The sequence below is a fragment of the Periophthalmus magnuspinnatus genome, chromosome 7 (assembly GCF_009829125.3).
Source record: "Periophthalmus magnuspinnatus isolate fPerMag1 chromosome 7, fPerMag1.2.pri, whole genome shotgun sequence".
In the NCBI taxonomy this organism is placed as follows: domain Eukaryota; kingdom Metazoa; phylum Chordata; class Actinopteri; order Gobiiformes; family Gobiidae; genus Periophthalmus; species Periophthalmus magnuspinnatus.
In genome coordinates, this window is record NC_047132.1 from 14930013 (window position 1) to 15074191 (window position 144179).

General features: G+C 37.3%; 6 protein-coding genes across 7 annotated transcripts in view; 2 read left to right on the plus strand and 4 right to left on the minus strand.

The window, feature by feature from the left end:
• Window positions 1–24458: 24458 nt before the first annotated feature.
• Window positions 24459–68880, minus strand: cables2b (Cdk5 and Abl enzyme substrate 2b). The gene is made up of 10 exons (XM_033969577.2): window positions 68259–68880; window positions 42048–42143; window positions 34098–34175; window positions 33669–33774; window positions 33043–33238; window positions 30845–30942; window positions 29523–29629; window positions 29173–29292; window positions 28797–28881; window positions 24459–28166 (listed from the first exon to the last, which is right to left on the minus strand). The coding sequence occupies exons 1-10, from the start codon at window positions 68786–68788 to the stop codon at window positions 28020–28022; spliced, it is 1563 nt and encodes a 520-aa protein (XP_033825468.1). The 5' UTR covers window positions 68789–68880; the 3' UTR covers window positions 24459–28019.
• A 6023-nt stretch (window positions 68881–74903) lies between these two features.
• acss2 (acyl-CoA synthetase short chain family member 2) lies at window positions 74904–103553 on the minus strand. Of its 2 annotated transcripts, XM_033969400.2 has the most exons (19): window positions 102814–103553; window positions 100366–100561; window positions 91399–91490; window positions 91032–91135; window positions 90489–90561; window positions 87899–87974; window positions 87131–87233; window positions 85421–85465; window positions 83413–83550; window positions 82082–82252; window positions 80842–80975; window positions 80224–80356; window positions 79937–79993; window positions 79756–79836; window positions 79570–79678; window positions 79421–79489; window positions 78560–78736; window positions 78403–78477; window positions 74904–77444 (listed from the first exon to the last, which is right to left on the minus strand). In XM_033969400.2, the coding sequence occupies exons 1-19, from the start codon at window positions 102938–102940 to the stop codon at window positions 77320–77322; spliced, it is 2085 nt and encodes a 694-aa protein (XP_033825291.1). In that variant the 5' UTR covers window positions 102941–103553; the 3' UTR covers window positions 74904–77319. The 2 variants fall into 2 exon arrangements, with proteins under 2 accessions (XP_033825291.1, XP_033825292.1); XM_033969401.2 differs by lacking the exon at window positions 85421–85465 and having other exon boundaries at window positions 74910–77444.
• A 1572-nt stretch (window positions 103554–105125) lies between these two features.
• On the minus strand, window positions 105126–110063 carry LOC117373219 (chymotrypsin-like elastase family member 2A). Its single transcript, XM_033969138.2, has 8 exons — window positions 110027–110063; window positions 109055–109143; window positions 108611–108708; window positions 107595–107714; window positions 107270–107406; window positions 106220–106365; window positions 105889–106041; window positions 105126–105206 (listed from the first exon to the last, which is right to left on the minus strand). The coding sequence occupies exons 1-8, from the start codon at window positions 110061–110063 to the stop codon at window positions 105189–105191; spliced, it is 798 nt and encodes a 265-aa protein (XP_033825029.1). The 3' UTR covers window positions 105126–105188.
• Window positions 110064–112855: 2792 nt separating this feature from the next.
• LOC129456419 (chymotrypsin-like elastase family member 2A) lies at window positions 112856–117610 on the minus strand. The gene is made up of 9 exons (XM_055223333.1): window positions 117567–117610; window positions 117420–117463; window positions 117250–117338; window positions 116923–117023; window positions 115678–115800; window positions 115458–115596; window positions 114188–114331; window positions 113205–113357; window positions 112856–112894 (listed from the first exon to the last, which is right to left on the minus strand). Exons 1-9 carry the CDS (start codon window positions 117608–117610, stop codon window positions 112877–112879), a joined length of 855 nt encoding a protein of 284 aa, XP_055079308.1. The 3' UTR covers window positions 112856–112876.
• A 363-nt stretch (window positions 117611–117973) lies between these two features.
• Window positions 117974–124802, plus strand: LOC117373220 (chymotrypsin-C-like). The gene is made up of 7 exons (XM_033969139.2): window positions 117974–118010; window positions 118095–118183; window positions 119211–119308; window positions 120888–121007; window positions 122076–122212; window positions 123470–123615; window positions 124581–124802. The coding sequence occupies exons 1-7, from the start codon at window positions 117974–117976 to the stop codon at window positions 124800–124802; spliced, it is 849 nt and encodes a 282-aa protein (XP_033825030.2).
• An 804-nt stretch (window positions 124803–125606) lies between these two features.
• Window positions 125607–144179, plus strand: part of LOC117373221 (chymotrypsin-like elastase family member 2A) — a 20319-nt gene continuing 1746 nt past the window's right edge. The window contains exons 1-5 of the mRNA XM_033969140.2: window positions 125607–125642; window positions 138644–138732; window positions 139882–139979; window positions 141944–142069; window positions 143351–143487. Of these exons, the coding sequence (XP_033825031.2) occupies window positions 125630–125642; window positions 138644–138732; window positions 139882–139979; window positions 141944–142069; window positions 143351–143487 (463 nt within the window). The 5' untranslated portion in view covers window positions 125607–125629. The remainder of the gene's footprint in view (window positions 125643–138643; window positions 138733–139881; window positions 139980–141943; window positions 142070–143350; window positions 143488–144179) is intronic.

Below are 144179 nucleotides of genomic sequence, written 5' to 3' on the forward strand. Positions count from 1 at the left end.
AGCCACCCACCACGTCTATTTTCAGTCGACATCTTGACAATATTAAAGGGAAGGTGTAATAAAAGACCCAGAGAAATGAAAAAGAATGAAACATGGATAACATGGTCAGTTTTGTCCAGTGGTTATTATGATGCTGTATCTCGAAACACATACTTCAGTTCCTGCGATACAAAAGACAAAAGAGGGAACATTAAACTATGATGCATGCTATAGTTACACATTTGTTCCATTGCAGTTAATCCAAGTATTGCTGGGTTTCAGAAGACATCGTAACATTCTATTGGCCAATGATATTTAATACATATCAGGGGCAGCTAAAGATTATATTATTAAAACGCAGATTTTTGTTGTAATACATTGAGTTTTTGAGTGTAGTCACTAATCAAAATGATAAAAATCAAGTTCAACATTTGTGAATTTACTTTTTGGATATTTCATGGCAAAGTATACTTATCTTGTAGATCTTTTTATTTGTATATTTTGTTTGCTTAAACTACGGAACGTATTAAAAATCCCTCAGCCTTTTCAGCAGATCTTACACAATAATAAAAAATACTTTTTACTTTTCATCCCTGTTCAAAAATGTAGTGCAGTAGAAAGCACAGATACAGGCTCTCAGATTTAGTAAATTATTAAGTAAAAGTAAAAACTGTCCACTTTTTGATAGATTGCTGAAGTAAATTGGCTTCATGTGGTTCAGAGAATACACTTTAAAGCAGGGGTCACCAACCCTGTGCCCGCGGGCGCCATGTCGCCCCCAAGCCCCACATGAGTCGCCCACAGACCGGTTCTAAAAGTAGCACAACTCACTAATGAGCTGCATCTGCATCTTTTTTATCACCCTTGCGTTTATATAGATTTAAAAATGACAATATCTTAAACATTTGTTCATTATACGTGAAGTTTAGATAAGTTAAGGTGAACTTTGACCTACTCACTTCAAAGGTCAGTATTGTGCGCGTGACAAAACCAGTGCTCCGCTCGCGAGCGCTGTGAGGATGCACTGAATGCAGTTTCTTACTCCAAAACATGGTAGAAAATAAAGAGATCACTTTCACAACGATTTAAGACTGTAAAAGAAACCTGCGCGTCTCTCATCTGCGGAGCGACTGTGGTGACGGCAAAGCAGCACAATGTGGAGGGACACTTCACTACGTCTCACAAAACTCCACACTAACTACCCACGGGGACGCGCACTCCCCACGGGGACGCGCACTCCCCACGGGGGCGCGCACTCCCCACGGGGGCGCACACTCCCCACGGGGACGAGCACTCCCCACGGGGACGAGCACTATGGGCAGAACAAGCCCAGAGCTAAATGCAGCTTTGGGTAAACAACAGGCTGTTTTCATGACACCGGTGAAAAAGTCACACAACGCAGCCGAGATTTATTTAAAAATATGTAAGATTATTTTTCTTTAACATTACATAATTGATAACTTTATGAAACATGGTGCAATGTATATTATTTATGTTTTGTTAAAAAGGTTTGTCAATGGATAGTGAAAATGGGACACTTTTCCTATGAGATGTAGTGATGTAAGTGTCATCTGGAAATTTAACAAATACTATGATTACTAAAGTTAAAGTGCTGAATACTGATATCTGTTTTCCTCCTTGCTCATTGTTGATAATTATTTTGAGAAATCATTAATGTGATCAGTGTCTTGCAACATGATCAGTGTGTTCACATAGATGATTATCATTTATCATTATTAATAATGTATAACTAAAGGCAAACTGAGAAAATGTGTTATTTCAGAAGAGCGTCTCAAACTGGTAGCCCTTCGTATGACTCAGTGCCATAAAGTAGCTCTCAGGTTAAAAAAGCTTGGTGACCCCTGATATAGACACTGAGCTGGAAGTCAGAATTCTGTGGTGAAATTTGCTGTTTGACTGACAGAGTACAGAAGAGTTGAGCTGGTTTATGGTTAATATCTCTGTAATTACTGGGTCTACCACATTAAACTAAAACTGGCACAAAGTTTAGCGTCTTGTCTGTCAGTATAAAATAAATAAATAAATAAAAACAGTACATCCCCATAAAGTTGTATATTAAATTCCCGAGCTTTCTTAAATGATTACATTCCCAAAACATATGAAAATAAGAACCTATATGAGATTTATGTCTGTTACATTTAGGAGACAAGCTAGCATACATTTTACTCATCCTGAGTGGGGTCAGATATACTCTATGCAAAAATGTATCATTTTGTTCTAATATTCTATTGCTTAATATTTTTAGAAAAACACTATTAGTAATTTTACTCCACTGCTCGTCATTTAGTTCAACACCCAGATCTTTTTGCCATATATGTCTTAGAGAAGGAAGAGATGACTCTAGACCCTAGACCCTACGAGTTACCCCCTTCAATGATTTGAAATTTAATAACATATTCTCTAACTCTGAGACCTCCACTGCCAAATGTTTTTGATTAATCAACATAGTAATACAATGACGCAGTTGTAAAAATGAATAAAAATCATGATTTAGTATTTCAAATTAATTCATTTAAATCGGAAAAGTTTTTAAAAGAGTGTTATTTTTAAATAACTGATGGAACTGCATTAATCCAATTTTTTTCCAGTTTGCCAACAATAATTTTTCAATTGAGCTTGAGAGGATAGTGGGGCTAACATTGATATGAATGTTGAGTTGACAGTGTTTTTTAACATCTTGCCAGGCACACAAAATGTTATACACAACACAAATACTTGATATGGGAGGTAGCCTTTTTATATTATTAATAAGTGGCAATGAAGCCAGTGAAACAGGAGAACAAAGTTCTCTCTCGATGAGTGTCCAGTGGGGAGCACTTTGTGTATCAAGCCAGCCTAACAGCTTTTGTTTGACATGACCAGTAGTACAATTGAAAGTCTGGAAGCTTCAATCCTCCTTTATCTTTGGATTTGAATAGCATTTTGTAGGCAATTCCAGGTGTACCTTTTTTCCAGATAAATTGTGTTATGTTTATTCGGCGATTTAAAGAATGGTTTATCGACGTAACATGGTAATGATTGATACTGGTATATAAAACGAGGTAATATATTTATTTTATTTACATTAATCCTACTAAGGAGTGAAATGGGGAGGAGATTCCAGTTTCCTAGTTCTTCACTATTTTTTCTAAGCAGTGGCATGAAGTTTGACTCAAACTACAGCTCCTTTAGATCAGATGTTACATTTACCCTCAAGTAATTACAGCCCGCCTGTGGAAAAAGGGGACAATTCTTTAAGTTGCCTAGTGAGATTTGTATTAAGAAGTAAAGCATGTGTTTTTTGTTAACCCTGTAGCCTGATACAGCTCCAAATTTCTCAATAGCTTCTATTATTAACGGGATGGATTTTTGAGGCTCTGTAGCAAATAGAACAATGTCGTCAGCGTATAATGAAATTTTATTTTCCATCCTTCCGACTGTGATACCGGGAATCTCATTGTTATATCTTATGGTCTCTGCGAAGGGCCAAGTTAAACAAAATGGGAGACAAAGGGCATCCTTGGCGGCAACCCCTAGTCAGACCAGAACAGTCTGTGAGGGATCCATTAATAGAGATTCTAGTTTTGGGCTCAGTATATAATGAAAAACGTAAAACGTAGGGCCACTCGACCCCATCAAACGCCTATTCTGCATCTAAAGATAAAATTAATGGTTGTTTTTTTGATAGGGTCGAGTGGTCAATAATGTTCAAAAGTCTCCTGATATTGTCAGATGCATATCTAGCTACAGTGAAACCTGACTGATCAGGAGTAAAAAGCTGTGGAACCTATTTTTGTAATCTTCCTGCAATTAGTTTTGAAATCATTTTAAAGTCAACTGGTAATATGAAGATTGGGCGGTAGGATGAGCATTCAGAAGGGTCTTTACCTTCGTTGTGGAAAAGCAATATGATTGTGTCCATTGATCGGGGGAGTATACCTTTACATGTTTTTAGTTAATCATTGAAAAAACATTATGGTCTATTTCAATTTTCCTCCATTCCAGAATTTTGAACACTGGGCTGCTCCTCTAAGGTCATGGTAAAATATAATTACCTCTCTGTCACTATATGAGGACTGTATTAGATAGGCTTTATGCCACTGGGCTTATTTTCTCCACTACAGCATTAGTACATAGATCCATGCATTAGCATAACAAATGTATGGCATTATTATTATTATTATTATTATTATTATTATTATTATTATTATTATTATTAGTGACATTTAAACAAACAGCACTACATGATGACGTCGACAGGCCTTGGCTTGGTTGTGCAGGTGTGAGTGCGGGACACAGGACACTGTTCAAAACGTCTATTGTAAGTGTGCCCTAAGAGGACTGTCTCTGATTTCAACCCTCACTACCTACAGAGCTGCCTAGGGCCCCTGAGCATAGAGGGGGCCCCACTAAATTGAACATTTTCTTGCTCTTTGGAGAGGAGTGAGTATGCCTGTGTGTTGAGGAAGGTAAAACCACCACTCTTGACTGTACTTTTCTAGCTTTATTATAGACAAAGCAACCCATCAAAAAGTCTGTTCACAGAATCAATGTTCTGGTCCACTTTTAGACAAACATGATGAGTGAACAAGCAGTGAATGTGTTGAATGTGTTTTAAAGTATTCAAAAATTATAAAAATTATATATTTTAAATTATATGAATTATAATTTAAAAGTCCAGCTCCCAATTCTACACTCTTAGCTATAGGTTACCATGGCGATGATCACCATCGCCATGGTAAACACCAATAAACACCAATTCCTTTGGAATTCATAGTTGCTATGGATACACTTTGAGCTTTATGAGCTTTGAGTCTTAGAGACCTACATTGTAGGGGTAACAGAAAATGTTGTTTTACATAGATTCACACGTGAGCATTTTTTAGTATAATAAGCAGTGAGTGATAATCACATCTTTGAACAAATTTTAACTTTGCGTACTAATCTAAATAGCTAGCAAAAAGAGAATTATGAATCAAAATCTTCTCTTTAAACGTCCAGAAACCTCCGGGGAGGTAAAAATTTTTATTGATGCGGTAGAGCGCGATGTGGAGAACTGTCGTTGGGAACGAGTGAAGCCGCAGTCATCACTTGAGAGAATTATGAATCAAAATCCTCTCTTTAAACATCCAGAAACCTCCGAGGAGGTAAAACATTTTTTTGATGCGGTAGAGCGCGATGTGGAGAACTGTCGTTGGGAACGAATGAAGCTGCAGTCATCACTTGATCCTCTAATGGAGATGAATAATATTATTTCAGAGCAGAATGCAGCCTTGACAACAAAAAATGAATGTCTGAAAATGGACATTCGTGAAAAAAGTGCTGCACTTGAATCTCTGAAAGTTCAAATTGAAGAGGCATGTCTCACTAAGGCAGAACAGGCAGTGATTAGAGAGTTAGAAAGCCAGGTTGAGAGTCTCCAAATTAAGTTAAATGATAACTGGCAAATAACCCATGACCAGCGACAACAACTGGATGTCCAGACAACAGAAAATGAATGTCTGAAAATGGACATTCGTGAAAAAAGTGCTGCAATTGAATCTCTGAAAGTTCAAATTGAAGAGGCACGTCTCACTCAGGCAGAACTCACTGAGAAGCGCCAGACACAGATTAGAGAGTTAAAAAGCCAGGTTGAGAATCTTCAAATTTACTTAAATGATAACTGGCAAATAATCCAGCGGCGACAACAACTGGATGTCCTGCTTGAGGAGGAGTTATCAAGAAACCTGGCACCAGACCTTCCATTTTATGTTACAGAGGAAGGGGACTTTCTTTCAGATGTGGATGAAGAGAAAAAACAGCTGCTGGAAAGAATTGAAAAACTGAGAGATCAAAATAGCAGTCTGTCAGAGCAGGTGGCGCAGCTGAATGCAGTAAATGCTCAAAATTTTGAAAATGACACACTACAAATTGAAGAGGGCCAACTGAACACAACTGAATTGACTGAGGTTGTGTCGACATCCCCAAGCACTGGTTATAGTGTATTTAAAACTTTAGCCAAAGGGTGCATATACTTTGGTGCAGTGTGTTTGTCCACCTATGCTGGATACATGTTAAGCCAAACATTTGGTCCCTTCAAATCAAACTTTGACAGTTATCAAATTTTGGGTGACATGTCTGGGCTGCCTGGGAACACGGTCAGTACGACATTACTAGATTATATTAGTGACGAACTGGGAGGGTGGGGGTTGTTGTAAACGGTTTAACTAAATTCAACAATAGAGAGTCTTTTGGGTAAAATTTAAGAGGGACAAAAGATTAATTAAATTAAAATTATTTAAAAATTATAAATTTTTTATAATTTTAATTTAATCAACAATAGAGAGTCTTTTGGGTAAAATTTAAGAGAGACAAAAAATTAATTACATTAAAATGATTAAAAATTATTATTAATTTTTAATAATTTTAATTTAATTAATTAACAATAAATAATAAAAATTAATAATAATAATATTCGCTTGCCTTTCTCTTTTGTATTACCTGCATATTAATGCAGAGACACATATGAATGACCCACACAAATATTGCTTCTGCTAATTGTCCATATCTACATAATGATAACCAGAAAGCTGCTGAACCTGACACACAGAAATGTAGTCCCACTGAAAAGTCTAGACTGAGACATCACATAAGCTACTTAATAGGACTTTTGGGACTTTCAGCGCTCATGTTGGCAGACTTGAGCTCATGCATTTGGATCGCCCATTCTCTCCATGAGTTTTTACACGACAGTGGCGTAAAATTCACAGTAGCAGTGTGACAGTGTCAGAGTGACTTATGGGCACTATGATATTTCTTATTGCGGGCGACGAATTGAAGAAATATTTATTACAGCCACCCACCACGTCTATTTTCAGTCGACATCTTGACAATATTAAAGGGAAGGTGTAATAAAAGACCCAGAGAAATGAAAAAGAATGAAACATGGATAACATGGTCAGTTTTGTCCAGTGGTTATTATGATGCTGTATCTCGAAACACATACTTCAGTTCCTGCGATACAAAAGACAAAAGAGGGAACATTAAACTATGATGCATGCTATAGTTACACATTTGTTCCATTGCAGTTAATCCAAGTATTGCTGGGTTTCAGAAGACATCATAACATTCTATTGGCCAATGATATTTAATACATATCAGGGGCAGCTAAAGATTATATTATTATTAAAATGCAGATTTTTGTTGTAATACATTGAGTTTTTGAGTGTAGTCACTAATCAAAATGATCAAATCAAGTTCGACATTTGTGAATTTACTTTTTGGATATTTCATGGCAAAGTATACTGTAATCAATAGAGAAAATTGGCTCTTGCCCCTGTCTGAGAGTATAGCATCATCACATTCTATAATCTGAAAACTACCAATGCCTGTGACCCATACACACTTCTATAATAGATTGCAAAGATGTGAGTCTGTTCACATGTGCATCTCCCTAAGTTCAGACAATCAGGGATAACACATGGTCTGTCTGTATCAAAACAAATATGGCTGCTTTCAAAGAAACACTTAAAGAGGGACCTAAAAAGATTTCTGCAGAATCAATGAGCAAAGCACTAAACTCTGAGTTGAAAGAATTTAGATTTTTTTTTCAAAATGATGACCAAGGAGGTCCTTCATGATACTGTGATCTGACTTGAGGCGTGACCAGACTGATATCCCCCTAAAAATACAGAGATCATTCTGCTTGGGTAGCTTTGAAAGCAACATTAGTCGTGCAATGACGGAGACAATTGCACATTTGAAACTGACTTGACTTTCTCTGAGCAATGGATTCTGCAAATGGAGGTAGAGGAGGAGATGGAGATAGGGCAAAAGGAGGGTGAGTAAGCTCACCCATTAAAGCAAGTGTGTTCCCTCCATGTTCCAATCTGCTGTCACCTGTCTATAGCTGTCAGCCAGTTTTTTGGCTCAATGACCTCTCAAGTCATTCCTGTTTATCTTTCTCTCTACCGACTGATCTGCTATACATGCCTGAGCAGAGGCATATGTGTTTTTTTTCTGGTATTTAACAATTAACCATGAGCATTATTTTACTTATTCTTTATTTTAAACAGTGATATTGATCTCTTCAAATGTAATGATTTTGAGAAAGATTTGTCCTGAATTCTGTTCACTAGAAACAATTGAAACAATCTTTTTTTTTTTTTTTTTTTTATTGTAGATCTTTTTATTTGTATATTTTGTTTGCTTAAACTACGGAACGTATTAAAAATCCCTCAGCCTTTTCAGCAGATCTTACACAATAATAAAAAATACTTTTTACTTTTCATCCCTGTTCAAAAATGTAGTGCAGTAGAAAGCACAGATACAGGCTCTCAGATTTAGTAAATTATTAAGTAAAAGTAAAAACTGTCCACTTTTTGATAGATTGCTGAAGTAAATTGGCTTCATGTGGTTCAGAGAATACACTTTAAAGCAGGGGTCACCAACCCTGTGCCCGCGGGCGCCATGTCGCCCCCAAGCCCCACATGAGTCGCCCACAGACCGGTTCTAAAAGTAGCACAACTCACTAATGAGCTGCATCTGCATCTTTTTTATCACCCTTGCGTTTATATAGATTTAAAAATGACAATATCTTAAACATTTGTTCATTATACGTGAAGTTTAGATAAGTTAAGGTGAACTTTGACCTACTCACTTCAAAGGTCAGTATTGTGCGCGTGACAAAACCAGTGCTCCGCTCGCGAGCGCTGTGAGGATGCACTGAATGCAGTTTCTTACTCCAAAACATGGTAGAAAATAAAGAGATCACTTTCACAACGATTTAAGACTGTAAAAGAAACCTGCGCGTCTCTCATCTGCGGAGCGACTGTGGTGACGGCAAAGCAGCACAATGTGGAGGGACACTTCACTACGTCTCACAAAACTCCACACTAACTACCCACGGGGACGCGCACTCCCCACGGGGACGCGCACTCCCCACGGGGGCGCGCACTCCCCACGGGGGCGCGCACTCCCCACGGGGGCGCACACTCCCCACGGGGACGAGCACTCCCCACGGGGACGAGCACTATGGGCAGAACAAGCCCAGAGCTAAATGCAGCTTTGGGTAAACAACAGGCTGTTTTCATGACACCGGTGAAAAAGTCACACAACGCAGCCGAGATTTATTTAAAAATATGTAAGATTATTTTTCTTTAACATTACATAATTGATAACTTTATGAAACATGGTGCAATGTATATTATTTATGTTTTGTTAAAAAGGTTTGTCAATGGATAGTGAAAATGGGACACTTTTCCTATGAGATGTAGTGATGTAAGTGTCATCTGGAAATTTAACAAATACTATGATTACTAAAGTTAAAGTGCTGAATACTGATATCTGTTTTCCTCCTTGCTCATTGTTGATAATTATTTTGAGAAATCATTAATGTGATCAGTGTCTTGCAACATGATCAGTGTGTTCACATAGATGATTATCATTTATCATTATTAATAATGTATAACTAAAGGCAAACTGAGAAAATGTGTTATTTCAGAAGAGCGTCTCAAACTGGTAGCCCTTCGTATGACTCAGTGCCATAAAGTAGCTCTCAGGTTAAAAAAGCTTGGTGACCCCTGATATAGACACTGAGCTGGAAGTCAGAATTCTGTGGTGAAATTTGCTGTTTGACTGACAGAGTACAGAAGAGTTGAGCTGGTTTATGGTTAATATCTCTGTAATTACTGGGTCTACCACATTAAACTAAAACTGGCACAAAGTTTAGCGTCTTGTCTGTCAGTATAAAATAAATAAATAAATAAAAACAGTACATCCCCATAAAGTTGTATATTAAATTCCCGAGCTTTCTTAAATGATTACATTCCCAAAACATATGAAAATAAGAACCTATATGAGATTTATGTCTGTTACATTTAGGAGACAAGCTAGCATACATTTTACTCATCCTGAGTGGGGTCAGATATACTCTATGCAAAAATGTATCATTTTGTTCTAATATTCTATTGCTTAATATTTTTAGAAAAACACTATTAGTAATTTTACTCCACTGCTCGTCATTTAGTTCAACACCCAGATCTTTTTGCCATATATGTCTTAGAGAAGGAAGAGATGACTCTAGACCCTAGACCCTACGAGTTACCCCCTTCAATGATTTGAAATTTAATAACATATTCTCTAACTCTGAGACCTCCACTGCCAAATGTTTTTGATTAATCAACATAGTAATACAATGACGCAGTTGTAAAAATGAATAAAAATCATGATTTAGTATTTCAAATTAATTCATTTAAATCGGAAAAGTTTTTAAAAGAGTGTTATTTTTAAATAACTGATGGAACTGCATTAATCCAATTTTTTTCCAGTTTGCCAACAATAATTTTTCAATTGAGCTTGAGAGGATAGTGGGGCTAACATTGATATGAATGTTGAGTTGACAGTGTTTTTTAACATCTTGCCAGGCACACAAAATGTTATACACAACACAAATACTTGATATGGGAGGTAGCCTTTTTATATTATTAATAAGTGGCAATGAAGCCAGTGAAACAGGAGAACAAAGTTCTCTCTCGATGAGTGTCCAGTGGGGAGCACTTTGTGTATCAAGCCAGCCTAACAGCTTTTGTTTGACATGACCAGTAGTACAATTGAAAGTCTGGAAGCTTCAATCCTCCTTTATCTTTGGATTTGAATAGCATTTTGTAGGCAATTCCAGGTGTACCTTTTTTCCAGATAAATTGTGTTATGTTTATTCGGCGATTTAAAGAATGGTTTATCGACGTAACATGGTAATGATTGATACTGGTATATAAAACGAGGTAATATATTTATTTTATTTACATTAATCCTACTAAGGAGTGAAATGGGGAGGAGATTCCAGTTTCCTAGTTCTTCACTATTTTTTCTAAGCAGTGGCATGAAGTTTGACTCAAACTACAGCTCCTTTAGATCAGATGTTACATTTACCCTCAAGTAATTACAGCCCGCCTGTGGAAAAAGGGGACAATTCTTTAAGTTGCCTAGTGAGATTTGTATTAAGAAGTAAAGCATGTGTTTTTTGTTAACCCTGTAGCCTGATACAGCTCCAAATTTCTCAATAGCTTCTATTATTAACGGGATGGATTTTTGAGGCTCTGTAGCAAATAGAACAATGTCGTCAGCGTATAATGAAATTTTATTTTCCATCCTTCCGACTGTGATACCGGGAATCTCATTGTTATATCTTATGGTCTCTGCGAAGGGCCAAGTTAAACAAAATGGGAGACAAAGGGCATCCTTGGCGGCAACCCCTAGTCAGACCAGAACAGTCTGTGAGGGATCCATTAATAGAGATTCTAGTTTTGGGCTCAGTATATAATGAAAAACGTAAAACGTAGGGCCACTCGACCCCATCAAACGCCTATTCTGCATCTAAAGATAAAATTAATGGTTGTTTTTTTGATAGGGTCGAGTGGTCAATAATGTTCAAAAGTCTCCTGATATTGTCAGATGCATATCTAGCTACAGTGAAACCTGACTGATCAGGAGTAAAAAGCTGTGGAACCTATTTTTGTAATCTTCCTGCAATTAGTTTTGAAATCATTTTAAAGTCAACTGGTAATATGAAGATTGGGCGGTAGGATGAGCATTCAGAAGGGTCTTTACCTTCGTTGTGGAAAAGCAATATGATTGTGTCCATTGATCGGGGGAGTATACCTTTACATGTTTTTAGTTAATCATTGAAAAAACATTATGGTCTATTTCAATTTTCCTCCATTCCAGAATTTTGAACACTGGGCTGCTCCTCTAAGGTCATGGTAAAATATAATTACCTCTCTGTCACTATATGAGGACTGTATTAGATAGGCTTTATGCCACTGGGCTTATTTTCTCCACTACAGCATTAGTACATAGATCCATGCATTAGCATAACAAATGTATGGCATTATTATTATTATTATTATTATTATTATTATTATTATTATTATTATTATTAGTGACATTTAAACAAACAGCACTACATGATGACGTCGACAGGCCTTGGCTTGGTTGTGCAGGTGTGAGTGCGGGACACAGGACACTGTTCAAAACGTCTATTGTAAGTGTGCCCTAAGAGGACTGTCTCTGATTTCAACCCTCACTACCTACAGAGCTGCCTAGGGCCCCTGAGCATAGAGGGGGCCCCACTAAATTGAACATTTTCTTGCTCTTTGGAGAGGAGTGAGTATGCCTGTGTGTTGAGGAAGGTAAAACCACCACTCTTGACTGTACTTTTCTAGCTTTATTATAGACAAAGCAACCCATCAAAAAGTCTGTTCACAGAATCAATGTTCTGGTCCACTTTTAGACAAACATGATGAGTGAACAAGCAGTGAATGTGTTGAATGTGTTTTAAAGTATTCAAAAATTATAAAAATTATATATTTTAAATTATATGAATTATAATTTAAAAGTCCAGCTCCCAATTCTACACTCTTAGCTATAGGTTACCATGGCGATGATCACCATCGCCATGGTAAACACCAATAAACACCAATTCCTTTGGAATTCATAGTTGCTATGGATACACTTTGAGCTTTATGAGCTTTGAGTCTTAGAGACCTACATTGTAGGGGTAACAGAAAATGTTGTTTTACATAGATTCACACGTGAGCATTTTTTAGTATAATAAGCAGTGAGTGATAATCACATCTTTGAACAAATTTTAACTTTGCGTACTAATCTAAATAGCTAGCAAAAAGAGAATTATGAATCAAAATCTTCTCTTTAAACGTCCAGAAACCTCCGGGGAGGTAAAAATTTTTATTGATGCGGTAGAGCGCGATGTGGAGAACTGTCGTTGGGAACGAGTGAAGCCGCAGTCATCACTTGAGAGAATTATGAATCAAAATCCTCTCTTTAAACATCCAGAAACCTCCGAGGAGGTAAAACATTTTTTTGATGCGGTAGAGCGCGATGTGGAGAACTGTCGTTGGGAACGAATGAAGCTGCAGTCATCACTTGATCCTCTAATGGAGATGAATAATATTATTTCAGAGCAGAATGCAGCCTTGACAACAAAAAATGAATGTCTGAAAATGGACATTCGTGAAAAAAGTGCTGCACTTGAATCTCTGAAAGTTCAAATTGAAGAGGCATGTCTCACTAAGGCAGAACAGGCAGTGATTAGAGAGTTAGAAAGCCAGGTTGAGAGTCTCCAAATTAAGTTAAATGATAACTGGCAAATAACCCATGACCAGCGACAACAACTGGATGTCCAGACAACAGAAAATGAATGTCTGAAAATGGACATTCGTGAAAAAAGTGCTGCAATTGAATCTCTGAAAGTTCAAATTGAAGAGGCACGTCTCACTCAGGCAGAACTCACTGAGAAGCGCCAGACACAGATTAGAGAGTTAAAAAGCCAGGTTGAGAATCTTCAAATTTACTTAAATGATAACTGGCAAATAATCCAGCGGCGACAACAACTGGATGTCCTGCTTGAGGAGGAGTTATCAAGAAACCTGGCACCAGACCTTCCATTTTATGTTACAGAGGAAGGGGACTTTCTTTCAGATGTGGATGAAGAGAAAAAACAGCTGCTGGAAAGAATTGAAAAACTGAGAGATCAAAATAGCAGTCTGTCAGAGCAGGTGGCGCAGCTGAATGCAGTAAATGCTCAAAATTTTGAAAATGACACACTACAAATTGAAGAGGGCCAACTGAACACAACTGAATTGACTGAGGTTGTGTCGACATCCCCAAGCACTGGTTATAGTGTATTTAAAACTTTAGCCAAAGGGTGCATATACTTTGGTGCAGTGTGTTTGTCCACCTATGCTGGATACATGTTAAGCCAAACATTTGGTCCCTTCAAATCAAACTTTGACAGTTATCAAATTTTGGGTGACATGTCTGGGCTGCCTGGGAACACGGTCAGTACGACATTACTAGATTATATTAGTGACGAACTGGGAGGGTGGGGGTTGTTGTAAACGGTTTAACTAAATTCAACAATAGAGAGTCTTTTGGGTAAAATTTAAGAGGGACAAAAGATTAATTAAATTAAAATTATTTAAAAATTATAAATTTTTTATAATTTTAATTTAATCAACAATAGAGAGTCTTTTGGGTAAAATTTAAGAGAGACAAAAAATTAATTACATTAAAATTATTAAAAATTATTATTAATTTTTAATAATTTTAATTTAATTAATTAACAATAAATAATAAAAATTAATAATAATAATATTCGCTTGCCTTTCTCTTTTGTATTACCTGCATATTAATGCAGAGACACATATGAATGACCCACACAAATATTGCTTCTGCTAATTGTCCATATCTACATAATGATAACCAGAAAGCTGCTGAACCTGACACACAGAAATGTAGTCCCACTGAAAAGTCTAGACTGAGACATCACATAAGCTACTTAATAGGACTTTTGGGACTTTCAGCGCTCATGTTGGCAGACTTGAGCTCATGCATTTGGATCGCCCATTCTCTCCATGAGTTTTTACACGACAGTGGCGTAAAATTCACAGTAGCAGTGTGACAGTGTCAGAGTGACTTATGGGCACTATGATATTTCTTATTGCGGGCGACGAATTGAAGAAATATTTATTACAGCCACCCACCACGTCTATTTTCAGTCGACATCTTGACAATATTAAAGGGAAGGTGTAATAAAAGACCCAGAGAAATGAAAAAGAATGAAACATGGATAACATGGTCAGTTTTGTCCAGTGGTTATTATGATGCTGTATCTCGAAACACATACTTCAGTTCCTGCGATACAAAAGACAAAAGAGGGAACATTAAACTATGATGCATGCTATAGTTACACATTTGTTCCATTGCAGTTAATCCAAGTATTGCTGGGTTTCAGAAGACATCATAACATTCTATTGGCCAATGATATTTAATACATATCAGGGGCAGCTAAAGATTATATTATTATTAAAATGCAGATTTTTGTTGTAATACATTGAGTTTTTGAGTGTAGTCACTAATCAAAATGATCAAATCAAGTTCGACATTTGTGAATTTACTTTTTGGATATTTCATGGCAAAGTATACTGTAATCAATAGAGAAAATTGGCTCTTGCCCCTGTCTGAGAGTATAGCATCATCACATTCTATAATCTGAAAACTACCAATGCCTGTGACCCATACACACTTCTATAATAGATTGCAAAGATGTGAGTCTGTTCACATGTGCATCTCCCTAAGTTCAGACAATCAGGGATAACACATGGTCTGTCTGTATCAAAACAAATATGGCTGCTTTCAAAGAAACACTTAAAGAGGGACCTAAAAAGATTTCTGCAGAATCAATGAGCAAAGCACTAAACTCTGAGTTGAAAGAATTTAGATTTTTTTTTCAAAATGATGACCAAGGAGGTCCTTCATGATACTGTGATCTGACTTGAGGCGTGACCAGACTGATATCCCCCTAAAAATACAGAGATCATTCTGCTTGGGTAGCTTTGAAAGCAACATTAGTCGTGCAATGACGGAGACAATTGCACATTTGAAACTGACTTGACTTTCTCTGAGCAATGGATTCTGCAAATGGAGGTAGAGGAGGAGATGGAGATAGGGCAAAAGGAGGGTGAGTAAGCTCACCCATTAAAGCAAGTGTGTTCCCTCCATGTTCCAATCTGCTGTCACCTGTCTATAGCTGTCAGCCAGTTTTTTGGCTCAATGACCTCTCAAGTCATTCCTGTTTATCTTTCTCTCTACCGACTGATCTGCTATACATGCCTGAGCAGAGGCATATGTGTTTTTTTTCTGGTATTTAACAATTAACCATGAGCATTATTTTACTTATTCTTTATTTTAAACAGTGATATTGATCTCTTCAAATGTAATGATTTTGAGAAAGATTTGTCCTGAATTCTGTTCACTAGAAACAATTGAAACAATCTTTTTTTTTTTTTTTTTTTTATTGTAGATCTTTTTATTTGTATATTTTGTTTGCTTAAACTACGGAACGTATTAAAAATCCCTCAGCCTTTTCAGCAGATCTTACACAATAATAAAAAATACTTTTTACTTTTCATCCCTGTTCAAAAATGTAGTGCAGTAGAAAGCACAGATACAGGCTCTCAGATTTAGTAAATTATTAAGTAAAAGTAAAAACTGTCCACTTTTTGATAGATTGCTGAAGTAAATTGGCTTCATGTGGTTCAGAGAATACACTTTAAAGCAGGGGTCACCAACCCTGTGCCCGCGGGCGCCATGTCGCCCCCAAGCCCCACATGAGTCGCCCACAGACCGGTTCTAAAAGTAGCACAACTCACTAATGAGCTGCATCTGCATCTTTTTTATCACCCTTGCGTTTATATAGATTTAAAAATGACAATATCTTAAACATTTGTTCATTATACGTGAAGTTTAGATAAGTTAAGGTGAACTTTGACCTACTCACTTCAAAGGTCAGTATTGTGCGCGTGACAAAACCAGTGCTCCGCTCGCGAGCGCTGTGAGGATGCACTGAATGCAGTTTCTTACTCCAAAACATGGTAGAAAATAAAGAGATCACTTTCACAACGATTTAAGACTGTAAAAGAAACCTGCGCGTCTCTCATCTGCGGAGCGACTGTGGTGACGGCAAAGCAGCACAATGTGGAGGGACACTTCACTACGTCTCACAAAACTCCACACTAACTACCCACGGGGACGCGCACTCCCCACGGGGACGCGCACTCCCCACGGGGGCGCGCACTCCCCACGGGGGCGCGCACTCCCCACGGGGGCGCACACTCCCCACGGGGACGAGCACTCCCCACGGGGACGAGCACTATGGGCAGAACAAGCCCAGAGCTAAATGCAGCTTTGGGTAAACAACAGGCTGTTTTCATGACACCGGTGAAAAAGTCACACAACGCAGCCGAGATTTATTTAAAAATATGTAAGATTATTTTTCTTTAACATTACATAATTGATAACTTTATGAAACATGGTGCAATGTATATTATTTATGTTTTGTTAAAAAGGTTTGTCAATGGATAGTGAAAATGGGACACTTTTCCTATGAGATGTAGTGATGTAAGTGTCATCTGGAAATTTAACAAATACTATGATTACTAAAGTTAAAGTGCTGAATACTGATATCTGTTTTCCTCCTTGCTCATTGTTGATAATTATTTTGAGAAATCATTAATGTGATCAGTGTCTTGCAACATGATCAGTGTGTTCACATAGATGATTATCATTTATCATTATTAATAATGTATAACTAAAGGCAAACTGAGAAAATGTGTTATTTCAGAAGAGCGTCTCAAACTGGTAGCCCTTCGTATGACTCAGTGCCATAAAGTAGCTCTCAGGTTAAAAAAGCTTGGTGACCCCTGATATAGACACTGAGCTGGAAGTCAGAATTCTGTGGTGAAATTTGCTGTTTGACTGACAGAGTACAGAAGAGTTGAGCTGGTTTATGGTTAATATCTCTGTAATTACTGGGTCTACCACATTAAACTAAAACTGGCACAAAGTTTAGCGTCTTGTCTGTCAGTATAAAATAAATAAATAAATAAAAACAGTACATCCCCATAAAGTTGTATATTAAATTCCCGAGCTTTCTTAAATGATTACATTCCCAAAACATATGAAAATAAGAACCTATATGAGATTTATGTCTGTTACATTTAGGAGACAAGCTAGCATACATTTTACTCATCCTGAGTGGGGTCAGATATACTCTATGCAAAAATGTATCATTTTGTTCTAATATTCTATTGCTTAATATTTTTAGAAAAACACTATTAGTAATTTTACTCCACTGCTCGTCATTTAGTTCAACACCCAGATCTTTTTGCCATATATGTCTTAGAGAAGGAAGAGATGACTCTAGACCCTAGACCCTACGAGTTACCCCCTTCAATGATTTGAAATTTAATAACATATTCTCTAACTCTGAGACCTCCACTGCCAAATGTTTTTGATTAATCAACATAGTAATACAATGACGCAGTTGTAAAAATGAATAAAAATCATGATTTAGTATTTCAAATTAATTCATTTAAATCGGAAAAGTTTTTAAAAGAGTGTTATTTTTAAATAACTGATGGAACTGCATTAATCCAATTTTTTTCCAGTTTGCCAACAATAATTTTTCAATTGAGCTTGAGAGGATAGTGGGGCTAACATTGATATGAATGTTGAGTTGACAGTGTTTTTTAACATCTTGCCAGGCACACAAAATGTTATACACAACACAAATACTTGATATGGGAGGTAGCCTTTTTATATTATTAATAAGTGGCAATGAAGCCAGTGAAACAGGAGAACAAAGTTCTCTCTCGATGAGTGTCCAGTGGGGAGCACTTTGTGTATCAAGCCAGCCTAACAGCTTTTGTTTGACATGACCAGTAGTACAATTGAAAGTCTGGAAGCTTCAATCCTCCTTTATCTTTGGATTTGAATAGCATTTTGTAGGCAATTCCAGGTGTACCTTTTTTCCAGATAAATTGTGTTATGTTTATTCGGCGATTTAAAGAATGGTTTATCGACGTAACATGGTAATGATTGATACTGGTATATAAAACGAGGTAATATATTTATTTTATTTACATTAATCCTACTAAGGAGTGAAATGGGGAGGAGATTCCAGTTTCCTAGTTCTTCACTATTTTTTCTAAGCAGTGGCATGAAGTTTGACTCAAACTACAGCTCCTTTAGATCAGATGTTACATTTACCCTCAAGTAATTACAGCCCGCCTGTGGAAAAAGGGGACAATTCTTTAAGTTGCCTAGTGAGATTTGTATTAAGAAGTAAAGCATGTGTTTTTTGTTAACCCTGTAGCCTGATACAGCTCCAAATTTCTCAATAGCTTCTATTATTAACGGGATGGATTTTTGAGGCTCTGTAGCAAATAGAACAATGTCGTCAGCGTATAATGAAATTTTATTTTCCATCCTTCCGACTGTGATACCGGGAATCTCATTGTTATATCTTATGGTCTCTGCGAAGGGCCAAGTTAAACAAAATGGGAGACAAAGGGCATCCTTGGCGGCAACCCCTAGTCAGACCAGAACAGTCTGTGAGGGATCCATTAATAGAGATTCTAGTTTTGGGCTCAGTATATAATGAAAAACGTAAAACGTAGGGCCACTCGACCCCATCAAACGCCTATTCTGCATCTAAAGATAAAATTAATGGTTGTTTTTTTGATAGGGTCGAGTGGTCAATAATGTTCAAAAGTCTCCTGATATTGTCAGATGCATATCTAGCTACAGTGAAACCTGACTGATCAGGAGTAAAAAGCTGTGGAACCTATTTTTGTAATCTTCCTGCAATTAGTTTTGAAATCATTTTAAAGTCAACTGGTAATATGAAGATTGGGCGGTAGGATGAGCATTCAGAAGGGTCTTTACCTTCGTTGTGGAAAAGCAATATGATTGTGTCCATTGATCGGGGGAGTATACCTTTACATGTTTTTAGTTAATCATTGAAAAAACATTATGGTCTATTTCAATTTTCCTCCATTCCAGAATTTTGAACACTGGGCTGCTCCTCTAAGGTCATGGTAAAATATAATTACCTCTCTGTCACTATATGAGGACTGTATTAGATAGGCTTTATGCCACTGGGCTTATTTTCTCCACTACAGCATTAGTACATAGATCCATGCATTAGCATAACAAATGTATGGCATTATTATTATTATTATTATTATTATTATTATTATTATTATTATTATTAGCGACATTTAAACAAACAGCACTACATGATGACGTCGACAGGCCTTGGCTTGGTTGTGCAGGTGTGAGTGCGGGACACAGGACACTGTTCAAAACGTCTATTGTAAGTGTGCCCTAAGAGGACTGTCTCTGATTTCAACCCTCACTACCTACAGAGCTGCCTAGGGCCCCTGAGCATAGAGGGGGCCCCACTAAATTGAACATTTTCTTGCTCTTTGGAGAGGAGTGAGTATGCCTGTGTGTTGAGGAAGGTAAAACCACCACTCTTGACTGTACTTTTCTAGCTTTATTATAGACAAAGCAACCCATCAAAAAGTCTGTTCACAGAATCAATGTTCTGGTCCACTTTTAGACAAACATGATGAGTGAACAAGCAGTGAATGTGTTGAATGTGTTTTAAAGTATTCAAAAATTATAAAAATTATATATTTTAAATTATATGAATTATAATTTAAAAGTCCAGCTCCCAATTCTACACTCTTAGCTATAGGTTACCATGGCGATGATCACCATCGCCATGGTAAACACCAATAAACACCAATTCCTTTGGAATTCATAGTTGCTATGGATACACTTTGAGCTTTATGAGCTTTGAGTCTTAGAGACCTACATTGTAGGGGTAACAGAAAATGTTGTTTTACATAGATTCACACGTGAGCATTTTTTAGTATAATAAGCAGTGAGTGATAATCACATCTTTGAACAAATTTTAACTTTGCGTACTAATCTAAATAGCTAGCAAAAAGAGAATTATGAATCAAAATCTTCTCTTTAAACGTCCAGAAACCTCCGGGGAGGTAAAAATTTTTATTGATGCGGTAGAGCGCGATGTGGAGAACTGTCGTTGGGAACGAGTGAAGCCGCAGTCATCACTTGAGAGAATTATGAATCAAAATCCTCTCTTTAAACATCCAGAAACCTCCGAGGAGGTAAAACATTTTTTTGATGCGGTAGAGCGCGATGTGGAGAACTGTCGTTGGGAACGAATGAAGCTGCAGTCATCACTTGATCCTCTAATGGAGATGAATAATATTATTTCAGAGCAGAATGCAGCCTTGACAACAAAAAATGAATGTCTGAAAATGGACATTCGTGAAAAAAGTGCTGCACTTGAATCTCTGAAAGTTCAAATTGAAGAGGCATGTCTCACTAAGGCAGAACAGGCAGTGATTAGAGAGTTAGAAAGCCAGGTTGAGAGTCTCCAAATTAAGTTAAATGATAACTGGCAAATAACCCATGACCAGCGACAACAACTGGATGTCCAGACAACAGAAAATGAATGTCTGAAAATGGACATTCGTGAAAAAAGTGCTGCAATTGAATCTCTGAAAGTTCAAATTGAAGAGGCACGTCTCACTCAGGCAGAACTCACTGAGAAGCGCCAGACACAGATTAGAGAGTTAAAAAGCCAGGTTGAGAATCTTCAAATTTACTTAAATGATAACTGGCAAATAATCCAGCGGCGACAACAACTGGATGTCCTGCCTGGGGAGGAGTTATCAAGAAACCTGGCACCAGACCTTCCATTTTATGTTACAGAGGAAGGGGACTTTCTTTCAGATGTGGATGAAGAGAAAAAACAGCTGCTGGAAAGAATTGAAAAACTGAGAGATCAAAATAGCAGTCTGTCAGAGCAGGTGGCGCAGCTGAATGCAGTAAATGCTCAGCTTCAAAGCCAAAATGCTCAAAATTTTGAAAATGACACACTACAAATTGAAGAGGGCCAACTGAACACAACTGAATTGACTGAGGTTGTGTCGACATCCCCAAGCACTGGTTATAGTGTATTTAAAACTTTAGCCAAAGGGTGCATATACTTTGGTGCAGTGTGTTTGTCCACCTATGCTGGATACATGTTAAGCCAAACATTTGGTCCCTTCAAATCAAACTTTGACAGTTATCAAATTTTGGGTGACATGTCTGGGCTGCCTGGGAACACGGTCAGTACGACATTACTAGATTATATTAGTGACGAACTGGGAGGGTGGGGGTTGTTGTAAACGGTTTAACTAAATTCAACAATAGAGAGTCTTTTGGGTAAAATTTAAGAGGGACAAAAGATTAATTAAATTAAAATTATTTAAAAATTATAAATTTTTTATAATTTTAATTTAATCAACAATAGAGAGTCTTTTGGGTAAAATTTAAGAGAGACAAAAAATTAATTACATTAAAATTATTAAAAATTATTATTAATTTTTAATAATTTTAATTTAATTAATTAACAATAAATAATAAAAATTAATAATAATAATATTCTCTTGCCTTTCTCTTTTGTATTACCTGCATATTAATGCAGAGACACATATGAATGACCCACACAAATATTGCTTCTGCTAATTGTCCATATCTACATAATGATAACCAGAAAGCTGCTGAACCTGACACACAGAAATGTAGTCCCACTGAAAAGTCTAGACTGAGACATCACATAAGCTACTTAATAGGACTTTTGGGACTTTCAGCGCTCATGTTGGCAGACTTGAGCTCATGCATTTGGATCGCCCATTCTCTCCATGAGTTTTTACACGACAGTGGCGTAAAATTCACAGTAGCAGTGTGACAGTGTCAGAGTGACTTATGGGCACTATGATATTTCTTATTGCGGGCGACGAATTGAAGAAATATTTATTACAGCCACCCACCACGTCTATTTTCAGTCGACATCTTGACAATATTAAAGGGAAGGTGTAATAAAAGACCCAGAGAAATGAAAAAGAATGAAACATGGATAACATGGTCAGTTTTGTCCAGTGGTTATTATGATGCTGTATCTCGAAACACATACTTCAGTTCCTGCGATACAAAAGACAAAAGAGGGAACATTAAACTATGATGCATGCTATAGTTACACATTTGTTCCATTGCAGTTAATCCAAGTATTGCTGGGTTTCAGAAGACATCGTAACATTCTATTGGCCAATGATATTTAATACATATCAGGGGCAGCTAAAGATTATATTATTAAAACGCAGATTTTTGTTGTAATACATTGAGTTTTTGAGTGTAGTCACTAATCAAAATGATCAAATCAAGTTCGACATTTGTGAATTTACTTTTTGGATATTTCGTGGCAAAGTATACTGTAATCAATAGTGAAAATTGGCTCTTGCCCCTGTCTGAGAGTATAGCATCATCACATTCTATAATCTGAAAACTACCAATGCCTGTGACCCATACACACTTCTATAATAGATTGCAAAGATGTGAGTCTGTTCACATGTGCATCTCCCTAAGTTCAGACAATCAGGGATAACACCTGGTCTGTCTGTATCAAAACAAATATGGCTGCTTTCAAAGAAACACTTAAAGAGGGACCTAAAAAGATTTCTGCAGAATCAATGAGCAAAGCACTAAACTCTGAGTTGAAAGAATTTAGATTTTTTTTTCAAAATGATGACCAAGGAGGTCCTTCATGATACTGTGATCTGACTTGAGGCGTGACCAGACTGATATCCCCCTAAAAATACAGAGATCATTCTGCTTGGGTAGCTTTGAAAACAACATTAGTCGTGCAATGACGGAGACAATTGCACATTTGAAACTGACTTGACTTTCTCTGAGCAATGGATTCTGCAAATGGAGGTAGAGGAGGAGATGGAGATAGGGCAAAAGGAGGGTGAGTAAGCTCACCCATTAAAGCAAGTGTGTTCCCTCCATGTTCCAATCTGCTGTCACCTGTCTATAGCTGTCAGCCAGTTTTTTGGCTCAATGACCTCTCAAGTCATTCCTGTTTATCTTTCTCTCTACCGACTGATCTGCTATACATGCCTGAGCAGAGGCATATGTGTTTTTTTTCTGGTATTTAACAATTAACCATGAGCATTATTTTACTTATTCTTTATTTTAAACAGTGATATTGATCTCTTCAAATGTAATGATTTTGAGAAAGATTTGTCCTGAATTCTGTTCACTAGAAACAATTGAAACAATCTTTTTTTTAATTTATTTTTTTATTGTAGATCTTTTTATTTGTATATTTTGTTTGCTTAAACTACGGAACGTATTAAAAATCCCTCAGCCTTTTCAGCAGATCTTACACAATAATAAAAAATACTTTTTACTTTTCATCCCTGTTCAAAAATGTAGTGCAGTAGAAAGCACAGATACAGGCTCTCAGATTTAGTAAATTATTACCGTAAGTAAAAGTAAAAACTGTCCACTTTTTGATAGATTGCTGAAGTAAATTGGCTTCATGTGGTTCAGAGAATACACTTATAGCCAAATGATCATAAACATCCCCTGAACCACTAGAGGGCGGTGCTGTCACAGACTGATGAGACTATGAGATTTTCTAGAGCTCTCACATCAGAACAGGTTTTGAATTATGCAAATGTTACAGTCTTCAAAATAATAGAAAACAGACAGAATCAACTTGTATATGACCTTATTTTATTGTGTGCAATGCAGCTTTTGCCTAGTCCTTAAAATTAAAATAAAGATAAATAAAAAATTGTTTAAAAGGTCCTATATTGCGCAAACTTGACTCTTGTGAGCTTTAAACACTGTTATAATGCTGTTACCACCTCAAAAACAGACCTGGAGTTGTGTTTTGTTTCACTGACACATGTTTGAGTAACACTTTATTATTAGTCTGTCCACATCCCCAAAGCTCAAAATGCTCTGCTCCACCTTGTGATGTCATGTAGTGGTAGTTTTAACAGCTATTTTTAACCTCAACTGAACTCCTTTACTCTACATGACATCACAAGGTGGAACAGAGTGTTTTCAGTTTGAGAGAAGAACACCGTCTAAATATGCAGGATTATTGTGTAAAACATGTGTGAATGAAACAAAACACAACTCCAGGTCTGTTTGTGATCAGGAATCAAAATTATAACACAAATCAAAAATAATATAGGCCCTTTAATAAAAATCTACCAAAAATAGTGCCCCTTTAATATATGAATAACATGGAAGACAGTGGTTAAATACAATTAATAATAATCATAATAACAACAACAAATGTTTAGTTAAAAAAAAAAATCAATACAATAACATAATTTAAAGGTAAAAACAAACAATCAGGATCAAAACACCATTATGCTGCATAGAAAATGTCACAAATCTCTAATATAGAGAAAAGTAAACAGAAAGTTATGCCATGTCATACCAAATAAGGACAAAAAGCCACGGCCAAAATTTTATTACCAAAATTTTGGAGTTTTGTCTATGTGCTTAAATGCCAAACTTGTTCACTGTTTAGCCATATAGTTTTTGTATATGAAATAAAAACTAAAAAAATATAGATATAAAAATAGTGATGATTGAACTTTATGATGGCAAAAAAAACAACATTTTTGCTAACATACTATAGGTTCTGCTATAAAGGCACACTATGTAACTTTCCTGGTCTACTAGCGGCTTGTCTCCATGAAGATGTTATTACTTTGCCTGAAATGTTGCTCGGTGTGGCATTAATTGTATCTCTTAATTACTCTTACACATTTTTTATTACTTTTAGGGGTCACCTCTTCACAGATCTCACCTGTAACTTGGCCTGGTGGTGTCACCGTGGAGATAGATATGTTGAATACCATACTGTGGAACACTGAAATCAAAGCAATAACATCTCCATGGAGACAAGCAAGTAGTTTACAAACCACCGGAAAAGTTACACAGTACACCTTTAAGCATTTCTGATTGTCATTACATATAGTAGTACATATACGTGCCAAATATTTTTGACACAAATATATAAAACACTGTAAAAATGTAGCACTCATTATAAAAAACTATGAACATAAAAATGTATATACAAGATTGACCATAATATTTGATGAGGATTTTAAAATAGAGCAGACAATAATATTTTCTGTACAATTTAAACACATTGTGACATTATTTTAGCAATAAATAGGCTAATACATTTATACAGGATTTTACACAGATACAAAAATATGTGCATTAATACTTGATACTTTTCCTTTAGTATTGCGAAGTTTAATGCCAAAACAAATCTAGTGCTACAAAACATAAAAACACCATTATGTCTATAAATCTATAAATATACAGTTTAGGTAGTTCATTTTTTCTCACAGTGCAGAGTAAAGCATAAGAAAGTAGTATTTTAAAGCATAAATAAGCAAACAGTATCTAAATAATACAAAATAACTCATGTAAAATTAAGTAAAGTGTAAACTCACATATATTCAGGTTGTGCTAAAATGTATTTCGCATTTTAGCACAACTTGAATAATACATTTTCGATTGTGTTTATGTTCTGTGTGTATTACAGTGAAATAGTTTTGCTTGAGGACTTATATTTTAGCCCAAAGAAGGCAAATTAGTGTTGTCATCATACTAAAATTTCAAATTTCGATACTAAGGACTAGACCCAATACTGATTCTGATACCATAATGATCGTAAAAACACCCTTTCTTTAGACAATAGAATGTGATTTTCAACGTGAAACTGTAGTACTTTCTTTTATATTCCCATGTGACCTTATCGGTGTAATCCCTCAGTCCTCCAGGGAGGTTCCATAGTGGTCCAATGAGCCTCAACATCCCGACTGAGTGGTATCGAAGTAGAACCATAGACTGTATAATATATCACTTCCTATTTGTAACGTGGCAGCTAGCAGGTTAGCTATGTCCATTTATATATACAGTCTACGGGCACAACTACGGGCAGCTTAACAGACAAAATGTGTTTTTTTGCCTTTTGTTGGCCTAATTTTTACCATGGAGCTGTTGTTTTCACCCTACAATATGTTTTTCATCAACACACACAGTCTTATTTCTTGTTTTAGATGTCAGACACACACTAAATATTTAGCAGACTTGCATATTTGTAAATAAAATGTAGCAGCTCTTTCACTTTTACAGGAGAAAATGGCATTACTCACCATTGACACTCATACACCTTTGCCAATTATTAATAAAGCTCCAAAGGTTGTGATAGTCATTTTGGTCTTATACTATTCAGGAAAGGTTCATTTCTGTCCTGTGAATGTGACTTTTTTAGTATCAATACTTTTTCCAATGACTATCTAGCTTCAATATTAGTTTTAGCATCGTTTCGTATATGATTTTTGATATTTTTGCATACGGTACAACAGAAAAAAACACATATTGTAAAACTTTAGCAAAATGTACTCAAGCATAGTCAAAGTATATTTCTAAATGTACTCATCAGGTAATATTTTTCATTTTAGTGCTTTTCATTTTCATTATTTAGTTTTGTCCTCAACAGCACAAACTGTTGCTAGTGCTAATCATGATAGAAATAGGAGTGTCTAATATACGATGTGTAGGTCTATGTATTGATGTCATATTGTTTTAAGGTGCATAGGGAACTGAATGGCTGGTTAGGATCCTCTATGGGACGTCACAGTGCTGTCATCGAAATGTTAAAATCATTATTTTAGATTGCCCCATCACATTAAAAAAAAATAAAAAGATTGTGCTACAGAATAACTACACATGTTAAAACAACTGGAATTCAGATTGTGAAAGTATTAACCTTCATTTGCTACTAAACTGTGCACATGGTGTTTTAAATCTGAAATCTAATGTCTAAAACCAAGTGTGTGCTGCCTCTGTAATTTGTAAAAAGTACTATGTGACATCACGCAGGTGTTTCTGATTACAAACACTTAGCTGCAGAGGTGGAGTTTGAAGTGTGGATACGTGTTAGACCAGTCACACTGCTCCTTATACCTCCAGACCTCACCCATTTTGTTTAGTCCTCCAGGTACTGCAAAGTTTAGCATATCTATTTGAAATGTGGTTGTGGGCAGAGTTTCTTGCTGCAATCTGTAAAGTTAGATTATTATTATTTTGCATTAAAGTTGATTTTTTACCTCATTGACACGTTAGTTGTATTAAAATTGGAAAAACGAGTAGTAATTAGAAAAACATGAAAACCTGTTATACGCACTGGCACAGACAACTAACTATATCAATCTACTTAAACCAAGCTTAATGTTTTGAATCCCAGCCATTTTAACTCGTATGGATGTGCTGTCCTTATTGACACTTTGCATCTGATGCCATAAACATCCGTGGAAGTGTGATGCTAACAGCAGGCACTGCTCTGTCCGAAGCTCTGTCAGACTTTAATGTGTTCTTTATTTTAACACAGTCTGACTAGAAGGAGCTGACATACTTGGAACTACAACAGGTGAGATGATTTGTGCCCTTAAACAAGTCTTTTGCATATAGCATTACAGTCCCAAGCTAGCATAAGCATTAGCTAACAGTTTTGCTCTCACTTTTTGTTGAAAATCAAACCAAAACAGGACCATGAATGGTTGGATTGATCATGGGTTGTTTAAACCCATTTTGTATTTTTGTTTTCAGTGTTTGCTAATGTGTTCATTGCATTTCCATGGTAACTGCTAAACATTCCTCCATAGAGATACAAGAGCCCAGTGTGATGTCACTGCAGAGTATCAGTACAGTGTGGTGCAGAGGACTTGCTGCTATAGAGGCTGCTGTTGGACCAGACGTCTGTAGTGGGGCAGGACTTTGCTCTCAGGGAGGTACAGCGCCATCTCCAGGGCCACCAGGATAGTGAACTCGAACGAGATCAGCTCCCGACGACTAATTCGGAACCGCTCCTCTAACTTCTGCGCACACAAAACGGACAACACTGTTTATTATATATATATATATATATATATATATATATATATATATATATATATATATATATATATATATATATATATATATATATATATATATATATATATATATATATATATATTCTAATTTTTTTGACAGTGGCTGACACATTTTTTTCAATAAAACTGAAATAATGCATCAAAAAGTATATGAAAATATAACAATATCAATATGGCAGTACTTTAAAATTAACTTGTTCTGTTTTTTTAACAGTGTGTAGGGGTTCAAAGTTATGCCTTATGCATTCTGAGCATCCTAATTATTCCCTGCAGTGAGACAACTAGCATGCTAAGGCACACTTCCTGATTATTGGACAGTAAACTACCATAATTAGATGCAGCCAATATATTTTGCCCCAGTACAGATATATTTTATAAGCAGCTCTTGAGGTCAAGAGAACTTTTGCTCAGTAATATTTGTACAGGGTCTTTCACAGCCATATCACAATATTTTCCAATGTCATGCTGCCCTATTGTTAGCAATATTATTGTCAAAAATTAAAAATGTGTATTTAATGGTACTTTTTAACCTGTGCAGGGGAAAAGCTGAGACATACAGTATGTGTCACTTACGTCTATGAGGTGCTTGACTTCCTGTTTCTTAAGGTCACTGCTGATCTTTGCAGCCAATAGGAGGCAGGCTGCTGAAACCAATTTCCTGTTAAATAAAGGTACAGATAAGAGAAGTGTAAGTACATACATGTTTACTTAGCATTATAAACAAGAGCAGTGACATAAGAGTTAAACAATGACCATGATCCGTTTAAGAGGAATCATGATTATGAACTGTCAAATTCAGAATGTAGAAGCATAATCACTATATTATTACAATTGACTACTAAGCCACTATTTCCTTTTCCATCAAACAACAAAATAAAACAATACAATTTTTTTTCCATATTTGACAAATCACTAGAGTAACCTGGAATATATTATAAATGTGAATGACCTGTTTTGCTTGTTGAGTCGACCCTGGAGCACCAGTTTCTCAAAGTACACAAAGGCCATGGCGATGGTGACTGGCTGTAGCCCACAGTCCTCTCCAAAGGCTCGCATCTCCCTCTTCAGACTAAACACAATACACACTTACTTAGCACTGGCTAGGTTTACAGTCACACCAAAATCTAATTATTAATCAGTGTGAGCACTTTGAGGGAGAAAATCTCAGAGGAAAAGAGATGTGACGTCATAATTACCATTATCAGCCGATAATTATCGGTGACCAATAAAATCACACATCCCTAATATCTATAATAATAATAATAATAATAATAAATGCCCATATAAGAGCCCTGTTACCTGCGTATTTTACTGAGAGTGAGTTTGATGTGAGGGAACTTCTCCTTAAACGTCTCATTCATGTCCCTCTTCAGATCGGACGGCTTCACGTAGTCTATGACAGTCGTCTGCAACACAAACATAAAAATACTGCAATTACTACAGCATTACTGTACTTCATGCTAGTTTGGCAATTACCACACAATTACAACTACTTTTTACTAGATACAATTACTGTATCTCAGTAAAAGGTATGGAACTTCACTGTCTCACTAGATTATATTGTTCAATATACAATATTGAGTGTGCAATATATCATAATTGAATCATCTGAACCAGTTTAAATCAGCAAAAATACTGCGGACACTTTATTATAACTACGCTTTTAATAACCTTCATTAAGAAAATAGTTTATTAAAAAATTATTCAGGCTTTATAAATACCCCAACTCTTTATCAAGGCTAATAAAAATGTAGATGTTATAAAGTTTTACCCACTTATCAAATCACAAAATGTTGCAATTATTTATGCAAAAGAATGTTCTCTGCATATCTGTATACATCTGTATTTTTAAAAGAGAAAACTTGGTAACAATGGACCTTTACACAGTATGACTTTAAACTTATTAGTCTTCATGGAGGCAAGCAGTTGAGGCCACCAGAACATGTTACAGATCAGATTTAGGAAAAGATGAGCACACTCAGAATAAGGATGTAAACTGCCCATAAAAAAAGCAAGATAAGTTTAATGCCGTATTGGAATATTCTAGACAAAGCCATTGCATCTCCATGTAGACAAGCAGGCGGCAGGCCCAGAAAAGTCTTTAAAAATAATGTATTAATTGTTAATGTGAAATGAGTGTCTTTTTCAATAAGACGTTTGACTGACGCCCTCTGCTGGCAACAGTGGGGACAGAGAGTAATATTGAACTAACAACGTGACTCTAACACATAGACCTTTGACAGTAAAGACAATTCAGATCTTGTCTAAACAACAAATCACTATTCTCAATAACATTATGGTATAATTAAAAGCTCAAAAAGTCAAGGTAGCATAATGTATCTCTATTAATGGTGCACTATGTAACTTTTCTGGTGGGAGTCTGCTAGCTGCCTGTCTCTATGGAGATGTTATTACTTTTGCAGATAAAAATGCTTTTAATAATTGCAGACAACACATAGCAGCCCCATTATGGCCCTATGAGCTGCTTTTCCAATATATCTGTACTGAAGCAAGACAAATTTCAGTTTATTACATGAATAATATTGAGTACAGGCCGTTCAACAGGCAAATCTACTGGCCCTTAGTGAATGAGTGCAGCTGATTGGTTGTGTCTGTCTTACCATGTAGGAAGCAAATATGAGCACTCTTTTATGTTTCCCACAAGGCCACTGGGGGTCGCTGAGGAGGTTTGGGTCGTAGTCACAGAAGTCATCCACACCTAAAGCACAGATATACAGACACATACAGAAGTAATCACCATGAGGTACAGTCCAGGCCTGGTAACGAGTGTCGGCACAATACTCAAATTTCAAACTCAATTTCAATACTAAGGAAAAGCCTGAATTCTCAAAAATAATAAGAAACTCTCTTTTTTGACAATACATTGTAATTTTGAACAGAAATTAATGGGATATTGATTCTGGTATCAAGAACAGACAAACTATTCAAGTTAAATTTTTTCCCCCTATTTATATATTTGCAACAACACAAAGTTTAACATCTGAAATTTAAATTTTTCATCTGAAATTTGCTTATTTTTATCAGTGATATGTAAAGAAAAAGGCAGATTCCTGCTTTGATCTTTATTATTTCGGCATGTTTGACTAGAAGGCATGCAAATTTTTGTTTTAAAAAAACTGAAACTGAAATTATTGTTAAAAAAAATATATATATATTAAAAAATACATACATATTGGTATTGCAGTTCAAAACATAAAAATCAAATATTGCCTATTTTTCCTCATTGTCTACAACCCTTATCAATACATTATTCATTTCAATTATAATGACTGGATAATGATTTTTATTTGTATTTTTTTTGACACCCCTACTACAAACCTATTAAAGTTTTAAATATTTTAAAGTAAACCATTACATTTTACTCAATTTGATTTAACCACCCCCTTTAGCTGATTGTGGCTGAAGTTTATGATTTTAGTTCCACTAGTTCCACACAAAGATACTGACTCAAACCACAAGGGGCTAGCTTTGTAAACAACTTCTAGACACAAAACAAACAACAAGCTGCAGACTAAATACAGTGAATAATGACCTAACATTACAAGGATCCAAAATGGCGGCACATGGTTGAAGATTGCCAAGTGTGTTATCAGTGACGCACAGAGAAAGCCTGAAATACCTCACAGCTGCCTCTTGTTAATGAACGTGTAAAACAGAAGGAGTTTTAAAGGTCACAAAATAAGATGATAGCAGCTGGAACAACAAATAACTGTGTTCTATTGTGTTCACATTGACTTCTTTCCCGTCCTTGAGCTAAATATGTGAAGTGTGAAATTGCAGATATTTTGATTTATGATACATGTCTTTGTAATTCTTTCAATGTAAAAGTATAGCTGAGGTATTTTATTTTTTTCTTTCATCAGAGATTCAGAAAGTACATGACATGTTTAATATTGCTAAACAAATGAACTTAAGTTGTGTTACAATGCTGTTTATCAAAAATATGCCCAAAGTTGAGTTTTGTTACATTTAAGTTTAACTTTTGAATTATTGTTTCAATTATTCTTTCAGATGAACAATATAATGGCATTTTTCTCTCACAAATCAATAAAATAACTATTCCTGTTGAAATTACTTGTCTGGTGGAAGGTCTGCCACTTGCTTGTTGCGGCTTTGTTACGGCTTTGACTGGAGTATTTCACAATCACAGTAAGAATGTATGTTTTTCAAGTGACTAAAGAACACACATTATGCAAAATTTACTTTGAGCTATTAACCATAACACTGTTCCTTCATCAGATACCTGGAGTTGTATTTTGTGTAGTAGGTCCCTTTGAACACTTAAAATACAAACGATTTTGAATTTCTTACAAGTTACATCACAGGTAAAAGTCCAGAGGTCTCCTGTGCTGTTTTTAAGTCCATACATCATCAGACTAGTTTTAAGTCTTTCTGATATTAAATCACATTTATTACTATTGCATGCTTAATTAGTTAATATTTGCTTTTCTCTGTGGTAATTCCCTCTGCTGCCAGTAAATGGGCCCCTACACCAGATGTCAGTTTGTGGCTCTATAAAGCCATTATTTTACATTCTAAAATGTGAGATGCCAAAGCAAACATAATCAAGAGCATTTTTAAAGGCCAATATAAATGCAAATAATGCTTAATATGGGTTCTTTAAGCATTAAAAATACATGTAACAGAATACATTTAATGCCATACTGTGTGGCATTCCAGGCAAAGAAGACTAGCAGAAAAAGTTATACAGTTCACCTTTAAGAATAAAATGGTTAAAATAAGGGCCACCCAGTAACCTCGGCACATGTATGATGTATTGCTGATGTATTGGCATTACCCAAATCCAGTCCGACAGTGCTGTTGATGCGGCTGGGCGGGTGGCTTTGGCTGGGCTGGCGGCTGCGGTTAGGGGCTATACTGTGGGCGCTCCTGGACACAGGGAGCTGCAGGGTCTGGCTCAGCTCCAGTGTGGAGGAGGGTTTCTGTCGTACCAGGGCATTAGTGGGGTACAGGAACTGGGCATACGATACGGACTGTAAAGAGAACCAGATGGAGAGAGGTCAAATGGGTATCAAGTGTCACAAAAAATAGGTAGGTAGGATAGGTACTATTCATATATATTGCCTTTTTTCAAAAAAAAAAAAAAATTCACAATTTTTAAAATGGCCAGGTAACCTTTAAGAGAAGACTGAAATATGAGTTGCTAAACCAGCTAAAGCTAAAGGTTTGTACAGGTCTGCAGGTTATGTAGTAAAGCATAAAGCAAAGCACTTCAGCTGCGTGAAAAATGCATGTCCCTCCCTTGTACCCTTACCCACAGTTTGAGAACCACTGCCCTAAACCAATTTTCATTTTGTCTTAACAAATAAAAGCATTTAAGAGATTTTAGTGGTAATACATCATGGTGTGCATACTATGTACAGGAGTCAAATGCAGAAGGGACCCTGGGAATCAAAGGCCTACCCTGCCGTATGTGTCCAGGTGGAAGCCTTCCAGCCCAGGCAGCATCTCCAGGGTGGAGATGTTTCCCGATGAGTGTCTCCTCCGCGGGTGGTTCAGGGTGGGGTCACTACCGGGGGAGAGAAAGGACCATTAAAACACATTATTTATCACACAGGGCTATTTGAGTCACTCAGAGAAGTCAAATTATTAGTCAACACATAAAGCAAACAAAACATGCACACTGGTACGAGGCATAACCAAAGTAAACGATCATTCACATTCACATTCACAGCACATCATCTGTCATTCATAGAACCATAGATTTGATTTACACTATGTGTCAAATTATAAGAGTAAATACTATAAAAGTATATTTAAGTGAAACTGCAGAAGTATAACAGAAGTCTCTAGATGTGAGTTTCCTGAAGTGCCCAGGTGCAGTGGAGTTACCTGAGGTAGAAGCTCTCTCCGTAGGGCATGATGGAGAAGGCAGCACACAGAGACCTCTTGGCACAAATCAGGACTATCCTACAACACAACAAAAGTTAGACGCACACTAGTGTTTAAGACAAACACAGACACAGCCCAGGCTTTAAGTGTATAGTCTGTAAGACAGAAAGTGCTATTTTCAAGATTTCAAAATGTCCATTAAAAGGGTGGAACTACTGAATTGTAGTGTACCGACTGTGGTGAGAAAAAAATAAAGGACATTTTACTATATTCAGGGATGCACCTTATAGATATGCATGAGCTCTGACTGAGAAGAATTTGTAGGATTTGTAGGATTAATGTAATGAGACTACAGGTGAGTTGATCAAACATGTGAATAAAACAATACAGTCTTCAATATTATGACATGATTAAAACTTTACAAAGTTAGTTTAGTGTATAAGGCCTTTAAAATAAACAGTCCACTTTATAATAAACTGTATGCATTGTTCAGCCCTAACCGCTGATGACATATTGTGAGTTGTTTGACAGTAAGAGATCCTTTGGGGGGTTGTATGGAGCGTACATGGCTCTCATCTCTACGGACAGCCTGTTTACAGTCATTAACAGTTAAAGAGGAGGGAGAGGAGACACGGGCAAACCAATGGAAACTGGAACTAATTCATGCCACTGACACAATAACCCTAGTAATAAATAGAATTATCCCCCAAAAAACTATTCCAAATTCATGATATGGTTATAAAACACAAACGATAAGTTAGTTTGTATCTATAATGAGTCGTAAAAGGCCTGTACCCAATTTTTTCCCATGTATTTAAGCAAAATTTGTCCTGCCCCAGTCTAAGTATATTGTAAAAGTCTATCTACATCTACATCTAATTATAAAGTATTTTATTAGCCAATAATCAGAAAGTGTGCAGTTACCATGCTAGTTCTTAGCTTTGCCGTGACATCAAAACTCCACTCAGGTCTCTGGGCGTGACAAACACATATAAACTCATCATGGTGAATAATTAGGATGCTCTGAATGTGTTATGTAAGTCAGGAATAACCTTGAACCGTGTCTTGATACATAGGCAAAGAACAGTAAAACACTACGATATTCTGTCTAGATTGTATTAAATGCCAGGGAGAAGAGGTGGGTTTACAGTCTAGACTCAAACTGTGCTACACACAGAGAGGATCTGACAGGCAGAGGGCGCTGTTCCATAGTCTGGGCGCTGCCACACAAAAGGCTCAGTCACCTCTGGTCTTGAGCCTGGCTTTGGGCAGAAGTTCCCGTTAAAAACTTGTTTTTAACATTCTATTCAGGTTTGGGTTGTTGATAAATATATTCACCATTATTATGAACCCCACAAATAATAAATGGCAGAAAATAAGATATGAAATAAGAATATCTTTTGTTTATAACCGTGAACAGTATACGAGTTATCAGACTTCTCTCTGGTACCAGCAGCAGTGGAACATATAGTCCTGATCTATTTTTAGTCCTGTGCACATTAACATTTGATAACATTATTACACTTACTGTACATCGTGGTAGCAAAGTCCTCATGTGTTCTACAAGAATCACTGAGGTGGGTACATTAGGGGAGTTTAGGTCCCTGGTCAAGATTAGATAAGTCTTGGAGGCGGCCGCTCATGGAATTGTTACGCTGTTAGAAATTTGATATGGAAAAAAAAAAGTATTTTCAAATCAATATTAACAATAATATTCAGGTTGCTATAGAATTAATGTGGAAAAACAAATGTTCAAAAATTTGAAATCAAACTGCAATCTACATTTATTATAATGATCTAAATTCAGAATAGTCTTAATTTGAGAACTACATAAATATATTAAAGGTGCATTGAGTAACTTTTCTGGTTGCTGCTCATCTCCATGGAAATGTTATTGATTGCCGGAAATGTTCCACAGTATAGCATTTAATGTGTCTGTCTAGCATTTCTTTTGCTAAAAATACTTTGAAAAACATGCAATCTTACTACGAGCGGGCTTGCCTCTCCACTGATCTGACCTGTAACAATTTACCTTTCCCCACAGGGGAAATAACTAGGACTAGTTATCAGAAGTTGAATATCTGTGTTATTTTATACAAGTTTGATAGATTTTTTGGTGTTTTTGTAATTTTTTGTCTAAATAAAAAACAACCATAAAAAACATTAAAAAAAATAAATTAAAAAAAATCTTAAATGCATTCATTTGAACAAAACTTGATTAGACAAATGATACATTTTAGTACGTGTGTAGTTTTTATTTTTCTCATTAAGTTTTTGAGGTCACCGTTTTGCTTTTAAACATTTTGTTTTCCACTGGCCTGCTTTTCTCTGTTCCCTGAGGCAGATTATCTCTCCATTATCAGTAAATGTTGTTGTTTGTGTGGACACTGGGGGGGGGGTCGTCCCACGGCACTAGAATGCGTCGTGGGAAAGCTGAGGAGCGGGAAGTCACCAGAGAGCAGAGTGGAAACTGCTGACACTGTATCACCACAATTACACAACATAAGTCATAGAAGGCAATATGGGACTATACATACAAATATATACAAGAAAAGTATCTGAGGTTAGAGGAAACATATATTCTCAGCTAAAAATATTGTATCGGAAACGATTTGTGTTGACTGATAGTGAGAGTACGTGGCAAGAAGATCCCGGATGCTTTTGATGGTTTGGATAATTGATGGTTAGAATAATAGACTGTATAAAGAAAAGGACTAAGTGATGGTGACGTCACATTCGGCTCCAGCCAAATGAAGCTCATTGAGACCCATCAGTTATAGGGGTGAATTTGGAGCAAAGTTCCATATTTGCAGTTCTGACCAGTATCAGAGCAACCAAAGAGCCAATCAGGAGCCAGGCTATTGAAGATAACACCCCTTCCCAGCTGCACCACTAGTTTAGCAAGGAGCGCTTAGCAACGCTGTCAATCAAACCTCTTGCTAACGCTAGCAGGAGTGACCTCTGGGAACGAAGGCACCTGATTTGTCTGTTAATAATGTTCATATCTTGATTTACGGACAAAATAGCAAAGTAAATATACCAAGATCATGACGAACTTGACAGCAGCAGTTACAGGGGAAGGGGTGACAATTTTTCAATGTAAAGTGAATTGGAGCCAGAGTCGATGGAGCCGGAAGAGGTTTTCGGCCAAGCATTGCGATTGTGATTAGATTCATGACTTACGTTTAAGTTCGCGTATTAAATGTATCCTGAAGACCTGACAAACTGACAAACTGAAATATGGACTGAACCTCATGTTTGTACAGATATAAACTACAGCGTTAGTAGTTTTAATGCAAAACAAAACGGGGTATTTTGTTTGAAATTATGGTACTTCAGGGGGGAGGACCTTTACGCAGAGGGTCGGGGAGCTGCAAGAAGGCCCGCTGGCTATAGCATCTGCCCTGAGCAAAACTAGATCTCTTAACTAATCCTAAAAGTTCACATTTTGTATTTAAATACACTTCTATTTCTACTGTATTGAATCATTTCTGAGATAAAACTGTTGGTAAGCTAAACCTGAATGCGGCGTACTAACCTGTGAGCGCTGAGCAGTGGCAATGACAGCAGCAATATCGTGTATTTTTTCTATTTTGTGGAGGATTTCTGGTAAAAGAATAGAGAAAACAACAACCCTGGACAGGATTAAGAGGGAGAGACAACAACAACATGGATCTCTAAAAGTTTGAACTTTGCTGGAGCCTTACAGCCTATACTTGTTGTCCAGGTCATGTTTGTTTAAAACTAATGCATCAGGACTTGCTCGTCTTGTTTACACGGTGTGAAATGTTAAGTGCGGGATTAAACCACATGTCCCCTGTATCACGGTGGTTTGGCTTCATCTGAGCAAGACAGATTCATCATCAATTTAGTTTTTATTTTGTTTTTGTTTTGTTTTTTGAGGACATTACAAGGAAATGATCACATTTTACAATATTTTATTTATACTGAAAGAAACTACAAATTTTTATGACTGAAAGTTCAAACATTATAATATTTTACATCTGCCTGTAAATAGTGTCACTGTTAAATTATCAGCCAAACCAGGTTGAACTGATGTCATGTAACCACAATAACTATGATCAGATGACTTTAGTAACACAGTAATCTACACTTAATTTAAAATTGAGTGTCACATATCACAGGTGATATGAACACATATCACCTGTGAACCAAAATAAATACAACTTGGTTTACAGAGTAGACCATGTCATAATAACATATTTTGAAGTTGGATATTTTTCTGAAGTAAATATAAATGATAAAAAAATAATACTGAAACAAATTTATGCTACTGACATAAAAACCCGAGAGCAGATTTAAACCACAAAACTATTCAAAATATACAATATTGTTAAAAAAAATCATGAACTGCAATAAACTGCAGAATGAAACTTTTTAGTACTTAGTTTGCATCTTTAATAAGTCATAGAACTTATTAATTCAACCTTGTACGGCTTAAATATTATCATACAGCCAAAAAATAACCAAATATTTCCAAATAGTGCAAATAAAATGTACACAGGATGAATATAGACCCCCAAAAAATATTGCTGTTGAACAATAAGTTCATATAGTAATTTTGATGATGGGCCTTTTATGAAGGACTGTGCACGTAGCCTCTGCTGTCTGAGCCATGGGTTTCCTTTTTTAATCAGTAGTCAGTAATAAGATTAGTTTTACAAAGTAATCTGACCAACACTGAGACATTCTTGGTCAACAATTTCCAGTAATGTGGAAGTAATTTCCAGGAAATTTGATCTGATACCTGATACCTAATAGGGTCACTATGATCCAAGATGGCGCACGTACGGTCGGCCCTGGTGATTTGGTGTGCTGTGTGTTTTTTGTTTCTGTGTGCTTGTCCTGTGTCTGCATGCTCTTACACCTGTGAAGAGCTCTTATCCATCAGAAGTACCATTCCTGTTGATCTACTGCCAGTTTTTTTTAGTGCCTGCAGTAGATTTTGTTCACTCTCTGGCCAAAAGAGTGAGACGCCGAAGATGAGGAAAGCGGGCAAGGGCCTTGGTGCACCTTCGGAGATGCGGCGCTCGCACGCCCTTACCTGGGATTTTCCTGTCTAACGTTTGCTCACTCAGCAACAAGACGGACGAACTGGCACTGCTGATGAAGAGAAACAAGGACTTTTCTTCCTCTTGCGTCTTATGCTTCACGGAGACATGGCTCAATGAGCGTATCCCGGACTGCACACTTCATCTGGAGGGATTCCAGCTCCTCCGTGCGGACAGACAACGGGGACTCTCCGGGGGAAAGACGAAAGGTGGAGGTGTCTGTTTCTACATCAACAACGCCTGGTGTACGGATGTGACTGTGATCTCCCAACACTGCTCTCCTGCCGTGGAATATCTGTTCATAAACTGTAGGCCTTTCTACTCTCCACGTGAGTTCACTTCATTCATTCATTCATTCATTCATTCTGGCCGCTGTTTACATCCCTCCGTGCGCGGACATGCAAGAGGCCCAACGCGTGCTCGCGAAGCAGATTCTGAATGTGGAGCGAACTTTCCCGGACTCTTTACTGATCATCCTGGAGGATTTCAATAAGGGAAATCTGAGCCAGGTACTGCCCAAGTACAAATAGTTTATTAAATGCCCGATGAGAGAGCAGAAGACGCTGGATCACTGTTACACAACAGTCAGTGGAGCCTACAGAGCCGTGCCCCGCGCTGCTCTGGGATTCTCTGATCATGTCATGGTTCACCTCATCCCTGCTTACAAACAACGGCTGAAACTCTCCAAACCTGCTGTGAGGACTTCTAAGAAGTGGAGCAGTGAGGCTGTGGAGGAGCTTTGCACGTGTTTGTGGCCTTGAACACATCCCAGTCTGTAGTGTCCAGACAGTTTGGATGAGTACACAGACACTGTGACGTCATACATTCAGTTCTGTGAGGACAGCATCATTCCATCATGCACCAGGGTGACTTGACAACGATAAACCCTGGTTCACACCCAGACTGAGACATTTGAGGAGGGAAAAGGAGATGGCTTTCAGGGCAGAAGATCGTGAGGGCTACAGGCGTTGCAAGTATGCATTTAGCAAAGAGGTGAAAAAGGCTAAAGCAAAGTGCAATACATGCCTGGAGCAGCATTTCTCCACCAACGACTTTGCTTCTGTCTGGAGAGGGCTTAGGCAAATCACCAACTACAGGCCCAAAGCCCCTCCCGCCGTGGACAACAAACAACTAGCAGAAAAAATAAACTGCTTTTATGCGAGGTTTGAGGTCTCACACCCCTCCCCCTCCTCCCTCACCACCATGGACATCACCTCCAAACCCACCTCGGACCCCCCCCCCCCCGATTCTGATTCTGATGACTGTCATATTGTTGTGTTGCCTATCTGTGGTAATTGTGTTGTGTCTTTTAACTTCTTATTGTAATGCACTTTGTGACTTCTTTGTCGGTGAAAGGTGAAATATAAATAAACTTTGCTTGCTTACTATTGCATCTGCACATTTATTTGAGACATTTAACTGAAACTGTATTCTGAATCTTGTTAATGGGATATATCCAGCTGCACAAACATCTCCAATATACAGAACTAAGATTTGGGATCAAAAACAAAACTACAACCAAATTCAAATAGGAGAAGTTAATGGTATTTCTCTTTAGAGCTTGACGTTTCTCTTTCTAGACTGTGAGGCGTGACTTGGCTGAAGAAACATCTTTTCCCTATTTTTACACCAATCATAGCGTGGTCTATTATTATCAGATGAGTAGTGCGTAGCCTGATTTACGGTGTGTGTGTGTGAGAGAGAGGAAGGAAGAATAAAAATAGAACACAATGGAGACAGACTGGGCTGGCTTCATTCACACTGCACCTGAGCACTTTAGACTGTCAGGAGCTCACACAGCACACAATAGAGGAGTAGGAGTTTAATGGAACTGTATGCATTATGGACTGTTAACAGGATGTGACGATTATGACATAATACGTTTTTTCAGGGTCTTGCATTCAGTTTGTTTAGAGATTTAAACAGTAATTATTATAATTTATCAATAGCATGGCAAGTCAAGACTAAACTTTTCCTTATAGGGGGCTAATATGCATAATTCACTTTTTGGAGCTTTCTACCATGTTATAACATCGTTCTGTCATCAAAAACATGCCTGAAGAGGTTTTACATGTACATATCCAAAGCTCAGCCCACACGCCTATATAACCCAGGCCATAAATATACAAAAGCAGGATACAAAATACACTGTATAAATACACTACAATTTCAAAAACCTGATGCAATGTGCAGAGTGGCTTAGCACAGAGACCAAAACTGAAACTTATTAATAAACATGTTGTTTTCTGTGAAAATAGTATTTTCAAAACAATAAAAGGTAACATGGTGATCTAAATATGTCATGTGTTAACAGTTAATACCCCATAGACGTGTAACACCCATCTTTAAAAAAAGAAGTGTAGATATGATTGACAGGAGAAGTAATTGATCAAAGAAAAAAATACTAAAAAATAATCTACTTGTGACAAAACATACAAAGCAGTTTGGATGGAAAAGGGAAAAAAATAACATCGGTAAGGCGAGTTAGATAAAATTTAGCTCTGAATTATATGCAGAGCATATTTGAGGGACGTTCCTGCTTTCCAAGTGAAAGTTGTGAAACGAGCTTGAATAATTAAGATGATTAGAATGAGTTCTTATAGTGAGGAATAAGTGTAGACCTCTGCCAAACAGTTTAAAATTAACTAGTTTTGTTGGAGCTGGAGGAAGGGGATGAGGGAAGTCTGGGAGCCCCTGCTTAGACTGCTCCCTCTGTGACACAGCCCCGGATAAGTAGAAGAAAGTAGGCAAGTAAAAAAGTAACAAAAAATTAAAGAAAATGACGTGAATCTATGTTTGTCAAATTAATCAGAGCATCCTTCATACCAGACGTCCTTTCTGTATTTCTATTGACTGAATGTAAATGTGCAGTACTGACCGGCTTCCCCTGGTGTCGTACTGCCTCATGTTTTTGATGAAGTGGGTCTTCTTGGTGTGACGGGGTCTGGGAGAGCCTCCGGACAGGTTCCTCATCCTGGACAAAAACAAAAAAATAAAATAATTCAGTTTAGCATGATTGGACATTACACTATTTTATTTAAAGGGGTACTATGTAACATTTCTGATCAATAGTCTTTCATGTGCTTTTGTTATTCTTTGCCTGGAATTTCCAATAGTATGGTACTGAACTTATCTAAATTACATTTATTAAATTACAGGTTTCTATTGTTACAAAGGCACCTTGAAAATCTATATTCACTTCTATCTTCTTACTGTGAGTGGGGTCGCCTCTCCACAGATCTGACCTGTAAATCGGTTTGTTTTGATAGAGATACAAGTTATACAATACTGTGGAACATCTAGGCAAAGCAATAACATCTCCATGAAGAGAAGCAGGTGGCGCACCCTCCACCAGAAAAGTTACATAGTGCCCCTTTAACTAACAAAACATTTACTGACCAAATGCACAATAAATAAATAATAATAATAAAAACACACATTTTTCTGACAAACACAAGTCCCAAAAGTGGGACAACACTGAACAAGTCTAATATTTGTCTAAACTAAAAAGCAAATAATTATACACATACATATTAACACATAACGTTTCACTTTTTAGAAGAAAAAGTAAAAAAAAATTCAAATCAGATAGTTTGATTTATCTGTGAAAAGTAAATGAATGCAGACTGAATGCTGTCAATAACTCCTACTGATCTTCAAGTGGTCTAATCTTTTTTTGTTAATATTTACATGGATATGAATATTTTAAGGGTTTTACAAGAAGGCAACAAGGTAAAAGCTAAAAAAAAACAACAAAAAAACAACTTGCTTCATATAATATGGGATAAGAACTACAAACAAAATAATCCAGGCAGCACAACATCAACAAACTCCTGATCCGTAAACTGCTGCAGATGTGTTTCCAGATGTGACCCATAAGAAATTCTGGATTCTGTTTGACTCTTGGGCAGGATTAGAACGGACAGATTACGAGTGAAGTTCTCCCGAGATTAAAACTACTGGTACATGGGCTCAGTATAAAGCAGGGTCCTGACATCACAGTGCTTATGTAAGAGAAGCACACGTCCCAAACGCACTGATCCAAATTTGTGGCCAAAAGCATGTCCCCGCTCACAGCAGGGTTAACGCTAACGTAAGGACACAAGGACAATATATTATAACAATTTCTGCTTGTGTTATTATTGGGGATGCAATGTTATAGGCAAGTGCCAGAAAATAAATTTGAATATTGACACAAACCTTTAAAATGTGTGGCTCATTGCTGGACCAACAGTACAATGCATGTTTGTTAAAGCGATAAAAACATGCCAAGCTGCTATTTTTTGCCAGACACGTGATAAATATGACATTCCCATCCACTTTATCTAGTCGATAAAGTGAACAAACATAAAGTAAGAAAATATGCATTAATTGCTCAAATTTCAGAACTATCTCAATCTTCAGTGTCAGCTGTGGTGTCAGGATTTCTACAACATTTTACAAAAAAGTGGCTTCATAACAGTGAGTTATACATAACATGCTAATCAATACTTAGCTTTTTTGGGGGGTTTTGTTTAAGCTTTCGTTACGAGATTAATAATCATGTCTGTATGTTAAAGGTGAAGGTTAAAGGTCAAATTAACTTGTGAGTTTTAAGCCATGTTAGAGTGTAAACCTCCTCAAAAACAGACCTGAAGTTGTGCTTTGTTCCATTCACACATGTTGGATTAACATGTCTAGCTACATCTCCTAAACTCAAAACACTCTGTTCCACCTTGTGATGTCATCAAGGCGAGGCAAGTTTATTTGTAGAGCACAAATCGTACACAAAGTAATTGAAGTGCTTTATAGAAGAAGAAATACATTATAATCACAACACAACAAATCAAACCAAATCAATACATAAATAATCACAAATAATCATCATAGAATTAACATTAAAAGAGAAAAGTGTAGAATAAAACCCTTTCAGTCATATGCACAGCTAAACAGAAACGTTTTGAGCCTGGATTTAAACATTGTCAAAGTAGAGTCCTGTCTCACATCTTCAGGAAGACTGATCCAGGAGATGGTTCATATGGCATTAACACAGAGATGTATTCATATTCACCTGCTGCCAGTGAGACATAGATCTGAGTGTCATCTGCATAGCTGTGGTAGGACACATTATTGCTGCCTCTTAACTGGTAGCATGTAGAGATTGAACAACAGGGGTCCTAGGATTGATCCCTGGGGCAGCCCACAGGTCAGGGACATTTTATCTGAGAGACTTTCTCCAATTTCTACAAAGTACTCCCTGTCTTTTACATAGGACTTGCATAGTTATCATGTCACTTCAATCTGTAACTGTCACAAGTGAGTAGTGACAGCAAATTTAGTGGGTAACACATCGAGACAGCATGTAAATGAACTCAGACTGGTGATGATCTCTTGGACAGTAACATCCATCGGAATATAGGGTAATATGGGGCCTTTAATCTTTTGAATTTAAGTTGTTTTTTTATGATAATGATTATGATCTAGGTATAGTGTATCAAGTTTAAAACTACAGCGAAGCACTTCACGTATTGCCACATGACATCATAAGGTGGAACAGACTCTTTTCTGTTTAAATATACAGGTTTGTGTGTTTAACATGTGGCTGTGTTTTTGATGCGGAAACAACATTATAACATTGATCAGAAAAAAGTGTAATGTGGGCCCTTTAAAAAAACATAAAAGTAGTTTGATAGATCCAGTATGTTGCAGACTATTGTGAGATCTATGCTAACTTACCAGCACCACTCAGGTTCTCAACCAGTGAACTCCGATCTCTGTCAGAAGCAGCTCGCTGAAGGATTAGCCTAGCGTGCATGTTTGAGGTTGATAGAGAAAATACGAGCACCACCCATTCACAAATTCCACACACAAAGGTCCGAGACAGTTTGGGGAATGGAACCTGGGACCTTCTGGCTGTAAAGTATGAATGCATGTACCAGCTCTACTGTACGTTCAGATATTTCAAGGTCCACTAGCGTACCAGGAACAATAACAGCAGGGACCGGATTACGCCACGATAAGCATTTAATATGATTTATGGAGCGGATCAACCGTGATTAACCCAGACATGTGGTTTTTATACAAGAGCCCACTGTATCCTGCTGTGCACAAGTCGAATGTGCAACACTACATCATTCAGTCTGTCACTGTCAATTCAATGTAACCTAATGTAATCAAACTTTTTTTCTTTCTTGTGATCCTCTGGGAAAAACAGCTCAATCAGTGGTCTTATTTCTGAATTGTAAAATAACTCCCACTGTCCCATCTAGCTCTGACTGTTTTGGAACACAAATAGCTGTTCTTCTAGTGTTGTTATAAAATTTATAATTGATAATGTTTTTGGCAGTTTTGTTTTTTTTTTCATTCAAGGCTGAGGTTCCAACACCACACTTTTACACAGTTCAGCTTTCCAGGATCATTAACACTAGCATAAAGTGCACTGTATTACTTTGCCTGAAATGTTCCACAGTATGGCATTTAACTTATCTAACCCCATAGAGACAAGTCAGCATGTAAGTTACAGGTCAGATCTGTGAAGAGGTGAATCTGCTCCCAGTAAGAATGCATGTTTTGAAAGGTATTTTGAGCAATAAAAACATCATAATAAAAAGGATTGCAAGTTAGCTAACTTTAAAACATCTAGGGAAACTGCAAGCAAAGCAATAACACCCTCCCACCCACACACACCACCATCAGAAAAGCGACAGTGCAACTTGAACAGTTAAACTAAAACAAAATTCAAAGATATTCAAGATAATAGCTGCCTTTGCAATGTGCTAATTGCACAGAATTTTAATTAAATTGTGATTAATGTAGCAGTTTAGCAGTATCCAGTGAGACTCCAAGAACACTAGGTCAGCAAAATTCATACTTGGAAGTGTGTTTCTTTAGTAATATTATGAACATTTCTTGCCTTAGATTTTAATTCACAGACTTCTCAACAGCATTAGATCGACCCATTTAAGGTGCTGTATCTGATTTTTACTGTTTTAAAGACGCGAAAAATAGAGCTGGATCATTTTAAGCAGTTTACAGTGATCCAAAGTTATTCCTCAATTAACCTTATGCATTTCAACCTTCCTAGTTATTCACTATGACGAGTTTAGCATTTTTCAAAACTTAACGCAAGTATGGAGTGGAGTTTTGCCATGACGGTAACGCTAACAACAACTAGCATGCTAATGTGCACTTCCTGATTATCGGGACAATAAAATGTTTTTTAATTAAGTTCAGACAGTACACACCAGACTTATTTTGACCTCAAGAGCTGCTTATAGAATATCTCTGAACTAGGACAAAGACACATTTTGCTCAAATACATGAACGAAAAACATGACTTCTGTGTTATTGTATTGTGGAAAAGCCATTATTGCCAATAATCCTCTACACAAATCCACAGTTGCATCATGGCGCTTACATAACACTCCTGATATTGAGTCGCCCTATTTGAAGGGCAATATGACAACATGCAGTAAGCACTTTCACCTCACAGGCAGCTGACTCCACCACGGCCCGTCCTCGCTCCTCACTGTCCATCAAAAGGAAAATATAGTGGGTAGCAAAATTATATTCAGGTTACCAAGACAGAGAATTAAAGGCTCTTCAAGGACCATCTTTAAAGAGGATGTAGTGTGGTCCTTGTGCAGGTCTTCCATAATAACTCCAATAGTCGTAAATTTTCAACATACAAGTTTATATTTAACCTTATGGTGCACGATTTGACTTTTCAAACTCATCACCACTTAAAGGGCCCGTATTACGCCGTTTTCTGATCTATGTTATAATGTTGTTTCCTCATCACAAACTTGGAGTTGTGTTTTGTTTCATTCACACATGTTAAACCCACAAACCCTGCATATTTAAGCTGAGTTCTTCTCTCAAACAGAAAACACTCGGTTCCACCTTGTGATGTCAGGGGCACACTTCCTGTATTGCTACATATGTTTTTTAAATTCCATTAAAAAACTCCATAGAATCATTTGGATTATTTCAGCTCTGGAATTGCCAATCTCTACTGAACTAAAGGTAAAATGTAGCCGTTAACTTGCAAAACCGCCACTTCATGACATCACAAGGTGGAACAGAGCATTTTGCACTTAGGAGATGTAGACAGCCTAATAATGCAGGATTACTTAAACATGTCTGAATAAAACAAAACACAACTCCAGGTCTGTTTTTGAGGAGGGAACAGCAACAAAGATTCAATTGTGCGTTAGATTGGACCTTTAACAATCCAGCATTGCTTTAATATTGAAGTATGTTAATGGGCTGCTGTCATTGGCTAAAACTCTGCTCCTCCTCCTCGCCTCTTCCCGAACGTTATCGACAGGAGCCATGCTAGATTGATAATGGGTAGAATTCAATACAGAGTGCTTCACATATCAATCTGGCAAAAGAAAACATGCTATCTAACTTTGAACGGGTTTATCTCTCCATAGATCTGACCTGTAACTGGGAGTCATCTGCTCGTCCCCATGGAGATAGCCAATTTGAATGCCATTGCAATGTCTTCATGGAGACAAGCAGCTGATTTACATAGTGCAGTTTTAAATGTGACGTAGCACTTTAAAAATACCTAAATCAGAAGGAACAGGTGCAAAACGTAAAATAAAAATAGTAATTCAAATACATGACTAAAATAACAACTAAAAAAACTAAACGAGGACCATCTTTGCTGTTATACAACTGTGCCACATGATCTGCATTTAAAGCTGCGGTGACTTAGCTACAGGGACTGGGAGCATCTGCTACTGCTCTGCATGGCTTGTTCAACTGCACAGAGACTTAATACGCTCTGCTCCGTCAGGCAAAGAGAGGAGGCAAGTATGGACACAATATCATCCAGCACAGCTCCTGCTCCTGTGGTTCTGTTTGGAAGAAGGGACACAGGGGATACAGGATTAGTAGCAAAAAGCAATTAGAATAGAAATTGCAATTAGTTTATCGAAAAGGATGTGATAATTTAGGCACTACAATGTCCTCTGCAAACACCAATATGTTTCCATGTGGTCCTATTTACGGCTGCAGCGAACAATTATCTTAGTAGTTGACTAGGCAGCAATACTTTTTTTTTGATTAGACGAATAGGAAAATAATTTTTTCTATCACACATGGTAAATGGTCACATTTTTATATAGCGCTTTTCCACCTTCCAGACACTCAAAGCGCTTTACATCAAGGAACTAGGCATAGGATGATATTGAAATTTGCTGTCACGATTATAATGCCCAAATAATTGCGATTAATGATTATATCACAATAATTATTAAAGCTGCTGACAGTTGTACAATGTTATGGATAAGAATAATTTTAATATTAAAAGTTCAAGATTTTAAACAACTGTTATAGTATTGTTAAAAGTGAAAACAACAGTGATCTAGAAGAGATCATAAGGGATACGGAGCTTTTTTCGGCACATTCTGGTGCTAAAATGGCGATTATCTTTGTTGGCGACTATCACAAATATGTAAAATGTTCCACGATTGTCTACCATTTTTATTTTATCATCCCCATTACTACAAGGAACCACTCACCTATTCACACACACATTCATACATCAATGTACGCAGATGCTGGGGCGGGTTAAGTGTCTTGCCCAAGGACACAATGACAGCGTTCATCTGTGGGAGCTAGAACGGACTGCCAACCTGTGAGTCAGTGGATCTGACTGCTCTACCGATGGTGTTTACATCAAGAGCGGGTTTTCGAACCACCGACCTTTGGATCAGTGGACAAACACTCTACTGTTGCCCCACTACATTGACACTTTTTAGATACATTTTTAATTATAAGGCTGAAATATCGTGACTGAAGGCTTCTAGATAGAGAATATTTACAGATAAAATACATTATTGATGAAAAATTTAAATCAGAAATTGTTTATTCTTTTTTCATTTTTATTTATTTTATTTTTTATATATATTTTAATTTAATAATGCCACAGTCTTTGTTATAAAAATCCTTGTGTGTTTTGGAGAATGTTTTAGGTTTGCCAAAAGTATTGAAAAACAGATACTAAAACTAATATCACATCCACAGGACAGGAATGAACCTTTGGTGAATAACTAGAATGATCTTGAGCTGTGTCAGAACAAGTATAAGACACATAGACGAGTAAATGGACCACTATGGAACCTACTTGGACCACTAAGGGATATAACAAAAGATCGCATGGTTATATAGACGTAGAACTATAATTTAATGTTGAAAATCACATTCTGTTGTCTAAAGAAAGGTTGTATTTTATTACCATTTTGGTATCGGAATCAGTATTGAGTACCGAGTCTATGCCTTTATACCAAAATTGCGTTTGACATTTTAGTATCATGACAACACTCGTCTGTTTAACCAGACCCCACACTATCAACAAACAAGCTCGTTAGTTTAAGATTATACAGGGACTTTAATCTAACAAGTACGCATTTATCAACTTCAGTCTGGATAAAAATAAGTACTGTGAAGTAAAAATATCCAAGCCACAAATATATGTCAACTGTCAAACTTTCATGCGTCTATTAATAACCAGCTTTCTGCCCTTATTTTCCACTGCTGTTTTTCTAGTGCTTAAAAACAGTAACAACGTGACGGAGTCGTCTCAATGCTCCATTTCCACGGGAACCATCATTCCATGGTATTCTGGAATGTTTCTGGAATGTATGCCTTTTGTGGGAATGGGAACGGCAAACGAGGCTAAATACAGTCATTAGGAAAAATTACAATGGGCCTCAGCTGGTCGTATGAGCGGTTGCTGAAGGACCAATCAGAAAGCAGAAGGCATTTGATAACGAGCAATATGGCTTCACATCTGTTAGAGCTGTGTAGAGCTTGGAACGTCAAAAAATGACCGTTGCCGTGCAGATTTTTCCGTGATGGAACAAAATTGGTAAAAAGCTAAAACCAAAAAAAGTGTCTAATATGGAACTATCAATCAATTTACTATAAAAGCGCCAATAGGTTGCATTTATGGGTATCTTAGTTTAAAACTGAGTTGGATGACAGGTGTTTGTTGTTCAACTGTCAGATTTGTTGACTGGTTTATAGAGAGCAATAGAGCTAGCCAGTAGAGCACATGTGTCAAACTCAAGGCCCGGGGACCAAATGCAGCCCGCCACATTATTTTATGTGGCCCACGATAAGGTAAATTAAAAAGCATGACTGTCTTAAAATCTCTGTTTATCAGGATACACGCAGTTACAGTCATATTTTTTTACCTCTAAACGTATTTGCAATGTTTGTAGTCGAGTAATAATTTAAAAAAGGAGTTACATTTATTTTACATTTCATTCAGTTACATTTATATGATTTTACAGTTATATCTGGCCCATTTTGCTGATGTGGCCCTCGGTGAAGTTGAGTTTGACACCCCTGCAGTAGAGCAATTAAGGCTGAAACTGTAAACAGTACAATTACAGTTTCAGTGTAGTTAGCGCCTTCTTTCACACAGATATAAGGCAGTGTCCACCAGAACTGAAGAAGCAGCGAGTCTTCACTCCTACAACTTTTCGACCAGTTGACAGATTGAACTTTACCTTTTATGACTTGGTTTATGGTTAATATCTCTATAATTACTGGGCCTATCCACATGAAACAAAAAAAATGACACATAGTTGAACCTGCGCTCTGTTAGCATAAATATACAAAAGTGCAATCATTCTTTCACAACAGACTCAGACAGCGGTGCCATTATTCACCTCCAAAGACGTAAAAGTTGTCCAGTTGAAAGGACTAAAAGCTATGAGTGATTTAGTTATTTAGTTTATGGGTTTCTATTTTGGATACATCTTTCAAAAACAGTGAATCTCCCATAGAGTTACATTGCCCCTTACATAGCCCACCGTCTGATATAACGACATCATCAAATTTTACAATGTGAACGCAGCCTATTACACACGGGTAGTTCAAGACGTGATGTTTTAAAGCGTTAAACTCTCAGTAAACAGCAGCGCGTATCCGGACACATTGATAAAAGCTGTGTCCAGTCTAAACCAGCGCAGTATCTAAGTTTGGATCTGACTCATTACCCCAGCTCAGTGTTTCTTGAAAGCCAGACGCTGCATGGGAACTTCTGACTGTGGGAATGGAAAATACTCTATCCCCGTTTGCCTAGACCTGGAGAACCACTCAAGTTTAACACTAACTCTTTTTGCATAAAGAAGATATTCTATATTTGAACATGGTGTAAGAAGAAAGGCAATTAAAAGGTCCATTAAGTAATTTTTACTGCGCCTAGAATTTCCCACAGTATCCATCTCTGTGGTAGACAAGCAGGTCAAAGCCCGGTTACAGGTCAAATCTGTGGAGAGGCGACTCCGCTCACAGTCAAAATGCATGTCTATTGAAGGTTTTTGTAATTGAGTAAATGCAAGACAAAGAATAATGTTAATGTTGTCTTAGTAGAATAGTTTAGTTAGTTATAGGTCAGATCTGTGGGGAGGCAACCACACACACACACACACACACACACACACAGCAAGAATTCCAGGCAAAGTAACAACAAGCAAATATCGAACCCTCTACCAAAAAAGTTAGATATAACAGCTTTAATATATTGGCAATCCTACTGAATATCAACTTTAACAGACAAATTAAAAAGCTTGTTTATTTGTGGTGTTATTAGATGTAATGACAGGGCAAAGTGATGGATTTGTTAGGGAAATTTACTTTTTTGGTGACTAGAAGTGGAGGTAGATTTCTGTAAATGACATTATTGGTTTATCCAGGCTTAGAACCAACACAATATAGATTATATATGAACATTGTTATATGTAATGGCATCCAGTGTAATGAGTGTAGATTTCACTTTAAAATGTTTGCATGACGTTTGCATAGGGTTTGGCTGCTGCCCTTTTACACTGACGAGGGCAGTGCTGACCTTCTCTGATTGTGAAACTCTCTTCTGAAATGAAACAGAGTAGTATCTAGAGATACTACAGAAGAACTAAAGATTTGATGGATACTTGGTTCCTCTTAAAGAAGACACGTAATTTAACATTTAGTAAACCACAATATTGTAATTAAATCAATCGACTTATTCATAGTGGCATTCAACTGTAGCAAACAGCAATGTTATTTTACATGTTTTTAGTTTTTGAAAAATGGACATGTGACATTTTTGAATGTGTGTATGGGCCAGGATACATTTTTCATACACATACAGCACATACAATATTACTCAAACATACATGAATCAACTAAAACACAACTCTGAGCAAGTTAATGGTAAGGGAGCCCTGAAGTAGCTTTTTCCTAATTTTTTATTTATTTACTTTTAAGTCAATTTTTCCCTCATAAACTGTATTGTAAATTGGGACAAAATCAGACTGCTACACGTCTATGCAAACTTGGAAGGAAGAGCTATGTGAGATTCTAAGATGCTTCGGGATTAGAGCTGGTTAGCAGAGCAAAAGTGATCCTCCTTGCTTCACTTTTCTGTCTGGAAAAAGCCTAAAGCTGTGCTAGTGGCCAAAAAGTCATGCATGTGAATAGCGATGACGTGCCAAAGGTCATGTAGGAACAAGTTAGATAGACAAATACACCTAATCCTCTTTTCAAGGTTTGAAAATCAGGTATACCAGGTCTATAACATGGAAAAAAAACATAGATTTTTACAAAATATGTCAAGCAAACAATGATTAAGCATATAAATAGTGATGAAATAGAAACTGTGATATTAATTTGCTAACATTGTAATCATTATAATTTTCAATAACTACACTATTTGTAAAGCTCTTGTTCAATACACAGTAGTTAATTAAAAATTATAATGAAAAATACAATCTATAAAAGAGCATCGCACCATTTGTCTGTATTTCTGAGTCACAGTCTGGAGAAAACAGTGTCAGTGTAATGTCGGCCCACACCATCAGATTCTGGAGCTCATTATCACAGCCACTTCACACCTCTCTCATGGTCACTAAGGCACTTCGCTAAAATAACTTGTTTTTTTGTGGCTAGAATAAGTCAATTTCTTGTTTGTGGTAGATAGACTGTGTCAAAGGAGCAAATGTAATGCTAATTTACGTGGGTGTTTGTTTTTGAAATATAACTGAACTCCATTTTAGAAATTAACACAAAATTTAAGTATTCTGTCATTTTAAAGAAGACATAAAATGATGCATAGGTCCTATATTACACAAAATTGTGAGCTTTAAGCCGTGTTAGTGTTTTGTGACCTTCTCAATAACATACCTGGAGTTGTGTTTTCTTTCATTCACATATGTTTGAGTTATTATTAGTCTGTCTACATCTCAAATCAGAAAATAGTATCACAGTAAAAGACAACTGCCAAATAGCATTTTACCATTAAAGGCCACATATTATGCTAATCCTTTTTGAGCATCTAACCATGTCATAATGTTATTCCCTCATAAATGACATATCTGAAGTAGAGTTTTATTTCAGCTCAAAATACTGTTCTCCACCTGCTGATGTCATGCAGTGGGAATCCTACATTTTTAGTCTCTCGAACTTCTTTCACCGACTTGTTTTTTGCCTCATTCTAACTGCTTCACTCCCTTTTTGGTGCTATGTTTGAGAAAGTAGGGTGAATTAAAGATGAGGAAACATTATCATCAAAAACCGTGCCTAAAAGTGAATATTCTATGCAGTTATTGATAGCAAACAAACTGCAGCCTCGACATGCAACGCTAACATTCTAATGCATACTGTGAATCCTAGTTTCCAAACAGCCCTTCCCTTTAACCTACTTTCTTATGATGTTTTCCAATCTTCCTCTTGCAGTTGGTGACTTTAATTCCTCCACATTATAATCCCCTACACACACAGACACACACAGACACACACAGACACACACATTCACACACATACACCGCATGTTGGGTTTCCATGCGTCTACATTCATTTCCCGGAGACTCAAATTAACCTTCACCATAGTCACAACTTGCGTAATCTAAACCTAAAGTCTAACTTTAATCTATTTCAACCCACATCTGAACTTTAAGTCACGTTATTGAGCTGATAACAAAGGATTTATGTCATGGGTACCTGATTTTTCTCCTCATAGAAGGAGGCAGGTCCCCAAGACGTGTGTGTATACAGATTTTAGTCTGCACAATGTGATAATTACACACTCATACATATACAAACATAACAGTCACGCGTCTATCAAACCCTCCGTATAGTGTCAGTACAATGTGTCCCCTCACCACACGAGCTAATGGCCACGGATTACAGATTACACAGCAACTAGCTAACGGCGCACACACACTTACATCACCAGATTAAATGACTCCTTGTGTTGGAGTCACCAGACGTGGACTAAAGCAAAGATTTAGACCCGTGTTTCTCAAACTGGGGTACACAAGCTACTTCTGGAGGGACACAGATTCTCCGCAGTTGAATTATTTGCTAAATTTTGAGTTGATGTTATGGATGTTTTTGGGTTAGTCCTGATTTAGAAACAATATAGGCCTCTAGTGCGTGTAGTCCCATTGTCAAGATGGTTTAGACTAATGTTCTCACAATACTACAATTTCAAACTCGATTTCAATACTAAGAAATAGACTTTTGAACCTCAATACTGATTCCCATACCACAATGATAGTTCAAAACGCTTTCTTTAGATAATAGAATGTGATTTTCAACATTAAATCGTAGTACTTTAGTTTAGACATAGAATAGTCCTGTTCTACACCTGGTTTAGATCTTGTAGTAGTGCAAATATTTTCTTAGGTGGAGGGTGGGTGAAGTTTACAGTAACATTCCAACAGAAACTTGACACAATAGTGGACTATGTGGATTATATTAGAAAACAACATAACACAATACAAGATTTGCATATAAATGAAATGTAAAAAGGTGCAGTCTATGTAAACTTCTCTGCTCGAGGGTTTTCCACTTCATTGTCTCCATGGAAGTGTTATTGCTTAGATGTTCCACAATGTGGCATTAAACTTATCAATCTACATGGAGGCAAGCAGGTAATCATGTCAGTTTTTTGAAGGTATTTTTATTAGCAACAAAAACACTTAATTTAATAAACAAGATGGACATTTTATACCATACAGAGTAATTTTTTGAAATACTGAACCTGTGAAGCACTTTGGTGAATCATGGATTTTAATTGTGCTATTTTATAATGTGCAATAATTATAGTGGCCCATAGACTGCAGATTCATTTGTAGAAATACTAAAACTGGTTTAGAAACTACCGTATTTTCCGTATAAGTTTGACCAGCCAAAAAATGCATAATAATCAAGAAAAAAAACATATTTCACACATAAATTGTATCTGAGTATAAGTCGCACCCCTGGCTAAACTATGAAAAAAAAGTTATACTCTGGAAAATTTGGTAGATACTTATTTGAGCAGGTATCAAAAAAAAAAAGTCACGTTCACAGGACATGAAATGAACCTTTCCTGAACAGATTAGGAATGATCTGTATCAGAACAAGACCACATAGACCACCACACAGACCACTATGGAACAGAGGCGACTGACTGATTACATAGATATAAGACTGCACGCTAATATAAAAGAAAGTAAATAACATTATATTGGCTAAAGAAATTATCTCGGCATTGAGTGTTTAGCTTATTCCTTAGTATCAAAATCGAGTTTGAAAGTTTAGTATCTAGTATAGATTCCACTTTTTGAGCAAACAGAGTATATTCTTCATGAGTGAGTAGCTGATTTCAGATTTGTTAAACTGACAGTTAAGAGATAGTTAAATGTCAAACAGCTAGGCAAAGAGGAAGTGAAAGATTAGAGTGCGCCTGTGTGTGTGCTTGTGTGTGCTTTTGTGTGTGTGTGACAAAAGGTCAGTGGGTCAGAAGAACATGGTCAGTTGGATACATTAGCCGAAGCTTACTGTCAGCCAATCACAAACTGCTACCTTTGCATCTCAGACAATCTCCTTTCAAGACATTCAACACCTACAACCAATCTGTGCCCCAACTCCACCGCAGCAGCAGAATCAGCCTTCTCAGCCTCTCCATCTTCTCCTCATCAGTAACTCTAAATTGGTAGCTCAAGAGTTGGGCAATATTGAGAAAAATAGACATGAGCGATATATCAGTCCCAATATTGGTATCGTGATATCAGAAAGTTTTCACAGAGCAGGACTGATATTAAAAATGTTGGTGATATTTTTTCTTAGCTGTGTGCCATGTGTCACTCCCACTTTGTCCTCTTGTCATTTTGAACAGACAAATGAGAAAAAATGGAAACAGAAGCATTTAGATTGTTGCATTGCATTGTTTGAAAGATTATACTTTTTATTTTATCAAGTCTTAGCCGTTTGATGGTATAATCATTTGATTAAAATATGTAGAATCTGTTCAAAGTTCACATTTTCACAATCACATTTCAGAAACTTTTTGTACAGATTTTAACTACAGAATTTGCTTTTTTTTTTTTAATGCAGAATAAAACATTATGGTACTTCAAAAATTGCAGTCTTTGCAGTTTGCTAATTGCCCCCATTCAAATAGTTTTGATTTGATTGTGTTTAATCTTGCAGCTCTATTCTGTAACGAGTCAAAGTTCAGTAACCAAAATATAAATTAGGTGAAGCTTGTTCTGAACTTGTATGTAATAAACCACATCATTCAATTGATACTTTGCAGCTGATCATTAACAATTCGTGGGGGTGTGAAGCTAGCTGGAGATACTGCTCTGTCTGAAGCTCTGTTACTCAAGTTAGACTTTAATCTGCGCTTTATTTTAACACAAGAACTGACTTAGTTGGATTTACAAAAGGTGAGCTGATTTGTGCCATTAAACAAGTCTCTCTGAAATAACATTAGTCACAAGCTAGCCAGGATTAGCCAGTTTTTCAGTTAGTCACTCTCACCTTTTTTGTTGAACATCCAACATCTAAATAGGACCATAAATGCTTAAATTGTTCATAGACTCATGAAAATGTGTTCTCGAGTTTTCAGACTTTTTTTTGGCTGGTGTAGCTAATGTGTGCATTGTGTCTCCATGGTAACAGCTGAAGATTTCGGCATCGACATACAATCAGAACCTCCCCCTGGTCTGGCAAATCCAAAATGATATCTTGATGTATTTTTTATACAGAGGGATTTCACTCTGGTCCCTCCGTTGCGTCTCAAGCCCGACCAAATGTGACTGTGCAACCAGGGTCTTTTTTCAGTGACATGTGCTTCAGTCATCAATTCTGCAGAAATCCACATGGTTTTTCAGCCTCAAGGTGATTTTTTTTCCCTTATTTTTTTCCAATAAGGCGGACCATATACCTGATTGGGTAATCGACCTGTCAATCATGGCCATTTAAAAACAAGGAGATTCACAGGTGACCAGACTCACATCTTCATAAAGTATTGAAGTGTGTATTCTGGATCCCAGGCAAACCTAACATAGGATTACCATTGTGTATATCTCACTAACTGTCAAGGCAATGCAAGGCGAGTTTAGTTGTACACTACAGTTCATACAAAAAAGTAATTCAAAGTGCTTTACAGGATAAGAAAGACACTCAAATCAAAATACAAACAAATCAATAAAAAAAAAACATCATAAAACCATTAAAAGAGAAGAGGCAGAATAAAAAGCTTATACAGCCTGGATTAGTAGAGACCTGTCTCACATCTTCAGCAAGCCTGTTCCAGGTTTTAGCTGCATAAAACTGAAAAGCTGATTCCCCATGTTTAGTCCTGACTCTGGACACCAGCAGGAGAGTGCGAAATGGTTCATATGGCATTAACATGTCGGAGATGTACTTTGCTTGTGTACAAGTCTTTCTATGGTCTAGCACCAGAGCTGAGAGAGCCACAATTATAGGTCTAAAGTAGGTAGTTGCATAACTGAATGATGTGCCCTTTGCCTATCAAACAAAGAAACTTGTAGAACAAACAGAGCATGCAAAAATGTGCATGTATGCAATAGAAATTGGGTGGATCTCCTGTCTGTATTTAAAGGGTGTGGAGAGGAGTGGACCAGTGTTTTCCTGTAAAGGCATGTTTGGACAGTCACACACCAAGATAAACATCAAGTCACCAAAACACATGGTGTGATAATGGGGTACAAAGAGAATCAGAAATGGGACGAGAAATAGGTGATGAAAAAAGTTAAGTAAAAACAGTGTGTAACAAATTTGGGGAAAAAAAAAAAAAAAAAAAAAAGGGAAAAGGAAAATGTGAACAAGAAATATTTGGATAGTCTAGAGCAGTTGTATAAATGTACCTCATTTGACACATCTTGAACTTTATTACCTTTTTTTTTTTGCTAATTGTAATTTCACTTGTGGATCAGTACAGTTTGTCTAAGTCTACTCATTCTGCAAAATGTTTATTGTAATTTCAGTCTTTTAAAGCCATAGTATATAACTTTCTGGAACTGGGAAGTCAAGGGCATGATTCCATGGAACATTTTCCATGAAAGCAGATATGTTTTATGTCATACTGTGGAATATTATAGCCAAACAAACAACATTTCCATGAAAACAAGCAGGGGCAGGTCTTCCTCCAGAGTCAGGTACATTATTTTCAGCGCAAAAAAAAACCCATACATTTTAGACTGTTTTTTGGCAAAGAAAGTTACATACTGGGGCTTTAAGTTGAAATTTGCCATGCGTGATATGGTAAAAATAAAAATAAAATTATTAGCAGCCACAATGCCATTAGTCAGTCCCAGGGCAGCTGTGGCTACATACATGTAAGAATTACATGTGACTGGTGAGTGATTGACCAAAAAGTGACTCAGTGAGTGAATTCTGGAGGTTCTGAGCTTTCACATGCCTGTGTGTAAACTGAGAAAACCTGTCCTCTATTTGCAGGTTAAGGCACTGGCAACCCAGGTTCAGTTGTGAATGTAGTACCTTTTTTAAAAACAGGAAGTGCACAGGTTACATACTTCCTAAAAATAGTCAAAATGTGTTCCTCGAAAGTATGCTACAAACCACATGCTTTTACTGACAGAGAACTGGCTGTAGATTTCTCCATTAAAAAGACACAAGCATAACAATGACGAGTAGAAGTGCTTGAATCTCGATACTGATTAAAATCTGATCAATTGCACAGTCCTAGGTACAACAGCTGCAGGCAGTAGTAATCAAAGCTAACTAAATGGAAATCCTGCTCAAAATGTCGGCTCATCTTCAATATTACATCTGTACTGTGCTTGCTGTATCTATGAACAGACAGCCTCACACCTGTTCTCTTGTAGGTAGGCTCTCTCCACCCACATGAACTAAATGTCACAAAGCAGATAAAAGTCAGTACAGTGTGGCACAGAGCTTGGTGCAGAGCTCTCCAGCCAAACTCATGCATCTTTCATCAACTAGTACAAACATGTGATTGTCCCCAGTTCAGAGCTGCAGCACAAACAAATGGAACAGTACTAGAGCTATGTGATTGTGTTTGGTATAAGAAGCCAATATTAAGCTCAGGAGTAGGCTACAGAACCAAATACTGTCAGCTACAGCCTATAGTTAGGTAATATCATTTTTAGGGATAGGTGGTATATCGGTTCCAGTATCGACCGACATGGATATCAATATTTTTTTGTGCTGCCCCATTCTCCTTGTGCCCTTTTTGAACAGACTAATGAATCAAAATGGAAAAAGCATTATACAGTTGTATGTTTATGCAGACATGTAACAAATTTTGTTAATTTGTCATGTTTACTTCAACTTAAGATAAATTTGTGGGCGTTGTTATGGATTTTAAAAGCTAAATATCAGTATAGCTAAATAAAATAGTTGTATAAATAATACAAATAAACCTATGTCACATTAACTTTACTGTGCAATTGATAAAGTTTGATTTGATTAAGCGTAGATATATTAGACAGAAAATCATTAATGATTTCACTATGTTATGATCATTGCATCCAAAAATTATGAATAATCATTACATTGTCAGACTGTCAGACATAATAAAATCAAATCTAAAATCACTAGTAGCCTACAAAACATATTATTCATCATTTATTACCCTAGTTGTAGATAGCTGTCCAACCCTTAAATGTCAATAACTAGCCTTGACTTTATAAAATATAATTTTGCAGTATATCAATTATCTATCCAATAATCACGGCAGGGCATCCATCTTAAATCTTATTCAAGATCAGAACGACTCCAGCGCATTGTGAGGCAGATGATTTGTAGTTGTGAAAAGGCAGTAGAGTGTTATGGGAGTGTGAATGGAGGGGTGAAGGAGAGATGACTCATTAGTTTGGTTCTGAATCCAAACAAAATCTCTAGTATTAGAATTACATTTGTGGGGAAAAACGCAGTGGGTGTCTGTGAGATAGAAATTTCCAATGGAAGAAAGTGGAAGAAAATACATTTTTATTTTCCCCAAACAAATTGATTTGAACTTCAGATTCGATTAATCACTGTAATAGAGTTTTTGCCAAGCTCTAAAGATGTGGGTGTATGTTTATATGCTCATCATGAAAGGTTATTACAGTCAAATCACAATTTTGGGTAGCACAATTATCAAACCACCAACACTACAATCACCTCTGTTAAGAACAAGATATCCTCTCTTATTATTGCCCTTTTCTGCTCCACCCGCTTTTGCCGTAAATGCTACTAAACTACTCTTTCTTTGTGGTGGCACTTCTGGTTAAGCGGGAATCCCATTCATTACAATGGAGAATTTGGGAAATGTTTCATCACTAAAATATGATATAAAATAGGTTGATTTGTTGCTGCACATAAGCATTGAACATCTGAAGTCAAGTCAACAATGCACCGATTCTCTACGAGCCTTTAAAACAAATTTGTAGCCCATATAGAACACATTTGCTGTCAAGCCTCATGAAAATAATACCACTTGAATGACAAAGGTGGTGCCCAGGGCAACTTCCTGAAGGTGAATAGAAAAATCTGGTTGTACTTGTATTAGTTAATCAGCTCTTATATCGAATTTCTCTCAAACGTAAGTGCTCCTGGAGTCCAGTCATCACAGATAAACACATTTTATATTGACAAAAGTGATTGCCTTGGAGCCAGATACACACTTGTCCAATACTTTATGAAGATGTGAGTCGATTACTGTTCTCCCAGAGTTCAGATGGGCGTGACTGACATGTGGATTAAGCCAATCAGGGGCACGCATGGTCCGTCCATATCAAAACAAATATGGCTGCTTATTTCTGCAGAATCAAGGAGCAAAGTCCAGATAATCGATTTTCATTTCACATTTCACATAATACAAAGCAAATACACAAAGCAACAAAAGTTAACGTGTGAACTATTATGATATGAACTGGAAAAAAAATCATCCCTAACACCCCCAACACACGTACACACTTACTGCAGACACACAATCACAGAGAGGCGACTAACTCTGTGAATGCAGCTTACTGAAGTTCAAATCTTTCCAAAGCAGACAGTTCACAGCTCCAGGGCAGTGACAGCGTGAGAGGCTGGCAGAGCTTCACACATGTTCCCTGTTATAGTCAGAGTAAACAGAGTCTGACAGATACAACTCAGGAAGGAAGTGTTTACGACCGGCGGACAATTGTAGCACTGAGCAAGTCCATCTCCATTCTAACCACCAGCTAACAGACAGCGCTATTATAGGCTAAGTACTGACAAAAGACTATACACCCAAACCAGTTCGCTCATTTATTTTTTTCATACGATACAATATCAAATTAGCCTTGCTCTTGTGGGTGATAATCAATATTTGCAGACGTCAATATGTTACAAACCCCCTCTGTTCTGATGAAAGCTCGATTAGTGTCCACGCCGCCGGCACTGCAGATCCAGCCCAGTAAGAACTCTCCCAAAGAGCGCCATGTATTCTGTGAAATCAAACTGCTATGTTCAGCTTTCACAAAAGTCAGATTTTGAAAGGATTCTCTATTTTCACACCGTGCTTTTTCAAATTTTTAAGTCCTCATAGCACTAAAAACTTAGCTTTGTAAGATTTCTAAGAGTCACGTTGATTGGTCGGAGCTGATCATGTGCACCTGTCTGTTGCTAAACGGGTGGGCGACGCTCAGCAAGTAATGAAGAACAAAAATATATATATATATTTTGGTCACTTGAGTCAATGAGCACGGACCATTGAAACAAACACAACACCATCCGTCTTTAGTTAATCTTCCAGATCTTATTATACTTCCATGATTCATATGGCTAATGCTAATAGCTAAAGCACGGATGGTAGCGACTCAGTGGGTATCTAAGGGTTTACGTTTTGTCTATGTGATGCTTTCATTTAACCTTTTAAGTGGAAGCAGAACTTTGACAGAATGAACACTTTGTTAAATTGAAATTCTATTATATACAAAATGCCACCAAAGGGCACATGGATCAATAATCTTTGTAAAGTGAACCTGAAAACAAAAGATACTAGTAAATTAGCTCAAATTGGCAATTTGACCAATGAAATGATGATTAGAAATGTAAAATTACCAATTATGATTAAGTCAGTTTAGCGACAATGTGAAGGTCCTTGGTTGAATTCCTGGACTGGAAGCATTGAATTAGTACCACCTAATTATTTCTCATAACGAGTACCACCAGATCTAAACCAGGTCTATGGCAGAACTATTTCTGGTCTAAACTAGGTCTAAAATAGAGACCACGCCACGATTTAAGTAGGTCTAAATGAGGATTAGCTCAAAGATGGACAAAAACATGAATAAAATGTACTCAAAATCTACTTGTGTACTACTAGAAAGAGCTTGCATACCACCATTGTGAGAAACATTAGTCTACTGATTAGCTTTTGGAATTTTTTTTTAACTTTTTTTGTTATATTTTAAAACTAAACTGAATTCATTTTGTAAACACCTGTGCATGTCTCTTGTGTAGCTAAGTATCTAACTGGGTAATGTCTAGCGTTGCTAACCTCATGCACAGCTGCTAACCTCTCTGGTGCATTGTGGTGTGTCGGTTTCACACTGACACAGAAGCTGATGGTTATACGGTCAAAAGGAGGAAGTAACACCCACAAACTGCTAGAGAATGTAGGGAGATTTTTAACACGTCTCGAGGTACACTGCTTTTCCTGATAAAAAAAACAAAAAACAGTCACAAGTCATAAACACGCAGGTCTGTTTCAGAGGAAGGTGAAAGCAAGAGAGATCAGGTGACTGCAGTATTTTAATCAGAGATGTTGTTTAGTCAGGAAATATAAACTTATGTAACTTTTCTGGTCTTCAAAGATATTATTGCTTTGCCTAGAATGTTCCACAGTATGGTATTAAACCTTTTCTTTTTACCTTTGTTTGAGCTTTTCTATTATTATTTTATCTCTAACCATGTAAACAGAATCTGCTCAAGTTACAGGTTTTACAAGTTACAGGTTAAGAAAAAATGTCTTTGCTGCTATTATTACAAATGTACATGTATTCTGTCTTGATGTTTTTCAAGGTAGTTTTAGGGACAAAAATACCTGTAGTTAAATAAATGCAAAATATATAACTTTAATGTCTGTTGCATCCAACAGCTCAGTGTGTGGATGCAAAACAGTTTTCTCCAGCTAAACTCAGACAAGACTGAAGTCATCATCCAGTCACCTCCAGTCTCTCTCTCTCTCTCTCTCAAAAACCTTCAAATCAGGATACAAATGCAAGGGGCAATAATCGACTCAGACTTGAACTTTAACAGCCACATCAAATCAATTGCATCTAAAAAAAACATTGCAAAAATCAAAGGTATACTGTCTAAACCAGACTTGGAAAGACTTATCCATGCATTTGTCTCCAGTAGGTTAGTCTACTGTAACGTCCTGCTCACTGGCCTCTCCAAACGAGCCTTAACACAGCTGCAGTACATCCAGAACACTGCTGCTCGGGTCCTGACTAGAACCAGAAAGTATGAGCACATAAGTCCTGTGTTGAGGTCTCTGGCTTCCTGTGGTTCAGAGAATAGACTTTAAAGCAACTCTGCTTGTGACAAGTCTCTCCATGGTCTAGCACCAAAGTACAGTCTGAGGACTTCAGGTGCCCAGAGTCAGGACTAAACTTGAGGAATCACGTTTCAATGTCTCACACCTTCAGGAAGATATTTCCAGGTTTTTATATGCAGCTAAAACCTGAAACTATTTTCCTGAAGATGTGAGACAGGTCTCTACTTTGACAATGTTTAAATCCAGGCTCAAAACAGTTCTGTTCAACTGTGCATACAACTGAAAGGTTTTTACTCTGCACTTTTCTCTTTTAAGGTCAATTTTTTGCTGATTATTTATGTTTAGATTTATTTATATTGTGATTTTAATGTAGTTCTTATTCTGTAAAGCATTTTGAATTATTTTGAGTGCAAATTGTGCTATACAAATAAACTTGCCTTGCGGAATATTCCAGTCAAAGCAATAAAATCTCCATGGAGGCCAGCTGCATAGTGTATCAAGACAAATAAATACAGGACTATCACAGCAAACTTTGGAGCTTCACCTCATAAGGTAACACATTTTTTTCTCAAAAAACTCCCAACATGATTCCTTATGTAGACCTCACTGTACTGCTATTGTTCATGCAAAATAGATTTTTGAGTATTCTCTACCATGTTATAACACTGTTTCCTCATCAAAAACATCCTTGCATATTTGAGTATTTTAGTGATCTCTCCCAGGCCCTATTCAAACACTATTTATGGTTAGTAGTAAGATTCTGTTCAATGCTCAGCCCATAAGCCGACATCATCCATGCTCCCACACAACAATTATTCATAAATATACAAAAACATGATACAAAAGTGTACACAGCAACTTCACAAACCTAATACAATGTGCAGTAGTTTCATTAGTGGGATACATGCTGATTGTGTTGTGATAACGTTCTGAAGAGGGAGTGACCTTGCACTGGGAGCAAAGGGAGATGAGACTCAGTCAAACTTATAAAACATGTTAATGCATCATTTTCAGCAAATATAGAATTTTCAAAACAATAAAAGGAAACATGGTGATCTAAATATGTTATGTGTTAGCAGTTAATACCCCATAGAAGTCAAATACCCTTTCTTTAAAGAAGACATATTATGCTTTTTTCTGGTATTTAGTATGAAACATACTATAACATACATAGTTCCTCATTTTATATCGTGTTCATTGTAAACAGCAATATTGAGCTAACTTAACAGTAGAAACAGGTCAGTTGACTTTCTGTTCAAAGCAGCAGAATTGATGAGCTTCTCCTCTTCGTGTGAAATACCACCTTAACATGCAGTAGGCTTCAATTCATGTTTTTTATTTTTGAATAATGACATTTTTTAACCCTACATGTATGAACCGAAACTTACAGTTTTTGTATAATCCCAAGTACAAAGTAGTGAGCAGGGATAGACGATAGGTGAAAACTGCCATTTTCTGAGCATTCAAGCATCTAATGCAAAATACAACTTTGAGCAAGTTAATGCTGATTCATTTTATACAGTATGTCCCATTTACTCTGTGTTCAGTGGGTTACTAGGAAATACTGGCTATAATAGGAACATGAATACGCTTTTACACAGAGGTGATGATAGCTCTTTATGTGTAATGCATAGCTCCATTTACAGTACGCCTTTTTAAGTGTCACAAACTGAAAGTCAACATGAGTCACCCTGTGGCCTCCAGCCCTCACTCAGATCACTCCACCTAATATAAAGCAGATCCAAATATGCCATGGGAAGTTATTTGTAAATGATGGCAAGCACTGACATGCAGCGAAGTATAAAGAAGGGTATGATTCAAATGTAATAAATTATAGGTCATTGAATGTCACTGACAGAGCATTATTTTACATTATGTGTTCAGAGCCTGTTTTACAATCAAATACTACAGTTGTAATATTGTTTTAATGATACAACGATTTCATCTAATTTGTGTTTATTGCATCACCCTTTCAAGTATGATTCAGTTTTCCTCATTTCTGTGATCAATCCTTTATAAATACCAGATTTATGTTAAAGGTGCACACTGTAATTTTCTCTGGCAGAGGGTCCACCACCTGCTTGTCTCCATGGAGATGTTATTGCTTTGCCTGGAACGTTCCTCAGTGTGTCTTTAGTTTAAACACGTCTTCATGGAGGCAAGCAGGTACAGCACCAAGCCAAGTCACAGGCTGAATCCTCACCAAATAGTTACATGCATCTTTAACTTTAAATTACAAATCAGATGTTGAGTCCAGACTGTTACTATAACAATTACTTTTACTTCAATAATAGATTCCTCAAATACTTTTTACTCTGACTTGAGTGATTTCTTGGTAAAATTAGTTTAAAGTAACTAAGTAGCATAAGTAGCATTTTAGTGGTTATTAAGCTTATATATTATGAGAGCGGATAGCTAGCCCTAATAACAGTGTAATGAAACTTTGTTCTTTTTTAAATGTGCACTATAATTAAAAGGCATGAGCTGCAACAAGCTGCAAAAATGGCAGAATGAAGCAATAATGTCACTTATTCAACCCACTACAGCTCAAATCTTATGGTAATTCAACTAAAATAACAAAAATCTCCAAACTGTTGCCAAGAAAAAGTACAAACGATAAATATTGAGCCCAAAAATAAATTGTTCCAGCTGTCATATATTGTATGAGTTATGACAGATCTATTGGACACATGCTCTCATTCACTGTTTTGTTTTGTTTTTTTTATGTTTACTACTTTCTATATTTTAGAGATGTGTAAGGAAGACATCACAAGATATATGGACTTATGTAGCAAAACAAAACAAAAATCTAATCCTTAACGTATCCACTCTTTGCTTTGTCAACAGCACTGAAAACCTTTGGCTGTCTCTCACTGAGCTTCATGATGAAGTCTCCTGAAACGTTTTTCACGTCACAGCTGTGCCTTATCAGGGCCAAGAAATGCTAAAAGTGCAAATCAGAGCTCAAAGTAAATAGTAAATATATTTAAGTTTTTAAAATCTAAAACAAGTTTGGAGTTATTTTGAGTTTATCTTTTGTTTGCTACATCCCATATGTGTATAAAAAAATGCATTGGAGTTATGAAGTACTTAATTGGGTTCAAAATCATCTTATTCATTTAATTTACTTGGTACGTGGTAAATGCGCCCCCGACCACCAGCAAAAACACAGTCATACTAACACATCCATGCTAAAGTACCTTGCCCAAACACACAACAACAGAATGCAGTATCCTGTCGGTTGATTGAATAAACTACAGTAATATATGGCACTAAGTACTACACAAAACAAGGACTAGAACAGGACCAAGCAAAAACAACATCAGGCTCAAACGAGGGAATGTGTGAAGCCACCCTAACCATGGCTAAATCTAGATTATTTCACCAGAATTAAAATTAAAGTGGTAGCTTGAAGTTAAAAGGTGCACTATGTAACTTTTCTAGTGGAGTCAGCCAGATGCTTGTTTCCATGGAGATGTTATTGTTTTCAGTGATGGATGAAGCACTCAGTTTTGTTACTTAGGTAAAAGCATTGAGGTAAAAAGTTACTCAAGTAAAAGTTTCACATAAAAAAACTACTTAAGTACAAGTATTTAGGTACCTGTTTAAAAATGAACTTTAATAGTAAAAAGTAAAAGTATTTCAAGCATTTTTCAAGTGTGGTTAATTTGTCAAATGTAGTGATATTGATTAAAATGATACATCTTTTCTTATCAACTGTAACGATACCACGAACAAGGTAAAAATAATCTCTCAAATCATATAAAAAAGTACTTGTTACTTTTCAGTCCAGTTAAAAAATGTAGTGGAATAGAAAGTACAGATACTGCTCTCAAAGTAGTTAAGTAAAAGTAAAGTATCTACTGTTAAAAAAATGTATTTAAATAAAGTACAAATACCTAAAAGTTCAACTTAAGTACAATACTTTACTACTTGTACTTCAATACCTTGCACCACTGACTGTTTTACTCACAATGTTCCAGAGTATGGCATTAAACTTATCCATCTCCATGAAGACAACCAGGTAAGGTCAGTGGAAATGTCAGTCAGAGGTATGCATGTTTTTAAAAGGTATTTTGAGCAGCTGTAGTTGAATAAATGCAATGCACAAGTTTAATGCCGTACTATGGGATATTCTAGGTAAAGCATCTCCATAGAGACAAACTGATGGCGCATGCAATACCAAAAAGTTACTTAACAATGACAAGCCTTCGCATGTTTACTATAACCGCATCTCCGGGGTCACAGCCAACTTCCCCAGACGTACCTAAAGTCACGACTACATTTTTAGAAAAGACCATCAACAAACCCCACCTTTGCCGAGGCTCCGAGGAGGACACGGAGTTACAACTGTGGACCGACAGCAGCGTGGAGGACTTCCGCGGTCCCAGAGGCGAGGGCAGCAGGCTGGCGTTGGACGGGGAAGGCGACAGCGGCGACAGGAGGTTAGAGTCCCCGGGCGAAGGGAACGATCCTCGCCGACGACTCAGCAGCACCTCGGCACCGCTCACACCCGCAGAGTCCGACGGTAGCACCAGGATAGGCGGTACGGTTAGAACTCTGGGCACGTCGGAACTAGCTAAATTGTTCGTAAAAGTCCCGTAGCTTGTGTTGTTGTTGTTCGCGACGGCATCCGGGCACACGCTGACACCGGGGATGTCGCTCTCTATGCGGGGAGGGTTACTCTGCACGGGCCGTCCATCCAGAGAGATATTGCTGAGAAATAGAAGAGCGGCTTGCCTGCGTTTGGAGTTCTCCCGGTTTCTTCGGCTCTGCTCCCGGGAACAAAGCGCCTTTTTAGAGCACACAGGAGCCGGCTGCTCGCAGGTTACCGCCGCAGCCATGGCTTTGTCCCCCCCGGTCGCACAGAGGGAGTAAAGCTAGCAGATGAGAGCAGCTCCGGGACCAGACGGACCAGCCGCTGTCAAATCCCTTTTACCCGGCGAGAGCGCGCGCTACGCCCAGCCGCCGTGTGATTGGTCCAGAGCGGATGACGTCATGACGCAGAGTGCATTCGTAAACGCCCACTGTGAGAATGTAAATAAGAGCCCAAACTGCAGCGAATATACCGGCTTTACTCAGCAGATACGATGAGTAGAAATTATGACCTAATTTTGAAACAATTTGAATAATATGAGCAGAATATTTCATGACTAATTATTAAATGTTAAAAACCCTATACCAGATTTCCCCCCCTTGTAATTGAGCACATCCAAATAAGCCTGCTGTGTACCGCCTGCATCAAATTATAAAACATTTTCTTGTGCTTGTTAGCATGCTAGCTGTTGTTAGCTTTATTGTGGTGGCCAAACACACTGCAGTGAATAATTAGAATCCTCAGAATGTAAGTGAGGAGTAACCAACTTGCATCACATGTCAGAGTCATGCAAGATTTGAGGTGAGATGTCTTGCTCAAGGACAAAATAGTAGTATGTATTGTACTGACGGCTACATCACAGAGTTATTATCTGTTTATTGTCTACACTTTGCAAAATATAGAAGACATTAATGAGAGAATGCAGTATTAATGTGCAATTAACATACTAAAGATGCACATGTAACTTCTCTAGAGGGAGTTTGTCACCTTCTCATTTGCATAGAGATGTTATTGCTCCACATGTTCCACAAATGATATTGAATCAATCTATTATGCATTTATTCATCTATTCTTTTATTGTAAAAAAAAAAAAATAAATGTAAAACATGCATTCTTACAGTGAGCAATGTCACCTCTCCACAGATCTGACAAGGCTGAAAAATATATGACCTTTCTCCATGAAGATAAATACATTTAATGCCACACTGTGAAACTATCCAGGCAATAACAATAACATCTCCATGAAGACAAGCATGTGCCATAAACATTACATAGTATGCCTTTAAAATGCTACAGTGCAAATTTATGACAGTTGCTATTGTTACTGCTATTGCTATTATTACACATGTACATTTCTTCTGTCCTATCTGACCCACTGTGGCATGAGCTGTCTCTCCCTGCCAGATTACCTGACTGTGATTGGCGGTCTCTCTTCCAAGCGCCTTCTCTGATTGGCTGCTGATCCTTTGTTATGAAACCCAGTGAGTGGATTTTCTCGCCTGTGATCCCTCGGAGAGTGCCACTAACCCAGCAGCACAGTAAAGAGGCTAAATATACCCCATAGAACATGCAGAGTAATCCCCAACAGCACCGCTTATAGTCATAACACTGATGTACTGAGCTACTAATGACCAAGGCAATGGGCAAACAGTGACAAGGCTGTGTGGTGCTAGGCTAATGGAACTGGAATGACTCTTATGATTTTTAATACTAGTCTTTATAATAGACATCAGTCAAATGGCAGTTTGTGAAGAAAAAATTAAGCAAAAAATACAGAAAGTAGACCTGAGTTTTAAGAAGGGATACTTCAATCTATGTCATTAAAACACTGCTTGTCCAGAATATCTCTCTCTTGTGTCACGAGCATGCAGTCAGATTTGTTTTTTTAAGTGACTAATGTGAAACAAAGGAGCTCATTGGTCACCCCTTATTTTGAGCAAAATTGAATTATTCCAATCACTGATTAACAAAGTGTTCAGTCAATTGCGGTTCCCTTTCTCATTTCCCTGTAAGCAACCCTATTTGCTTTGATACCATGCATGCCCCTGATTGTCTGATCAAACACATCCCCATTTAAATCAACATCATCATTAAAATAATCATATAGTGATTAAAACAGTTTTTTTTAATTGACATAACGGTTTCATCTAATGACCAGTGTAGTGGCAATCACATGGTTGGTAAATGGTTTTGTCTGGTCCCAGAGGTGCAGGCCTAATGTTTCCTGTTCCTCCTCCTCTTGTTGCCCTGAGTGGGTGAAGGCTTCTTGTGTAAAGACCCTTTAGGAAGTTTGGCCTCAAAGACTTGAGTCTTCAGCCTTCTTCTTGTCTTCAGTGGGAGCTTGGCTCATGTCTACTGGTTTGGTGCTGGTGCTTTATCCTTGTTCCATCAGAGGTTGTGATTCTTTCCTCTCTGCTGTTGTTTCTCTTCTATTCGAGGTGCTCTTGGTCTTTTGAAGTGGGCTGAGTGGCTGTTGGGAGTGTCTCATTGAAGGAGGTCTGCTCCTGTGTGTGGACACTATCAGTAGGAGACACTTTGCAGTCCTGAGTCTCCGGCACCTTCTCCAGTTTGTCTTTAGGAGGATCATTCAAAAACACTTGTATGTTCAGTAACAAGTCCTGGTTCTGTCGGGCTGCTCTCCGACTCCACCTGTAAATCACACCCATCTGAAAACGGGGAGATTGACCGGTGACCAGACTCACATCTTCGTAAAGTATTGACGAAGTGTGTGTGTATGTAAGGAATTATATGCAATACCTACTATAAATAATGCACAGCGACCAGTCTCTGCAGAGGAGCGACTCTCTGAACCTAGATTACTATGGTTACATTCACCTGACACTCACTCAGAACTAGACAACATCTGACCAATGGGAGGAGAGGAAAATACGCCATTTGTCTTGGTTAGTTCATCCACATTGTCTGTTCATTACATATGTAGCTAGTTGTGACAGGAATGGCATCTGATGTAAAAACCTGCCAAATCACCATGTAACTGCTTTTTCTGGTTTACAGCTAGTTTTTGTTCAGTTAGATTGTTTTGTATCCTGCAAGTCTGTCAGTCTATCCAAGGGCAGCTGTGGTTTCAAGAGTAGCTTACTCTTACTTGTAGTTTGTAGGCTACGTGTACTAGAGGAATACTATTTTTAAGAACTCTGCAATCTTTGGCTACTCTACCCAACAGTGACGAGCAGTACTTCAGTCTTAAGTGTCATCTTACATGTAGTGAAATTTCAGTGAATGAAATAGTTTTGTTTTAAATTCAGACAGTGTTTTTGTTTTAATCTAATAGGCTCTGTTCAGAGAGACACTCTTCATGACCATTTCCACTCTAATACAGTCCCTCTTAGGTTTTTGCAGAGCCATGCTAAAGTCAATACATCCTGACAGGCAACTGCGGTGGGTGTCACTGACAGTTTGTTAAATACTTTACAAATGAGGTGAATACTTCACTTGTCTTTTTAGAAACAAGCATTTTCTTTAGCAATATATTGCACTTCAAAATTTGTAATTGTCACAAAGCAAATTGTTTTTGTGTTTTTTTATTTTATAAACAAAAACATAAAATGTTTCAATTTTTTAAATTTAAAAACAATCTATTGAACCAGTGCGGGCCCTTTCTATACACCCTTGTTTTGATCCTGTCCCATTCGCACCATATACCCTTATCACCCAGCTACCCCCATGCTCCCATATTAAACAGTGGTTACATAATAGTAGTGAGTAATGCCGCCGCTCTGTCTGATGTTCACTAGGCCTGACATCGTACTGGGGCTGGGGGACACAGAGCAATGCATCATGGGAATAATCTTCATGCGGAATCGAAAGCACAAGTCCATGGATAAAGAGGGAGAGATCCAGTCAATCCAGCCATTCATGTTTTCATTCTCTGCTGGATTAGAGATGGTGATATTGGTGCGGAGGTATTGAGTTGAAATATTGGATTATGAAGTTTGGCGCCGTCGTGTGGTGCTTGTGGATACTACTACTCTGGAATAAATACATTTAAATTTAAATAACAGTATGTATTCCATAAACATGATCTATCCTTAAATATGATGTAAACATGATGAAATCAAATACAGCTTTTACTGATAACAATTGTAAAAATCGCAATGCTTAACCTGTATATAGAGGACACAGTATATGCACAGGCCTCATGTGAAAAATCAGAACCTCCAGAATTCACTCACTGAGCTGCAGAGGTTGCACTAGCACTGATTTATGATTGGCTGCAGGTGCTGGGGTTTAATGAGGGTTCAGATCAGAGAGAGTCATTTTAGGTTTGAACCAACTGTATTCAGAATTTGGACTGAACCCAAATGAGAGACTTATGTGAGGCTCATTTTGCTTTCTGATTGGGTAATCATCTTGAGAACCAAAACATCAAATTATGACATAAACAACTTGGCCATTATGTCCAATGTTTTTGTAATGAGGAATAATTAAACCCTAAAAGCATGTCTACCTCATATCTGGGGCAGTTAGGTGTAATGTTTATGAAATTTAAAATCAGAATCTTGCATAAGGTTTACATACGTGTGCTTGATGACATGTCATGGTTAATAGATTTAGCAATTCATCTTTTTTGCTGTTGGAAAATTAAATTAACTTTAAAAGCAGGATTAGAGTGCTACTTGATTAAAATAAATAAAAAATAATAATTACTTAACTTTCTTATAGATGACGATTAATTCCACCAGCCAAATTGCCTTAAATTAGATGCATCTTAATCTTTTTAGTTAGGGTTTCTCTATTGGCTCGAATGCGTGGCAAGTAAACCCAAAACAGTGGTGTAATGTAATAAAGTACAAAAGTAAAATGATTTGATATTTGTACTTTTTTGTAGTATTTATAGTGCCATCCTGACTAAAGGTTTTAAGTTCTAGTCCTGGCTTTGAGGAATAAAAAAAATAAAAATTACTTGGTCACTTTTGTTAACCTGACCTATACATCAATACATTTGGCAGTTTATTAGTTCTCAAAATCTGTGTGACATGGTGTTTCTGATTGCGCCATGCCTAAGGTATTTTTAAATGTAATCCATGCATGCTGGAGTATTTTAGCAATCTCTTCTGTTCAAACACTCCTTGTGGTTAGCAGTACGATTCTGTGCAGTGCTCAGGCCACAAGTCTACGTCACTCATGCTCCCACACCACAGTGCTCCATAAATACAGCCTACAAAACATGATACAAAACAAAACACCACACTTCACAAACCTGATGTGATGTGCAGTAGTTTTATTAGCAGTATGCAGGCTGATTGTGCTGTGAAAGCGCTTTGAGGCAGTGGTGGAAGGTAACAAAGTAAAAGTAAGTACTATAGGCCTACTTAAGTAGAATTTTTACGTATCTACTTTTATTTTACAGTGCATACCTTTTACTTTTACTTCATTATATTTGAGTGGAGGTATTTGTACTTTCTACTCCTCAACATATTTTAACATGAAAAGTAAAAAGTAGGCCTACTTTTCATATGATTTGAGTGGTGATTTTTACCATATTCAAGGTGATGAAATTTTCAAGCTTCGGCTTTGAGCAAACAAAAATAGAAAAAATAGATACACAAATTCCTTAAGAAAAATTAAGAAATTGATTTGTACTGCTACTGTTGACCAAAATATATATATTTTTGAATCACTGCATTTGAGACTAACAACACTTAAATACTTTTCCTTTTTACTCTTAAAGTATATTTTTTAAACGGGTACTTAAATATTTTTACTTAAGTAGATTTTGCCATGTGATACTTTTTACCTCTGTATCTGTACTTTTACTTAAGTAACAGAACTGATTACTTCATCTACCACTGCTCTGGGGTTGTTTTCAGCAAATATTACATAATATATACATTTTCAAAATAATTAAAGGTAACATGGTCATCTAAATATTTGTTAGCAGTTAATACCCCATAGAAGACAGTAGACAGAAGACAGGGGCGACAGTGGCTCAGTGGTTAGAGTGTTGGTCCCGCTCAGACCAAGTTCTGCCTTGCCTCTGTCAGTCTACCCCAGGGTGGCTGTGGCTATCTTACCATCACTGAGTGTGGAATAATGACAATAGTGTAGTGCTTTGACAAGCCTGTAAAGCACATTACAAGTGTAAGCCATTATTATTGTATGTGATGCCTTTACTTTTACTTCAGTCATGTTTAGCATTTCTTCATTCTTTTCTGTATCTTGACAAAATTGTTATTGAACACAATGCATAAGCAACGCTCCATACAAAGTGTGTATCCAATCTTGCAAAAAGAAACAATGGAATTTACTGATAGTAATCAAACTTTGATGTTAGTGGGCAAACTTCCCCAAATGAGCTTCTCTCCTCTTCTGCAGAGCTAAATAAAGACATTGACAACTCTGAGGCAGTAGTTAAGTTGTTTTACTGTTGCATTCACTTTGAAACAATTATGGCATTGGAACAACACATGACAACTGAACAAAAACAAGCTCTCATTTAATCCCCCAAACTCACTAATTACATACAGCTGCTTTACAGATCATTTTCAGTGAATTTAAGCTGGTTAGATGGGTTGGCTCCATTACAGACATGGACGACAGTGGATAAATAATCTACAGGACTGTTATGCCAAAATGTTAGTGTAATCATTTAAGTACCATTCATTTAAATTTTTAGTTTTGCATTTTATTGCCTGGAGAAGATGGGAGATTGCCAAGTAAAAAAACAGACATGCATGTACACATAATCAGATATTTTTAGTAGCAGTTTTGCCCAATGCCACGGAAGGGCATCCAGGCTAAAATAAGTCAATAATTATAACCAACACCAACGCTGGCTAGAGCTATACACGTCATTTAATTGTGTATTAGCATTTAAGTTTTCCGATGATAACATTCAAATGGTTTCAGTCGTATGACATTTTGCCAGTATGGATGCCATCTTAAGGACTTCTTTTCCTAAACCCAGGGATAGGTTGCACTCATGTAACAGAACCATTTACTTAACCAATCGTTGCTGTTAAATTATTAAAATGGGGGGGGGAAACACATTTACGCAATTGCCGGTAACTTGTTTGTTAATATAGTCCCTTTAAGTGTACACATCTTACACTTAACCACTGTCAGCTGGTCAAATACTGCAAAGTTTGGGCCATGTGAAATTTGAATACTTTCCCATCACATTATAACATGCAGACATTTTAAACAGAAAGAACAAAAATACTACAATAGAAAATGCAACAAAACATGACATAAATCTACACGTATCCCTCAAAATACATCAAAATAAAACTGGTACATTTTAAGCTCAACTTCAGTGTTTACATCAGTTCTATGGCATTTTGCAATAGGAAGCAGAAGGCAGGAGAGTTTTGCTAAATGTTAACAATGAGCTAACTCGATGCTAACGTTTGATTAGCTTAACGTTCCCAGTTGCATTGAAATATACAGGATTGTGCAAAAGTTGTAGTTTCAACTATGAATTTAGGAGAGAAAGCAACACAGTTAAAATTGTTTTTAATAACTACAGATTCTAAGTAGATAGTGATAATTGTGAGAGAATTAAAGGTGTCATACGTAAATTTGAATGTCTTAAAACATGAAAAACTGATTCATTTTAAACCGTTTGCTATGGTCCAAACTTATTCCTCACTTAAACACATTCCTAGTATCCTAATTGTTTACAATGATGACTTAAGACTTTTCACAACTTCCAGAGGCTGTCAAGTAATGCTAACAACAATTAGCATGCTAACAGTGCAGTTCCTAGTCTTGACATGCTTTATAATTGGATAATTAGATAATTAGGCAGACCACAGTGGTCTCATTTTGACTCCAAGATGTCCTTTTACAATATATCTGTACTGGGGCAAAACTAAGTTTAATAGATGAAAAAATAAACCCCCAAATGCCAAATGTAGAAGATCTGGGCACTGAACTGTTACCATGTGGTTCAGAACCAGCGTCTTGGCAGAGGTCTATTCATTTTTATATTGATCAATCAAATTTTTGGTATATTTAAGCTGACACGGTAACCTCAAGTCATTATACTAAAAATGCTACCCCAGTTTTGGAACTAAGCTAAAAATACTTACTACAATATAATACAGTTCTTGATACCACACAAACAAATATCTAGCTATACTATTTTTACACAATAGAATGTACTTTTCAACACTCTTGTACTACTTCTAATACGCATCAAGACCATTCTAATACTCCAATTTCATCTTATTAATGTGTCTTTTCAGTATGGATAACTGTTCAAATGAGTATCCATTTTCAATACTATTTTTAATATTGATTAGTATCTGGGTGTCTTTTTTTTTTTCTAGTTCAAACCTGACTTCCTTTTGTGCCCCTTAGCAAGACACTTCATTCACATTGCCCATTCATTACATGTGTCTGATTATGTCAGGAACTTTTATGCTAACGTTTTACTGTGGCGACATCATTTGTATTAACACTTTTTGGTTCTCTATACCAAAACTTTTGCACAATTCCATAGTGTAATGAACTTCTCTTCAATCCCATTGCATCGTATTAACCTGAATAGCCTGCAAGCCTACGCATAGACTTTAAAGATCAGCAAAGTACTGTTTCGTTATACGTTTATAGATATACCAGTCTCAGTGCTGGTAATGCTTTCAGTCAGTATATACTGTTTGAAATATCCACACAGCTACATGGCGTCCATCTTGGTCAGGACTAGCTACACAGACAGTCCTCCCTCCTCCTCCTCCTGCTGCTGTTTTGCTCTGGTTGTTCTGAGGGTGGTGGCATGTAGCTGTAGTTCCATTGAGTGTCCAGTAGGGAGCATCACGCCGTGCAGCACCGGTTTTGGAAAAGCTGCTCCACCACAGAGGAGTCAGCAAGCGTAGAAATGTCTCCTAGGTCACGCTCACCACACGCAATTTTCCTCAGCACGCGTCGCATTATTTTACCTAAAACAGGAGGGGAGTATGAAAGGACATTTAAAATATCTTCGTATAGTTATATGAGAACAATTGTACAGAACAAAATTTTATGTAGAGTTTGACATCAAAGGAACTGTAAGATTTAGTTTTACATGACCTACATATGTCCCCAGATATGTTCAAATCAAACATGCAGTTGAAACCACAAGTTTTCACACACTGTTAAAATTTCTGCCAACTATTTATCTAAGTGTGGTTTCAACTGCAGCTTTTAATGGTAACAACTGTAATGCAGATTTTTATTCTTAGTTACCAAAACACTGGATATGATGTCCCATTTATTTAGGTTATAATTTGGTGCTTTGGTTCTCAAGACAATTCTCTAATCAGAAAGCAGAATGTGCCTCACGAGTCTCTCATTTGGGTTGCCAGTTTCAATGCTGAAATCCAGTTGGTTTAAACCGAAAAGTTCCCGCTCTAATCTAAATCCTCACTACCTAAACCCCAGAACTTGCAGCCAATCATGAATCAGTGCTAATGCAGCCTCTGCAGCTCAGTGAGTGAATTCTAGAGGTTCTGCTTTCACATGAGGCTTGTCCATATACTGAGATGAGGAAAAACCTGCATATGTCCTCTACATGTAGATTAAGGCACTGACAACCCTGGTTGCCCATTGTTATACTTTTAAAACAGCAAGAGCGCAGGCTACATACATCGCCTATATCTGCCTCTAGGGACACAAAAAAAAAAAGGCAAAACCAAGTCACATGTCACATCTATGGAGAGGTGATCCCACTCACAGTAAATTTGCCGCAAAAAATGTTTTTTAGGGTATTAGTGAGCAAAATTTGCACTGTGCAGCTGTTTAGTGCATCTTTACTCAAGTTAACTCAACCTTTACGTCCATGGGTGCTTCCCACAAGCTGCTCTGTAACAGTTTGCCAACTACAAAAGCAAGTGTGTACAAATGTAACACTTTTCATACCAGATCTCGTCTTGGGGAGCCCTGGTGCATTCTGGATGTAGTCTGGTGTAGCTATGGCACCGATCTTTTCCCTAACTGTGAATAGAAACAAATTTAATCCATGCATTTTAATCAGCAGTCACCTCCAGATGCCCAGATCTCCAGCCCTGTCCTGTACCTATGTTCCTGAGCTCGGTCTCCAGTGCCCGGCCGTAACTCATCCCCTCCGTCAGGGTGACAAAGCAGTACAGGCTCTCCCCTTTGACTGGGTGAGGACGCCCCACCACTGCTGCCTCTGCCACATACTCATGCTCCACCAGGGCTGACTCCACCTCCGCTGTGCTCAGCAAGTGCCCTGGGAGATAATGGGAGGTTTAGCTTTCAAAATTAAAATTAAAATGGAAACAAATGGGTGACTCTTAATCGCAAAAACATTGGACATCATGGTGTTCTGGTTCTCAAACCAATTCACCAATCATAAAGCAGAATGAGCCACATGAGTCTTTTATTTGGATTTCCAGTTTCAAATGTTGAAATTCAGTTGGTTTAAACCTAAAAGGACTCTGATTAGAGTAACCTGGCAACGCAGGTTCAATTGTGACTGTAGTTCTTATTTAAACCAGTAGGAGCACAGGCCTGACCTTTAAGTGTTTTATCAGTATTCTCTAAAATGTTGACTGTTTCTGGACTCAAAAATCTGCCAAGTAAACTCAATTTTGAAATGTATCCATTCTCCATTTTATTCTAATTAGAATGTAATAATGGACATTTTATCATGCACTACTCTAATTGAAATTATTATCACAATTAGAAAAAAAAAATATATCAATACTGTTTTACATATGCACTGAAATAGAAACCAAAAAAACAATGCCCCTTCTACCAAACAATACATTTTACACCCAGTATACTTTCCAATTTACATTCCCCGTGCATTACAAAATAAAACACTGTCTAATACAGATTACAATTTGACCATAACTTTTGGCATATTTTGTTAGTAGTTTTGAAATCCATTTTTTTCATGATTGGCCCTTACCAGATACATTCAGCATGTCGTCTATCCTTCCTGTGATCCAATAGTAACCGTCTTTATCTCTTCTGCAGCCTTGAGAACAAAAAAAATTCATTAATAAAAAAATAAACCTTTTTAAATTCAATATTTAACATCAGTTATCTTGTCCATACCATCTCCTGTCACGTAGTATCCCGGAAACTTCTTAAAATATGTGGTTTCAAATCGCTGCCGGTTCCCATACACCGTTCTCATGATACCGGGCCATGGCTGCTTGAAAACCTAAATAAAAAGATTACTTTTTTAATAAAAATCTGTAAATGCATGAAATGCATTTATAAAAGTTAAATGTTGTTCACCAGGTATCCTTCATTTGGTCCCTCCAGCTCCTCTCCAGACTCATTCAAGATGGCAGGCACAACACCAAAGAATGGAAATGTCTTGGGAAAAATTTAAAAGCAAAAAATTAAGTGTGAAATGAAATGTGAATGAATAGATCATTGCTTTTTTTTCAAAATAATTCTGTCAATCTTTACTCACTGCTGATCCAGGTTTCATTGGTGTTGCAGCAGGAAGTGGTGTCAATACATGCCCCCCCTGGAAAACATGTGCTTGAATTAAATAGAGTAATCATTACAAATTACATTTATCATTAAACCCTTAAACAATGAATTATGAGTTTTAGATTTTCCCGTCCCTTTGAAATTATAGTATGTTTCAACAATGCCTGCATACTTGTGAAGGTGCAGGTCACTTCAGTTCCACCAGAGGGCAGACAAAGTTCATATATATGATTGTCAAATCAGAAAGTTAGTAGATTCTCTTACAGTTTCTGTTTGCCAGAAAGTGTCGACGATAGGACATCTCTTATCCCCGACCACACTGTAGTACCATAGCCAGGCCTCTGGGTTTATGGGCTCTCCCACTGTCCCCAGCACCTTCAGGGAGTCACGCTTATGTCTGCAGCAAAAGGACAAATGATGAGAAAATAAAACAGTACAGGTATGCCAAAATCTTGATTTATCATCATATTGCATTTGGTGATACAGTATCTTTATTATAAGATGCTGTGTTGATATATCCTCATGAACATTTTTGGTACATTTCACACCAAGTTGGAGCAGCACTACAAATGTGTTACTTATTTAGAGAAAATAAACATACTTATGAATGCAGTCTGCATCACTGTTTTGATAATAACATGTATTTCATACAGAATGTGCAATTAGTGTGTAACAAACAAAATAGTGTTAAACGTATTTGTTCCTTTAAAACATAATATTTATTAATTATCATATCAAATGTGACTCCCAGGCCTACTTCTTAGCAAAGGTTTCATCACCAAATTCTACTAACCCAGTTACCCATTTTGTTTTTTCAAAGTTTGTGCATTATAAGTACTTTGATCTTAGTAGAGTGTGGTTGTAAATTTAACCATGACTCACTTTTGCACTGGTTCGCTGCCGTACTTCATGAGCATTCTGATGGCTGTGGGGGCAGTGTAGAACTTGGTCACACGATACTTGTCCACAATCTCCCACATGCGGCCCACGTCTGGGTATGTGGGCAGTCCCTCAAACTAGACACAAGAAAGCAATAATTAATAAATTACTAAGCCTGAAAGATTGTTAATCCTAACCCTAACCTGTTTAAGTTACTGTACCCAATTTTTACAGTCTTTAAATTGAGCTAGTTCTGTTTTTCAAGTTTTTAACCGTGTGCAGTGGTCTAAAGTTATTCCTCACTTGGTCAACTAAGACTCCATCGACCAATTATTCGGCTAAACAAACTAGAAGCCATTCATACATGACATGACTGATGACGTAACTTTTGGCTGTGGTGGGGTCGGACAAAGTACTTAACATACGTCTTCCGATTTCATAGTTTATCTAATGTCTGGATAAGGGACACCTCAACAGTAAAACATGGCAGAGGTCACAATGACTCATGGGCAAGGGATAATTTGTTCAAGACAAGATATGCATCTTTATTTCTTCATATTAGGATTTTATTTTTATTTTTTCATGACTTTTTGCCAAGTTGAGACAGTACATTTGCTGTTAATTTATTTCCTAGTCTTGCCAATGTCAGCAGACTGCCACATTCAAATTTAAAGAGATTGCATATTTATGGGCAACTGTTTTTTTTGCTTGTCTCTAAGTTGAGGTTATTGCTTTGCCTGGAATGTTTTGCATATGTCATTTAACTATTTATTTGTACAGTGACAAGCAGTAAAGCAGCAGACCAAGTTGGTATGATATTCTTTTACTTGAACAGGGGCAGTGCACAATGATATATTCACCAAGAAAGTGATAGGAAAGATGGTGGTGCCAGGTTATAGCATGAATTTACACCTGTAGTCCGTGAGCAAAATGCAATTACAAATACAGGTTAAAAGCATATAGAAAAAATAGGTCACATCTGTGGAGAAGTGAGAGCATTTATTTTATTTCTAAAAAAATTCAATCAATATGTTTAATGCCATAGCAGATGGCGTACCCTCCATGAGAAAAGATTAATTATAACTTTGTAGACATTTAACTGTATGTCCAGATAATCTTGCTTTGTAAACAGAAATAGGAAAAATAAGTAAATTACTCAAACTCCTAATAATTTGCACTGATACAGAAATACCTTAAACCTGGTGCACTGCCCTGGCTCTACTGTGTATGATGCAGTACTGACCAGGACGCTGGTGGCTCCATTGGCCAGTGGTCCGTATGTGATGTAGGAATGCCCGGTGATCCAGCCGATGTCAGCCGTGCACCAGTACACATCATCGGGCACGTAGTCAAACACCAGTTTGAAGGTGGCGGCAGTGTACAGCATGTAGCCACTCACTGTGTGGAGGACGCCCTGAACACAACACAGACACAGTTTTATGGAAAATGAATCTAGAAATAATTCATAATACCTTCATGGTTTATTACATCTATAAATCTGACCTTTGCTCTTCCTCTAGACCTCCTGTGTCCTGGCAGCTCTAATGTCAGCAACCTTCCACCAATTTTAATTCACCTTTATTTAACCAGCAAAGTCCATGGGGAGAACATGCAAACTTCAACCAGAAAGGCCCTGTTGAACCTAGAACCTTCTTGTACTGAGGTTTAATCTAACACCAACGCTAGCACCATGTTGCCCCATATACCCAGATCTTTTACATTTCTGCTCTATAATACAAAGGCTTCAAAACTGATATTATCAATAGGGCTCCAAAGTCATAGAAGACATGCAAAATCCTTACCCCGTACACTTAAAATCTACAGTCTTCTGAGACAGAGGAAAAAATCAGATTGGTGCACAGTCTTCAACCACCAATAAAATGTTTTATTACAAGACAGACCCATGTGAGTCACTACAGCACGTTATGCAAGGGTCATCCCCCCATCCGCTTTCATCCCAAACAGTTACATTTTTCAGTTTGAAAAAGCTGTTATAAAGCTGTGCTCATGACCAAATGTCCATGCATGTGGATATCAGCTCTGTGTCAAAGAGTTTGTGAGAGCTTGGAACAAGTTAGTTAAGATATCAGGTGCAATTCAAAATGTTATTGTGTTTAAATGTCTACACTCTATGCTGACCAGCTCATGCTGGCTGTGTCCAAACCCAGGCTCAGGTTCAAACAGGTAACAGAGGATCCTGTGGCTGCACTCAGACAGTGGAACAGCGCCCTCTGCCTGTCAGATCCTCTCAGTCTTTATACAGTTTAAGACTGAAATGAAAATCCACCTCCCTGGCATTTAATTCTAGCTAGATAGGGTATCTCTGTGTTTTATTGTTATTTTCCTATGCATCATGTCATCTATACATTTGATTTTTTGTTGAATTTTATGTGAAACACTTTGGCCAGCTGAACTTGTGTAACTTTCTTTCTAAATTCAAGTTTATTTATATAGCACATGTGAAACAAAGTTACATTTTCTGTCATGTTATGCACCGATCTTAATGCATTTTTTGTTATATTTCAAGCCAATCTACAAATGGAGTATGACTGTTTCATAAAAGTAGAAGTGTACCTTTGGTTTGCCGGTGGAGCCGCTGGTGTAGAGAATAAACAGGGAGTCTTCAGAATCGCACCACTCCGGTTCACACTGGTCTGATTCACCCTTGACCAGAGTGTGCCAGCACTGGTCCACCTCCGGGTTCCATGGCACCTACAGCAAAACAGCAGGGACAAACTCAAAACTAGTGTCCTTAACCACAAGCATGTCTCCTTTTCACCGCGGGAAAAACAACAAGCGTATTATAGCATCTAAAACAGTGAAAGAACGTTAGTGCGATAAACATGCCTCCAAGCTAGCTGAAAGAGTGAGAATAAGACACATAATATTAGTGACAAGGGTAAAAAGACAAGAGAAGTTGTAACAAATATTAAAAAGTAATTTGAACTAAGTTGGGTAATAAATAGTAAAGGTCTTTGGAAGGATTTTTTTTTTTTAATGAGCAGAGATGGTTTATTAGCAGATAAATCTATTATAACATTATACAAGATACTTAACCTACTTTAGGCCACGTTAATCAAAACCTTTACATTGCACAACTTAAAATAATGTATACGAAAAGCAAAAAACTGACACTCAGCAGCAGAGGGCGCAAGGACACCCTCTTGAGGGCTGACAAGTTAAGGTTATTTGATAATAAAAGAGCAAACAAGGCATAACAGAAAGCTGATAACACAAGGTCGTCGCTTACACCCAAGTAAGAAGAATCAGGGGTCAGTATTCAATAATGAGCAATATTTGAAACAGTTTCGGACTTAAAAACACACTGTAACATTTCGGGAGGAGCGCTTGTCTCCATGGAGATGTTAGTGCTTTGCCTGGATTGTTCCACAGTATGACATTAAACTAATCTCCATTAAATTCAGTTATAGGTGTTGGTATTGCTCAAAAAAACAAAAAAAACAAAAACAAACAACCAACCATGTATTCTTACTGTGAGTGGAGTCACCTCTCCACAGATCTAACTTGGTTTGGTGGTGCCCCCTACTCGTCTTTATGAAAATATACAAATTTAATGTCATACTGTGGAACATTCCAGGCAAAGTATTTTCCGCTGAGACAAGCAGGTGGCTGACCCTCCACTCAAAAATGTATATAGTGCACCTTTAAAAGTTTGGTGGAGTAAACATTAAAAATATATTTGAAATTTGGAAAAGAAGCCTTTTTGCCCAGATATGAGAGGAAGTATAGTTTCTGTGGCCCTGATTCATTCATATTTCAGAGGAGAAGTATCACATTTGTCCAAACACACAAGATTCATTCATTTTTCACACACAAAACTAGTACAGAGCAGGTTCAGGAGTGTTCTGAACAGGACACAGCCACAAGACAAAAGAGAAAAGGTTAATGCTGCTGCTACTACTACTACTATTTCCACTACCAAATACACATTTATTCCACTGATTTCAGACAGAATAAGCAAGTGCTGCAGCATGATTTTCAGATAGACACAATGTTTCAAATGTTAAAATTACTACTGTACTTTACTGAAAAACAAGTTGTTTTTGTCTAAACGCTTTGGAAAATTAATATTAGGAGAAAAACAAATAAAAAAATAATATTTCAGTACAATATTATATTTTTTCAAAATATTGTATTGTTCAGTGCCATTTTTTGAACGGTTGATTGTTGGTTAAACAATCACAACAAATGTCCAAATTAAATAATTATGAAAACGTGAAGGTGAAACATGTGAATCTGTTTAAATTCAATACCTAGACAATTTTTATTTTCAATATTATTCCAAATGTGTCTACCACACTCCACCACACCACCACAAACTGTCTGAAATCACAAGAATAAAACACTGCTATTTTGGTAAAATGAACCATGTGAAGTGAAATACTAAACATATAATAATCATAATACATGTGTTATGTAGAGCAGTGTAAAAACATGCACTATTAAAGAGTCCTTATGTTATCAGTTCATTTTACAAGAGAGCAGTGCAGGGCAAATTCAGTGTGAGTGAATTCGACATTGAAAAGGCCAAACCATAGATGTGGTTATGGGGTTAGAATACCTTGGGCACCGGTCGCCTTTTCTTTACTCTGCCTGTCTGATTATCCTGTTGCCACGGGAACAAGGAGGAGGAGCACAGGTTAATGACGGGAGAAAGGTAACTCAAAATTATATTCAAAATAAAAATACATAAATAAATAAGAGGGAGTTTCATGTCATCTTCAACTAAAGTAAGTCCATGTAAGGGATGAAGATACATGAGGCAACTTTGGCAAAAGTTTACAAAAAGGAAGATGACAACATTACTCGAAACACCTCTATGGGTAAAATACAGTGGTTAGTTAATGTTAATCACAATACATTTGAATTGTGAATGCTTTTGGATTATTTTTTCACAAATTGGCAACGGAAAACTATGGATAGGTCAGAATGTGTTAATACAGCACATCAATAAAAGTAGTTATGAAACAAATAAAACGGATAAAAAAAACCCCAAAACATTTATTTAATAAAACATCAACAAAAAACATATAATATAACATATATATATATATATACATATATACACATATATACACACACACACTTTATAATTGTATCGCTTAAATCAAAACTTAAAATATGCAATAAAACATATTACCATTTCTATATTTATTATATTTTGCAGTACACTTAATACCTTAATGTGTGCCACTTGATGCAAAATTATTAAGAACAATTCAGGCTTGGTCACAACTAAACTCTAAACTCTGTTCATTATGAAGTTTTTGTTCATGTTTATGTTTTTTTGCATTGTGATTTACCAATGACTTATTTCTCTAATACCTACACTGCTGGTCAAAATTTGGACACACTTTTTTTTCCCCCCTTTATGTTTACTACTTTCTACATTTTAGATACAGAAGACATCAAATATTTAACTACTAAATATATAATGCATAATATTTAACTATCTCTTCATATTTGACGTTCAAGTTCCTCAAAGTATCCACCTCTTGTTTTGTCGACTGTAAACTTTTGGTCTTCACTCAATGAGCTTCATGATGAAGTCTCCTAAAAACAGTTTGACTTCACATTTGTGTCATGTCAGGGTCAAGGAACACCCAGAGTCCAAAGTAGTGATCAAAGCAAAGGGTGGCTATTTAAAAAAATCTAAAATAGGTTTTGAGTTGAGTTCATTTTTTGTTTACTACATTCCACGTGTGTCCATTCATAGTTTTGATGCCTTAACTCACAATCTACAACACAAATAGTCCTGAAAATAAAAAAAGAAACATTAATGAAAAAGTGTGTCCAAACTTTTGACTGATTGTGTACATTTAAATTTTGGTTTTATCTACACACAAGACAATAATAGGCCTGTAACGAAAACAAATTTTGAAGAAAATTCCAGTAAAGCAGTTTTAAATACAGTATCATTAAAATGCATGAGTTACAACAAATAAACAGCAGAATGAACCAATTAGTTCTGGAAGTTACTTTTTCATCTGTCTATAGCTCAAATCTTACTGTTTTACATTAAAAATAGCAGAAATCTCCCATTACTGCAACAGAAATATTCACACGATAAATATTGAGCCCCAAAATGTATCGTTCTAGCTATCATATACTGAATGATAGGTTTTATATAGTAATTATCGTGACAGGCCTAAAAGACAGCATTTTAAACCCCCACTGTATTTTACAAAAAATAAACATAATCATAAAAAAATAAATAATAATAAACTAAAGTGAGTACAACTGTTTAACTTCTGTAGTGCATTTCCTTTACCTGCAGATCAGGACATGAGCGCTTGGCCGGTGGAGACAGCGATCCCTCCTCTATATCTTTGGACAGGTGCTTTAGCATGATGCACCTCTTCACTGTGAACCCTCTGCACAAAGACCAGGGACACAGAGGTCAGAACCAGACAACCCAAACACATTTATTACATTTGAAAATAGGGCTGCACAGATTTGGGTTGGTCTTTGTTAAAGTTCATATGGCAGGTTAGACTACACCTCATTTAATATTTTTCAAATTTTTTAACTTTGGTGAAGTTTATCATTTCACTTCCTGGTTGGACATGTGCAGCAGATGTGACATACACTGAGGTACTTCCATCACTAGCAACCATAATGTAAACAAGGGCCAAAACGTGTCTAACCTGCACAACAGTTATGATTAGACTTCATAAAAATAAATTCATTACTTTTATTTTGTTAAATTGAGGTTTAACCCATCAGTGCATAAACTGTCCCTGTATTCTGGATGTAATTTCAGTGTTGATGACAGAGGTTTTAAAAGTCATCGCTACTTACCGTAATTTACATAAAACTATGGTAAATATTTACTGCAGGTACTATTCCACCAAACCAAACAATTAGACCAACAGGAAAACATGTAATATGCACTTTAGATGAGGTAAAATATCAAAATAAAAACTTAAACCCCAAATATCGCAATAATATCGTTCTCACAAAACAAAATGGTTATTGAATATTGCGTCTTTTTTTCCCTCATATCACGCAGACCCATTTTAAAACTTCCTGTGCGTACTTGTCCTTGCATTTCTGTAGCGCGTCGTCGGACAGCATCTTCAGGTTGATCAGTTTATCTCCTCTGTAGAAGCCATCTGAACAAATGAGAAAGAAAGAAAGCATTGATATAAAGCAGACAGCAGAGATATGCGTGTTAAGTCTGTAACTGAATCTGGCTAAGAATAGGAATGGGAAAGTGGATGAAGTGCTGACAGTAATACAATGGATATAATTTTATTTTGTAGTATCAGATTTTGTTGTTTCGGCTAAGTTAATTAAAGGTTTGGAAAGTTTTGTGTGTGTAGAAAGTTAGAGCAATCTTAAACATCTTTCAAGTTATTGGTCTTATAAGTTTGGACGGTTGTTTTGTTTGTTTGTTTTTTTTAAGTCAAGTGAGGCTTAGAGCTTGATGGGTTCAAAATTGACACCCACATATTAATCGATAATAAAACTACCATCAAAAACTGACAAAAATATATATATATTTTTTTAAACTCACATTAAAAATGAATAAGTCACTAGGAGCGCACATAAAGCACATCTTAATCCTCAGGCCCAAGTCAGCACTGGTCAGATCCAGGCTTATTTCTTTCATGGAATGAGTTTAGATTTAAGATGGAGCTAGTTTTAGCTCAGGATTACAGGATAAGCCTGAAATGGTTAAAAAAAAAAAAAAAAAAAAAGACCAAAGAATTACATTTTTTTGTTTTTTAAAGTGTTTTACATGGGTTTTTTTTAATTATTGTGGTATTGAAATCAGTTGTAAATCCTGTATTGTGACAAAACTAATGTTCTGACTTTTCTCCTCACATTTTTAGTTTACTTGCATGACATAAAGGGGCAAAATATTTGAAGTAAATAGTTTTTGTACCCCCTCCATGTGTTTTGCATTTCTCTAACTACATGTAATTTGGCCTGGTGGTGTCATCTGCTTGTCTCCATGGTGATAAATAAACTTACTGCTTTACCTGTAACATTCCATAGCCATTAACATCTCCATTAACATCTCCCAACTCTCCACCAGAAAAGTTAAAGAGGGCACCTAAAAAATGGTTGTCCCTTTTACTTTAGAACATAACTGCAATTCTGCGATGGCTCATTGCGTTCATCCAAATCGTAATTTAGTTTTGATTGCGTTTAATGTTGCGTCCCTAATTGTCAGATCTATTATAGTTGTCCCAATTAGCACTTACATACAGTACAACAGGCCGAGACCATGTGGAGTGTTGGTTTGACTGCATTGGGTCTGTGGTGTAGGTGTGAACACAGCCCCTCAACCACAGGATTAACAGTTTTACAGAGCCAGACTCTAATCCTCCTAATAGGACTTTAATAAAGACCACAACTTAGCACTGGGTCTGAACTCTGGGCGAGGCCACAAATCCTCAGGCTCTGTGGGTGGTTGTGGTGCAGGTAAAGCTGAGCAAATTTATCAAGCTGAGATAATGTGAATGTTTTGAAAATATGAATAATTTTAATAAAGAGTATAAATATCCATGGAGCTATGTGTGTCGGGGGCTTCAGGCACCTGGTAGGGTCACCCATGGCAAACAGGTCCAGGGGGACGGGTCAGACGAAGAGCGGTTCAGAAGCCCCTTATGACGAGTGTTCAATCAAGGCAAGCTACGTCACCCAGACCGGTGTTACCGGGGCCCCACCCTGGAGCCAGGCCTGGGGTGGGTGCTCGACAGCGAGCGCCTGGTGGCCGGACCAGCTCAGCCCGAAGGAGTGACGTGGGGCCGTCCTCATGTGGACCCACCACCCGCAAGAGGATCCGTAAGGGGCCGGTGCATGAAGATCTGGGCGGCAGTCGAAGGCGGGGGGGTCGACGACCAGATCTCTGGACATGGAATGTCACCTCACTGGGGGGGAAGGAGCCGGAGCTTGTGCGGGAGGTTGAGCGTTACCGACTATATAGTCGACCTCGCCTCCACGCACAGTTTGGGCTCTAGAACCCAACTTCTTGAGGGGCTGGACTCTCCATTTCTCTGGCATTGCCCGCGGGGAGCGGCGGCGAGCTGGTGTGGGCTTGCCCATTGCCTCACAGCTCAGCCGCTTCGTGTTGGGGTTCACTCCGGTGAACGAGAGGGTCGCGTCCCTGCGCCTTCAGGTCGGGGACAGGTCTCTCACTGTTGTGTCGGCCTACGGGCCAAACAGCAGTGCAGAGTACGCGGCCTTCTTGGAGTCCCTGGGAGGGGTACTAGACAGTGAACCGACTGGGGACCCAGGACACGCTGGAGGGACTATGTCTCTTGGCTGGCCTGGGAACGCCTTGGGATCCCACCGGAGGAGCTGGAGGACATGTCTGGGGTGAGGGAAGTTTGGGAGTCCCTGCTTAGACTGCTGCCCCCGTGACTCGGCTCCGGATAAGCGGAAGAAAATGGATGGATGGAGTATACTCCAAACTTCCAAATAATTTTACAGTCATTTCACATTTGTCTGATACATAAACCTTAAAGTGTATATTTTAAGACCTGTTTTAGCACATTTACATAATATTGGCTGAATGTAGTTATCAGAATATGAAATCAAAATAACCCAAATTCATTTTGGTGAAATAAAAATGTTAAATGAATAATAATATTAAAACAAAATAATTTTTTTCTCACCTGCTGTGATGAGCAGTGAACACTCTGAGTCCATGATCCTTTCACAGAGCGACTCCGCAGAGAAACCAGCGAACTAAGTGAAAAGTGAACAACCATTTCAATCACTCAGCCAAGAGCGTGGAAAATGAGTAAAAGAGGCCAAACTGTTAATGTGGAAAGTTATGTAAATGAATGCACTACAAAAGGGGATCAGTGACTGAACAGAAACCAACTGACTTCATTTCTAAAACTTAATGAGGAGTTGGACATAATACTAATAAGTTATTTTATATTATTGAAGACTTAATTTTAAATTAGAATGACAAATACCTTTTCATTATTAACATATAGAGATTTTGTATATTTTTTCATATGAAGTGTTAGAGAAATGTAATTAAAATTATATATATATATATATATATATATATATATATATATATATATATATATATATATATATGTGTGTGTGTGTGTGTGTGTGTGTATACACTCACATACATATATTTCAATGTTTTCTATTAACTATGAAAAGTGAAATTATATCGTGCTCCATTAATGTCTCACCACTATAGAGTGCACTGCTCCTATCCGCGCACAGGCCAACATGGCCACCACCAGCTCCACCACCATGGGCATGTAGATGGACACACGGTCGCCCTTCTTCACTCCTAAAACCACAAAGGAGAGGGCTGGATTACACATTTAGAGATAACAAAGTAAGCATTAAGGTGTAGTTATTTAATGAACAAATAGTTATATTAGGAAAGATTCTGGCTTAGTGACTTAGAGCTGTGAAACTGGGCAGTACCTGGAAGTCTATTTGAAATGTGGTTGTGGGCGGAGTTTACGTGTTTAGTCCCACTTTAATCAAGAGTTAGTGGTACCAATACATGCTATAATAATTTCAAGCTAATATAGTTTTTTTTTTTACCTTGTGATTTGAGGACATTGGCAAACTGACACACTTTCTGCAGCAGTTCTCTGTAGGTGATCGTCAACTCATCTCCAGGTTCATTGCCTTCCCTGGAAAATACAAGACACCCACTTAGTACAAATACAAGTCATATTTTTTACAAAAGAAAAAAAATGTGTATGTATATTGTCACAGTCTCTTTATATTGACTGCAGTGCTGTAGTCCTTCAGTCAATTAATTGGTCGATTTAGTCTTAGTTGACCAAAATTTTTACTAGCCAACTAATCATTTTATTTATATTATAAGGATTTCTATGGGACACCAGCAGACAGAAGTGAGTGAGCTGAAGTACGTATGAATGTGAAGTATGAATACAAATTAATATATACAGGATTAATATATAAAATATTACGGCATCACAAAACTCTTTTTTAAAGATTTGTGCTACTAATATGCTCCCATTGTTTTAGTGGACTCCAGGCTTGTTGACCATTCCACACAAATATAAAGACAACACAACTGAAATTTAGCCCATATTATGCAATGATGTTGCAGTTTTCATCATCAGTGTTTGAGGAACTTGCATAAGCATCGTTCAGAGTTACAGAGTTGCACCACTGGAGCTTAGTCAGGACATTATATTAACGGTCACTTGAAAAGAATGGACAGAGAGAGATATGAGCCTCGACATGTCTGCCTCCTCAGATGACCCAACACAGCGCAGGTCTAAGTGAGCACCGCCTCTGCTGTCACAGTGTGTTAGACTGGACTGCACACACAGAAAGAGATAAAAGGCAAAGAGTCGACTAGAAACCAGGAAGGGTACAGCCAACTTTAGTGATATTGTTGACTTTGTAAAAGTTGTCCCCAGTGCTGTGCAACATGAGAAGAAGTTTATTTCCTTTTTTGAATTTTGTTACAATTTTATTTTGTCCTATTGAAAACTGATAAAAATGCCTTTCACACTAAATGTTATAAATATACTTTGAATTCATGACATTTAAACTGAAAAAAGCCAATTTCTTCCTCCAAAACTGTAGAATTGTCAATTCAACAGCCCCAAGCCGATCACTGACTATTTGAAATGACTGAATCTCATTTTGCACAGACTCAGTTTTAATGTAGTTTGAGATTTTTTCAGGTTCAACAGTTTGTCCCCGTAGGGAAATTTGTTCGCTGCATTTAACCCATACTTCAAAGCCCCTGGGTACATCTCCTCCTGAGGAGCAGATGTGTCCTCGAGCACCACAGCACAGTGCTCGGTCAGGACTTCCTTAGCTACAGGACTTTACCGTGAGTGTTTTGGATTGATCCAGCAAATTGTGCAGTTCAAAAGACTTCTGACAGTTCTTAACTGCAATTTCTTGACTTTTGCCCTAATGAAAAGGCCTTGATATAATGGCCAATTTTCTTAACTTATTTGGAATACTAAAAAAATATAGTAGCGCCCTTTGTTTTTGTAATTTTTTTAGGTAAAAAAAAATCTGAATCAGAAGACTTTATTGCCATCGTCAGTGAACACAGCTCACAGACTAGGAACTTACTGCAGTGATAAAGTGCAACATAAAAACACACTGAATAAATACAAATAAGGGCATGCACAGAGTTAAAAAAGATATGCTTAAAAATAAAATAACATGGCTCATTAAAGTGACCGGTATTATAAAGTGTCCAGTTTTATGCAGATATTATAAAGTGTTCATAAGATAAACAGCAGAGGAGAAGAAACTGTTCTTATGATGAGGTAATGTATTAGGCTTTCCACATTCAAGTCCACATTCAGTATTTAAAAAAAAAACAAAAAACAGTGTAACTAATGTACATAAAGTTGAGCTATATTTTTGTCTTTTCTTTTGGATTCATTCCTTTTTGCCACAGGCCAGCATTCATTCAGAGTGGATCAAAACAATGTGTATAGAGTCCCATACTAACAGTCAGAGATGTACTGTGTCTGGATTCCAGAGGAGAGAAATACACACAATAGGAGCTTTGTGCGTTGCTGGACCAATAGCTTTGGCTGAGGGTCTGATCCAACTAGTGTGACATAAAGCAAATGGGACGTCCTAATATGGAGCATGGGTGCAAGACAGATTACAAAGTTTATTAGGGCTACAAGAGCTAATTGGATAAAGAGATTTCAGGTCAATTGATTTTGTTTAAAAACGTATTTACTTACTTAGTAACAAAAGCTCAAAATTAATTCAAATACAATTTTATTGCTCAGGCAAAGCTCACCATTTAAATGGTACAATAAGTAATTGATTCAGAAAAGAACAAACTGTAAAATATGTTTTGGTATTCTTTATTTTCAGACAGTGGGAAACATTCAGGGTGCAAAACATTAAACCAAACACAAAATCCATCCACAGTCTTTTTTTTTTTTTTTTTTCTTTCACAAAAATACTAAAACAGAACTTTATACACTGGGAGAAAGAAAACAATACTGCACTGACCTACATAATAAATAAAGAAAAGTTAAGTATCAAAGCTGACGCAGGAGTGAGGGGTCATCTCTTTTACAGCAGGGTGCGCTAGTTGGGCCGGATCTCCACAAAGTCCGGACGTAAAGGCTTAATATATTTTACCCAGTTAGACCATAACTTAATGAAAACAGGTTTCTTGAGGCGAATTGAGAAGGTAATCGCTTCCATTACATATATATCATTTACAATGTTTATCCACTCTGAGTTTGTGGGGGGCTCAGGAAGAAGCCAACGTCTTGTTATTGCCTTTTTAGCGGCTGATGTAAAAATTTGGAATAGATATTTGTTTGTTTGCTGAAGTTGATTAACACAATGACCAAAAAAAAGAGTTGAAAATTGTAATGTTACTTTTACTTTAAGTATACTTACTACTGTCCTGTGGAACTCGACCCAAAATGGTTGTATTATTGGGCAGTCCCAGAATATATGCCAATGATCAGCTTTCTGAGCCCCACACTGTCTCCAACATCCAGCATTCCCAGCCCCAAAATGTATTTTTTGCTTTGGCGTAATGAAAAAGCGCATTAAACATTTCCAATTAAACTCGCGCCAACTATGAGAATTAGTACACTTCCATTGAGATTCACAAATATTCAGCCAATCATAATTTGATATTATCAGTCCTCCTTCAGTCTCCCATTTTTCTTTGATATATTCTGTTGAATGCGACTTTTTTGCCAAAAATCCTTTATAAAAGTTAGCAATGGCCCCTTTGATTGTATTGTTCTTATAAGCTTTCAGGAATATTGCAAGTATTGGATCATTAAGATCTGTTTTAACCCAAATGTTATGTTCAAAATAATTCCTCAATTGCAGATATCTAAAAAAATCATTATTTTCAAGATGGTATTCCGTCTTCAAACTATCAAAGTCCTTAAATTTACCATTTTCTGTAAGTGAGTAAAAAGTTGTCACTCCTTTTAGGGTCCATCGTTTAAAAGTATTGTCCATTAAGTTAGGCCTAAATCCTGGATCAAAAGCACACCACTGTATGATTTGTAAGAATCCAAGTTTGTATGGGCCAAGACTGCATGTATTGGTGGATCTTTATCTGCAAGTTCTATATCTTTCCATCTAGCTTGAAATTTCGGGGAGCACATATTAATAAGAGGCTTGAGTTGTGCAGCATAAAAATATCCTTTAAAGTATGGTAGGGCCATGCCCCCTTCTCCTTTTAAAAGCTGTAAAGTTTTGTATTTAACCCTGGGCCTTTTTCCTTGCCAGATGAATCTAGAAATTATTCTATCTAATTCTGAGAATTCTTTTGAAGTAACTTCCACTGGAAGAGCTTGGAATAAGAAAAGATATCTTGGGAGTATATTCATTTTCACACTTTCAATTCTGTGGCTCAGAGTAAAATATGTTTATTATTAAAAAATGAATGCAACACGGGGTAAGATTCCACAGAAATCAAATGTTTAAGTCATACGTAAACTGAGATGTTACAAACTCTGGAAATTTATGGCCAAAAGAATAACATTTCCATAGAGACAAACAGGCCAAATGAGTCATGTTTGTGGAGAATCAAGCTTGCTTAATGTAATTTAGTCCACTTTTTGGCTGAAAAAGTTACATGGTGTAGCTTTAAATAAAATGTATAAATAAACATGACTGTCAAACTGTTTCAGGATAGAACAAGTCTTGACACCTTTATCAGGATAAATAAATGGACCAATCTCAACCCAGATTATGTAACAGTCTGACCTCACCCAAATGTACAGACTCTTAAACTATGTGTGTGTTTTAATTATCATTGTTGTATTGGAATTGGTGAAGAGTTTTATCATCATTGTGGTGGGAACAACACTATAAAGGGCCTGTACGTTTGGGCTAGCTGAACTAACTAATGAATCTTTCTCATTTCCAGATAAATACACATTTGAAATGTTCTTGTATTGCCCAACCACTTGGCACATGGACTAGCCCCACCTTCTGCAGCTCTCCATACACAAATGACTTATTGCACAAGATTAGTGAGTTATAGCCTGAATCCAGCAGTTGTCAGTTAGTGGTTAGCAGCTTGTGTTTCAGTGCCTTCATTGTTGGTGTGGTTGGTCAGCTGGTCCTGTGTGAGGGAGGGCGGTCTGCACAGCTCTGAGGCTCAATGACCTGCTCTGACTGTGGTGACCGAGTTACATTCAGACGATATGAGAATTGAACAAGTGCTACCGAGATAAGGAAGAAGAGCAATTTGACTCAAGGTGAAATTTGGTTGAATGATTTTGTCCCCGGCTGATTTTTTTTTGTTGTTGAGTGAGAACCATGTGGAAACTGTGATTTTTCAATTGCAATATACACTACCAGTCAAAAGTTTGCACACACTATTTACATTTACAATGAAGGCATCAAAGCCCGAAAAACAGACCGGTGCAGTCAGGGGTGTCCGAGAGAAGTGAAAGAGGTTTCGCAGGAGGAACCAAGGCGTGCAACCTGCTCAACATATTATTTGCATATTCATGATTATTGCACCCAACAACATATGGAAAGTAGTAAATATACAGTGTGAAATAACTGGTCTCAAAAAACATGATTCTTCAAAATACCCTACATACTCCCTTTACTTTGATGGCTGCTTTGCACATCCTCTGGTCTGGGAAAAACCATATTAGGAGACTTCATGAAGCTCATCTTTTATCTCCTTTGCTACATAATTCCATACTTGCTTCATATATTTATTACATTCTGCATTATAAATACAAAGTAAAAAACATGGAATGAAAAGGTGTGTACAAACTTATGCCATTGCCAATCATCACGTATCATACAAATGACAGTTACTGTTATAGTTCTCGCATTATCCGTGTCTGCAGGTGGTGACTTTGCAGAGGTCAGTGGACTGGTCAGTATGTCAGCGCTATCTGGAGACATAGTGATAACGGCACACATGGGGAAGGCTAAAGCTAATAATACACACTACAGTACAGGACTGGCGAAAGTCAACACTGGTTTCAAATGCCAACTTGACCTGAGCTGCAGCCAGAACAAAACAGTCGAGTCATGAAAAACTTGAATTATCCAGTTTACATTTTTGGAATTAAAAAAATCCACAATGCAATTTAACTGGCAACACACATCAGTTGTTCTTAAAATCTTAAAAGTAAGGTCCCATAGTGGTCCATGTGTGTATAATAGTCTATGTGTCTTATACTTGTTCTGATACAGCTCAAAATCATTCTAAAAGGAAAGTAAAGGTTAATTTCTGTCCTGTGAATGTGACTTTTGACCACTAATACATACATATTTTAAATTTAGGATTGCATTTCCTTACTACCCAATAACTTTCAGGGGAAATAAACAGATAAACTTGTTGGCTAGCTAGACTCCACCTTTGCTCTATTTCATTTTTAGGCTAATTAAATGCACTAGTGAAACACAAGCCAAAAATATTCCAAGGTAAAAATGTGTTAAATGTGGTGCATTACAAAAACTGATTCATATTTTGGGTGTAACAGGGTTTGCATATTAGTTAAAAGGCACTGTACTTTTACCCCCTTAAAACATGAAAAACAGAAATAGTAGTTTATTTTAAACAGTTTGCAGCAGTCTAAAGTTATTCCTCAGTTTCCTAAGCATTCCTAGAATCTTTAACCACAATGAGTTTATACACATTTTTTACAACTTTCACAGACCAGAGCAGAGTTTTACCATTTGCCAATAACAACTAGCATCCTATTGCTAACAGCACATGAGCCTTACTTCTTGGTTTGTTGCCGATGAAAATACTTAATTAGATGCAGACAGAACGCCATGGTCTCATTTTGACCCAATGAGATTTTGCAACATATATGTGTACTGGAGGAAAACAATTTTAACTTAAATGCATGAAAAATATCTTGCATGCATTGACAAAATAAAAAACATACCTAATAAGCAAGAAGTTGCTTATATAAATAAAATAGAACAAGGTATAAAATCTATAACTAATGAATGTATGCAACCATAATCTTCCTTTTTTTCATTTGAACTATTCGGTTTTAGAGTCTACTTCCTCACAAGACATTTTCCCCCATTGACAGAATGTTGCCAATATTTGCTTAAAAGCCTCATATCCTTAAGTGCTTCCTTGCATGTCTGTCCTCACTGTACAAAGCACTACTTTCTGAAGCCAGTGATGTAATAGTAAGACGACGAAGAGACAGGATGATGAAGAGAAGTCACTCAGGATGATGGGGGAAAGAGAATATAAAGGGCTTTAGAGGATAAACAGCTGAAGTGGCATCTCAAACACAGTTGTAGTGTTGCCAAGATGCTAAAATTTCAAAGTCAATTTTGATATTAAGGAATAAACTTGATACTCAATCCAGATTCCGTATAGAGTATTGATTAGTATATAATTTTCAATACTACTTTGATTTATATTGTGACTGTATGGAACCACAACTCATCATGGCATAGACGCAAATAAAATCACGTTATATCCCTACTCAAGTGAATTATATATCAATTATACAATGGCCGACAAATCAACCATTCCAAGTGAAAACATCACGGACTTGAAGTGAACCAATAGCAGAGAGTCATGTTTGTAGTGAAAGTGAGGACAAAAGGCTCAGAGCTGAACATGTAAACAAAGGAGAGAGGAGGAGAGCGCCTCCATTCACACCTCCATAGCCCCTCTCTCATTGTTGGACAGGCGTTTAGAACAGCCATGCTATACTTCCTATAAGACTATCTCATTCCTGATTAAATAAAAGGCACACTATGTAACTTTCTGCCACCTTCTTGTCATAGTATGGCCTAAAACTCATGTACAGTGAGGCAATTCCACTCACAGTAAGAATGTATGTTTTTAGGCATTTTTTTAGCAATAAAAAAACCCTAATGAAACATTTACCAGACAAATAAGTTTATTTCAGGCAGAGCTATAACATCTCCATGGAGACCAGTAGAAAAGCTACATAGTACGCCTTTAAATAATAAATATTAGAATAAATTTCAGTATTTGAAATAATAAAAATTGAAATAAAAATCTTAAAAAAAAACCCAAAACAACCAAACCAGTTCCAAAGCTAGAATTGTTTGTTGGTCATCCTCCAATGCTGACTCAATGCCTACCACACACCAGCGTTAGATTTGCTGAGGGAGGAATTGAAGCAAATGGATTCGGTCAACAACTGATGCTATAAATAATTGCAGCTCTCCTGTTAAAACCAGCTATTCAATCAACAGCATCAAAATTTATAGAGTTTTTGTGACCGTAAAGAATGACACCGCACACAGGGCCAGAGGGAAGGAGACACGACTTTTAGTCAAATTGTGCAGATTTAAGTCAAAACTTGTGAAACGTGAGGACACATGAGGAGACACAAAGAGACACGCTGTGCCCCTGGCTCAGAGCTTTCATCGAAACAGCAGTGATTCCTCTTCAGTATCACACTCTCTTATTGCCACAGGATTGGCTGTAGACCTGTTGATTCAAATGCATTTCCCTTATCATAGAGACTGACCAAAGTTTAGATCATAATCTATCAATCTTTGCGTTTTTGGTATAACCCTAATGGGAGATGTGCAATTTTCTAATGAACTTGGGAAAGATGTGCTCTAGATTTGTAAAATATAACCAAGAAAAAAGGTAAAGTTCCAACTTACATTTAAACAAGTTGCTCCGATTACAAGGACACCCTGCAATGATGGTTTCTAATATTGAGTCTGCTGGGGGCTGACAGCATCCCTGCAATGCCTTCTGAGTACACAATGCACCAGAAGGAGTCAAATGTAACCATCTGGTATTAGCTTTGAACTTGTTCAAAGGGGTGACATACGATTGACAATATCTCAGCAGTTGTTTTGGATACGAAAATAAGAATAAAACGTTTCTAAAAAAAAAAAAAAAAAGGCTGTTTTATTGTTTGAATAAAAATAAAATTGAATTTGCAATGTGCTCTTTCAAGCATAAAGGGATATTTATACAGTTTTGAGGGTAGTTTTAACATGCATTCACTATAATAGTTGAATCTCATCCAAGACATTTAGAGTAATGTTTTAGCATATTTCTGATGGACTGCCACAATATTATTTATTTCTATCACCCACACATTATTATTTCTATCAATATCACCCACACATTCATGAAATTGGGCTCAAATTCTACCAACCGATTTATCAACCTACATGCCCTTGTCTTTTTAACTTTGATATATGCAACATGATTTCTTAATATTCAAACAACTACTTGTGCTTTGAATTACTTTGTTATAAGTGAAAACAATATCATTTTCTGCGCAATTGGTGGCATAACAGTAATTATCCTTGCTGGAGATTATCATTACTGTACAAAAAGTACCACAAACAAGTTCTTACTATTGTATAAATATATACTTTTTTTTTTTTTTTTTTAAATCACTATTAGCGGTATTAGTGTTTTTGCTCCTCATCTCTAATGCTACCCAATCACAAATTCACACAAATAAAAAATTACCAAGTTCCAGTTGTACTCCAAACCAAAACTATTCAAACAGGGGAGACAAAAAGGAGAACAAAAAAGCAGGGGTTGTAACTCACCAGTAAAAGGCCACTTTGTTGCCCAGGTTCTTCTCGTGCACATTGCGGTCCAGGAGGTTGTAGCAGATGTTAGTGGTGGCTCCTTCCATGAACTTGAAGAAGATCTCTCCCTTTGTCACGTCAAAGTTGTAACTCATAAAGTCGCCGCTGTGTTTGGTCTTCCAGAAAAAGTCTTTGGCAATATCGCCCCAGAACTCTACAGGATCACAGAAGGAAATACAACATGATAATTGACAGCGAGACAGATCACAAATGCTTCTCATCAATATTTTCATCACATATTGTGCCTGATAGATCAAATCAATTTGAAATTTTATAAAGGATATAGTCACCCTACAACTTTATATACATAGTAGTATTCTTTATACTTTTGACAACCCTAATCAAGAACAAAACTAGTATCTAAACTAGATACTCATTTGAGCAGGTGTCGATATAAAAAAAAAAAGTCACATTCACACAGGACAGAAATGAACCTTTCCTGAATAGATTTAGAATGATCTTGAGCTGTATCAGAACCACTATAAGACCACATAAACAAGTATATATGCCCATGGACTACTATGGAACCTATCTGAATCACTGAGGGATTACACAGGTATAAGATCACATAGTAATATAAGAGAAATTATTACAATTTTATTTATACAATATGTCATTTTCAACAATAGTAGTATTTTCCATGATCATTGTGGTATCAGAATCGAATATCGAGTCTATTCCTTAGTATCTTAATAGAGTTTGAAATTTTAATATTGTGACAACACTACTATGGAGTGTACAAGTACTAATAAACAAGTGAAAAAGCAGGTTAAACTATCCAGTCACTCCACAAACTCCAGCTTACTCACTCCATGTATTCCTCTTTTTGCTGTTGTGCAAATCCTTAAAATTCTAATAAAAAAAAGGCCGACCAATACATTTTTTCTACCTAAGCTGTGCTTCTGAGACATTCTGTACACTTTAGGATTTCTCAATATCTCCAGAGCATTTATCATCCATTGTTTACTTTATAACTCTAATTCCCTTTCCTCTATGACTCATGACAACTGTACGACTACTGGAAGCCATAAATGAAAATAAACCACAGTTCAGAGTCCAGCTGTGGTGACCAACGTATTCAGGAAGAACTGGCTTGGCCACTTTCTACAGCATTTCTACTCCAATTATTGCATACTCGGAACACTTTGTACCTTGCAATATTGAATATTTTAAAGATTTCTCTGTCAAGTCAAGGAGAGATGCCAAACAACTCCCAGTATATCTAACAAACTGTAGGACTCAGATAAATTGATGGTTTAGAAAAATGTGCTGTTTTGATCATGATAATACAACAATGTGCAACTGATTAAAAGTATCTATGCTGAGGTCCAATGCATTATAATAAAATACACATGTCCATGCTCAACCAGTGATGTCAATATTAGTGTTGTTGCGACACAAAAATTCAGATACTAAGGAATACACTTGACACTAAATATCAATTCCGATACCACAATGATAATTAAAACACTCTTTCTTTAGTCACTACAATGCAATTTTCAACATTAAACTGACTTTTATATTGCTGTGCGGTCTTTTATCTGTGTAGTCCCTCAGTCGTCCAGGTACGTTCCATAGGCGTATACTTGTCTACGTGGATTTATACTCTGATACAGCTAAAGATCCTTTCTAAAGTTATTTAGTTGTGAACGTGAATGTGAACTCTTTTGTATGAAATATTGCTCAAATGAGAATCTAGTTTCAATACTAGGTTTAGTATCCATTAGTATTTGTTTTTGATACTTTTGGCAACCCTAGATTATTATTTTAGATCACAATATATAAATTTAAGAACTATAACAATATTTTGGAAGCAAAATTAAGTCACTTCAATTTATTAAACACTCCAAAAGAATACACTTTATTATAAACTCTCCCATTGTAGTTATTGTACAATGGGAGGATCAATAAACGTTAAGCATGTAATTGTGACTTTTATTTGCACCATATTTTATTGGCATATTAAAATTTTATATTATGACATCCCTAGTGTATCACCTCTGACACATTTTACAACATGCAGATTCTTGTAAAAAAAAAAACCTGTCAATAATTCAACTGACAGCCACCATGTTTTAATTTAATTTAAGTAATGTTTATTATGCATAGTGCACAAGGGACTTTCCAAGGTTGTCTAATCGATTGCAATTCCAGTAATGGCTACACCTGGCATAAACTGTTACATCAATCACCTAAACGCCACAGAAACTGAGGTCATCTTTTATATGACCCAGTAACACATTTAACCACACACAATGACAAAGCTGAATAAGAAATACATGAAGTATTAAAATCTCATAATCCGACTTGTCTTTAGCCAATCAAAGCAAATGACTGAATGAATGAGTACTACTAAGCGGTGCAACATTATAATCCTCTTTTCTCAATAATATCGAGTAGACTTACCACCGGGGTTTTCTACAGACTTCATGTAGAGTTCTTTGTATTTGTCAAAGCTGGGGACATGAGAAGTCTTGCAAAACTCTGCAGAGGCGAGATAAACGTCTTCTTTTGGTGCCGTTTCTGGAATCATTTTGGCAATTTATTCCAAACAATCAATCCGATATGTCCTTTTTAAAGATGCAAATTGCAGTCTTCGCAATGCTTTCCTTTGATAATACACGGAAACCCCCACTAATAACTCGCACACAATGAATCAATGCAGCCAAAGAGCTTCTTGTGCTAAAAGGTAGTTAGCACGACAACACTGAGAACCGTGCACTTCCTTGTTTTTGCAAAGATTGTCGTAAAACCACGCGTGCAAATTCAAAGTCGTGGATTCGTTGTTGCAGATCTTGTTTTGCGAAATATGAAAATCCACCAAGCCTTGTGCGATCTGTTGAAATATTTCCGCAAATGGAACACGTCCTGCACAATACAGAAGCTAACAGGCTAAGCTAATGACTTGACCGAGAAAAAAACAAACGGCGTTGACTTCCGCAATGAGATCAGAGTGTTCAGATGATGTTTTTAGACCCCGATAAGCGTTAATGGTGAAGCTAATTGGCTTGGTTGGTTGAATAAAGCCCCGTTCATGCCTCACGGAAGGGCGGAGGAGCGCTTGACAGGAGAAATACCCCAGTCCACGGTCCTGTCTCTTTTGACACGGAGCTACAGCGCGTGTGGCGCTGCTGCTGCTGAACTGTGCTTGGCCCCCAGCGTCAACCAATCAGATCGCGAGAAAGCCCCTCACAGGGAGCCAATCAGAGCGCGGGATGACCCAGAGCGAGCCAATCAGAGCGCAGGATGGACCCTCACAGGGAGCCAATCAGAGCGCAGGATGGCCCCTCAGAGGGAGCCAATCGTGTTTTTTAAATGTTTAGCTTTTTTCTTCTTTTAACTTAAGTTTTAACTTTTCTTTTTCTTCTTATTTTTATTTTTATACGTGTGCTTGGTGTTCTAATTGCATTTTACTATATATTTATTTTATATTTGTTTTGAGGTTATCAGAGTAGCCAATCAAAACTCGTGATGGCTTCCGGGGTTTCGTTCACAGCAAGTTTTTACTATTAATGATAAATTAAAAAATATTCGGCAAAGCAGTACGTGGTCAGGAACTGTAATGGACATAAATACGCTACCTGGAATTTGCATAAATGTGAGTATTAGCTACATTTACTTAGTAGAGAAAATGCATTTAAACTATTCAAAGTACAAATCTTGCACTTGCAGCTAATCGTCGCATTAGCTTTCCTTTTTCATTTTCTAACTGCTAGCTACAACATATCTGTAAGCAGAGGTGGGTAAATTAGCCAAAAATTGTACTAAAATAAGAGTAACATTACTTCAAAACAATATTACTAAAGTAGTGGTCCAAGAAATTACTGAAGTAAGAGTGAACAAAGTATTTGGGAAGTATTTTGGGATTAACTGTACGTTTTAATGTCTGATTTATAATTTGAGTGAATGTAATTGGAAGGATTAAACATTAAATAATGCACAAAATCTAGTATTTCTGGATAGTTACTAAAATGAGACAAACTACATCATATCTGAAGGAGTAGTGCAAAAAACACACACCAAACACAAATCAAAACCAGGAGTAAAACTGAAACTTATCTATCAGGTGACTATTGCTCAAATTATATGTTATCTCTTTTAATAGCAAAACAAAATTCAATTCTGCCAACTGGACAAAAGTTTCAGAGTTTCACTGCTCATCCAGGCTTCTTCAGTTCTGGTCAGATTGCTGGTGGACACTGCCTTATATCAGTCTGAAGAGAGGAGCTAACTACCCTGAGACTAACATCTATCTGTTTGTTTATAGTTTCTGTTTGTTTCTGTGTGAACTGTGCCTGCGTCATATTTTGCATCCTCGTTCTGTCACACCTATTAGGATACTGGCTATCACTATTGTTTTCCTTGTTTTGATTTAGGTCCAAGGATGGAGTTATAAATGGGAGATAAATGATGTCTAAGACCACCATTCCCGTTCAATTGTTGGATTGTCTTTCCTAACAAAAACTGGCTATTTAACTCCCCTCTCAAACCATGTCTTTGTTTTCTTTCTTTTTTATGTAGGCATTTCAATATATTCACTGCTGTCTGCTTCCCCCTACAGGACAAAGTAGGCCAAATTAAAATTCCACCCAGGAGTAAAACATTCAAGAATACACTAATGGAGCCTACATTACATTAACTTTCCATTAGGTATTAGGCACAAAATGTAGCTTAAAACATTTATTTGAAAGATAAACATGAAAAAAAGACAGAAGTGTCAATTTGGTCAGTCTGTTTATTTTGTGCAACGACAAACATGACTATGAAAACCAATCCACTTCTTAGTAGGTGGTCATCACCTGTAAGAGAAAGAGCTTTTAAGACCTTGCATTGTCATAGTCACTGTCATAACAGAATTTTGAATGTCTTTACACAGCTGACTTATTTTGACCTCAAGAGCTGCTTTTACAATATATCTGTGCAGGGGGGGAAAAAAACAACATTTTGCTCAAATACATGGGAAAATTGTGTTTTGGGCCTACAGTCATAACTGAACCGGGGTTGCCAGTACCTTAACCCACACAGCTTCGAACCTCCAGAATTCATTCACTGAGCCCTGACTAATGATTGGCTGCAGGTGCTGGGATTTAGGTAGTGAGGATTCAGATCAGAGAGTCCTTTTAGGTTTAAACCAACTGGATTTCAAAATTGACACTGGTAACCCAAATGAGAGACTCATATGAGGCTCATTTTGCTTTCTGACTGGGTAATCGTCTTGAGAACCAAAACACCAAATTATAACATAAACAACTTGGCCATTATGCCCAGTGTTTTTGTAATTAAGAATAAATCTGCTATTTTTCATTTGAACGAGTTTACCTCATATCTGGGGCAACAGTTCAGTCAGGTTTATGAAATTTTAAATTAAAATCTTACATAGGGTTCCTTTAAATATTGGTGTTATTAGATGCACTGGTTGTCTTTTGAAAAACAGCTAAATAAAATGAATTTGAGAGAAAAAGTATAGAATTAGTCACTCACGTTGTTGATCCAGGAGGAGTAGGCGCTGACCCTGGTGAAGACAGAGGGCTTCTTGGGGTAGTTGCAGCCCAGACTGGAGCCGAAGCTGACGATACCGTGAACCTCCCAGGCACCATCACTACCCTTGCAGTTCAGAGGACCACCGGAGTCTCCCTGTGGGAGCAAAACAAGCAAGGGAGAGTTACTATGACTCTACAGTCTACACCCGCTTTAAACTGGGCTCAAACCAGGACTAAAACCAGAACTAAAACCAGGGCCAAAAAACCTGACAAGTGTGAGCCCATCCTGAATGTTGTTCTTTATTTAAAAAAAAGTAAATGTTGTGACTCACGTTGCAGCTGGCCAGTTGTCCGTCTCCTCCGGCACAGGTCATGCTGGTGGTGACCAGACTGCCCCACCAGTCGTACCTGGAGCAGGTGGCATGGTCCACCACAGGGAGGAGGGCCTGCTGCAGGATGTCAGCAATGGGACCTCCAGCTGGACAAGGCAAGGGTTCAAGGGAATGAGTGCATGAGTGAGCAACAGAGATATTATATAGAACGAATGAGAAACTTTCTAGAGGCTGTAATTTTAAAATTAGTGGTAACATTTGCAGTTGAATGCAGGTGTTTTGATCTGGTTTATGGATAATGTGGGTACTGTAATTACTGGACATTATCCACACTGAAATAGAAATGAAAATTAAGTTAAAATCTTCACTGAATGGCTGTTGCCAATGAACAAAAATACAGTGAGGTTTGGTCATTAATTAAAAAAATTATATTTTGTGGAATATTGTATGTAATAGTCTTGCTCATACCTTGGCAAGCATTCTTAATGTGAGTGGGGTCACTTCACCACAAATGTAGCCTCACCTACTGACTCCATTGAGATAGATATGTTTAATGCCATACAGTGGAACATTAAGCAAGATGAATTCTCACAATATTTGTGAGTTCACAAACTCCAGAAAATCCATCTGGCTCAGCTCCTGTGGTTGTGATTGCCTGGTTAACCAGTGATTCAGACCAATCATAGAGCAGCATTTTGGTTTTGGAGGAAATCGCTGGTGAAGCGGCGAAATGAAACAAAACAAACCTTGGCAACTGATGTACTTCAGTCTAATTTAACAGAAATACAGACTATTTTAGTTTTGAGAGAAGCAATTTGTGGATGGGAGAGATGCTTTTCTCTCAAATAAGTTTGATTTATAGAACTCAATTCAGAGTGCTACACCTGTCAATCTGGTGTGAGCCAGGTTAGTGGAACATTCCAAGCGAAGCAATATAATCTCTCAGGTGACAAGCAGGTGACAGACCCTCTACCATAAAAGTTACACAGTCTACCTTTAATATACCCTATCCAAATTCTAATAAGTACTGGTACACCAATGTGAACTCACTCCAGAGGCGACCCCATCCGGTGACATAGCAGGGGTAGTTGTTGGGCAGCACGTTCCCAGCAAGGGGCAGACAGGCGGGGTGGATGGCATCAGTGAAGTCCACGCGGGTGGACAGCTTAATCAGGGCGATGTCATTGCTTGGTACAAGATGCAAGATTTGTTTATTCAAGCGTCAATCAAGTCAAGTGTGCAATTTGGCAGGTTGGTGTATAGTCATTTTATAATAATGAATTTAAAATGTAATATCACATTTCTCTCTGTGTGGTGATTCTCAGACAATCTTAGCTTTAGGTTAGCTTTAGTACATGATGAAAGTGCATGTTACCGGATTCTGGCAGAGTCCCAGTTCTCGTGCACGATGATTTTAGCGGGGCTGATTGCGATGGAGCCGGCCTCATTTTTTGTCAGGTCATGTTTGCCCAGGTACACTCTGTAGGTACGACTTCTGCTCCAAAACAAAACATTTACAATTATTAAGGATTTTGGTGTACCACTACCATATAATAGTACCAGTTGTGTTTTTATCCATTAAGCATATTATTTACTACTGCTATTACCGATACCCAGTGGTGGAAAAGTACTGAACATGTGTAACTAGAGCTGCACAATTGAATTATAATCACAAATTGAGTTGGTGCAGTTATTTAGATAATAGAATGTTCTCTTCAAATAACAAAATATCTGTCTTTTTATAGACTAATCCTGTAGCTTAAACCTACAAACATGTTCTGAAGCACATGGAATTTTTGTATTAGTTTATCAGTTCAGATTTCAGTCTTTTCGCAAATGTTAATGCTCCTAGGGTTGTTTACAAAGTGCATTCTGAGCAGGGTCTTACTTTTTAAACATATATAGCAAATTATGAAAATAATACAAATCATAATTTGATTTTGCATTTTGGAAACAGTCAATGTTCTGAACCTGGATTGAGCCTCTGTTATATTTACTGCAACACCCAGAGTACAACGTAGAGCCATATCAAAAGGGGTGGGCTGGTTACACATAGTACTCACAAACTGCTGTGATGTTAAACATAATTATACTCAATTACAAGTACATGCACTGGTGTAAAAATCTATTCAAAAAAGTACAATTACCCAAAAATCGCACTCTGTTACAGTAGCGTGATTGGGTATTTGTAATTAGATACTTTCCCCCCCTGCTGATACCGTAGGCCTATGTTATGTACATTTTTTTTAAAAGTGGTGTTGGTGAGATCACATTTAACGCTTGAGTAAAGGCTGAACCAGCAACCCATTGTTTCGATCCTCTGTGTCACTCTCATCTCATTACACCATATGCCCATACACTGTATCACTGTAGTACTAATGCCATACAAACCCAATGCAGTGAGCAGCAGTCAGGACCCACTCGCTGGAGATCAGAGTACCTCCACAGGTGTGGTAGAAGTTGCTGCCACTCTGGTACTGCAGCGACACCTGGTGGGGACAAACAGAGTTGGAATAATAATGAAAGGAATAATATGTATTTAGTGTGTAAACGGTATCAGATGGAACTTATCTGTTAGTTTGAAAAAGTATTGATACTTTTATTTATTTTTAGGTTTTGCTGATAGTGTCTTTACTGACAGATGTCTTTAACTGTTTCTTTTATTCTCTTTGTTATTGTTTTTAGGTGAGGCCAGAGCAGTCAAACACAGACTCAGTGAGAACATACACGTCCCACACTGAAAGCTGTATGAGCAAGTCCTGAGGTGCATTCAAGAAGTTATATGCACTACTTCTAAGTATCTGAAGTACTGCATAGAGAATATAATGACTCTACCTGCCAGGGCCAGCTGTGCTCGCGGACATCCACTCCTCCGACCACTCTGCTCACAACAGGAGGGTAGGTTGGCAGGCCGCAGCCGTACGCTACCGGGACAACACAGCAGAAGTGTGAGTTAAAATATCTAATGCATTTTGAAGTACCATATATCACAATAAACAATAATATAAAAAAAACAAAAAAACACAAAAAACAAAACATTCAATCAAAAAAGCTCAACTGCCCTAATCTCATGATAGAGTTACTAGTATCCCATAAGTTCTAATGTCATCTATAATTTGAAGTTAATGTAATTTAGAGGACACAACATTAAATAATGCACAAAATCTGCAATTTTGAAGGGTTAGACACAAAAGACTTTTGTATTTGAAGAAGCAGTGCAAGAAACACAAATGTTCAATTAATTTCATACTGTCAACATAAAGCGTTTGTCACAGTTAGATCTGTCACGATATCACATTTTGAAATATGGTATGTTGCTGAAGAAAATATAGACAATAAACGATAATATTGAAACTTATTTATGCCACTGACACAATAAGTCTAAAGCAGAATTATCCCCCCTAAAAATATTCTAAATGTATATGTTCAAAACTGTTCAAAATGCAACACAGTTTGTATCTATAATGAGTCATAGAAGTTATTTATTCAAACCTCCACAGCTCAAATCTAATTGTAGAACAGAAAAAATAGTACCTGATAAATATTGACCCCCAAAAACGAGTGTTCCCTCTACCACGATAAATTGATATAGTATTTATCATGACAGGCATAGTCACGGTGGGAAGAAGAGCACTGTTACTTCATTAAAAACATTACTCATGTAGGAGTAAAAGTACGCCGCTAGGAAAGTAAGACGAGTAGTGGAAAGAAACTGTAAACACGATAAATATTGGGCCCTTAAAATATTGTTCCAGCTTTTATATATTGAACCGTCCCAGTAGAATGTTCTATTCAAACGCAGCTTACCCCCAGCAACAAACAAGGCCAAAATCACAATCTTCATGGTGACTCTTCAGTGGAGGTGAAAAAGCTGCTCATGCTTTTATAGAGTTCTGCTGCCCTGGAAAATTTGGAGAAGTAAAGCCAGCCTTGAGATAAGAATCTGATTAAACTGTGTGAAGACAGCACCTGGACACTGAGCTGAGGGGAGTGAACATGTTACCACATTTCCAGGGCTGTAGTGGTTTAGTCGGGTAATCGGTCGATGGAGTCAGGGATTTATATGGGACAACAACAGGAAGGAGAAGTTAGTGAGTGGGTTAGCTGAAGAGTTGATATTTTTTAGTATTTAGGTGTAAAAAGGCAGATTAAACTCATGATTCACAAGTGTAATCTGTGTTTATAAGTTGTTTTCTACTTCTTTCTTTTGTATACATAGTTGTTTTTGGATGGACTCCTGTGCAGGTCTAGTCTTTTAAATGCAGTTTGGGTCTTTTTTGAGCTTTTGCCACGCCCCCTTTTTATTCAACTAATTGATCAGCAGGACATGTCTTAAATCAACTAAGAAATTCTTTAGTCAACTACAGCCTTTCACGTTAGGCTATTTTCTGATCAATGTTATAGTGTTGTTTCTTCATCACAAACAGACCTGAAGTTGTGTTTTGTTTCATTCACACGTTTAACACACAAACTCTGCACATTTGTGATTTCATGTGGTAAAACAGGAAGTGATCCACTGTGTTTTTAAACTCCATACACCTTTACTGGAATCATTTGGATAATTTCAGCCTTGGAATAGCCGATTTCTACTGAACTAAACGTAAAAGGTGGATGCTAACTTGAAAATGACCACTTCATGATGTCACAAAGTGGACCAGAGCATTTTGAGCTTTGGGAATGTAGACAGATGTTTACTAATAAAGGGTTACTCAAACATGTGTGAATGAAACAAAACACAACTCTAACTATGTTTAAACTATGATTTTGAGGAGGTAACAACATTATAACATGGCTTAACGCTCAAATGAATCAATTTTCTGTAATATAGGACCTTTAAAGGGAAAACACTACTTCACTGTCTAATTACCAGAAGTGAGGAGACACAAACCATTAACATTACTTCAGAATAATATTACTCAAGTACAAGTACAAAGTAGTGGTCTAAGAAATTATTTAAGTAAGAGTAAAACAGTATTTTTGAAAACTATTACTCACAAAACATTAAATAGTGCACAAAGTCTGTTATTTTCAAAAGATAGACACAGACATTTTAAAAACTAAAGCAAATCTGTCTCATGTATGTGTTTCTTTTATCGTTTAAATCATTTCATATTGTCAACATAAAGCTTTGTCACAGACCTTGAGAATGTCCACATTTCTTTTTATCTCAGAAGCAATGCAAGGTCAGGCCTAGTTAGTTCTATGAGGGGAGACCTCTTGGAATACATGTACATATTGTTGTATTGTGTCCTTAGGCAAGACACTTCACCCACTTTCTCTAGAATGAATGTGGTGCAGGTGAATGACTGTCAGCCATAGGCGCGAGTTAATTAATAATTCCTAACCATAACCCCTTTATTACGTAGTTTCTAAGCCTGAATCACTCTCAATAAACTATTTGTTAATTATTAATTTAGGTGCATGTGGCAGGTTCTAATGTGTTTCTAATTATTACTTGGTTTGGTGGGACTGGGCAGTTTGTGGAAAAAAAGTTCAGAAGAATTTTACAAAAACAGAGAAAGTAAAAGGTACAATTTACGCACAAGAAAGACATTTTTCCTTCAGGTTACAAAATAGGTGTGTTATTAGTTTAATCATAACTATTGTGTAATTTAGACCCTTATTATTATGGAATTACCTCCACGTACACTACGTCAAAGTTTGGACACAGCATCTCATTCAATGTAAATTTGTATTTAATTTTTATTTTTTTAAATACTTTCTACATTGTATATGCATATGTAAGACATTTATGAATAAAAAAATATGTCTACTTTTAGCAGGAAAATAATTGCAAGACCTTTGTTAATGTTTGAGCCCACTGATATAGTCTGATTCAGTTTCCAGTAAAGGGATAATCTTATTTTTTGGATAAGCTATTGTAGAATCATTTGTAAAGTTGGCATCAGTTCTGTGTCCTGATGTTGTGGTTCACACTTTAGGAGCAGTGGCCTCATGGGTTACATAAGGCTACCGAGGCTATAAAAGACGTGTTTGGGAGAAGACTGGGGCATTGACACAATGACATTTGTGGTGCTTGATACTTTGCTGGTGAGTTTTAAAGCAAAACAACAACAAAAAAATGTTATTTTTGATATTGGTTTGCCTTGTTTGACCATTTTCTGTGTACATTTACAGAATATAGTAGCAGTGTGTCCAATTACCAGCAAAGGATGGAAAATGGATTGGAAGGTAAAACTATGAACTGTTATCGTGGATTATCAGGCCGTCTGTCAGAATGCTCTGTTTCACCTTGCAGTTTAATAGTAGTTTTAAAGTTAGCAGCTATTTTTAGCCTCACTTGAAGTGGTTTGCTCTTCAATACTCAAGAATAATCTTACAGTTGTTTTGCTTTGAGGCAATTTCAATGACACAATTTCAATGAGGCTCAAACAATAGCTATAACGTCAAGGTCTGGCAAATCCAGGCCTGAAAGGAAAATGACTCTGCATATTGTGTTAAAACAGCTTAACTCACTGCTCCTCGTTATATGCTTATGCATTTGTGTGTAGTGCAAATAAAATAGTATTTATTTGTTATTTTGACTGTTGTTCTGTCTGCTAATGTGCATGTTTGACCATACTGATGTGAATGCAAATAATATTATATTGACAGTTTATTTAAACTTCTTATTTACCAACAGATGAAAACCAATGTTTAGTTACTCGTCATCACCTGAAAGAGAGACGCAGGGAGAGGTGAAGAATACAAGTGTGTAAAGCTTGATTATGAATGTAAATCAATGACTGTTTCATTGTGAACAAGCCTTACATTTTTTACAGTGTAGTCTTTAAAAGAATTTACACTTTTGAATAAATTTATATTAAATTACTGTCTCAAAAAGAAATATTACTACAAATGTATTCAATTATATAAATCCAATGAGTATCAAGTTACAATGTATCAAAACGGCTTTATGCAAATATCCAAACATGTATTTCTGTTGTTTTAATTTGCTGATGTGTTTTATCGTGTGTATTCTTACTCTGTTGAGCCAGTCCATGTAGGCACTGACACGTGTGAACACGGTGGGCTTCCTGCGATAGTTACACCCAAAGCTGGAGCAGAAGCTCACTACTCCATGGACCTCCCAGGACCCATCTTTGCCCTGGCAGTTCAAAGGACCACCCGAGTCTCCCTGTAGAGGGCACAACAGGTGGGGATAGAGAGCTTGGGATTAAATGTGAAAAAGTAGAAGTTCTTAGCTAAATATACCATGTTTGTTTAGCAGCATGCAAAACATCCAGAGAGATGCACTGGTAACAATTTATAATACACCTAAACCTTCATTAGCCTTAATAAAGCATTAATAAAGACTTAATTCATAATTGGTCATAAAAAGTATTAAATATGATTCAAGCTTAGTGAATAATAATAATAATAATAGTACCCAAAACCCCATACTGGTCAAAAGTTTTCATTTATGTTAGCTCTTTATTTTTGTGGCTATTATACTGTATTATATATTCTCACTGAAGGCATCTAAAGCATGAAACCATACGGAATGCAGTAAACAAAACATAAACTCAAAATTACTCAAAAAGTTATTTATTTATTTATTTTAAATAGCCAACTTTTGCTTTGATCTCTGCTTTGTACACTTGACACCCTGAAGTAAAAACCATTTCAGGAGACTTTATTATAAAGATCATTGAGAGAAGGCCAAGGGTTTGTGGTGCTGTCGACAAAATACACGGTGGCTACTTTCAAGATTTGAATATTTTTTTAAAAATGTAAATGTTGCGTTATTTCTGCATTTTCGTAAGTTACTGAAAACTCACATGTGAAAAGACGAGAGAGATTTAAACTGCTTAACTAATACAAGAATGTCATGCATGTCAAAACACATGACACACATTCAGATTTCCATTGATTGCTAGTAATTCTTAACTTCAGTCCTACCAATCCCACCATAAATGTAAAGTTATATTTGAAGATTTTTAGGGAAATAAACTTAATATGACTGACCTTGCAGCCGCCGCGCTTTCCGTCTCCTCCAGCACAGATGTTGTTAGTGGTGACCATACCTCCCATCCAGTCCGGTGTGGAGCAAATCTCATGTTTGACCACCGGGAGGAGAGCCTGCTGCAGTATGTCAGCCATGGGGCCCGATAGCTGCACATGGGAAGGCAAGTGTTTCATAGTAAGTATACATTTGAGGGTTGGCATGAGAAATCAACACAACAGTAATGAACAAATCAAAACAAAAAATATATATTTTGAAAGGGGAAAAGTCCAAAAAATGTCAAAATGTCACCAATAAACAGGAAGCGGCGGGGAGTTTTCTTTCGTGGAAAATGAGAAATTTCATATAATCATTTCATACACAGTAGTATTAAGTAATAGCAGAGCAGGTTTTACACATACTGTATTCTGTATTATATGTAATGTCAAAGTGCATCTAGCAGAGCTACAAGACATGCTCAGATCATTCAAAATAGAAGTGAGCACAACAGCTTACAGCTGAACTGATGCTGATGCCATCTTGAATGTTTTAGTTAAGTTACTTAGCACTAAATCAAGTTTGGTTTTTTTTGCTAAACTGTGTACATGGTGTTTTAATAGCCGTGTCTACTGTTCTGCTGTACTAGTCTAGTTCTGCTGTACTAGTTATTTTTGGCAATTTAATGAAAGTAAATCTGCAGGTTTCTGGTCAAAAGCTGCCAAAAGCTGCCAAGTTTTGCTGCCTCCAGTGGCCACTGCTATTTCAAGTACTATATGACATCACACCAGACTGCTTTGGTGTTTCTGATTAAAAACATCTGGCTGCAGTAGCGGAGTTTGAAGTGTGGATACCCGACCAATCACACCTCCTCCTCTCACTCCCCCTTTAGTCCTCCAGGCACTGCCCAGTTTAGCAGTTCTATTTGAAATGTGGTTGTGGGCGAAGTTTAGGTGTTTAGTCCCACATTAAAGTGACGGTATGTAACTTTCTGGAGGTGGAATGTCAACGGCATGATTCTATGAAAATAGAAAGTTAGGTTTTATGCCATACTGTGCAATATTTTTGCTAAAGGAACAACATTTCCAAGGAGGAGGAGGCCCTCCTTCAGGCCAAAAAGGAGTCAGGCTTGTGGAGATGCAAGCGAGCACAGAGTAAGGAGTTTTTCAGTTCAATAAAGGCATAATTCATAATTCTGTCTCTGAATATGCTGCTGGATATTACAGGACTTGTGAAAAGACTAGCTAAACCTCTGTTGCCTTTTAAGAGAATGAACATTCTATATTGTGTATACTCACTCTCAAGGTGGCCCCAGCCAGTGACGTAGCAGGGGTGTCCATGGGGCAGCACCTCCCCTGCGGTGGGCAGACACGAGGGCTTTATGGCATCAGTAAAAGTCACAGGGGTGGACAGCTTGATCAGGGCAATGTCGTTACTACACACAAATATAATACATACAAATGCATGATAATTGTAGATGTATTCCACCCTTCAGGTTAGTTGGTGCATGTGTTACCGGATTTTCCAAGAGTCGTATTCGGGGTGTGTGAAGAGCTTGGAGGGGCTGATGGCGATGGAGTCCGGCTCCTGTTTGTTTCTCATGCTGTGTTTGCCCAGGTACACACGGTATTTCTTCTCTCTGCTCACACAAAACACTCAGTATATGACTGAGGTAAGAATGGATGTCAAAATAAATGAATTTCACAACCAAATAGATCATTGTGAACAGTGTATGTATGTTAAGATAAGCTAGACTTATTCTAAACATGACATTTTGTCCAATGTGAGATGCTGCAAGAAATTTCAGCATAGAAACAAATGTTTAATCACTGGAATTATGTGCCAGAGAATTCAGTGAACAGGAAAGTGCCTACATAAAACCAAAGGAGAATACTATAAACATATTTTATTTTGTAAATGAATACAATGAATCTTTCTCTGATGTATATTTCTTCATTGCTGGTTGATAATGTTTTAATGTGTGTAATGGTAGATTAACCTTGCAATAACACAAATGCACAAATGACTATTTTGAATTTTCAAAATTATATTTTATTTGATCAGTAGATTGGCATGTAAAAGGTCTTACAGAGGGCAAATTGTGCAATTGTTGAATAAATGTGTGTATAACCATAACCATTTATCCAGCCCCGTATAAAGCAGAAGAAAATGACAGGATGGACTGCTAAAACTAAAGTAGTTATTCTGTCACAGCTAACTGTATTTGAGGTAATTTTAGTTTTCACATTCTATACATGTATTTGTTAATTTATTATAAATAAAAAGAGAATGCAATTTGTAGCATGCTTTGTTATTACGATGTGATATAAAATAAATAAAGAACAATGTGTTACAAATGATTGACATTAAATTGAACGTACATTCAAACATTTCACACCATTGTTGTCCTACTTTATATTATAATTTTATTATTGAACCTAATAAATCACTGGACTAAAAATGACATGTGGCTCATTTTAACCATGTCATTAATTTATCCTTTTTTGTGTTTTATTTACACATATTACCATGAATACCATGCTGGGACATATAGGAGCTGATATAGTTTAAAAAAAAAGTTATTTTATGTCATGCAGAACAGATGATAGTGATATGTGAGTAAAGGTGAAGTGAAGGCTCATACTGTATTTATGTGTGAAGAATGTTTTGTAATTAAAGCTGCTCTTATCAGTCCTGCAGCTGTTACTCTTACATCGTGCATTACACTGTTTACAGACAGTAGCATTACTGCCATACAAACCCAATGCAGTGAGCAGCGGTCAGAACCCACTGGTCTGAGATCAGGGTACCTCCACATGTGTGGTACCAGTTTCCACTTGGGGCACTGTACTGCAGCGACACCTCGTGGAGATAAGAATAAGTAAAATATAGTATCAAACCAGGAAACCCCAAATATAACTATGAGATCTCATCCTTTTGGTGCTAGACTGCATTGCAGTGAACAGATCGTTCAGATGAAAACTCATTCATTCATTCATTCATTCATTCATTCATTCATTCATTCATTCATTCATTCATTCATTCATTGAATGCTCCCTTAAATATGTTTTTAAAGATGTAGTGATACCTGCCAGGGCCAGCTGTGCTTCCTGGCATCATTTCCTCCAACCACTCTACTGAGAACAGGAGGGAAGGTGGACTGGCCACAGCCATATGCTATGAGGACATTACAGTCAGAATCAAACAAAACTGATAGTAATATTAGTGAGTTAAAAATGTTACATAAGGTCATCTTACCCCCTGCGACAAACAAAGCCAAGATGGCAAACTTTATGGTGACTCTTCAGTGGAGGTTTAACTGCTGCTCACACATTTATAGAGTTGTGTTGCCATGGAAAGTTTAGACACATTAAGTTAGCCTTGAGTCTTATCTCAACACTAAACCCGTGTGTGAAGAGCACACATGTGCCCAAGAGAGCTGCCAACATGGGCACAAATGATCCTCAAAATTATATAATCTTAGAGCTTTAGAATCAAGAAATACATTGTATATTTCTATGGTTACTCAAAAACCTAAAATAATAATTACGATAAGATCATTCAATGAGCTGCATTTTAGTTACCTGCAAAATGCTCAAGTACACAAAAAGAGTAGCTTTGGCTATAAAAAAACATGGGATTTTTGATAAGTAAATTAAACTGGCATCGAACCCTCAGCCTCCCTGTGAAAGTGACCTGATGTTAGTGTTCACACACTCATTTAGCAGCGCTTTTTCCCAGAATGCCACATGTTGCATAAGGCTGTGAGTATATAAGAAAGGAACATTTTAGAAGCCTGAGGAACTAACACAATGAAGTTTGTGGTGCTTGCTCTGTTCATTGCTGGGGGTAAGTTTTAGATATTTTAAAATTAAGTTAGATTTTTACATTATGAAAGTGATTATGTGGTGATTTGTCTTGGTGTTTTACTAGCATACGGCTGCGGCGTGCCCACCTTCCCTCCAGTGCTGTCCAGGGTGGTTGGAGGAGAGGATGTGAGACCCCACAGCTGGCCCTGGCAGGTAGGACTTCTGAGTCGTGGGGAGGGCATCTAATTTAGAATTCTGTACAAGGTCAAAATGAAAATGTGTTATCAGCAGTGGTGTGGGTGAAGCATTTGAACCTGAACAAGGTCATATGTTTTCTGAGTAAGGTATGTCACCGCACAGGTACAAAAATGGACCCAAAGGCTGTAATGCTCAACAAGATTTTAAAAAGACAAAACATATTATTTCATGTCACTAGGAAAAGAGAATTTGAATTTGAATTTCATTTTTAGAATTTAGTTTTCAAACTTTTCACACCAAGTACCTTTCCTGAATGATATCCCTCTACACTGGAGAAGTGTATTCTGGATCCAAGAAAACCAAGTATTTGAAAATGAACACCACCAGTTTTATACCAGGTCTAAAATTAGATGAACCCATGTCTAAACCAGATCTAAACCAGGTCTAAACCAGGACTAAACCAGGACTAAACCAGGACTAAACCAGGTCTAAACCAGGTCTAAACAAGGACTAAACTAGGACTAAACCAGATCTAAACCAGTACTAAACCAGGACTAAACCAGATCTAAACCAGGACTAAACCAGATCTAAACCAGGTCTAAACCAGGGTTAAACCAGATCTAAACCAGGTCTAAACCAGATCTAAACCAGGTCTAAACCAGATCTAAACCAGGTCTAAACAAGGACTAAACAGGTCTAAACCAGGACTAAACCAGTACTAAACCAGGACTAAACCAGGACTAAACCAGGACTAAACCAGGACTAAACCAGGACTAAACCAGGACTAAGGACCAGGGCTCTTCCTGTGAGAAGGTTTGCATCTCCACAACCCTGACTCTCATTTGGCCTCCTGCATGTTCCCATGAACTAGTACCTTTAAGCATACAGAAGTTATTTTACAGAAATTAAACTACGTGTTATTGTCCCGGTAATAACCTTACTGTGATATTTATTATGACAACACTGAGTCTGATTACAAAGACATCAGTCCTTTCATAGAGCACTGGGGAGAGCCGTATTAACAGTGGTTGTGTTGTTTCAGATTTCTCTGCAGTACAACTACCAGGGACAGTGGAGGCACACCTGCGGAGGCACCCTCATCTCAGATCAGTGGGTGCTCACCGCTGCCCACTGCATCGGGTAACTACTACATAACTCAACCTGCAGAGACCAGGAAATACACACAGTACAACACGGTGTACTTGATAGTTATTTAGTTAGATAGGATAAACGTTGGCAGTTAAACCAATGCAGTGATGTGAGGAAGGGGAAAAGAATTATAGATTTACCACTGAAACTAATATGTAGATCTCAGGCGGAGATGAGAGACTGGAGATGGGAGGGTGGAGGCATGTGGCTAATATAAGAAAACTTCAGTCATTAGTGTAATTTAATTCACTGTAACCTTTAGTGGAGAGACTGCCACTTGTCTTCAAGGAGATGGGATGGTGCTGCCTAAAATGTTCCACAGTATGGCATTGAACTTATATATTTTGCAAGTACAGATACTGCTCTTGTCTTGAAAAACAGAGCAAAAGAAAAATTCAATTCTGTCAACTGGACAAAAGTTTTACAGTGAAGACGTTTCGCCTCTGATCCAAGCGGCTTCTTCAGTTTTGGTCATATTGCTGGTGGACACGGCCTTATATCTGTCTGAAGGGAAAAGAAATGGTTTGAGAGGAGAGTTGAAGAGACAAGTTTTGTTTGGAAAGACAATCCATCTTTTAACATAAGCGGGATCTTATCTCCTATTTATAACTTGATAACGATTATGCAAAATATGACTCAGGCACAGTGTAGTTCAATAGACCAAGCCAACAAAGAAAAATTGTAGATGAATAGATATATAGACAGTGTAGTTAGCTCCTCCCTTCAGATAGATATAAGGCAGTGTCCACCAGCAATCTGACTAAAACTGAAGAAGTGGCTTAGATGAGCAGCAAAATCTCTTCACTCTAAAACTTTTGTCCAGTTGATAGAATTGAATTTTTCTTTTGCTATGGATTACACCTGGACGACTGAGGAATTACACAGACATCTCTGTAGAAAAACATAATTTTTTCTTCTGCATGGGCTAACCTCCTCACAGATCTGACCTGTGTCTTGTTGTAACTTGTTTAATGAACACATTTTATGCCATAGTGTGGAGCATTCCAGGCAAAGCAATAACATCTCCATAGAAACATGGAGGCCGACCCACGACCCTTTACTAGAAATATTACATAGTGCACTTTTAATAAAAATATGAATAATAAAAGTATGGTTGTAAGAAATAATATTATAACAAAAAGCAAAAAAAGCATTATATATAAATATGAATTATCCTAAAAAAAAAACACATGCACACAACTACAGATGCAAACTACACAGACAGGTGAAGGGGAGAGAGAGTGAGAGTAGCGTATTTCTATTAATGGCTTGAAAGGTGATTGGCTAACAGAAAGGTCTTGTAATAGAGACAGGAAGCACAGTATTCCTAGTTAAAATGATACTTGATAACACTGTGAGAATACTGTAATCTGTAGGGCTGTGTTTGTCCACTGACCCAAAAGTTGAGGGGAGAGAGAGTATTTCTCAGTGTCTCTGTACACTGGTGTATCAATGTGTGTGCAAGCGGGTGAGTGGTTTGATGTACAGCTCATGAAGGTGGAAAAGCGCTATATAAAAATGTGACCATTTACCATTTCATAATACTGTGTCTGTCTCTGTGATTTTGCAGAAACAGAGAGTATAGAGTGGCCCTGGGCAAACAAAACCTGGTGGAGACCGAAGCTGGCTCTGTGTTTAAAGGCACCTCCAAGATCATTGTGCACGAGAACTGGAGCTCTTTCCTCATCCGGTACTAAAATATCACGTTATTCATACAAAACACAGGGAATCCTCTGCTTCGTCTCAGTATTTTTTTTTTAAGTTGTGTCTTGTTTAGTTTTATGTTGTGGGTTAGTCTAGTTAAGCTAGTAGCTGACAGATGTGGTTTTAAAATTACTGTCATAAGGTTATTGAAGTAGCAATTTTCGATTTGAACACAGCCCGAAATTAAACCCATGCAAAGTGACTGATGTCATCATAAGAATCAAGTACTGTATATATAAATGCAATTATCTCTCTATCTGGCTGTTTATATCACATTAATTTGACTTTATCATTCAGAGTTTAATTTCATAAAGCTAGTTAAACCAGCAGTGGAAGGTAAGCAAGTAGTAGTAGTAAAGTACTGCACTTAAGTAGAATTTTTAGGTATCTGTACTTTACTTAAGTATATTTTACAATGGATACTTTTTACTTTTACTCCACTACCTTTTTTAACTGGACTGAAAAGTAAAAAGTACTTTTCATATGATTTGAGGGGTTATTTTTACCTTGTTCTTGGATTAAAGTTTTCAAGTCCAAGCTTCGGCTTTAGCAAACAAAAATAAATACATAAAATTCATAAGAAAAATTAAGAAATGGATTTGTATTGCTACTGTTGATCAAAACATGAATCATTTTAAATCAGTATCACTACATTTACACTTTAACAACTTAACAACACTTGTGTGAAATACTTTTACTTAAGTAGTTTTTTTTCATGTGATACTTTTACTTTTACTTGAGTAACTTTTTACTTCTCTATCTGTACTTTTAGTTAAGTAACACAATTGAATACTTCATCCACAGCTGAGTTAAACACTGTGGATTAGGGATTTTACTGTTGTTTGGTCATGGTGTCAATAATTGTGAATAATCGTAAAATCATGATTTTCCCTTCAGAGGCTACTATCTACACTACTACAACTACTACTACTACTACTACTACTACAATACTATACTACCACATGACGTCCGATTTACTGTCCACCACTGGTCGAAACAATACTTTCAAATGATTAAAATAACAGTAAAGAACATGTCTCTTCTCTTTTCACAGTAACGACATCGCTCTGATCAAGCTGGAATCCCCTGTCACTCTCTCTGACACCATCACGCCCGCCTGTATGCCCGCGGCCGGATACATCCTGCCCAATGAGGCGCCCTGCTACGTCACCGGCTGGGGACGCCTCTACAGTCAGTGCAAAACTACCGTACTCACTTAAAAAAACAAATAGTACACTTCAGTTATTTCAGTAGAGATAGATAACAATTTAGGGTATTTTTTTTTCAGAGTCTAAAATGTTTTGTCCTTATTATTGAAAAAATCCCCAATATTAAAATGTGAAAATATTAGTGAGAAGCTGCTCCAGAAATCTGAGTATGAACTGTGGATATTGCAGTGTTTTGTGATCACTGAAGTAAAGGTACCATATCGCAGTATCATATAAAAATGTCCAGTAGTCGTTAATGATAAATCTTATGTCAGTACACAAACATTTTATAGTTGAAGTGAAGACATAATCCAACAAGTTTGTAACTGCTCTGATAACACGACATAGGGGTAGTGCAGTGTTGTCACGATGCTAAAATTTCAAACTCGATTTTGATACTAAGAAACAGGCTCAAAACTGATTTTTATACCATAATTATAATAGTAAAATGCACTTTTTTAGACACAAGAATATATTTTCAACATTAAGAAATAGCATCTTCAGATAAAAAGGGAGATAGAGAGAGGAAGAGAGGAAGCGAGATACAGGGGAGAGAAACTGAGAGATATAGATTGTTCTTCAGATAAAACTTAATTAAACTGGTTTAGGAAAAGTCAAATTTAGTCCAGATTTTGTTCTGTACCTGCTCAAATGAGTATCTAGTTCTGATACTAGCTTTAGTATCAATTAGTATCTGATTAATACTTTGGACAACCCTCGGGCCCAGTAAGATGTACTTAAGATGTAAATTGTTTTCGTTATTGAATTGGTTTCTGGTTGTTTTTAAAATAGGTGCTTGTAATCAGCACCTATTTTAAATGTGCACAAGATTTACTGCCCTATAAACATGCCATATAAAGACATAATCTCTCACACATTTATGATTCCCAAAGCAAACAAAAAGAACAATAGAAGGGCCATTAACAGTTGAATAGGGTTGTTAAGGCTAAAACTTCAGACAATAGCTGTTTACAGTTTCAGTGTAGCTATCCCCTCCCTTCAGACAGATATAAGGCAGTGTCCACCAGCAATCTGACCAGAACTGAAGAAGCGGCTTGGATGAGCAGCGAAATGTCTTCACTCCTACAATGATTTGTCCAGTTGACAGATTTAAACTTCATCTTTTGCTATGGATCAGACTTGGACGACTGAGGGATTACACAGACAGGCCATATCTCTCTCTATATATATGTTTCCCCTGCTCCATACTGACCCTGTTGCGCCTTTGTCTGTATCTCAGCTGGAGGTCCCATCGCTGACATCCTGCAGCAGGCCCTCCTCCCTGTGGTGTCCCATGACATCTGCTCTCAGTCCGATTGGTGGGGCTTCCAGGTTAAAGAGACCATGGTGTGTGCTGGAGGAGACGGTGTCGTGGCCGGCTGTAACGTGAGTCTCAACACCTCAACTGTCATATGGGATCTAGTCATTTAGTAGAGTAGCTCAGTCGGTAGAGTGTCAGATCCACTGAGCCAAAGGTTGGTAGTTCCAGCTCCTAAAGGTGACTGCTCCTAAAGGTGAGTTCTGCTGTGGTGTTCCTAGGCAAAACACTTAACCCACCTTGCCCCCAGTGTCTGTGTATAAATGGGTGACTGGTTCCTTGATGTAAAGAGCTTTTAAGGTGGAAAACGCTGCATAAAAATGTGAATATTAACTAATATTACAACATTAATTGGCACAAAATGAATAAAAAATGAAAAAGATAGCTGGCCAGAGCTTGACAAGTGTTAGGTCATATAATCATATAGTCAACAAAACGAAAAAAGCCAAAAGTTGGTGGTTCAGTACCAGCTGTTATAACGTGTAGTTGGATTTTGATGCATTACTTAATCTTACCTATATATTAGGACTGAAGATTATATTTTTTTCTTCCAACAAGCATTGCAATTAGATTTGCTAGTTCATTTTAAACAGTTTGTAGTGGTCCAAAGTTTTTCCTCTCTTACCTCAAGCATTCCGAACATCCTGATTAGTCACGGTGATGAGTTCACAAGTGCTTTTCAGGAGGAGCTAACAGCACTTAGCATGCTAACAGTGTACTTCCTGCTTATCAAACAAGAATTGACCTGAGTAGCTGGTTATACAATGTATCTGCACTGGGGCAAGACACATTTTGCTCAGATACATGGGAAAATTTGGGTACAGGTCCTTTAACATTAAAAATAGACAGAAATGAACTGTTGAATTAAAAGAATTGCATGCATTTCAGGACATGTTTATACAGTAGATATGTGTTTTTGTGTTTGTTTTACATAATTAGACAGGATATTTTATTGTTTTTCGAGTCGATTACAATAAAAAGTATCTTGCAGCCCTATTATATATGAATCTAACCTGTTTTTCTCCACTCACAGGGAGACTCCGGTGGTCCTCTGAACTGCCAGAACAAAGATGGCATCTGGGAGGTCCACGGCATCGTCAGCTTCGGCTCCGGTCTCAGCTGCAACTACGCCAAGAAGCCCACCGTGTTCACCCAAGTCAGCTCCTACATTGACTGGATCAATGCTGTAAGAAAGCTACTCAACAATTTAGAGGAGTGCTTTATTCACAATATAGCACTGGGTGTATGGAGATAGCATTAAGTTAGTGGCAGGTATTATGGTCGTTTAAAGAGACAATATGTAAGTATGATTTTAGATGTCCCCAGACACGCGGTAGTTGAATGTCAAGGTGTTATAATGATGCTATAATTTGGTGTTTTGGGTTTCAAGATGATCAGAAAGCAGTAAGACTAGACACGATTCTTTAACGCAAAACATAATAATGATGATAGTGATGTTGCACTGACTGATAACAAGGTGAAGATCTAAAGAATATTTGGCAACTAACATAAATAACTACACCACAGGAATGATCCACAGTATTGCATTAAAGGTTACAAGTCAGCTCTATGTAGAGGTGACCTTGCTCACAATAATAATTCGTTTTTCAAGGTATTTTTGATCAATTAAAAACACTTCTGAATGAACGCAAGATAGGTATTTTTAAAGCAATAACATCTACATAGAGAAAAGAAAGTAACATAGTAAAGTTGCATAGAAAACCTAAACTAAAATATTGGTTAAACCTGTTAGATAACAACTGTCTCTTTCTCTCTCACACAGAAATTGACTGCCAATTAAGAAGACTGTACATTTGGATTGTCTTTTTTTTTGTTGATTCAGGACCAATAAAGTATTATATTTTAAAGTTTTCAGTTGAAAGGGTGTTATGTCTGTAATAAAATTGAGTTTATGTGATGGGAATGCCACCACATGTCATGTTTGTCCTAAGGTGTTTTGTAGTTGTACAGCAGACACTTTTCCCATAGTATCAGGAGAAGTAGTGTCAGTATAAAACAGGCTAACTCTATCGCTAAGGCTACACAAGCACAGTCATGAGGAGCCTGCTGTTTCTCGCCTTTATGGTCGCCAGCGGTAAGAAGAAATATACAATCTAAATGATGTTGTAGTTTGTAGTGAAGAAGAATTTGGCTAGTACATGAATATAAAATGATAACATTTAGAAAACAATGTGCTTTAGTGCTGTCTGTCCAATTTTGCGGTCGTATTGTAGCCAATGTAAAAGATATGTCTTTTATAATATGGTCTATTTTGACCTGTGAGTTACACAGAGGCTGGGTTGAATGTCGTGAGGAAAAGAAACATCTTTTGTGAGCGCTAAAATGAGTAAAATATTTCACTGAATGACTACAGATCACTCAAGGACATCATTGGCCAACCCTAGCTGCTTTAAACCAGGGGTCACCATGTCGCCCCCAAGCCCCACATGAGTCGCCCACAGACCGGTTCTAAAAGTGGCACAACTCACTAATGAGCTGCATCTAAAATTAAATTTTATTCTGTTGCTATTTTTTTTTATCACCCTTGCGTTTATATAGATTTAAAAATGACAATATCTTAAACATTTGTTCATTATACGTGAAGTTTAGATAAGTTAAGGTGAACTTTGACCTACTCACTTCAAAGGTCAGTATTGTGCACGTGACAAAACCAGTGCTCCGCTCGCGAGCGCTGTGAGGATGCACTGAATGCAGTTTCTTACTCCAAAACATGGTAGAAAATAAAGAGATCACTTTCACAACCATTTAAGACTGTAAAAGAAACCTGCGCGTATCTCATCTGCGGAGCGACTGTGGTGACGGCAAAGCAGCACAATGTGGAGGGACACTTCACTACGTCTCACAAAACTCCACACCAACTACCCACGGGGACGCGCACTCCCCACGGGGGCGCGCACTCCCCACGGGGACGAGCACTCCCCACGGGGACGCGCACTCCCCACGGGGACGCGCACTCCCCACGGGGACGCGCACTCCCCACGGGGACGCGCACTCCCCACGGGGACGAGCACTATGGGCAGAACAAGCCCAGAGCTAAATGCAGCTTTGGGTAAACAACAGGCTGTTTTCACGACACCGGTGAAAAAGTCACACAACGCAGCCGAGATTTATTTAAAAATATGTAAGATTATTTTTCTTTAACATTACATAATTGATAACTTTATGAAACATGGTGCAATGTATATTATTTATGTTTTGTTAAAAAGGTTTGTCAGTGGATAGTGAAAATGGGACACTTTTCCTATGAGATGTAGTGATGTAAGTGTCATCTGGAAATTTAACAAATACTAAGATTAGTAAAGTTAAAGTGCTGAATACTGATATCTGTTTCCCTCCTTGCTCATTGTTGATAATTATTTTGAGAAATCATTAATGTGATCAGTGTCTTGCAACATGATCAATGTGTTCACATAGATGATTATCATTTATCATTATTAATAATGTATAACTAAAGGCAAACTGAGAAAATGTGTTATTTCAGAAGAGCGTCTCAAACTGGTCGCCCTTCGTATGACTCAATGGCCATAAAGTAGCTCTCAGGTTAAAAAAGCTTGGTGACCCCTGATATAGACACTGAGCTGGAAGTCAGAATTCTGTGGTGAAATTTGCTGTTTGACTGACAGAGTACAGAAGATTTGAGCTGGTTTATGGTTAATATCTCTGTAATTACTGGGTCTACCACATTAAACTAAAACTGGCACAAAGTTTAGCGTCTTGTCTGTCAGTATAAAATAAATAAATAAATAAAAAACAGTACATCCCCATAGGCCCCTGCCCTCCATTTGAGATTATGACATCATCAAATTATCGAAGGTGAACGCCACCTATAGATCCTTTAAAAACATTTTAACAAATCAATTCTAATTTCCAAAATGGAGGAAATTGGAGCCAAAAGTTAAATGTATTTCAATGGGGAAACTTGGATTACCTTTAGTCTGGATTTGCAGGTTTAGTGGACAGTAGTTTTCAGAAATGTTTACTCCCCAATAGTTTTGCATTATGTCTAAAGATTTATAACAACTGTCCCATTTCTACAGTGGAAATTCAAAATTGTAGCTTATTTAGATTTTGTTAGAAACACAGAAAAATCATGTCAATTACATCTTACATTTTGTATTCATATTTTTTATTCCATGTTAACATTTTACAGCCCTCCCACCTCTCACCCCTTATAGGAGATATCTTAAGGGACTTTTTGGCAGTTTTAACAGTAAAGTTGTATATTAAATTCCCGAGCTTTCTTAAATGATTACATTCCCAAAACATATTAAAATAAGAACCTATATGAGATTTATGTCTGTTACATTTAGGAGACAAGCTAGCATACATTTTACTCATCCTGAGTGGGGTCAGATATACTCTATGCAAAAATGTATCATTTTGTTCTAATATTCTATTGCTTGACATTTTTAGAAAAACACTATTAGTAATTTTACTCCACTGCTCGTCATTTAGTTCAACACCCAGATCTTTTTGTCATATATGTCTTAGAGAAGGAAAAGATGACTCTAGACCCTAGACCCTACGAGTTACCCCCTTCAATGATTTGAAATTTAATAACATATTCTCTAACTCTGAGACCTCCACTGCCAAATGTTTTTGATTAATCAACATAGTAATACAATGACGCAGTTGTAAAAATGAATAAAAATCATGATTTAGTATTTCAAATTAATTCATTTAAATCGGAAAAGTTATTTTAAGTTAAGAGTGTTATTTTTAAATAACTGATGGAACTGCATTAATCCAATTTTTTTCCAGTTTGCCAACAATGATTTTTCAATTGAGCTTGAGAGGATAGTGGGGCTAACATTGATATGAATGTTGAGAGTCCACAGTGTTTTTTAACATCTTGCCAGGCACACAAAATGTTATACACAACACAAATACTTGATATGGGAGGTAGCCTTTTTATATTATTAATAAGTGGCAATGAAGCCAGTGAAACAGGAGAACAAAGTTCTCTCTCGATGAGTGTCCAGTGGGGAGCACTTTGTGTATCAAGCCAGCCTAACAGCTTTTGTTTGACATGACCAGTAGTACAATTGAAAGTCTGGAAGCTTCAATCCTCCTTTATCTTTGGATTTGAATAGCATTTTGTAGGCAATTCTAGGTGTACCTTTTTTCCAGATAAATCGTGTTATGTTTATTCGGCGATTTAAAGAATGGTTTATCGACGTAACATGGTAATGATTGATACCGGTATATAAAACGAGGTAATATATTTATTTTATTTACATTAATCCTACTAAGGAGTGAAATGGGGAGGAGAGTCCAGTTTCCTAGTTCTTCACTATTTTTTCTAAGCAGTGGCATGAAGTTTGACTCAAACTACAGCTCCTTTAGATCAGATGTTACATTTACCCTCAAGTAATTACAGCCCGCCTGTGGAGAAAGGGGACAATTCTTTAAGTTGCCTAGTGAGATTTGTATTAAGAAGTAAAGCATGTGTTTTTTGTTAACCCTGTAGCCTGATACAGCTCCAAATTTCTCAATAGCTTCTATTATTAACGGGATGGATTTTTGAGGCTCTGTAGCATATAGAACAATGTCGTCTGCGTATAATGAAATCTTATTTTCCATCCTTCCGACTGTGATACCGGGAATCTCATTGTTATATCTTATGGTCTCTGCGAAGGGCCAAGTTAAACAAAATGGGAGACAAAGGGCATCCTTGGCGGCAACCCCTAGTCAGACCAGAACAGTCTGTGAGGGATCCATTAATAGAGATTCTAGTTTTGGGCTCAGTATATAATGAAAAACGTAAAACGTAGGGCCACTCGACCCCATCAAACGCCTATTCTGCATCTAAAGATAAAATTAATGGTTGTTTTTTTGATAGGGTCGAGTGGTCAATAATGTTCAAAAGTCTCCTGATATTGTCAGATGCATATCTAGCTACAGTGAAACCTGACTGATCAGGAGTAAAAAGCTGTGGAACCTATTTTTGTAATCTTCCTGCAATTAGTTTTGAAATAATTTTAAAGTCAACTGGTAATATGGAGATTGGGCGGTAGGATGAGCATTCAGAAGGGTCTTTACCTTCGTTGTGGAAAAGCAATATGATTGTGTCCATTGATCGGGGGAGTATACCTTTACATGTTTTTAGTTAATCATTGAAAAAACATTATTGTCTATTTCAATTTTCCTCCATTCCAGAATTTTGAACACTGGGCTGCTCCTCTAAAGTCATGGTAAAATATAATTACCTCTCTGTCACTATATGAGGACTGTATTAGATAGGCTTTATGCCACTGGGCTTATTTTCTCCACTACAGCATTAGTACATAGATCCATGCATTAGCATAACAAATGTATGGCATTATTATTATTATTATTATTATTATTATTATTATTATTATTATTATTATTATTATTATTATTATTATTATTATTATTAGTGACATTTAAACAAACAGCACTACATGATGACGTCGACAGGCCTTGGCTTGGTTGTGCAGGTGTGAGTGCGGGACACAGGACACTGTTCAAAACGTCTATTGTAAGTGTGCCCTAAGAGGACTGTCTCTGATTTCAACCCTCACTACCTACAGAGCTGCCTAGGGCCCCTGAGCATAGAGGGGGCCCCACTAAATTGAACATTTTCTTGCTCTTTGGAGAGGAGTGAGTATGCCTGTGTGTTGAGGAAGGTAAAACCACCACTCTTGACTGTACTTTTCTAGCTTTATTATAGACAAAGCAACCCATCAAAAAGTCTGTTCACAGAATCAATGTTCTGGTCCACTTTTAGACAAACATGATGAGTGAACAAGCAGTGAATGTGTTGAATGTGTTTTAAAGTATTCAAAAATTATAAAAATTATATATTTTAAATTATATGAATTATAATTTAAAAGTCCAGCTCCCAATTCTACACTCTTAGCTATAGGTTACCATGGCGATGATCACCATCGCCATGGTAAACACCAATAAACACCAATTCCTTTGGAATTCATAGTTGCTATGGATACACTTTGAGCTTTATGATGTCACTTTGAGCTTTATGAGCTTTGAGTCTTAGAGACCTACATTGTAGGGGTAACAGAAAATGTTGTTTTACATAGATTCACACGTGAGCATTTTTTAGTATAATAAGCAGTGAGTTATAATCACATCTTTGAACAAATTTTAACTTTGCGTACTAATCTAAATAGCTAGCAAAAAGAGAATTATGAATCAAAATCTTCTCTTTAAACGTCCAGAAACCTCCGGGGAGGTAAAAATTTTTATTGATGCGGTAGAGCGCGATGTGGAGAAGTGTCGTTGGGAACGAGTGAAGCCGCAGTCATCACTTGAGAGAATTATGAATCAAAATCCTCTCTTTAAACATCCAGAAACCTCCGAGGAGGTAAAAATTTTTTTTGATGCGGTAGAGCGCGATGTGGAGAACTGTCGTTGGGAACGAATGAAGCTGCAGTCATCACTTGATCCTCTAATGGAGATGAATAATATTATTTCAGAGCAGAATGCAGCCTTGACAACAAAAAATGAATGTCTGAAAATGGACATTCGTGAAAAAAGTGCTGCACTTGAATCTCTGAAAGTTCAAATTGAAGAGGCACGTCTCACTGAGGCAGAACAGGCAGTGATTAGAGAGTTAGAAAGCCAGGTTGAGAGTCTCCAAATTAAGTTAAATGATAACTGGCAAATAACCCATGAGCAGCGACAACAACTGGATGTCCAGACAACAGAAAATGAATGTCTGAAAATGGACATTCGTGAAAAAAGTGCTGCAATTGAATCTCTGAAAGTTCAAATTGAAGAGGCACGTCTCACTCAGGCAGAACTCACTGAGAAGCGCCAGACACAGATTAGAGAGTTAAAAAGCCAGGTTGAGAATCTTCAAATTTACTTAAATGATAACTGGCAAATAATCCAGCGGCGACAACAACTGGATGTCCTGCCTGGGGAGGAGTTATCAAGAAACCTGGCACCAGAACTTCCATTTTATGTTACAGAGGAAGGGGACTTTCTTTCAGATGTGGATGAAGAGAAAAAACAGCTGCTGGAAAGGATTGAAAAACTGAGAGATCAAAATAGCAGTCTGTCAGAGCAGGTGGCGCAGCTGAATGCAGTAAATGCTCAGCTTCAAAGCCAAAATGCTCAAAATTTTGAAAATGACACACTACAAATTGAAGAGGGCCAACTGAACACAACTGAATTGACTGAGGTTGTGTCGACATCCCCAAGCACTGGTTATAGTGTATTTAAAACTTTAGCCAAAGGGTGCATATACTTTGGTGCAGTGTGTTTGTCCACCTATGCTGGATACATGTTAAGCCAAACATTTGGTCCCTTCAAATCAAACTTTGACAGTTATCAAATTTTGGGTGACATGTCTGGGCTGCCTGGGAACACGGTCAGTACGACATTACTAGATTATATGAGTGACGAACTGGGAGGGTGGGGGTTGTTGTAAACGGTTTAACTAAATTCAACAATAGAGAGTCTTTTGGGTAAAATTTAAGAGGGACAAAAAATTAATTAAATTAAAATTATTTAAAAATTATAAATTTTTTATAATTTTAATTTAATCAACAATAGAGAGTCTTTTGGGTAAAATTTAAGAGAGACAAAAAATTAATTACATTAAAATTATTAAAAAATATTATTAATTTTTAATAATTTTAATTTAATTAATTAACAATAAATAATAAAAATTAATAATAATAATATTCTCTTGCCTTTCTCTTTTGTATTACCTGCATATTAATGCAGAGACACATATGAATGACCCACACAAATATTGCTTCTGCTAATTGTCCATATCTACATAATGATAACCAGAAAGCTGCTGAACCTGACACACAGAAATGTAGTCCCACTGAAAAGTCTAGACTGAGACATCACATAAGCTACTTAATAGGACTTTTGGGACTTTCAGCGCTCATGTTGGCAGACTTGAGCTCATGCATTTGGATCGCCCATTCTCTCCATGAGTTTTTACACGACAGTGGCGTAAAATTCACAGTAGCAGTGTGACAGTGTCAGAGTGACTTATGGGCACTATGATATTTCTTATTGCGGGCGACGAATTGAAGAAATATTTATTACAGCCACCCACCACGTCTATTTTCAGTCGACATCTTGACAATATTAAAGGGAAGGTGTAATAAAAGACCCAGAGAAATGAAAAAGAATGAAACATGGATAACATGGTCAGTTTTGTCCAGTGGTTATTATGATGCTGTATCTCGAAACACATACTTCAGTTCCTGCGATACAAAAGACAAAAGAGGGAACATTAAACTATGATGCATGCTATAGTTACACATTTGTTCCATTGCAGTTAATCCAAGTATTGCTGGGTTTCAGAAGACATCGTAACATTCTATTGGCCAATGATATTTAATACATATCAGGGGCAGCTAAAGATTATATTATTAAAATGCAGATTTTTGTTGTAATACATTGAGTTTTTGAGTGTAGTCACTAATCAAAATGATAAAAATCAAGTTCAACATTTGTGAATTTACTTTTTGGATATTTCATGGCAAAGTATACTTATCTTGTAGATCTTTTTATTTGTATATTTTGTTTGCTTAAACTACGGAACGTATTAAAAATCCCTCAGCCTTTTCAGCAGATCTTACACAATAATAAAAAATACTTTTTACTTTTCATCCCTGTTCAAAAATGTAGTGCAGTAGAAAGCACAGATACAGGCTCTCAGATTTAGTAAATTATTAAGTAAAAGTAAAAACTGTCCACTTTTTGATAGATTGCTGAAGTAAATTGGCTTCATGTGGTTCAGAGAATACACTTTAAAGCAGGGGTCACCAACCCTGTGCCCGCGGGCGCCATGTCGCCCCCAAGCCCCACATGAGTCGCCCACAGACCGGTTCTAAAAGTAGCACAACTCACTAATGAGCTGCATCTGCATCTTTTTTATCACCCTTGCGTTTATATAGATTGAAAAATGACAATATCTTAAACATTTGTTCATTATACGTGAAGTTTAGATAAGTTAAGGTGAACTTTGACCTACTCACTTCAAAGGTCAGTATTGTGCGCGTGACAAAACCAGTGCTCCGCTCGCGAGCGCTGTGAGGATGCACTGAATGCAGTTTCTTACTCCAAAACATGGTAGAAAATAAAGAGATCACTTTCACAACGATTTAAGACTGTAAAAGAAACCTGCGCGTCTCTCATCTGCAGAGCGACTGTGGTGACGGCAAAGCAGCACAATGTGGAGGGACACTTCACTATGTCTCACAAAACTCCACACTAACTACCTTTTTTCCAGATAAATTGTGTTATGTTTATTCGGCGATTTAAAGAATGGTTTATCGACGTAACATGGTAATGATTGATACCGGTATATAAAACGAGGTAATATATTTATTTATTTACATTAATCCTACTAAGGAGTGAAATGGGGAGGAGATTCCAGTTTCCTAGTTCTTCACTATTTTTTCTAAGCAGTGGCATGAAGTTTGACTCAAACTACAGCTCCTTTAGATCAGATGTTACATTTACCCTCAAGTAATTACAGCCCGCCTGTGGAAAAAGGGGACAATTCTTTAAGTTGCCTAGTGAGATTTGTATTAAGAAGTAAAGCATGTGTTTTTTGTTAACCCTGTAGCCTGATACAGCTCCAAATTTCTCAATAGCTTCTATTATTAACGGGATGGATTTTTGAGGCTCTGTAGCAAATAGAACAGTGTCGTCTGCGTATAAAGAAATCTTATTTTCCATCCTTCCGACTGTGATACCGGGAATCTCATTGTTATATCTTATGGTCTCTGCGAAGGGCCAAGTTAAACAAAATGGGAGACAAAGGGCATCCTTGGCGGCAACCCCTAGTCAGACCAGAACAGTCTGTGAGGGATCCATTAATAGAGATTCTAGTTTTGGGCTCAGTATATAATGAAAAACGTAAAACGTAGGGCCACTCGACCCCATCAAACGCCTATTCTGCATCTAAAGATAAAATTAATGCTTGTTTTTTTGATAGGGTCGAGTGGTCAATAATGTTCAAAAGTCTCCTGATATTGTCAGATGCATATCTAGCTACAGTGAAACCTGACTGATCAGGAGTAAAAAGCTGTAGAACCTATTTTTGTAATCTTCCTGCAATTAGTTTTGAAATCATTTTAAAGTCAACTGGTAATAAGGAGATTGGGCGGTAGGATGAGCATTCAGAAGGGTCTTTACCTTCGTTGTGGAAAAGCAATATGATTGTGTCCATTGATCGGGGGAGTATACCTTTACATGTTTTTAGTTAATCATTGAAAAAACATTATGGTCTATTTCAATTTTCCTCCATTCCAGAATTTTGAACACTGGGCTGCTCCTCTAAGGTCATGGTAAAATATAATTACCTCTCTGTCACTATATGAGGACTGTATTAGATAGGCTTTATGCCACTGGGCTTATTTTCTCCACTACAGCATTAGTACATAGATCCATGCATTAGCATAACAAATGTATGGCATTATTATTAATATTATTATTATTACTTCAATTCAATTCATTTATTTTTGTAACGCCCAAAATCACAACAACAGCTGTCTCAAAGGGCGTTCATGTTTTGGTTGATGGGGGAAACCGGAGTACCTGGAGGAACCCCATCCAGACACGGGGAGAAACATGAAAAACTCCACACAGAAAGGCCTGGTGACCCGGGGATCGAACCAACCTTCTTGCTGTGAGACATGAGTGATGCCACTCAGTCACCGTGCCGCCAAGACACAAAAAACAAAACAACAGGAAAAATCAGACACAACAGGAAAAATCAGACAACACAAGAAATCAGCCAGGCGAGGGGGAGGAAGACCAGACGAGGAGGAGGAGAGCCGGGCGAGGTGGAGGAGGGCCAGGCGGGGAGGAGGAGAGGGTCCAGCTGTCATCGGGGCATCTGAAAGAGATACACTCCACAGGGGGAGTGGGACAGGGGACAACATGTGAATAGCATTGCTGATGAGAAAATAGGACAAAGTAGAGGATAGTGCTCAGGTTGCCATACTTCCCCCAGCTAGTTACTCCTACTGCAGCTTATCTTATCCCGGGTTTTAATGACCATAACTCCCTCACTAAGTAACCTGGTCATACGCTATACCGAAGAGGAAGGTTTTAAGCCTGGTCTTAAATACAGAGACTGTGGGGGCCTGGGCATTTAAACGAATTTAAAGCGACATTTAAACAAACAGCACTACATGATGACGTCGACAGGCCTTGGCTTGGTTGTGCAGGTGTGAGTGCGGGACACAGGACACTGTTCAAAACGTCTATTGTAAGTGTGCCCTAAGAGGACTGTCTCTGATTTCAACCCTCACTACCTACAGAGCTGCCTAGGGCCCCTGAGCATAGAGGGGGCCCCACTAAATTGAACATTTTCTTGCTCTTTGGAGAGGAGTGAGTATGCCTGTGTGTTGAGGAAGGTAAAACCACCACTCTTGACTGTACTTTTCTAGCTTTATTATAGACAAAGCAACCCATCAAAAAGTCTGTTCACAGAATCAATGTTCTGGTCCACTTTTAGACAAACATGATGAGTGAACAAGCAGTGAATGTGTTGAATGTGTTTTAAAGTATTCAAAAATTATAAAAATTATATATTTTAAATTATATGAATTATAATTTAAAAGTCCAGCTCCCAATTCTACACTCTTAGCTATAGGTTACCATGGCGATGATCACCATCGCCATGGTAAACACCAATAAACACCAATTCCTTTTGAATTCATAGTTGCTATGGATACACTTTGAGCTTTATGAGCTTTGAGTCTTAGAGACCTACATTGTAGGGGTAACAGAAAATGTTGTTTTACATAGATTCACACGTGAGCATTTTTTTAGTATAATAAGCAGTGAGTGATAATCACATCTTTGAACAAATTTTAACTTTGCGTACTAATCTAAATAGCTAGCAAAAAGAGAATTATGAATCAAAATCTTCTCTTTAAACGTCCAGAAACCTCCGGGGAGGTAAAAATTTTTATTGATGCGGTAGAGCGCGATGTGGAGAACTGTCGTTGGGAACGAGTGAAGCCGCAGTCATCACTTGAGAGAATTATGAATCAAAATCCTCTCTTTAAACATCCAGAAACCTCCGAGGAGGTAAAACATTTTTTTGATGCGGTAGAGCGCGATGTGGAGAACTGTCGTTGGGAACGAATGAAGCTGCAGTCATCACTTGATCCTCTAATGGAGATGAATAATATTATTTCAGAGCAGAATGCAGCCTTGACAACAAAAAATGAATGTCTGAAAATGGACATTCGTGAAAAAAGTGCTGCACTTGAATCTCTGAAAGTTCAAATTGAAGAGGCATGTCTCACTAAGGCAGAACAGGCAGTGATTAGAGAGTTAGAAAGCCAGGTTGAGAGTCTCCAAATTAAGTTAAATGATAACTGGCAAATAACCCATGAGCAGCGACAACAACTGGATGTCCAGACAACAGAAAATGAATGTCTGAAAATGGACATTCGTGAAAAAAGTGCTGCAATTGAATCTCTGAAAGTTCAAATTGAAGAGGCACGTCTCACTCAGGCAGAACTCACTGAGAAGCGCCAGACACAGATTAGAGAGTTAAAAAGCCAGGTTGAGAATCTTCAAATTAACTTAAATGATAACTGGCAAATAATCCAGCGGCGACAACAACTGGATGTCCTGCCTGGGGAGGAGTTATCAAGAAACCTGGCACCAGACCTTCCATTTTATGTTACAGAGGAAGGGGACTTTCTTTCAGATGTGGATGAAGAGAAAAAACAGCTGCTGGAAAGAATTGAAAAACTGAGAGATCAAAATAGCAGTCTGTCAGAGCAGGTGGCGCAGCTGAATGCAGTAAATGCTCAGCTTCAAAGCCAAAATGCTCAAAATTTTGAAAATGACACACTACAAATTGAAGAGGGCCAAATGAACACAACTGAATTGACTGAGGTTGTGTCGACATCCCCAAGCACTGGTTATAGTGTATTTAAAACTTTAGCCAAAGGGTGCATATACTTTGGTGCAGTGTGTTTGTCCACCTATGCTGGATACATGTTAAGCCAAACATTTGGTCCCTTCAAATCAAACTTTGACAGTTATCAAATTTTGGGTGACATGTCTGGGCTGCCTGGGAACACGGTCAGTACGACATTACTAGATTATATGAGTGACGAACTGGGAGGGTGGGGGTTGTTGTAAACGGTTTAACTAAATTCAACAATAGAGAGTCTTTTGGGTAAAATTTAAGAGGGACAAAAAATTAATTAAATTAAAATTATTAAAAATTATTATTAATTTTTAATAATTTTAATTTTATTAATTAACAATAAATAATAAAAATTAATAATAATAATATTCTCTTGCCTTTCTCTTTTGTATTACCTGCATATTAATGCAGAGACACATATGAATGACCCACACAAATATTGCTTCTGCTAATTGTCCATATCTACATAATGATAACCAGAAAGCTGCTGAACCTGACACACAGAAATGTAGTCCCACTGAAAAGTCTAGACTGAGACATCACATAAGCTACTTAATAGGACTTTTGGGACTTTCAGCGCTCATGTTGGCAGACTTGAGCTCATGCATTTGGATCGCCCATTCTCTCCATGAGTTTTTACACGACACTAACTACCCACGGGGACGCGCACTCTGGGCAGAACAAGCCCAGAGCTAAACGCAGCTTTGGGGAAACAACAGACTTTTTTTCACGACACCGGTGAAAAAGTCACACAACGAAACCGAGATTTATTTAAAAATATGTAAGCTTTAAAAAAAAAAAAAAAAAAAAAAAAATTATATATATATATATATATATATATATATATACACACACATTACATTTGTGTTAAGTTTATATAACTAAAATTAGTGTGGGATGAGATGAACTGTCATTAACCAAATTACAAAAGTGTGATTAATCAAATATATATATATTTTTTTTTTTAGATTGTAGAAGATACAATATAAATAGAGATAAAATGCATGGGTGAAAACATTTATTTGTGAATTTGGGAAATATGTATATTGGTTAATGGGTATTTAAAATATAGATGTGAAATTTATATCATTATTTAATCATATGTTATTTTAGTAGACCTCACTGAAAATATGTTTTGTCTGTGTGTATTGTAGCGTGGGGGTGTGGCCTGCCCACCTACCCCCCGGTGCTGAGCAGAGTGGTGGGAGGACAGGACGTGCGGCCTCACAGCTGGCCCTGGCAGGTAACTACGACATAACACAACACTTATTCACGGGTTTCAGATTCGTATTTATAGCCGGCATTTTGCCCATTCAAAAGACACATTATTTTGCTTTGAATTGTTAATTGCTGTGGAAACTGTACAAGGTTTTTATCACTCTGAAACCCATGGATAGTCTACAACATGATATCCTTTGTGTAACCGACTAAGAACCAGGTAGTGTCATCTGTGGTGGAGTTTTTCAGTGACTGGTCTCATCTTTAAGTATGGCTTTCATCACATTGTGGGGACTGATATGTGGATACACCATTCAATTGTGATTTTATGGAGACATTTTGCTTTATGGGAACAGAAATCAGGTCTCCATGTTGTAAATCCTTTATTATGAGATCAACAACATGAAGTTAATATGTGGGTTAAAATAGGTTAAGGTTAAGGTTTGGGTTAAATGTAGGCAAGTAGTGACTGTGGTTATCTGCAAATGGATACACATTAGTCGTGTACTCATCTATAGCCCGTCCATTGGAAGTGGATCTCTCCTTCACTGTGGTTCTCCTCGTGGTTTCACTCCAGGAATGAGGGAGGGGTGGGACAAGGAATGTTATTCATTTGCTTGTTTTTCTGTTGGTTAATCTGAGCCCTGAGCTACTGGGTGTTTGTTCACTGATCCAAAGGTTGGTGGTTCAAATCTTGCTCTCAACATAAACATCATGGTTGAGTGGTTAGATCCATGATCCTGTTAAGGCCTAAGAGGCAACTGCTGTGATTTTGGGCTTTACAAATATAAATTGAAATAAATAAATAAATAAATGAAATGTACAGATTTTTACTGTCTTAAAATTGTGAAAAACAAAACTAGTTCATTTTAAAAATTTTCAGCGGCCCAAAGTTATTCCTCACAACTAGCTTGCTAACTGTACTTCCTGATTCTCGAACAGTTATTCTAATTACATGCAAACAGAATGCAGCAAACTTATTTTGACCTCAAAAGCTGCTTGTATAATATAGCTGCATTTGGCCAAGACATATTTTACTTAAATACATGGGAAAACTCAGGTATGTGACCTTTAAGAACAGGGTCAGTCTCCAATTAATAAATGTTAAGTCAATGTAATGTCCCAAGAAACATGGTAACTCAACATGTGTGTGTGTGTTTGTGTGTGTGTGCAGGTGTCTCTTCAGTCTGGAAAGTACGGCCACTGGAGCCATGCCTGTGGAGGGACCCTCATCTCCTCTGAGTGGGTAGTGACTGCTGCCCACTGCCTCCTGTAAGACAAATCTATGTTTTTGTCATTATTTAGGGATGTGCTGTTATCTAAAAAAAAAAAAAAAACTGAATTAAGATCTGGTGGTTTCATATAGCCAGCGATTGTTTTTTTTCAGACTTTGGAGAAAGATACATCCTTATTTATGTTCATTGCATTATTGAAAGCCATATTTTATTGTTTTTATTAAAGGAAAAATAAAACATTTTGATTGAAGATAGAAACATTTATTTTGCCATATAACCAAGATTTATGTAATTATATAATTAATTATTAGTTTTAAAAGTGAGGTTTATGCGTAGCAGGGAAAAAATACATTCATTACTTGATTCACGCAGTTTATGTGAAATATATCATGTTATATATAATTTTATATACTCTTTTACTATTAGGCATGAGCACCACAAGTGAAGGGTCTATTAGTGTAGAAGAGCTGTGGGAAGCACACTTGCCCTTGTACAAATACTCAAGACACAAATCAACTCATGCATGTCCTGTGCACACAGCTGAATACTGCACAAATCAAACATTATTATTCTAAGAGGGTGAAATGCACATATAGTGCACTTAAAATGAGTACTTCACTGGGGGATAACATTCCTCTGTGAAGGGACTCTCACCATAATGTGTGTGTGCTTTTTGAAAACAAATAGTTTATTAAATTTAAAAAAGGGAAATTTGTTTTGACATGCATATTTATTATTGCTTACAAGTCAACACTGAGTCAATGGACGAAGCAGGGTGGCTGGGCCCAAAAACATTCCTGACGTTAAGCAGCATCCAAGCGCCCATGCAGAAGGCAGGGGCCATATTTATAACTGCTGAAATGAATATAAGAGAGGTCCCTGGGGGTGACCCTGTGATGGTGAATGTTGAGCGCTCATTCCAGCTTTCAAAAAACATATAATATGCTGATGTTTTAGCAAAAAATATAATTTTTGTTCATTCATTATTTCTTTTCCCTACCTTCTTTCCCCTACCCTTCCACATTAGCCAGCAACTTTTCAGCAGTTTCAGTTTTTCAGTCACATACTCACCATTTTGTAGAAAAACAAACATCTGCATTGACAAACAGCAGAATGAGCCTGTTTGTGAAAAGGTTTTTTTAAAAAACTGCACAAAACACAAAAAGCTGCCCTGTTCAGAGCATCAGAGTTCAGTTCATTTTTAGGCATAAATTCTGCATTGAATGGAACATTTTACTTGAAATAAATGATTGAACATAACATGTAAAAGAGCAGTATAACCCTGTTGTTTGATGCATAGTTTTAAGCATAGATGAGATTTCACAAAGTTATTGTAAAAAGCCCATTATTATAGGCAAAAAATAAACATCCCAGCATTGCAAACGCTAGTGGTAGATTTCAGAGCCCCATTTCACCCCTGATGGAAACTGCAGAACATTCAGCAAAATAATACACTTTACGACATCAATCATCTATATCAATATAAATTTCAAGTTAAGTTTATTTGTAGAGCAGAATTGATACATAAAGTGATTCAAAGTGCTTTACAGAATAGGAAAGACATTAAAATCACAAGACAAACAAATCAAAACATAGATAATTATCAAACATTAAATGATGAACTCCTCCTTGGGCGTTTGTTGGAATAGAATAGACCAATATGGACTAATGTTTGTCATTTGAATCAGCCATTAAACTCCCAGCCCTAAACCTACTAATGCCAAATAATGGAATTTAGCATGTAGGTGTGGGCTGATTATTGCTGCTAGTGGCTATATTTCCTGTTTCAAAATATATTATGTATGAATGACATAAGCCATAGCAATCTGAAATATTTCAAAATATGTAAGCAAATCAAACTAGTCAAAATGAAGTATAGAGGTGAGTGATATGCCAAAAAGTGAATATTATCGTTTTGTTGAAGCCAGCTCTAAAATGAAGGATAATATTTTGATAAATAACATGATTAAACGGTATTTTCTTGTGTGGTGTGTCTGACAGGAGTGGCTACAGTTACCGAGTGCAGCTGGGGAAGCACAGTCTGGAGAACAATGAGGAGAAGGGCTCTCTCACTCTGAGCCTGGCTTCGACCATCAAGCACCCCAAATACAACGACCATATGAGCCGGTAACCACACACGAGGCACAAACACAGGAATATGAGTGTATAATAGACACTCCATATTTGTCTCAGATCAGAAATGTGTTAAACATATCTGTAAATGTTATAGGTTTGGAGCCTGGTGTTCTGTCCTCATTATCTTACTCATGTTTTTTTTGAGCGATTGAAGAAAAAACTCAAATAAACCCACTTGGAAAAAGAGGAACATCGAAGAGAACCACAGTGAAGGACAGATTCACTCCCACAGGCAGCTGCAGATGCGTCCAGGACTAATGTAGAGTTCAAGTCAAGTCTGTAGGACCAGAGCCCACTCAACTAAGGGACAGAAGGAGGCTTATCCACAGTAGAGTGGGCCTTAAGTTAAAGCTCGCCCTCCTGCTGTACTTTTAGACACTCTAAGACCACCAGTAGTCCAGCATTTTGAGAGTGCTCTGTTTGGGTGATATGGTACTATAGCATCTTGCAGATACGATGAGGCCATGCCCTTTTTGGCTTTATATGTCAGGAGGAGAACTTTGAATTTAATACTAAACTCAACAGAAGCCAGTGAAGGGACAACACTGAGCTGATGTTCTTTCTTCTCTTAGTTCCCGTTAAGAGCCTGGCTGCTGCATTTTGAACTAGTTGAAAGCTTTTTAGTTTTTAGGGCATGTGGCTAGTAGGAAATTACAATAATCTAGCCTTGATGTAACAAATGCATGGATAACCTTTTCAGAATTACCTTTAGACAAGATTTTTCAGATTTTGGTGATATTATGCAGATGGAAGGGGCTGTTCTACAGGCTTCGTTTACATGTGGTGTGAATGAAAGCTCTTGGTCAAATAAGACACTAGGGTTTCTTACAGTAAAGCTGGAGGCTACACTGACACTGTCCAGAGTGACTACCTGAGACTACTTGAGAGTCTCACAGGCCTTTGAAGCCTAGAACAATGACCTCTGTCTTTTCAGGGTAAAGAAGTAGATAGTTAAGTGTCATCCAGGGAAGACACTTCACCCACATTGCCTAGTATGACAGAGGTGTGTGAGTGTTGGTCAGAGGAGCAGATGGCACAGGTTGGTGGCCTTGCTTCATCAGTCTGCCCCAGGGCAACTGTGACTGCAATAGGATCTTACCACCAGCAACTGTAGAGTGTCAATAATGCAATGTATGTGCAAAGATGTAAGTTTAATCTTTATAAAATAGTATTTTCAATACTCAAAATTTTCATAATAGTCAATTTTGCATCATATAAGACCTTTAAATGGATTATGGTTGCAGTCTTATGACATTGATATATTTCTGACAGAAATGACATTGCTCTGCTGAAGCTGGAAAGACCCGTCACCTTCTCTGACACCATCAAACCTGCCTGTCTGCCAGAAGAGGGCACTGTTCTGCCGAATGGAACTCCCTGCTACGTCACCGGCTGGGGTCGCCTAACCAGTCAGTAGGCCACACTCATCTCCACAGTAATGCTATACAGTTCAAAAAACAGAAAGTACCAAAAAAATTACCTCCACATGACACTCATTCATCATTATTTTGAAACGATAGAGGGTATACCACCTGCTTTACGTTATTGCTTTGCCTGGAATGTTACACGGTATAGAAGTAAACTGACCTATCTTGCATTAATTCAATTACAGGTGATATTATTGCTTTAAAATACCTTGAAAAACATATATTCTTACTTACATTGCCTGCTTGTCTCCGTGGAGGTAGAGTCACTTTAAAGGTCCTATATTATGCAAAATTGACTCTTGTGAGATTTAAGCCTCATCAAAAACAGACCTGGAGTTGTGTTTTGTTAAATTCACACATGTTTTAGTAACGTTTTATTATTAGTCTGTCTACATCTCCAAAGCTCAAAATGCTCTGTTCCCCCTTGTGATGTCATGTTGTGGTAGTGTGCAAGTTAACCGCTACATTTTACCTTTAGTTCAGTAGAGATTGGCAATTCCAGGGCTAAAATCATCCAAATGATTCTAGTGAAGTTGTATGGAGTTTAAAAACACAGTGGAGCACTTCCTGTATTACCACATGATGACATCACAAGGTGGAACAGTGTGTTTTCTATTTGAGAGAAGAATAGATTTTGTGTGTTAAACATGTGAATGTAGCATAACATGACTTGT

What these genes read in the sequence shown, in the direction of transcription:
- acss2 (XM_033969400.2), bottom strand. Translation starts at nt 102,940, where the DNA reads ATGATTCCAGAAACGGCACCAAAAGAAGACGTTTATCTCGCCTCTGCA. An exon ending in CTTTCTGGCAAACAGAAACT is followed by an intron (nt 79,994 to 80,223) that starts GTAAGAGAATCT and finishes CATGTTTTCCAG; the next exon opens with GGGGGGCATGTATTGACACC. An exon ending in GACCAAATGAAGGATACCTG is followed by an intron (nt 79,679 to 79,755) that starts GTGAACAACATT and finishes CTTTTTATTTAG; the next exon opens with GTTTTCAAGCAGCCATGGCC.
- LOC117373220 (XM_033969139.2), top strand. Translation starts at nt 117,974, where the DNA reads ATGAAGTTTGTGGTGCTTGCTCTGTTCATTGCTGGGG. An exon ending in CCCACAGCTGGCCCTGGCAG is followed by an intron (nt 118,184 to 119,210) that starts GTAGGACTTCTG and finishes GTGTTGTTTCAG; the next exon opens with ATTTCTCTGCAGTACAACTA. An exon ending in TGGAGCTCTTTCCTCATCCG is followed by an intron (nt 121,008 to 122,075) that starts GTACTAAAATAT and finishes CTCTTTTCACAG; the next exon opens with TAACGACATCGCTCTGATCA.
- cables2b (XM_033969577.2), bottom strand. Translation starts at nt 68,788, where the DNA reads ATGGCTGCGGCGGTAACCTGCGAGCAGCCGGCTCCTGTGTGCTCTAAA. An exon ending in CACTGTCGGACTGGATTTGG is followed by an intron (nt 30,943 to 33,042) that starts GTAATGCCAATA and finishes TCTGTGCTTTAG; the next exon opens with GTGTGGATGACTTCTGTGAC. An exon ending in TCATATTTGCTTCCTACATG is followed by an intron (nt 29,630 to 30,844) that starts GTAAGACAGACA and finishes TTTGTGTTGCAG; the next exon opens with ACGACTGTCATAGACTACGT.
- LOC117373219 (XM_033969138.2), bottom strand. Translation starts at nt 110,063, where the DNA reads ATGAAGATTGTGATTTTGGCCTTGTTTGTTGCTGGGG. An exon ending in ACTGCTGCTCACTGCATTGG is followed by an intron (nt 107,715 to 108,610) that starts GTTTGTATGGCA and finishes GTTTTGGAGCAG; the next exon opens with AAGTCGTACCTACAGAGTGT. An exon ending in GACAACTGGCCAGCTGCAAC is followed by an intron (nt 106,042 to 106,219) that starts GTGAGTCACAAC and finishes TTGCTCCCACAG; the next exon opens with GGAGACTCCGGTGGTCCTCT.
- LOC129456419 (XM_055223333.1), bottom strand. Translation starts at nt 117,610, where the DNA reads ATGTTGGCAGCTCTCTTGGGCACATGTGTGCTCTTCACACACGG. An exon ending in TGTGTGCTCTTCACACACGG is followed by an intron (nt 117,464 to 117,566) that starts GTTTAGTGTTGA and finishes CCTCCACTGAAG; the next exon opens with AGTCACCATAAAGTTTGCCA. An exon ending in TACGACTCTTGGAAAATCCG is followed by an intron (nt 115,597 to 115,677) that starts GTAACACATGCA and finishes ATTTGTGTGTAG; the next exon opens with TAACGACATTGCCCTGATCA.